At 46.4% G+C, this 144,179-nt stretch overlaps 5 protein-coding genes and 4 pseudogenes across 9 annotated transcripts; 5 read left to right on the top strand and 4 right to left on the bottom strand.

Moving 5' to 3' along the window:
- Positions 1-12,114: 12,114 nt before the first annotated feature.
- Positions 12,115-13,422, bottom strand: LOC136526508 (cell number regulator 13-like). Its single transcript, XM_066519156.1, has 3 exons — positions 12,959-13,422; positions 12,559-12,611; positions 12,115-12,217 (listed from the first exon to the last, which is right to left on the bottom strand). Exons 1-3 carry the CDS (start codon positions 13,379-13,381, stop codon positions 12,115-12,117), a joined length of 579 nt encoding a protein of 192 aa, XP_066375253.1. The 5' UTR covers positions 13,382-13,422.
- Positions 13,423-14,874: 1,452 nt separating this feature from the next.
- On the top strand, positions 14,875-16,619 carry LOC136526507 (uncharacterized; annotated as a pseudogene).
- Positions 16,620-18,454: 1,835 nt separating this feature from the next.
- Positions 18,455-19,734, top strand: LOC136526506 (uncharacterized mitochondrial protein AtMg00810-like). Its single transcript, XM_066519155.1, has 2 exons — positions 18,455-18,872; positions 19,088-19,734. Exons 1-2 carry the CDS (start codon positions 18,455-18,457, stop codon positions 19,732-19,734), a joined length of 1,065 nt encoding a protein of 354 aa, XP_066375252.1.
- Positions 19,735-53,008: 33,274 nt separating this feature from the next.
- Positions 53,009-57,902, bottom strand: LOC136527031 (putative cysteine-rich receptor-like protein kinase 31). 2 transcript variants are annotated; one of them, XM_066519631.1, is made up of 8 exons: positions 57,384-57,902; positions 56,357-56,412; positions 55,766-55,851; positions 55,018-55,199; positions 54,692-54,893; positions 53,941-54,178; positions 53,703-53,856; positions 53,009-53,534 (listed from the first exon to the last, which is right to left on the bottom strand). In XM_066519631.1, exons 1-8 carry the CDS (start codon positions 57,822-57,824, stop codon positions 53,187-53,189), a joined length of 1,707 nt encoding a protein of 568 aa, XP_066375728.1. In that variant the 5' UTR covers positions 57,825-57,902; the 3' UTR covers positions 53,009-53,186. The 2 variants fall into 2 exon arrangements, with proteins under 2 accessions (XP_066375728.1, XP_066375729.1); XM_066519632.1 differs by having other exon boundaries at positions 56,357-56,409.
- A 3,918-nt stretch (positions 57,903-61,820) lies between these two features.
- Positions 61,821-96,569, bottom strand: LOC136529862 (cysteine-rich receptor-like protein kinase 10; annotated as a pseudogene).
- Positions 66,819-75,171, top strand: LOC136528622 (uncharacterized; annotated as a pseudogene).
- Positions 96,570-104,142: 7,573 nt separating the features above from the next.
- On the top strand, positions 104,143-109,892 carry LOC136528126 (uncharacterized). Of its 4 annotated transcripts, none has more exons than XM_066521040.1 (12): positions 104,143-104,530; positions 104,618-104,735; positions 106,630-106,713; positions 107,187-107,303; positions 107,480-107,590; positions 107,760-107,867; positions 107,973-108,457; positions 108,567-108,666; positions 108,806-108,865; positions 108,950-109,042; positions 109,125-109,244; positions 109,379-109,892. In XM_066521040.1, the coding sequence occupies exons 1-12, from the start codon at positions 104,448-104,450 to the stop codon at positions 109,700-109,702; spliced, it is 1,803 nt and encodes a 600-aa protein (XP_066377137.1). In that variant the 5' UTR covers positions 104,143-104,447; the 3' UTR covers positions 109,703-109,892. The 4 variants fall into 4 exon arrangements, with proteins under 4 accessions (XP_066377137.1, XP_066377136.1, XP_066377135.1 ...); XM_066521039.1 differs by having other exon boundaries at positions 107,679-107,867; XM_066521038.1 differs by having other exon boundaries at positions 107,396-107,590.
- A 153-nt stretch (positions 109,893-110,045) lies between these two features.
- On the bottom strand, positions 110,046-119,130 carry LOC136525367 (cytochrome P450 716A1-like; annotated as a pseudogene).
- Positions 119,131-120,454: 1,324 nt separating this feature from the next.
- On the top strand, positions 120,455-122,714 carry LOC136529624 (receptor-like protein 2). The gene has a single exon (XM_066522701.1). It carries the CDS (start codon positions 120,457-120,459, stop codon positions 122,650-122,652), a length of 2,196 nt encoding a protein of 731 aa, XP_066378798.1. The 5' UTR covers positions 120,455-120,456; the 3' UTR covers positions 122,653-122,714.
- Positions 122,715-144,179: the final 21,465 nt, after the last annotated feature.

Raw genomic sequence — 144,179 nt, 5'->3', positions numbered from 1 at the left:
GCGCTCTCTAATTCGGCATTGATTGCCTTGTTATTGAGCATTGCTAGTGAGCTTAGTTGGCTTTGTGCTTTTGCTTACTAGCATGTGTAGGAGCTCCCTTGTAGCTTAAAGTACTAGTGGCATAGGTTTGTGTGACCTTGCTCCTAGAATTGTTTAGGAGAGCTCTAGCTAGCCCGGCACCTTAGTTACATAATTAGTATCTTTGCTAGGTGCTAGTGAACATATATAGAGGGGTGTAGTCTTGGCTAGACCGATTGTTTTAATTCCGCATTTATATCGGTTAGCCGACGCGATTAATTTTAGAAAAGACTATTCACCTCCCCTCTAGTCCGCCATCTCGACCCTTCACGGGCACAGTATAAGGCCCGCCACGGTAAATTCAGCCCAGCTCAGAGCCCAGGTGAAAGCCCATATATGTTTTTCTACCGGGCTAGTATATAAAGCAGACTTAGGTCATCTCCACTCCGACTCCCACTCTGCTCCCTCCACTCACCCACCGCACTCGCCCGACTCCCTTCACTCTCTAGACGGCGGCGCTCCTCTCCCCTCTCCCTCCACTCTCCAGACGACAGCGGGCCTCCACCTCTCCCTCCACCGATGGCGCCTCCCCCGCTCCCCTCCCCTCCCCTCCCTCACGAAGCAGACGGCGGCGCGGCGGCTCTCCCGGCGGCGCCTCCACCAGATCCGGCTCCACCAGAGCGGCGGCGCGGCGGTGGCCATTCCCCATCCTCTGCGTCGCGCCTCCCCCAACTCAGGTAGGTTGCCCTCGCTCCTCATCTTCCTCTGTTCCACTCCCTCACTCTCTCCCCTGTATATGCATGCAGGTCCAGTCCAGGAGCGCCGCCGCCTTCCCTTGGGCCGCCCAGATCCGGTGCAAGGATATCCCGCCCACCACGGCGGCTGGTCCAGGCGGGTCCGCGAGCTCTGGCGGCGCGAGGAGGCGGAGGCCGGCGAGATCCATACGCACGAGGACGACGACCGCGAGCGGGTCTGCGAGCTCCATCGGCACGAGGAGGCGGAGGCCGGCGAGATCCACACACAAGGACGACGACAGCGAGCGCGTCCGCAGCAGATCCGATGCACCTGGCAGCGGGCTCGATTGGGCCTGGCGATGGGCTCAATTGGGCTCGCTAGGGTTTTTTTTGTTTTTTTTCCAAACCATTAACCGCGGCGGGCATCCTAACCTGCCCGCCATGGTTAATCGATTAACCGTGGCGGGCAAGTTGGCCCGCTGCGGTAAAGTCATGATTTCCCGTGGCCTTTGAACCACGGCGGACAGCTTTGCCCGCCGCGGAAAACCGATTTCGCCCGTTGCTTAAAATCATTACAGTAGTAGTGTATGTTGTGGTCTTCTCGTTTTGTTGGTTAGCTTCTTTGCGAGTTGGTGCATGTATTTGTGTCAAATGAGCCTCATCAGAGCCTCCAATGAACCTTACGTAAGAAATGCTTTGGGTTGGGTCTATGCATATAAAGAGGAAACGAGGCCTAGTGGCTCCTCCTTCGTCTGTTACTGCTGCTGCTGTGTCGCTGCTCCCAACCTTGGCTCCTACGTTTGTCCCTCGGAGCTCGGCTAAGAAGACAAGAAGCCCATGGGCCATGGAGCCGCTCGCTCGCGGTCACGGACGACAAACCACCGCGCCTGCTCTAATTTGGTGGTGGTTTGACCGTTTGAGCTTAGCTCGACCTAGCAGCTGGCAGTTGGCTTTGTGCTGCATGCTGCGGGCTTGTTGTCTTGTTGACCTGAGCACACATGCATGTAGAGACGATTGGTTATTCATGTCGATGAAACGAATTGGAAGTGTGGTTGCCGTCCTAGGATCATTCAGTTGCCGGGGACAAGTGTCATGTGTTACTTACGGTGTACATTAGCGGTCCATAAATTATTGGGTCATTTTTGTCCAAGTCCCTAATAAACTATAAAATTGCAATATTTTACTCATTGGTGTAAAGAAAGCCATGTCATAGCAAATTAACTGTGCTCGTAGAACCGACACATTGGTGCCAACACATTGTTTTTTCTCCGATACGCAAAAATTTTACGCATCTTGTATTAAGGTAGAAAAGTTTGATACACACAACGTGCTTCTGGCGAACGCTCTAGGAGGTCTACAAGATTATTACAGCCATGGGCTTGACGAAGCAAATAGGTACATATTTGGATATTACACAAATGGTAGACAACCGGATAAGGGCAATGACACAACCTAGGGAGTGGCTTGCGCTTCTGTTGGTGTCGGCGACTCCTTCCTGCCGCCCTGGAAGAACGCTTCGATGTTGGAAACATTGGGCCCTGCCTTGTAGAGTGCCTCGTAGAGTCGTAGGCTCTCATCGTCGACGCGCTTAGCGTTGCCAGACCCGTGACCAGGGGCGGAGCCAGCCCTGTTCATTGCTGTCAGATGACAGCAATGATTTCCTGAGATTTTCATTGCAAATTGATGTTCATACGTGAACTTAAGCCATGACGTAGTACTTATGACATCAGTGGAATTTTGGCTGGATCCGCTACTGCCCGTGACCAAATCCAATCGCTACATGATTAGGATCTCACCTTGGCGCCAACACACTATGCGGAGGGTTACATTAATATAGTTTACCTCGACCAGTCCACGCAAAATATCGAAGCAGACACCAAGAACAACCGGCATGCATGCGCACCGCCTAGAACGAGAGTTACAGAGAGCTCTCAACTATAGGCAATCTGAGAGAATTGAGACCCTATCCATGCAAGCTGCCCAGAACGAGCCGGTGCTGCTCTGAGTCGGCGTGCAGGTGCTCTTCTACGAGAAGTCGAAAACACACCCATGCATCAAGACAAATAGACAATGCTTGCCAAGACAGAACGACTAAGCACACGTTGACGCATCATAGATGTTTACGTTAGCATCAAACGGTGAAAGATGAGAAGAAGCAAAGACATTGCCTCATTATCGGTCGGGGTTTTTTTTTTTTGAAGATTTTATCGGTCGGGTATTGTCCAAAATCATGAGAAAATTGCTCCAGCTTCACGAGAAAAATCTCACAAAAAATAACATGAATAAAAATGAAAATAAAATAGACACAAAAAAGAAACAAAAGAGTTCCCACGAGATGCAGAAAAATAAAAGGAAATGAAAAATAGCATGTAAATTTTTGTATAATAACTAGAGTGTGAATATACATATGCTAAACAAAAAAAATGTAAGAGCAAAGCTCCTTGTTAAAAATCACTTGGTAAACCAAGGATTATGCCGAAAGAGCAAAATAAATAGGAAGGTCAATCATTGTCTTTCTCCAACAGTTTTTAATAGTTATTGGCCCCGTTCGCTTGGAGGAATTTTGGAGGAATTTGTGAGAGGAAAACACTTTTCCGGATGAAAAAAGAAACGGATCAAGCCGGGTTTAAGGGCATACGAACGGGGCCATTAGCTTTCTAAAACTTGAAAACCAGACCGGAGGAGGGGGGCGTCTGGATGGATAGCAAGTGCGGAGCGAACACATATTTGTGAGTTGATTGGGGGATTGCCGCGTGCTTATTTGTAGGAAATTAAGATACAAATGAAATTGAGTTGATTGGGGGGATTTGCCACGTGCTTATTTGTAGGAAATTGAGATACAAATGAAATTGAGTTGATTGGGGGGATTGCCACGTGCTTATTTGTAGGAAATTAAGATACAAATGAAATTGTTGGAGGCCTATTTTTTCCTTTTTTTTCTAAAAGAATAAATTAAGGTGTTGTTTTAAGGACTTGTTGGAGATCTTCTAATTTAGAACAAAAAAACATTGTTCGTGAAACAATACAACTTCGCATTAGAACAGATTTAAATATACCTTAGAACAAAAAACCTAACATATTATAAAGTTTCAAAAAATCTACTAAAATATCATATGAAGTTTTGAAAACCGTGAGACAATATATAACAAAACTAAATTATGTAACATAGAACAATAAAAAATACTGCTAAGGGTCCATTTGAATCGATCTAATTGTTAGCTGGCTAATGACCAGAACTACAACCTCCGTCCCGAATTATAAGACACTCTAGCTTTCTTGAGAGTCAAAGCATTTCAAGTTTTACCAAATTTATATAAATAAATAATAACATTTATAATACTAAATAAGTATCGTTAGATTCATTATTAATTATATTTTCATAATATACCTATTTAATGTCATAAATCTTTATAATTCTCTCCATACTTTTAGTCAAACTTTAGATGCTTTGACTCTCAAAGAAAATTAAAATGAATTATAATTTGGGACAGGGGAAATAACTATTAGCTGAAAATCCCTCAATCAGTTTAAGCCTAGCTGGGTTGGGCTGAAGACACGACAACCCACGCTAGCAGTTAATCGGTAATTCTTGGACCGGACGCTTGCTTGCTAGGCCTGCGAACCGGCCCAAGCAACCTGCCCGTGGCAAATGTCACACATGGTCCTGTCTCCACCTCACACCGCTCCTCCCTCACAGCCTTGCAGTCACGGGCTCTAGCCTCCAGCGTCTAGACCCATAGTCAAAGGCCTCCAGCACGGTCTCACCTCCGGCAACGATGCCTGCCACCGCACGCCCATGTTCACCCAGCTCCTCCTACCCTTCCCGCTTCCTTCTCCTCCCCGCACCGTGCGCATCCGCCCCGCCGTGGCCGCTCCACCGAGCCGGCGAGCCTCTACGACGGATCCTCTAGCAAGCAAGCGAGGGGGGAGCTTCATGTGACGCCGCCCCGCCAGCAAGTTGCCTGCGCCGCTGTCGCACTGGCGAGCTCCATGCGCCGTAGCCGACCTCCACCCCGGCGTTGAGCTTCGCAACAACGAGCCTCCATTTGTCCAAGCAATAAGGTGATATTGCACTGAAAGCGCATGTTGCAAGTGTATGTTTCAAGTGTTGTAAATGTTTCAGAGGTATGTTGCAAGTGTTTTATATCGATGTTGCAAAAGTAGATCAAGATGTTGCACATGTTGCAATGGCTATACATGTATGTTTCAAATGTATGTTCCAAATATTTCATCTATTTTAGACCTATGTCGCAAGTGGTTCATTTGGATATTACAAAACTAGATCGAGATTTTATATACATATGCAAGTGTTTCAGATGTTTTCATACGTATGGTGCAAGTGTATCATCTTGATGTTTGCATATGTTTGTAATGGCTATACACGTGTGTTCAAGTTTTTTTTGGTGTTTTACGAGTGTTTCAAATGTATGTTACAAATATCTCAGTTGTTTCGGACATATATTGCAAGTATTTTATCTGAATGTTTCAAAAGTAGATCAGGTATTGCACATGTTGCAATGTGCATGGGAAAGCGGAGGAGGTGCGAGCGATCCCCACGCGCGGTCTGACGACGCGGGTGATGCTCGGGCAGCGCGAGCAGAGGCATGCTGGCTCGAGTACGCGCATGGGGAAATGGAGTGTAGCGCAAGCGTTCATCCGAATATCCGGACGCTAGCGCTAGCAGTCCTCAAGGCTAGCTCCTTTTTGGCAGGCCTCTTCGATCGTGTGCAAGCTATTAGCGAAGAAGCCCTTTGGCCTCGGGCTGGTATCGCCGTACTACCCGCGAAAGAATTGGTAGCATACACCGAGTCTGGCTCTCCTATGGGTCCGGTGGAGCTGAGGCTTTTCCGACTTGGGTCTTGCCGGTGGAACTGAGGTCGACCATCTAAAGACAAGAAAGCGTAAAGACTCGACGGCCAGCCAGCGTGGCCACGTCGGCCGTTTTTCGTGGCCGTTCGATCGGCTGCGCGGACGGCCCAGATCGGGCGAGCCGCGGTCTTTTTTCGAAAAAACCCTTCTACTTTTCTGAAATAAACCCGCGCTCCAGAGTCCCTCTCACGATATTTTGTAAAAAACTCCTCAGATTATTTTGAAATTAACCCGCAAGCCAGAACGAATGTCCTCCGGGTTTTTTGCAAAAAAACCCTCACCTTTTTCGAAAATCAACCCGCGCTCCACAAACCCTCTCAACATTTTTTGCGAAAGCCTCCTCGGACTTTTCTCAAATCAACATGCAGGCCAACTTTGATTATATCTTTTTTTCCCTCAAAAAAATACGTGTGGACAGTGGGCCGCGCGCATGGGCGCGCCCGAAAGACTAGTACAGCATGATCTCGGGCGAGGAGTCAGAACGATGAGTCCTATCACTATTTTGTCCTCTCCTCATCTCATCAGGGTCAACCAAACCTAGGGTCTTGGGCCGAGGCAGAGCAAACGAGTAAGGAAAGGACATTAGAGTAATGGGCATGGACCGGCCAAACTGCTGGTAAAAAAGCTAAGGGCTCGGCCCACATTTAAGCCCAGATACGGGTCCTCTAGTGCCAGCCTAAATAACAGTTGTTTTCTTCTTGGGTTGTCTTGTGCGTGATGAGCAGCTGGTACCTGAATTATTGAACAATTGAACCTACAGAAAATTATTGAACAAATGAAACATAAACAACAACAAAATATTGAACAAATTCAGCCTGGGTGTTTTAACCGACGGTTCGGTTCGGTTTTTTCGGTTTTCCAAAATTTCGGTTTTCAGAAAATGACCCCCGATCGGTTTGCTAAAATTCCAAAAACCGACCAATTTCGGTTCGGTTTTTTAGTTCGGTTTTTCGGTTAAAACCGAATAAACCGATGCAAGAAAACATCAGACAGGATTTAGAACTGACAGCACAGCACGGTATTTTATTTGAAGACTCAAGACTGTTACAAACTTAACAATTCAATGCTCAAATCAAATATTATAAATTTGCAGTTCATTCTTGATAATAAACCACAGTACTCCATCAGTTTTGATAAACAACAGGAAAAAAATAGGGTTCGGTTCGGTTTCTCGGTACTTCGGTTCGGTATTGCATAGAAACCGAAACCGAAGCCGAACACCGAACTTCACAGAACTGGAAACCGAAACCGAACCGAAAAACCGAACTACCGACTATTCGGTTCGGTTTCGGTTCGGTGTTCGGTTTTGTGAAAAAGTGCCCAGGCTGAGAACAAATGAACTTGCAGGATATATCTCCGTGGCCAAACCACGGTATAATAGGAGGCGGCTAGGCGCCATGCATGCATACCTAGCCTTGCGCTACTGCACGATAGTTGTACCTCAATCGAGATGCACTACCGGAAACGTCAAATTTGTCGAGTGTTTTTATGTTTGTTGAGTGTATTCTTTCGGGCACTCGGCAAACAAGTTTTTTGCCGAGTGCTGCGCTAAAAATACTCGAAAAAAACACTCGGTAAAGATGGGGTTTACCGAGTGTCAAAAAAAAACAATTGGCAAAAAGGGGATTTGCCGACTGTTTTTTTTTACACTCGGCAAATCAATAAAATCTTTTTTCTGGGAAAGAAGTAGAAGAAAAAAAAATGAAAAAAAAACTTTGCCGAGAGGGCACTCGGCAAAGAAAAAAAATTCTGGGAAAGAAAGAGAAGAAAAAAATGAAAAAAAAACTTTGCCGAGTGCCCAGATCTAGGACACTCGGCAAAGGAAAAAAATCTTTTTTCCGGGAAAGAAGGAGAAGAAAAAAATGAAAAAAACTTTGCCGAGTGCCCAGATCTAGGACACTCGGCAAAGAAAAAAAACACTTTTTTACCCGCCCCAGCGGACGCCCCACCCCCCCTTCTTGATTCCCCCGTAGGCGGCCCGCCCCCTCCCCTTCTTCCCCGTCGTCGGCCCACCCCCTCCCCTCCCTTCTTCCCCCGCCATCCGCCCGCCCCTCCCCCTCTTCTCCCCTCTCTTCCCCGGATCCGGTGCGGCCGCCCCCTCCTCTCCCTCTCTTCCCCGGATCCCGCGCCCCCTCCCCTCCCTCCCTTCCTCCCTCTCCGGCGCTGGCGTTGTCCCGCCCTCCCCTCCTCCCTCTCCGGCGCGCCCCTCCTCCTCTCGGATCCGGCGTGGCCCCGCCCTCCTCCCTCTCCGGCGCACCCCCCTCCTCCTCCCTCTCTCGGATCCGGCGCGCCCCCCTCCTCCTCCCTCTCTCGGATCCGGCGCGGCCCACCCTCCTCCCTCTCCGATGTGCCCCCCTCCTTCTCCCTCTCCCGGATCTGGCGCCCCCCTCCTCCTCTCTCCGACGCGCCCCCCTCCTTCTCCCTCTCCCGGATCTGGCGCGGCCCCGCCCTCCTCCCTCTCCCGGATCCGGTGCGCCCCTCCTCTCCTCCCTCTCCTAGATCCAGCGCCCCCTCCTCCTCCCTCTCCGGCGTGGCCCCGCCCTCCCCTCCTCCCTCTCCCGGATCCGGTGGTGTCGGCCCCCTCCCGGCCCTCTATCTCCAGATCCGGCGGCAACGGGCATGGCTGTTTTGGCGGCCTGGGCATGGTGGCGTGCGCGTGGTGGTGGTGTGGCGTGGTGGTGGTGTGGCGTGGTGGGGCCCTCCCTTCTTCCCTGGCGTGGTGGTGGCGGTGCTGGTGGTGCGGGCGTGGTGTCGGCGTGTCTTTTTTAATTTTTTTTTAAAAAAGTTTGCCGAGTGTTTTTTGGGCACTCGGCAACAACAGAAAACACTAGGCAAACTAGCGTTTGCCGTTAACAAGTTTGTCGAGTGTCGTTTGCCGAGTGCCTTTGCCGAGTGATTTTGAGACTTCGCCGAGTGCCCCTAGCACTCGGCAAATCTCCTGTATCCGGTAGTGATGTGAAAAGGGGAGGTCATTGGGGAATCTGATCGATACGCTGAGAGTCTACGTGCCGTGTTACCCTGAGGAGTTGTTATTAACCTGATCTCATAGCGTACGTGATTTTGCTAATAATATATGTTTTAAAGGTCATTATTACTTCATTAGAGAGCCACCATATACTTTTGCTCGTAGTATTTCGGTGTATGCCCGTGAGGCCAAAGTTGTTAGCCTAACTAGTAAAATTTAATCTAGTATAATATTAGATGTAGAATATAAAGACTGGACTGGACTGAACTCGTATCGGGGTCGAATTCCCTTTTCTGGTCGGCTCATCTACGCATACAGATCGATACATCCCGATCCCAAGTCGGAAAATCCTCAGTTCCACCGCAACCATAGGAGAGCCTCTAATAATAATAAAAAAGAAATACAGTACTAGCAAAAGTATGGTGGCTTTCTAACGAAGTACCCAGTGATTCTTTTAAAAATATATATACATTAGCAAAACCACGTACACTACGAGATCAAGTTAGGAGGACTAATAACAACTTCTCATGGTAACAAAGCAGACACTCAGTGTGTCAGATTGCCCAAATAACCATCCCCACCTGCTCATCACGCACAAGAAACAACGAACGAAGAAGAAAACAACAGCTATTTGGGCTGGCAACTAATATTATACTAGATTAAATTTTACTAGTTAGGCTAACAACTTTGGCCTCACGGGCATACACCAAAATACTTCGAGCAAAAGTATATGGTGGCTCTCTAATGAAGTAATAATGACCTTTAAAAAATATATTATTAGCAAAATCACGTACGCTATGAGATCAGGTTAATAACAACTCCTCAGGGTAACACGGCACGTAGACTCTCAGCGTATCGATCAGATTGCCCAATGACCTCCCCTTTTCACATCTCGATCGAGGTACAACTATCGTGCAGTAGCGCAAGGCTCGGTATGCATGCATGGCGCCTAGCCGCCTCCTATTATACCGTGGTTTGGCCACGGAGATATATCCCTGCAAGTTCATTTGTTCAATATTTTTTGTTGTTTATGTTTCATTTGTTCAATAATTTTCTGTAGGTTCATTTGTTCAATAATTCAGGTACCACCGTAAGAGTAAATATGGATAGGAAATAAATGAGAAGGCAACGGCAAAGTGACAGGTACTTCCTCCGTTCTAAATTATAAGTTGCTAGATACATATTAAAATAGATGAAAAAAAGTCAATGCGACTTATTATTTGAAACGAAGGGGGTATAATATTGCAATTTGCATTTTTTTTACGTGGTATAAGTCTCACACGAATTATTTCTTATTTGTATTCTTAGACGCTTTGATTTGATGAATGGGTAAATTCAGGATTATGATATGTAGATTGAGGCACTTTATCTAGGGTACCGAGTTGGTCGTACCTTAATTTTTTTTTGTCCTCCGCCACTTCTGTGATACTACCTGGTGTTTTCCCTGTTTCAAGCCTGCGCTACGATTGCCGCTAGTGCAAATACTCCCTATCATCCTACAAAGAATGTTACTTGACTACTACAGATCACTATTGAAGTATCATTGCGAACAATGATCATTATCATTTTTTTTTTGAGAAAAACGGGAGGGGGGGTGCTCCCCCTACTGAGCTTTTATTGATTTTTGAAGAACTATTTACAGGTCTTTATAAACTGCCTCAAGAAACAAAGAAAGAAATGAAAAAATGCCTATAATCCATAGTGATAGGTAGGTTTTCACTACCTGTTCATGTCTACAACCGGCTGTGATAGACAGTGACAGTGATATATCACTTATGGTTGTAACCACGAACTGACAGTGATATGTTGGATCGCGCCTTGGGCCAATTTATAGGAAATCATTAAGAGTAATGGAGATATGAGGTATATTTTAGGTCATGCCAGGCGTGTATTTGCCCCTCCGTCCTGTTTACAACGACCTTGCCGAATCTATCAATGGTATTGGAGTTGATGAGAGTAGCAAAGGACATAGCGGTCTTAGAAGATGACGGCAGACGCATAACCATTGCATGTCCTCTTAAGGGGCCGTGGCACAGGTGGAAACACATCGTCATTGCCATGGCACTGACTTCGATCGTGTGTTGGTGATGAAGAGGGCCTCGAAAGAGGCAGCGATGTTCTTAGGGAGGGTTGTGGCCAGGAGATCAAGGTTGGCCTTGTAGCCAATGGCGGAGGGAGAGAAGGGTGCGGGGCGGGAGGGGGGGGGGGGGGGGGGGGGGGGGACCCTAAACTAATGTAATTTCCAATGAAACTCAACCAAATGCCAACATATTAGGTGCTGCAGATGTTGTCAAGGACGTCATGACTGCTAGCAGAGCAATCATCGGTAGAGAGACGAAGAAGCATGAACTTGATAGGTCATGACGACATACTCCCTGAGGTCGACATACTGACTGTGATGGTGCTGCTATTGCGAGAGATGCGAGATCAAACTTTAGAGTTAGTATATGCGAACGATAAGCCGCGTTAGTCCCTTCGATCCACTAGTGAGACAAGACGATATGATGGAGAGGGCCAAGGTCAGATGAGACACCTGATCAAATCTCTTCAGCACAACAACTGACATCAAATTGTTAGCATAAGAGTACTACCAACTAACATCCTAATTCTGAAAGAAGACGTACCAGATAGGTCTACACATCAAGCAAACGCCTTGCAAATTGAACACCAGAAGTAGGTTCAAAAGTGGCAACCACAATTAACGTAGATAAATGATATGAACAAATGAAACTAGAACTTCAGCCAGTAGAGTGACTCAAGATACAAAAAACCACAACAACTGAGCAAGATAGCACTACCTAGGCTCACCCAAATGATAGAAGACAACAAAGAGTACCAAATGTGTCATCCACCTCAACCTGCCAACTTTGCCAAAGAACAATCCTAGAAGTACCCAATAACCTTGCAACAGCAAGCCTCACATATTCCTTGAATAAGAATTTCCAATAGCTTCCACCATTTTCTCCATAAAACTATTACCACCACTATCAATAGTGTTATTCTCTATTGATGTCAAATATGGCCACAACAAGATTATGACACCCACAACAACTCTCTATGCAAATCTTCTGAAGCAACCTCTTTAATAAGAGAACATATAAAGCATCAAACATAGAGACAACATATTGGGTTAAGTCTCAATTCTACCATATTACTAAGACATAGCAATCAAATAATGGCCGGGGATAATTTTCTAAGATGTGCAGATTGATCAAATGCACCATCAAATTGTTGTCTAGATGGTGACATGTTCAACATAAGAGCTTCATGACTTACATCATACGTATGCCGCAAAAATGTCTACCTTGAACCAACATGAACAAAACTTTCAATAGCCAAATGTCAACAAGTGACAACAAACTTGCTTACTTCCAAAATGACATATTCATGCAAATCAACAATCTATCATGTGTCTCCCAAAATGCCATATTTATGCAAATCAACAATCTAATATGTGTCTTTGATAATTAACTGCTCTTGTACCACTTGTGAGTGTAGAGGGGCAACAGAAGCGCTGAAATTAGTAACCTAAGTACTCACAAGAATTTCACTGAACACCTTATGTGCATACAACAAAACAGCCCCATAGTCCCAATTCATCAAACATGGTGTTGGTTCAACCTTCACAATACTGAATGAGCCACAAATGTGCTTAATAAGAAAAAACTGCTCGATTCAACTAAGCGTCGCCGCGGTCATGCTTAAAAACCTTACTGCACTGCCAACCTCATCTAGTGCGGCCGCCTGCTCGCCTGCCAGCTCTTTGTTAAGTGGCCGTTCCTAATAAGGTTATTGCTTTTCAATTTGTCACATTATGTTCCAGCTTTAAAGCTGTTTGACGTTTAGCCCCAAGGGGCCATTGCTAGTTTGCTACAGACTTCGTGCTATCTTGCTTAATGGGTATACTCACTAGATAAAATTTGTGAAACATACAATTATTTTTTTAAGAGACGTATTGAAGAAGTTTTCAACCTTGTATGGAGGTTTGTACAGCTTGCAATCACACTTGGAACATCCTCTGTGGACTGCCAAACAAGGATAAAACGAAACAACAAATATTATTGTTTGATAAACAGGCAGATTTTGACCAGCATACGTCGTAAAGATTTTTTTTACAACGGCCAATGAATTTCAGAAGCATTAAGTCCATACGAAGTTGTCTTAACTGCTAAGCTGCAAATGCTAATAATGGACCTCAATTGAGAAGCAATCATTCAGCATACCACTTGAAAGAATCGGTTCAAAGATATTATGAACGAAACAAAATAACAAGCCGTAATTACAAGCTGAACACAGCTAGAAAACCATGGGATCATCAGAATTTGTAGTGGTGAATTGGTGAATGGTGATCAACAAGCCCAAAGGCGCGTACCTTAGCCCGACGACGACCATGAGTATTCTCAACGACCATAAGGCGGATGAACATATCGATCTCCTTCTCCGCAGCGCGGAGCTCGTCGGCCATCCGAGCGGCGACGAGCAGGCTGCGGAGGTACCCGCAGTCCTGGCACGCCGTGACGAGCGCGTAGCACCGCCGCAGCGCGCCGCTGAGCTGCTTGAGCGGCCGTCGCGTGGCCTCTCGCCGCATCAGGTCGGAGAGCTCCAGCTCACGAAGCAGGCCGCCAACGAGCTCCACATGCTGCGCCAGCCTCCGGCACGCGTCCCGGTGGCGACGCGCCGCCAGCGCGGCCTGCACCACCATGGACACCAGCCCGAGCGCGTCCACGCCGATCAGCTGCGCCACGTTCGAGGCCTCGCCGAGCACGTTCCACAGGCCGCCCGATGAGGTCGCCATCTTGCGTCCTGGACCGCGCCCCGGTCCTCAAGCTGTGGACCTCGTTGCAGCCATTGACGAACGAAATATTTAGGGGTGGCAGACACACAGACGACTTAGGTGAGCGTAGACGACAACTTTGACTGGAGTGGGGTTGCGTGGTTTTACTCTGAAATTTCTGATTATTTTTTGTTGACATAGAATTTATGAGTTTTCTAAGGGCGTTTGGATTCATTTTGGAGTAATTGGAATCTATTTAATGGATTATGCTATTTAGCTTAGAATTGGAATCTACTTAATGGATTATGCTATTTAGCTTAGAATTTGAGAGTCTACGACTTTTCAAAGTTCACATATATGTCTATCTCAAATTCATAAGGTGAGAGATGTAAATTAATTCTATAAATGACAATGCTATATTTGTAATGTTCAACTCGCTTTCCTATAATAGAAATACAGCATATAAATATTTTCTTGCATGGTTAACAATAGTATATAAATATATTCCATAGCTTAATTAATATATGTCTAAATTATAATTTGTTAGAATGAATTCAATTTCAAAAATCAAACACGAGAGAGCTAAAATCTACCTAGGTATCTGTCTCCTCTAGTCCGCCACCTGATTTTTTTTTTCTTTCCCCTTCACGCTTCCTGCGTCTTCTCTGTCTCCAACGACCTTTGCCCCTCTTATTTGTCTCCGTCACTTAATAGAAAGCTCGTCTGGCGAGGCTTTTTTTACATAAAAAAATGGCAAAAGCTTTAAGTTAATTTTCTTAATTTTTATTAGGAGTGTCATCCTAGTTTTTTAATGGAAACCAAGCTAAAAAAACACAACTTTTCAAATAAACAACTCAACACGGCTACTCGTTCAGAAAGCAACCCTGAGCCAACTCAGTCCAAGCATCAAGCCAATTAGTGGGTGTTTGGTTCCAAGGACTAAACTTTAATCCCTGTCACATCGAATGTTTGATACTAATTAGGAGTATTAAATTAGATTAATTATATAACTAATTACATAAGTCATAACTAATTCGCGAGACGAATCTATTAAGACTAATTGGTTCATGATTAGTGAATGTGGTGCTACAGTAAACATATGTTAATCATGGATTAATTAGGTTTAATAAATTTATCTCGCAAATTAGTCACAGTTCATGCAATTAGTTTATAATTGCCTCATATTTAATCATCCAAATTGAAATCCAAATATTTGATGTGCCAGACACTAAACTTTAGTCTCTTGATCCAAATACCCCTTAATTAAACCTACCCGACGGCACAACTAAAACAATTCGCTCTGGAATGCAGCTCGCCGGCTCACCCAACTTGTTGGAGTATGAGAGTATGAGTGTATTAGGCCCATGAGGCCCATGTATGACTAATATACATTGCTACCCTTCTAGGGTTAGCCCAAGCCCAATGTGAATTCCAGCATGGTATCAGACTAGCTTTCCTCCCTCCCCTTCCCCAACCAGCCGCCAGGCGCCGCCGGCCGGCCTCTTGCCGCCGCCATGGCTGGCCGCCCTCCCCCTCCCCCTCCCTCCCCAACCTACTTCCACGTTTTCCCCTCCCTTCCCTACCCGTCGTGGGCCCAGCGCGCGGGCGCCGGCCCCCTTGCCGCGGACGCGGATGGCCCGGCCGCCGCCGCTGTCGCTGCGGGCGTGGGCGCGGGTGCCGGCGCGGGCGCGGGCGCGGGCGCAGGCGGCCCCGCCGCTGCGGGCGCGGGCGCAGGCGGCACCGCCGCCGCGGGCGCGGACACGGGCAGCCTGCCCACTGCCGCCGCCGCCGCTGCTGCAGGGGCGGGCGCAGGCGCAGGCAGCCACGCCGCTGCCGCTGGGGGCGCGGGGGAGACCCTGGAGCCTTTCTTCTTCCCCGCTCCCCCTCCTCTGCCGCCCCCTGCCCCTCTCCAGACGGCAGGGGCCAACTCCGCTCTCGCCGCCGCTCTCGTGGCTGCACAGGCTGCTGCTGCAGACAGCCAGGCCCGGGTGCGGGCGGCCGCCCTCGCTTTGGAGCGCGAGCGCGACGCGGCTGATGCCCTGGCCCGCCAGATCGCTGAGGCGGAGCAGCTCCTCGTCCTCCCTACATCCTACGACACCGCGGCCACCTCCTCAGGCTCGACGGGTCACCGCGCGTCTCGCACCACGGTCATCTGGCACGACCCGGCCGACCCGCACGTGGCTCAGCTCCACTACCAGGCCGGGGGTGTCCAGAACATCCGACTCCTCGTCCCGGTCGTCCTCGAGCCTGAGTCGCCCTCTTACGCTCGCTGGAGGGACCTGGTTCTCCTCACCCTCCGCCGCTACGCCCTCGACGACCACGTCCTAGTCGACGCCTCGGTCGCGGTCCAGACCCCATCGTGGCTGCGCCTTGACAGCGTCGTCCTCTCCTGGATCATCGGGACGATCTCCCTGGACCTCCACGACCTCGTCCGCAACTCTGCTGACGCTCGCCGGGCCTGGCTTGCGCTCGAGGGCCAGTTTCTGGGCAATGCCGAAGCCCGGGCCCTGCGTCTCGATGCGAGCTTCCGCACCTTCGTTCAGGGTGACCTCTCCGTTGGCGATTTCTACCGGCGCATGAAGAGCATGGCGGACTCCCTCGGCGACCTTGGCTGGCCCGTGGAGGACCGCATTCTGGTCCTCAATGTCCTCCGCGGGCTCAGTGACCGCTACGCCCACCTCCGGACGTGGATCACCCGACAGAGGCCCTTTCCCTCCTTCCTGCAGGTCCGTGATGACCTTGTCATGGAGGAGCTCACTCAGGGCGTCCAGCCAGGGTCCACCTCTGCGCCAGGGTCCTCGTCTTCCTCGACTGCCCTGGCCGCTACTCCTCCGGCGCGTTCATTCGCTCCACCGCCGTCGTCGCTTCTTGGTTCTCCTCCCCCCGGGCCGGGCGGGGGTGGGGGGGGGCCGTGGCGGCCGCCGTCGCCGTGGAGGGGGGCGTGGGGGCCACAGGGGCCACCACACACCGGCTCCTCCAGGGAGCCACCAGTCGCCCGCGACTCCACGGGGTGCAGCCTGGCCCTCTTTCCACAACCCGTGGTTGGGGCGCATCTCCATGTGGCCCTTCCCGGCTCCAGGTGGAGAGCCTCGCCCACCAGTGGCCTTGCTCACTGGAGCTCCTCCGGGGTTTTACTCCCCGTCTGCGTGGGCTACACCTCTCGGCGCATCTTCGTGGGTGCCACCTCCCGACACCTTGCCCGGGCCTGTCGGTTGGAACCCGGCGGCCTTGGCCAGATCCTTCAGCACCATGGCCCTGACACCACCTGCCGGTACTGACTGGATTGCCGACTCGGGTGCCACTTACCACACTACTCCAGACCTTGGTATACTCTCCTCTATTCACCCTCCTTCTCCCTCTCATCCTTCGTCCATCATGGTCGCGAATGGTTCGTGTATTCCAGTCACGTCCGTGGGTGCCGCCGGCACTCATGGTTCCTTTCTTCTTCCTGACATTCTTGTTGCACCCTCTATGGTTCACAACCTTCTTTCTATTCGTCGTTTTACAGCTGACAATTCCTGTTCTGTTGAATTTGACTCTTCTGGTCTTACTGTAAAGGATTTGGCTTCTCGGCGTCCTCTTCTCCGATGTGACAGCACGGGACCCCTTTACACCCTTCGGCTTCCGACGTCTGCTTCCTCTTCGTCACCGTCTACTTTGTCAGCTGCCTTCACCGCCACTCCTTCTTCCACCACTTGGCACCGTCGCCTCGGCCATCCTGGACGTGATGCTCTGACACAGCTTAGTCGCAGTTCCGACATTGGTTGTACTCGGGCTCATGATGAGCACTTGTGTCATGCGTGCCAGCTGGGCCGTCATGTTCGTCTCCCTTTTTGTTCTTCTTCTTCACATGCTACGCATGTGTTTGATCTTGTACACTACGACCTATGGACATCTCCTGTCATCAGCATTTCTGGGTATAAATACTATCTTGTGGTGGTTGACGATTTCTCGCATTACTCGTGGACTTTCCCCTTGCGTGCAAAGTCAGATACCTTCACCACTCTTCTCCACTTTTTCGCCTGGGTGTCTACTCAGTTCAGCCTTACCATCAAGGCCGTCCAGTGTGACAATGGCCGTGAGTTCGATAACGGCACCTCCCGTGCCTTCTTCCTCTCTCACGGTGTCCAGTTGCGCATGTCTTGCCCGTATACCTCCTCCCAGAACGGCAAGGCCGAGCGCATGATTCGCACCACGAATGACACCATGCGCACCCTTCTGCTCCAGGTGTCACTTCCTGCTCGCTTCTGGGCCGAGAGTCTGCACACCTCCACCTATCTCCTTAACCGCCTTCCTTCCGCTGCCTGCCCGGCTCCCACACCACACCACGCTCTCTTCGGTACCCCTCCTCGGTATGACCACCTTCGTGTCTTCGGGTGTGCGTGTTACCCTAACACCACTGCCACCGCTCCCCACAAGCTGGCTCCCCGTTCCGCTCTGTGTGTCTTCCTTGGGTACTCCCCGGATCACAAGGGGTACCGGTGCTTTGACCTCACCTCCCGTCGGGTCCTCATCTCTCGCCACGTGGTGTTTGATGAGTCTGTCTTCCCCTTCTCCACCACCACCACACCATCTCCCACCCCCGATCCTGACCCCTTCTCTCTGTTTCCCACTGACACGGTGGTCCAGCCGCTTTTACCGCTGTCTCCTGCAGGTACTGCTTCCCCGTGCCCCTCGCCGGGCCCGTGCCCCCACTCGCCGCCCACCAGTGACGCCCCTGGCCCTGCGCCCTGCCCGGGTCCAAAGGCGTCACCCTCCGGAGCTGCCCCTACCCCTCCGTCCGCAGCGGGTCCGGGGACGCCGCCTGTCGCACCTCCTACGCGTTTCGCCTAGCCGGTGCACGTCTACCAGCGCCGTGTGCCGGCGGCAACGCTGCCTCCGGCACCACCGGGGTCCACCTCTCCACTGGTGACGCCTACACCACCGGTGGCTCCTTCTCCGCCGGCGACCCCTACACCGCCGCCGCCGCCTCAGGCTGCCCGTGTCGCGTCGCCGGTGTACCACCCGCAACTCCTTCACCGACAACCGCGGCATGTTCACCCTATGGTGATGCGTCACGCGGCTGGTACCCTGTGGCCCCGGGCTCTCACAACAATGCCCGACGACCCGCAGATCTCTCCTGTACCCTCTTCCGTTCGCGACGCCTTGTCGGACCCTCATTGGCGCCGCACGATGGAAGAGGAGTACGCGGCTCTCCTCGTCAACCAGACATGGGATCTGGTGCCCCGTCCACCCGGATCCAACGTCGTCACCGGCAAGTGGATCTGGACACACAAGCGGCGGGCTGATGGTACCCTTGAGAGGTACAAGGCTCGCTGGGTTCTTCGGGGTTTCACTCAGCGCCCTGGAGTCGATTATGATGAGACTTTTAGCCCCGTGGTGAAGCCGGCCACCGTACGCACAGTGCTCTCCCTGGCTCTCAGTCGCTCTTGGCCTGTGCATCAGCTGGACGTCAAGAATGCTTTTCTCCACGGGACTCTCACCGAGACAGTCTACTACAGCCAGCCAGCGGGTTTGTTGACTCTTCTCGTCCGGACATGGTCTGCCGGCTCAACAAGTCTCTCTACGGCCTCAAGCAGGCCCCCCGGGCGTGGTACTCTCGGTTTGCTGCTTTCCTGCTGACACTGGGGTTTGTGGAGGCCAAGTCGGATATGTCCCTATTTATCTATCACCATGGAGCTGAGACTGCCTATCTGCTGCTCTACGTTGATGATATTGTCCTCACAGCCTCCAGCCCGTCCTTACTCAGCCGTGTCATCGCCTCTCTTCAGCAGGAGTTTGCTATGAAGGATCTTGGTGTGCTCCACCACTTCCTCGGGGTCACTGTTGAGCCTCGCCCCACCGGCCTTCTCCTTCACCAGCGGCAGTACACTCTTGGTATCCTGGAGCGTGCTGGGATGACTAACTGCAAGCCTTGCTCTACTCCAGTTGACACACAGGGCAAGCTGTCAGAGGCTGTGGGCACCACCGTGGCAGACCCCACTACTTACCAGAGTCTTGCAGGTGCCCTTCAGTACCTCACCTTCACCAGGCCAGACATCACCTATGCAGTGCAGCAGATATGCCTTCACATGCATGATCCCCGAGAGCCTCACCTCACTGCGCTCAAGCGCCTCCTCCGTTACCTCCACGGCACTGTCGACTATGGCTTACTCCTTCAGCGGTCTTCCTCCACCGAGCTCGTCGTCTACACTGACGCCGACTGGGCCGGGTGTCCGGACACTCGGCGCTCTACCTCCGGCTACGCTGTCTTTCTAGGCGGCAACCTGGTGTCCTGGTCGTCCAAGCGCCAGCCGGTGGTCTCCCGATCCAGTGCCGAGGCGGAGTACCGAGCTGTCGCTAACGGCATGGCTGAGGCCTCCTGGCTCCGATAGCTCCTTGCCGAGCTCCACAGCCCTCTCTCCCAGAGCACGCTGGTCTACTGCGACAACGTCAGTGCGGTGTACCTCTCCACCAACCCCGTGCAGCACCAACGGACCAAGCATGTGGAGATCGACCTACACTTTGTCCGTGATCGGGTTGCCATCGGCGATGTTCGGGTCCTACACGTCCCGACCACCTTCCAGTTTGCCGACATCTTCACCAAGGGCCTCCCGTCATCGACCTTCACTGAGTTTCGCTCTAGCCTCAACATCATTGGTGGCTAGTTGCGTCTGTGGGGGGGCTCGTGTGTGTGCTTCTTTTCATGTCCAGTCTGTAACTCCGCTGCGATGGTAGTTCAGACTGCGGGGGGGGGGGGGGTGTTGGAGTATGAGAGTATGAGTGTATTAGGCCCATGAGGCCCATGTATGACTAATATACATTACTACCCTTCTAGGGTTAGCCCAAGCCCAATGTGAATTCCAGCACAACTAGTGAAAATAACTGCATAGTTATTTTAAAGGAGAAACCCACAACTAAAGGTACACCGCAACCGCAACGATGGCGTTGACGTCAATTCGGGTTACACGTTGGTAGGGACTAGATCATCCGAAGCCACACATGGTGTAGATAGGAGGCAGAAGGAGATCCCAATGACGAGGCAAACTAACAGATTGATGAAGCCGATTAGACGCTCGTTCTTTGCCTAAAAAATCCACAAATGCCTCCAGGGAAAACATGCACAGCGGGGTCCCCTAGGGTTGACAAGCCACCTAAAATGCTGACAAATCTGGTCGATAGAAGTGCTTTTTTCACGACCGGGCCATTCACCCATTTTTCATTAAAAGGAAAAAGTTAACAATACATCCGTGCATGGCCACGCAAGCGAGGAACCTTCGTGATACAACGCACACCTTACCACCTAGCTACTAGATTCACTTAGAAAAGATTACATAGGAAAGGTGTTTTGTGACCACATCGGCTAGACAAAAGCGAACGTCTAGGCCCGCTGGTTCCTACCCAGGAAGAGGACCTGCATGGCTTCCCGCATCGACGTTGAAAGGGGGAGGGTGAAGGCGGTCTGGAATTCCTCGAATGAGGCTTCATCAGGTATCTCAGTCTCCACCTCGAGCCCCAGACGTTTCATCATCACCTGCCACGCCTGAGCCTCAGGCTTCTATTTCCTTTGCCTGCACTTGGCGGCAAGCCCAGTGCTCCTCTTGGGGATGAGCTCCGAGTAGTCTAGCTCCCTCGCCCAAGCTCTAGCAGCCCGGGTTAGCCGCAGTCGTGGAGGTGATGACAAGACAGGCATCATGAGCGGCTTCTTGAATGTAGCGATGAAGTCCTCAGTCGACGTTGTGGCCATCACGTTAGGTGCACTACCGTCAGTAGTCGTTGTGGCTAGGCCACCTCCATCTGCACCTTCCTGGTTGACAGGGAAGTCAACCTAGACCGAGGGTGGGGATCCCCTAGCTTGCTCTAGCTCCAAGAGTGAGGGCCTTGCTGAGGTTTGGCCCGAGCTGCACTCGTCTAGGCCTGAAAGGCACAGGTCCACCGCCTGGGCCACCTCTGACATGTCGTGGCTCATGAGACCTGCCTGAGGTGGCCTTTTGGTCAGACATGCCACCACCTCAACCAGCATGGGATCGAAGTCCCAACGTTGAACCTCCAAGCAACGGTCCACTGCGCCCTCAGGCTCAAGGTGCACCGCTTGTATCTGCATTTCGCCTTCCTGCATAATGATGCTAGAGTGGCTGACCTGCTAAGACTCGCATGCAAAGCCCCCCCCGAGCAAAGCACAGACCCCGGCCACGGAACCTCGAGGAAAGGTGTGCCTGGAACTCCTCTGGTGTGATGGCTGGCTGGTCTCCACCAATGAGTGCGACGAGAATAAGGGAGAGGTCCGCTCCAGATGCAGCGAGCTCCACGGTCCTATGGACGACAAAGACCTTGATCTTGGGATGGTTATCAATGTCACCCAGAGGTGGTGGTACCGACAGGATGCTGTTGTGGCGCTACTGCAGTGACAAAGATGGTATGGTCGACCGCTGACCTGGCACGACGTGATAATCCAGCGACAAGCTAGGTCACCTCAGACCAGTTGGGCGATGCTCCTTAAAGGCACTCTGTCTTGGGTGACGCGCCACCAAGGATGAAGGCTTGCATGCCGGTGAAGGGCCTTGCTTGCACGCCGACGAACGACCATGCTTGCACGCCTTGGCCCGATGGCTGGTATCCCAGTAGCAGGATAGGGAGCAACACTAAGCGGCGATGTGATCGTGCATGAGGCAGTTGAAGCATAGACCCACAAGCTCCGACAGGACAGGGCAATGGCGTTTGGGTGCCATACTACCCAGACAGCACCTGCGATGACTACTCTGAACAATCTAGAATCCATCGGCGTCGATGATGGGCCCTCGATGGGGTTGCCGAAACATGTTAGGCACAGGTGCCCTACGCCGTGGGCCGAGTCGCTGGTGCACCAAAACTCTCATCGTTGGCTGTGAACCAAGGCGACGCTGCGTGGCCACATGTGCGACGTTCAACGGCTGAGTCCCACAGCTATTGGGCTCAGCGGTCCTACACCAATGATGCCACTTCCCCCCTACAGGCACCGAACGGGTTTCCTCCACAACGCACTGCACCGTGTCTAGAGCCCTAGCCGGCGGTGGAGGCGTGGCCCAGAGAGCTTTGCGAGCAACGTCCAGGTACAACGAGCACGTGGCAGGAGAAGTGAGTTCGTCGTTAGAACTACCTACACCGGGGTCTTCCTCCCAACGTCAGAACTTACTCCTGCTAGATAACTAACGGGTGGGGAAGAACGGGGGAGCATGCGCGGAGAGGGAGGATGGCGAGGGACTGCCCAAGCAAGCCACATCCTCCTCCTTGTCCTTGTCATCTAGGACATCCTCGACGACAACCAATGTCTCGTCCACCATCCCTCCAACCGTCGATGGTGAGGTGGCTATAGGCGCCTAGAAGGCCACCGATAGGCTGGGGTTGGGGCTAGCGGCACGAACGCTGGCATGGCCACCTGCCCCACGCAAGCTAGGCTCGGGCGGTGGCATGATGGAGGCCTCGATCTCACTAACCCCTGGGTGAGCGCTGGAGGGGCACCCATCAATGGGTAGATCAAGCGACGGTGGGGGTGGATCTGGGTGCTGAAGGGGAGGGGCGGCTGGTGATGGGGCGAATCTAGAAGGGTTGAGCACTGGTGGTTGGAGGATGACGAGGGGGTCGGGGTCAGGATCCAACTCCTTGCCACATGCCTAGGAGACATCACAGGCACCGGCAGTGGCTGAGGCACGCGCTCCCTAGCGTAGGCATCTACACGAGGGTGAGGAGGGTCGAGCGGCAGTGGGGCACCAGCACCAGCCCCCACGGCCACCAACATCAGGTCAGAAGCGCTGCGCGTGCTAGCTTCGATGCCCACAGCGGACGGCGGTGGCGGTGTAGGGTTGAGATGGCGAACTAGAGGGGGTAAATAGTTCTTTCTAAAATTAATCATGTCGGCTAACCGAAACAAATGTGGAATTAAAACTATCGGTCTAGCCAAGACTACACCCCTCTAAGTTCATAAGCACCTTATAAAGATCCTAAAGAGGCAACAAAGGTGCTGGGCTAGCTAGTGCTCACCTATCCAATTCTAGCTTGCAAGGTCACACAAACCTATACAACTAGTACTTTAAGCAAACCAGAGAGCACCTACACAATCTAGTAAGTAAAAGCACAAAGCCACCTAAGCTCACTAGCAATGCTTAATAACAAGGCTACATAAGCCAAATTAGAGAGCATAAATTACTTAGCTACACAAACTAAGCAATATGACTAACAAGGTTACTCAAACCAAATTAGTCACGCAAGGGAACTACTTCTATGCTATACAAGCAAGAAGGTAACTAGCAAGCTACACAAGCTAACTAATTACAAGAGCAACTACACAAGCACAATGTATAAAATGTAAATACAAGCTTGTATTGCGCAGAATACAAACCACCCTAAAGATGATCAAGACAATGTTGACACGGTGATTTTCTCCCAAGGTTCACTTGGTTGATAAAAGCATCTAGGCCCCTAGTTGGGTTTCGGTGATTAATGACAATACGTGATTACTGTGACTAACGTGTATTTTGTAGAGGCAATTAAGTTAGGTCACGGTAATGGAGATCGATTGGGCTATTATGGTGGTCACGCCCCTATGATGGAAATCATTTCAATTTTCAAAGGATGGACGACAAGGTTAAGGATGAACTAGTTCTAAGTGTCGTTTGGTGTTGAAGAGACACTTAGAGTAGTTTATGACTTTGTTTTTCCTTTGGCCATACTATTAAGAGGGGTATGGACGGGTAGCTTGACCTAGGTGAGTCTAGTGGGTTAGGTGTGGTGCACACTTGCTAAAACTAGCGCTAGGTAGCTCCTAAAAAGCCCTTAGATCCATTGGAGCAAACTTCATTCACGTATGATCGAGAGTTGTAAGTGAATGGAGGGTCAAATACTGAACGGACGCTGGTTCCGGTGTGATCGGACGCTGACGCAGAGTCCGGTCAGTTCATTTGATCAAGGTAAAATCATCTGGTACAACCGGACGCTGAGAGACGAAGTGACCGGACGCTGAGAGCCAGTGTCCGATCGATTCCAGTAAGGTTCTAGAGAGGGAAAATCATGACCGAATGCGTCCGGTTACCACATTAACACTGGAGTTCAGGGAGAACTGACCGGAGCGTCCGGTCACCCCGCAGAGGCACATAACGGTTCGTTTTTCAACCAAGGTTATAAATACTTCCTCAATTCATGTGAGGGGGTACTTTTGCTCATTTCAACAGCTGAGAAACACCTTTAAGAGTGCCAAGAAAAGCAAGGTCCTAGTGAGGTGATTGAGATTTGAGAATCCCAAAGAGAGCCCTCATTAGTGAGATCAAGAGTAGCAAAGTGTGCATCCACCCTTCTCATTAGGCTTGTCGTGGTCAAGTGAGAGTTCATGTTTGTTACTCTTGGTGATCACCATCACCTAGATGGCTTGGTGGTGATTGGAACCTTGGTGTTCATCCAGTGAAGCTTGTGGATGACCCAACTCAAGTTGTGAGCGGCTGTGGGTGATTCACCACGATGGAGTGTCGATGAATCAACACGTAGAGAGCACTTGATCCTTGCGTGGATCAAGGGAGAGCTACACCCTTGCGCGGATGCTCCAATGAGGACTAGTGAGGAGTGATGACTCTCTGATACCTCGGCAAAATATTGCTGCGTTCCTCCTTCTCTCTTTACTTTGAGCAATTCAATTCTTGTCATTTACATTCATAGAATTGCCATGCTAGAGTAGGATTGGAACATAGGTTGCTAAACTTTTATGCGGTAGATCAATAGAAACACTTTCTAGCCACAAGGGGTTAATTGGGCTAACCATAGGGTTTAATTATTGTAAAGAAATTTAGAATTAGCCCAATTCACCCTCTCTCTTGGGCATCTTGATCCTTTCAATTGGTATCAGAGCCTCATGCTCATGTTTTTAGGCTTAACCGCCTAGAGAAAGATGTCTCACGGGGATGGTCCTCCTCCTATCTTTGAGGGGATGATTTTCCATATTGAAAAATCCACATGGAGGTGTACCTAGAAGCTCTAGATGTTGGAATTCTTAGAGCCGCCTCATAAGGTTTTTCAAAACCTCAGGATGACGCACACCCACAAGGCGATGAGTTGAATTACGAGAAATGAAATGCAAAGGCTCAAAACACCATTTTTAGAGGCCTTTGCAAAGATGTGTTCAATCGGGTGAGGAACTACAAAGACGCCCATGCACTATGGTCGGATGTTTGTGCGCTCCATGAGGGAACAAAGAGTGTGCGTGAGGAACGCTATCATCTAGTCATGAAAAAGCTAAATTCTTTTGAGATGCTTCCTAAAGAATGTGCTAATGAGATGTACTCCCATTTAAATGTTCTTGTAGAGGAAGTCAATAGGCTTGGACTCACTCAAATGCAACCATCCGATGTTGTAAGAAAAATCTTGAGTGTCCTCCCCACTGACAAATATGGGCATATTGTGACCGTGCTTCATCAAGGTGATCTTTCCACCGCTACACCAACATAAATTTTGGGAAAGATCAATGCTCATGAGATGTAAATGCACATCACACCACAAGATAGCTCATCCTCTACTAAGAAGAAAGAAAAAGACTTAGCATTCAAAGCTAGCCAAGAGAAGGGCAAAGCAAGGCTTGAGTATGAGAGCTTAAGTGATGATGAAATTGATGATGCAAGTCTTGCTCTCATGGTGAGAAGAACCGCCAAGATGTTAAAGAAGCTCAACAAGAGTGGCATCAAGTTTGATGACAAGAAGAAGAAGTTCTTCACTAGCTCTAGAAGGAAGCCAATCTCCGAGATGGATTGCTACAATTATGGAGAACTTGGTCATCTAGCACACCAATGCACCAAGCCCAAGAAAGACAAGTTCAAGAACAAGTACAAGGGCAAGAAAGATGACTCAAGCAATGAAGAAGAAGATGAGAAGAAGAAAAACAAGCCATACAAGAAGAGAGATGGCAAAAAGAAGGACTTCCACAAGAAGAAGAAAAGTGGAAAGGCATACATCGTTGGTGATTGGCTCATAGACATTGATTCATCTAGTGGCTCATCCGATGATGATAGTGACAACGAGAATGTGGCCGCCATTGTTATTGACTCTTCATCATCTTCACCACCACCACCTCCATCATCCTCTACACACCTATGCCTTATGGCCAAGGGTGATCACAAGGTATCAAATGATGATAGTAGTGGTGATGAACATGCTAGCAATGATGATAGTGATAGTGATGATGATGAATATGAATCACCTTCTTATGATGATCTTGTTAAGTTGCTAAATCAATACACTAAGATAATTAGAAATAGTATAGCTAAAAATGAAAAACTAGAAGCTAAGAATGACTCTCTTTTAGCAAAATGTGATATAGCCAAAAAGGCTAGTGTTGAGCTTAGAGAAGCAAATGATGCGATATCATCCAAACTCAAGGAGCTCAAATCTTCTAAGAAGGAGCTTAAAGATAAACATGATAAACTTGAGAGGATACACAATGAGCTCATCACTAGCCACAACATGCTAAAAGATGAATATACTACTCTTAAGATTAATCATGATAATCTTGTCATTGCTTAAGAATATTTATCTAATGAGCCACATGATGCTACTAACAATGTTGTTAAGATTGATATAGCTACATCATGTGATGATTTGATCATTGAGAGCATTGAGCAAAGTTCTAGTAGCAAGGGCAAGCAAGTGGTTGAGGTCGATGATTATGATGAGTTTATCAAGCTCAAGAATGACAATGAAAAGCTCAAGAAAGATCTTGAAGAGATCAAAACCCACAACACTATTGTGCTAGAAACTCTTGATCATGATGGTGATTTGATTCTTGAGAATGAGAAACTAAAAGAAGAAAACAAGAAGCTCAAGGAAGAGAAAAACAATGATGCACTCAAGGAAGAGAACAAGAAGCTCAAGTTGGAGAAAGAGCATCTCAAGATTGGATTGAGCAAGTTCACAAGAGGCAAGTATCTTCAAAGTGAGCTAGTAATAAACATCGTCATGAAGATGGATAGAAGTGGCTTTGGGTACTTGGCAAACCAAGAGAAGAAGGCTCAAGCTCAACAACAACATAAGTCAAAGCCAAAGCCAAAGAGATGTTTTGAGTGTGGGCAAGAAGGCCACTTTGCTCATGAGTGCCAAACTCCACCACCACAACCCTTGCCCAAGCATGCTAGACATTTTGCCTTCAATGCTCGTTACATGCTTAGAAAGGATTCTAGTGGGACGATGAAAGTTATGTTCTTAGGATCTCCCAACAAGAATAGGCCTAAGAAAATTTGGGTAGCAAAGTCACTTGTTGAGAAGGTGAAGGGCCCTCAACAAGTTTGGGTTCCTAAAGCTTGATCTCTTGTGTGTAGGTGAACTATAAGACCGGTGGAAGTCATTGGGTTATTGATAGTGGTTGCACACAACATATGACCGGTGATCCTCATATGTTCACCTCACTAGATGAAGAAGTAGATGGACAACAAAGAATCACTTTTGGGGATAACTCAAAGGGCAAGGTTAAAGGATTGGGCAAAGTGGCAATATCAAATGATCATTCTATCTCAAATGTGCTATATGTTGCTTCATTGAGCTTCAACTTGCTATCCGTTGGACAATTATGTGATCTTGGCTTCCAATGCTTGCTTACCAAGAAGAAAGTTGTTGTATCTAAGAAGGATGATGATCAAGTGATATTCAAGGGTTTTAGATACAACAACCTATATCTAGTGGACTTTACCTTCGAAGATGCTAACTTGAAGACATGCCTATTCACCAAAACAACACTTGGGTGGCTATGGCATAGAAGACTTGCTCATGTTGGGATGAGCTCACTCAAGAAGCTAATGAAGAATGATTTGGTCATAGGGTTGAAGGATGTGAAGTTTGAGAAGGACAAGCTTTGTAGTGCATGTCAAGCCGGCAAGCAAGTTGCAAATATTCATCCAACAAAAGCTTTCATGTCAACCACAAGAGTGCTAGAACTCCTTCACATGGGCTTATTTGGACCAACAACATACAAGAGTTTGAGAGGAAATCTTTATTGTCTTATGATTATTGATGACTATTCAAGATACACATGGGTATTCTTCCTTCATGACAAATCTGAAGTTACATCTTGTTTCAAGAAGTTTGCCAAGAGAGCACAAAATGAGTTTGAAGTGAAGCTCAAGAAGATTAGAAGTGACAACGGCAAAGAATTTGACAACACAAACATAGAAGCCTATTGTGATGAAGTTAGGATCAAGTATGAGGTCTCCGCAACATATACTCCTCAATAAAATGGTGTAGTTGAGAGAAAGAACCAGACATTGATCACTCTTGCAAGAATAATGCTAGATGAGTACAACACCCCTGAAGCTCTATGGGCGGAAGCTATCAACACCACATGCTATGCATCCAATCACCTATTCCTTCAAAAGCTCCTTGGCAAGACACCTTATGAGTTGCTCAGTGAAAAGAAGCTGGATATCTCCTTCTTTAGGGTGTTTGGTTGTAAATGCTACATCTACAAGAAGCGGCAACACCTAGGGAAGTTTCAAAGATATTATGATATTGGTTTTCTTGTTGGTTACTCATCAAAGTCCAAAGCATATAGAGTATTTAATCATGCCACCGGCTTGGTTGAAGAAAAATATGATGTGGAATTTGATGAATCTCATGGCTCCTAAGGAGCACATGAGAATCTTGATGATGTAGGTGATGAACCATTGAGGGAGGCTATGAAGAACATTCTGGTTGGAGACATCAAGCCTTAAGATGATGAAGATGATGTACAAGTGATCAATCCACCTTCTTCATCAAATGTGCCATAAGATTGTGAAAAAGATGGGAGAGTAGAAAATGAAGACACTCATATCTCCCATGATCAAATGGTGGTACAAGCACAAGATGTTGATGCTCCACAACCTCCTCCTCAAGTGGTCAATAGAAGAAACACATCTCTACTACAAGATCATCCACAAGATCTCATCATAGGGAGTCCATCAAAGGGTGTAATGACTCACTCACAAAAACTTGCTTCATTTATTGCATATCACTCTTTTGTCTCTTGCTTTGAGACTACTAAGGTAGAAGAAGCTCTTCAAGATCCAGATTGGATAAATGCTATGCATGAAGAGTTGAACAACTTCACCCGCAATGAAGTTTTGACTCTTGAAGAGTGACCAAAAGGTGCAAGAGTCATTGGAACAAAGTGGGTGTTCCACAACAAGCAAGATGATCAAGGCGTAGTTGTGAGGAACAAGGCAAGACTAGTTACAAAGGGGTTCTCTCAAGTTGAAGGTTTGGATTTTGGAGAGTCCTTTGCACCGGTTGCAAGACTAGAAGCCATCCGTATCATTCTTGCATATGCATCACATCATGAAATGAAATTATATCAAATGGATGTGAAAAGTGCATTTTTAAATGGCTTTATTAATGAACTAGTCTATGTTGATCAACCTCCCATGTTTGAAGACCCTAGATATCCTAATCATGTTTATAGGTTGTCCAAGGCATTATATGGGCTTAAGCAAGCCCCAAGAGCTTGGTATGAGCGCCTTCGGGACTTCCTCATTGAGAAGGGCTTCACCATTGGGAAGGTCGACACCACGCTATTCACCAAGATGCTTGATGGGCATATCTTCATTTGTCAAGTGTATGTTGATAATATCATCTTTGGATCATCAAATTAAGATTCTTGCAAAGAGTTTGGTGAATTGATGTCAAAGAAGTTCGAGATGTCAATGATTGGAGAGCTTACATTCTTTCTTGGTTTTCAAATCAAGCAAATGAGAGAAGGAATTTTCATCTCTCAAGAGAAATATACAAATGATCTTCTCAAGAGATTCAAGATGGATGAATGTAAGCCAATCAAGACACCAATACCAACTAATGGACATCTTGACCTAGATGAGGGAGGTAACACGGTTGATCAAACTCTCGACCGCTCTATGATTGGTAGCTTGTTATATTTAACCGCATCTTGGCCCGACATCATGTTTAGTGTGTGTATGTGTGCTAGATTTCAAGCTAATCCTAAGGAAACTCATTTGATTGCCGTTAAAAGAATCCTTAGGTATCTTAGCACACACCAAGCATTGGCCTTTGGTATCCCAAAGGAGCTAGATTTGAATTAATTGGCTATTCCGATTCGGATTATGCCGGGTGCAAAGTTGATAGAAAAAGCACATCCGGAGGATGCCATTTGCTTGGTAGATCACTTGTGTCTTTGTCCTCCAAGAAACAAAATAGTGTGGCCTTGTCCACCGCCGAAGTGGAATACATTGCCGCGGGTGCTTGTTGTGCACAAATTCTTTATATGAAACAAACTTTGCTAGACTATGGTATAGTTCTAGAAAAAGTAATTGATCCAACCTCAACAGACGGATAAACTTCCTCCGCAACTTGATTAACTACCACGTGTTCACCTTTGTTCACTACACGTAGTAACAATGCCATGCTTAACATGATGCGGAATACAAAACATGATGCTCGATGATAGATGCAAAAATTAACAATTTGAATACAACTTTCCTTCGCGGTACCGTTACAAGTTAACTAACTAAACATTTCTGGAATACTAACACCAATTGCCAAAGATCATTACCAACTAATGACCCAAGGACATCACTCAATCAAAAATTCAAACAAAACCTAAATCACTAAAGGTTACTATTTGCTTTTAAGAATTAATTAATTAATTAAGAATTATGAAATAAATCAACTTGTTCCAATTGACCTCAAAATTTTTGTAAATGTTCATTACATGATAACTAAATGGCAAAACAAATTTCATAATTTTTGGACAATTAAATAAGCCTAGAAAAATCATGGAAATCCATTTATTAATAAATTGAGAAATTTTTATCACATTCAAAAAGTACTGAAAAACAGCATTTCATATTTTTCCTAAATAATATACATCACAGAGAGTTCACACAAAAATTTTCATAATTTTTGGAGCTCTAAATAAATCTACACAAAAATAACAAAAATAGACACTATTCATTCAAATCTAAAAATAGAAAAATCCATTTTGAACGCTGAGTCGCTGACAACCTGACCCCACCCGTCATCTTCTACCTCTGGCTTTGACTACGACGGCGACGGCGCTGACCGATGATTCCTCGCCACTGGTGAGACTAACGGCGAAGGCAACTGCACCAACATACTACCCACGACTAAGCGCACCTACTGACGTCCTTAGTTGCATCGATTGCGGCATGAAATGAGCACGGTACTGACCATGGCGGGCACGGCAGCTCGGCGGCATTATGCTCGTGAAACAAGGCTGGTAGCGACTAAACAAATGGCCCAAAAAGACTCAAGGGCGCACGTCGATCACGCTGGAGTCGATGACCAAGACGGAGGACCAACGGAGAGATGGATCGACGTTCACAGCAACCATGGCGGAGCAAGCCACGACGACGGTGATGTTTCGGCTACTACGGTGGACAAAATGATCAATCAACCAGGCACGAAGCACCACGGCATCACGAAGAAGCTGAAACAAGGCTTCACAAGGTCAGAGGCTCACCGTAGAGCGCTGGCCACGACGGCGCTGCCACGATGGAGATGTTGCCGGCCGTGAGGAAGAAGAGCGTGGTCAGCGAGTTCCTGGCGAAATCAGTCGACCATGGTTGGCTAAGTGGATGCGCAAGAAGGAGACAGAGCTAGAACTGGCTTTAGCTGCGACGGTGGAGCACTACCGCGACGGTGCGAGCTCGCCGGAGATGAGCAAGGCCGACGGGAAAAATAGAGCAAGGGAAAAAGAAGACGGCGACTGCTCCAGAGCTTTATAGGACAGCCAAGGAAGCAAGGAGAAGCCACGATGGAGTCTTTCCCACGCCAGCGCGAAGCCAAGGCCGCCACGCGCGCGCCTGGAACGCCGAAGACGGTCGCCGGCCATGTAGCAAGAGCGGTGAACACTGTTCATCAATATTACAGAATTGCCATCCAGTTTGAAACTCAAATTACTCCCAAATTTTTGTAACAACTAAAAAATATCCAAAAATAAAAGTTGTTCAAAATCAAAAGTTCTACAACTTAACCACCCCCAAATTCGGTCTAGATTTTGAAATGAACTTTTGAATTCGAATAGGGAAAATTTAACGAATTACGCCTTTTTGAATTACTCCAAATTTTTCATAACAACTTTGAAAACTCCAAAAACAAACTTTGTATAACTTGTCAAGCTCTACACTTTTGCTTTTGGGCTCAACCCCAAAATATGCTTAGATTTTGAAATGAGTTTTCAGGGTAGGATTTAAATGCTGAAAATCAGGGTTTTCTCAAAAATTTAAAAATCCAAGCAAACTTTGAACTTGAGTCAAACAATACAATTCAACACATACCGCATAAATATAAACTTGTTTTAGTGTGTGCATCTCAAAGTTTTCACCAAATACCAATTGCTTTGCAATGCATATGATGACATGTCAGGTTTTAGTATTTAAACACCCGGGGTGTTACACCTATTCCTTCAAAAGTTCCTTGGCAAGACACCTTATGAATTGCTCAATGGGAAGAAGCCGGACGTCTCCTTCTTTAGGATGTTTGATTGCAAATGCTACATCTACAAGAAGCAACAACACCTAGGGAAATTTCAAAGACGTTGTGATATTGGTTTTCTTGTTGGTTACTCATCAAAGTCCAAAGTATATAGAGTATTTAATCATGCCACTGGCTTGGTTGGAGAAACATATGATGTGAAATTTGATGAATCTAACGGCTCCCAAGGAGCACATGAGAATCTTGATGATGTAGGTGATGAACCATTGAGGGAGGCCATGAAGAACATTTCAGTTGGAGACATCAAGCCTAAAGATGATGAAGATGATATACAAGTGATTGATCCACCTTCTTCATCAAATGTGTCACAAGATGGTAAAAAAGATAGGAGAGTAGAAAATGAAGACACTCATGTCTCCCATGATCAAATGGTGGTACAAGCACAAGATGTTGATGCTCCACAACCTCCTCCTCTAGTGGTCAATAGAAGAAATACACCTCTACTACAAGATCATCCACAAGAGCTCATCGTAGGGAGTCCATCAAATGGTGTAATGACTCGCTCACAAAAACTTGCTTCATTTATTGTTCATCACTCTTTTGTCTCTTGTTTTGAGCCTACTAAGGTAGAAGAAGCTCTTCAAGATCTGGATTGGATAAATGCTATGCATGAAGAGTTGTACAACTTCACCCGCAATGAAGTTTGGACTCTTGAAGAGCGACTAAAAGGTGCAAGAGTCATTGAAACAAAGTGGGTGTTCCGAAACAAGCAAGATGATCATGGTGTTGTTGTGAGGAACAAGGCAAGACTAGTAGCAAAGGGGTTCTCTCAAGTTGAAGGTTTGAATTTTAGAGAGACCTTTGCACTGGTTGTAAGACTAGAAGCCATTCGTATCCTCCTTGCATATGCATCACATCATGAAATAAAATTATATCAAATGGATGTGAAAAGTGCATTTTAAATGGCTTTATTAATGAACTAGTCTATGTTGATCAACATCCTAGGTTTGAAGACCCTAGATATCCTAATCATGTTTATATGTTATCCAAGGCGTTATATGGGTTTAAGCAAGCCCCAAGAGCTAGGTATGAGCGCCTTTGGGACTTCCTCATTGAGAAGGTCGACACCACACTATTCACCAAGAAGCTTGATAGGCATATCTTCATTTGTCAAGTGTATGTTGATGATATCATCTTTGGATCATCAAATAAAGATTCTTACAAAGAGTTTGGTGAATTGATGTCGAAGGAGTTTGAGATGTCAATGATTGTTGAGCTTACATTCTTTCTTGGTTTTCAAGTCAAGCAAATGAGAGAAGGGATTTTCATCTCTCAAGAGAAATATACAAATGATCTTCTCAAGAGATTCAAGATGGATGAATGTAAGCCAATCAAGACACCAATGCCAACCAATGGACATCTTGGCCTAGATGAGGGAGGTAACACAGTTGATCAAACTCTCTACCGCTCTATGATTGGTAGCTTGGTATATTTAACCGCATTTAGGCCCAACATCATGTTTAGTGTGTGTATGTGTGCTAGATTTCAAGCTAATCCTAAGGAAACTCATTTGATTGCCGTTAAAAGAATCCTTAGGTATCTTAGCACACACCAAGCATTGGCCTTTGGTATCCCAAAGGAGCTAGATTTGAATTAATTGGCTATTCCGATTCGGATTATGCCGGGTGCAAAGTTGATAGAAAAAGCACATCCGGAGGATGCCATTTGCTTGGTAGATCACTTGTGTCTTTGTCCTCCAAGAAACAAAATAGTGTGGCCTTGTCCACCGCCGAAGTGGAATACATTGCCGCGGGTGCTTATTGTGCACAAATTCTTTATATGAAACAAACTTTGCTAGACTATGGTGTAGTTCTAGAAAAAGTACCTCTTTTGTGCGATAATGAAAGTGCGGTAAAACTTACAAATAATCCGGTTCAACACTCTCGCACCAAGCACATAGATATCTGCCATCACTTTCTTAGTGCAAAGAATTATATTTCATTAGAAGGTGTAAGAACCGAGGATCAATTGGCCGATATCTTTACTAAACCGCTAGATGAGGTGACTTTTTGTCGATTGCGGAATGAGCTCAATGTTCTTGATTTTAGCAATTTCACTAAAAATGAGCTTGTGTTGTCCCTTGCATTGCATTATAATATACAACATGTTTATTTCTTGATAATGCATATAGGGCTTGTCTAACATGGTTAAGATAACCACCAGAAAGCGTGTGAAGAAGCTTAACCTTGGATCAAACTTGACAAGCAACTAGATTTACTTTCAAGTATTGCATCACATATGTATGAATGTTGCTTTGTCGTTTATCTTCAATTGCCCTCTTATTGCCTATTTTCTTAAAAAGAATTATAGCCTAAGGCAAAATATTTTGAAACATTTGAGGGTTTGAGAGAGGTCACTCACATCAGTCCCAATTGGTGTTTATTTGGATCTTATTGAAGTTGGGACTTGATTGGGAACATGCAGCACGAAGGACTTTGAAGATTTGCTAGAAAAAGAGTGATCGAACGCTGCACCGGACTCTGATGTCCAGCGTCCGGACAGTTCACAGGAGGTGAACCTACTATGATGGAGTGACCGGACTCTACTATTCAGTGTCCGGTCAGAAGGCGTTCCTGTGTCCGGTCGAATTATGAAGACGTAGATAGGATCGACCAGACACTGGCTCGTCCGGTCAGTTGGGATCGGACGTGTCCGGTCGCGATTCCAGGGGTTTTGGACCTCTCTGGAATCGACCGGACGCTGGGTGGCAGTGTTCGGTCGCTGCCACCGGAGCGTCCGGTCATTAGAAAATGTGTGGGATTCTAACTCTTATCTCATTTTCCTTTTCTGTCACAGTCAAGGGCCACCATATAACCGCCATCGGTTGACCTAAAGCCTTAATCGCCGCTAATCCACCGTCATCACCACAGCCGTGCCCTAGCCGCCGTCATGCGCCCATAGCTCACCATGCCTTCTTGTGCCAGCGACCACCGTGCCATCCACGACTGCGCTGTCCATGCCACGCCCACGCCGTACTACCCCCCGCGCGCCACCCGTAGCTAGCGCCGCTCTGGTCTACTCTAGCGCCATCGTCGTGCCTTCACCAGAGCCACGCCACTACCCTAGCTACACCACCGTGTCCTTCTCTAGTGCCATCGCTGTGACCTAGCGCCCACATTGCATCCTCGCCGGAGACCCCAATCTCCATCTAGTGCCACTGTCTAGCACCTTAGAGCTGCCGCCGTAACCCTAACCTCTATTGCCGACCCGGTTGTTCCCCGATTCGTTTCTCTTCTCGTCGTTTTGCCGGTTCGTCAGGTAGCAAGCCCTCGTTTCCAATTTTGTACCTAATTGCTTGCTTCCTAGGGTTTTGTGTCTCTAGATATATTGTATTTATTTGTATATCCTCTCTATTCTATCATGCAACGAGTCGGTGTCGTTGTGGTCTTATTGGTAGTTGTCAGTCAACTTGGGGCCAAGCTCGCGAGTACGGATCGAGGCCAAGCCTCGGAAGTGACAGTTGGCAGTTGATCTTTGTCAGCGGTAGTTGTTCTTTTTAGCTTCATCAGATAGCTCATGCCAAGAATGTCGAAGGTGGTCCCGGTGATGAGGATCCGAGGCCCCCACCTCGCCAGCCTATAGATCTAAAAGACAAGGCGACGAAGAAGCTAACAATGAAGAAGCGCAAGTACCCTGATGCAGATACAACAAGAGCAGCCGTAGTTGCAGAGGCTGTAGAGCGTGTAGAGAGAGGAGGTGCTAGGAGTGGTGTTGTTATTGTAGATCAGCTTACACCAGCACAGAGGGCAGCCGTCGAGCAGGTTGAGCGTCGTTATGGTAATCCAGCTAGGACAGCCATGGTTGGAGGACAGTGAGTTGTTTTAGAGGAGACTCAGCCTCAGGGAGAGTCACAGCAGGAGCCACAGCCAATAGAGCAAACAGAGCAGGCTCAGGAGGGAGAGCAGGCAGAGGAGATAGAGCAGGCACCTTAGCCACAGTTACGCCACTCTGGTCGTACCCGTGCTCCAGTCACACTGAGGCCAGAGACATAGTGGAGGGGGTCTCGTGCACCTCCTAGACCACAGGGTCCGCCGCCAGTGACTCATCTAGATTTGAGGGCCGCCACGGCCAAGCAGGTGCAGCAGCTTAGATTTGTGGACTTTGATCAGTGGTTTCCGCTGAGGCGGGATGAGCATGCATTAGAGGGCTTCTACACACCACTACAGGAAGACTTTTATAATGCATATCTCAATAGTGGGGCAGTATTCAGGTCACAGAGAGTGTGCAACATTGAGTCCATTATAGCAGCAGCTGGAGAGCATATTCACCCTTACCTAGATTATTTGCTAGGGCTGATAGATCTACTCGGATGGACCAGCCTATATGTTCCATCTTGGGTCCATCAATTCTATGCTACACTATGGATTGATCCACAGCACAAATTCATTCACTTTGCTTTTAGAGGTAGAGATTATAGGCTGATGAGTTCTAGGGTCAGGGAGATACTCAGGCTTCAGGAGCAACCCATCCAGCTACATGAGGTTTGCTATGGACAGACAATGCCTCCCAGATGCCCTCACGGCGGTCTTGAGCCCCCTACAGATCTAGTCTGTCATTGCTTCATAGAGCCTTTTGGCAGGGGGTCGAGCAGGATACCCAATGATCTCACTCCTACAGCTAGAGTGCTGGATGCTATTATGAGGAGGACCCTGCTTCCAAGGATGGGGTATCGCGAGGGCTTAACTCGCATACAGTTATGGCTATTGAACTCTTTGATGCAGCAGGCAGTGTTTGACATTTGAGATCTCCTTCTATCTGAGATGGAGGATACTATTGTAGAGGGGTTCAGGGGTCACAGGAAGCTGCCATATGCTCACTGGATTACTTTCTTGATCCACAGGGCAGTTACTGTGAGGCCACCTGAGATGCTGGCAGAGTACAGTGGTGCTACTATAGAGTTCCCTGCATATAACATGACTCAGATGATCCGACATAGTGCAGCGAGGACACCCAGCCAGCCGCGCCGTCATCCAGAGGTGCCAGAGACTGCTGCCCAGTAGGATGAGACCATCAGGGGCATAGCAGCTACGGAGGAGGAGCAGTTAGATGCTCAGCAGGAGGGGATGGTCGAGAGCAACCCCAGCGACAGCTCAGATGATGACTACCGTGATATCCCTCAGATGCCTCCATGATGACATGACAATGAGGCCAGTAGCTCTAGTTCAGCTCCACCTGCACTGTAGATAGACCCCGCTCTACTTGCTATACTTGAGCGGATGAGGCAGGATCAGGCTCGCCAGGCTCAGGAGACATCTGCCACATTTGCACAGTTTCAGACTCAGTAGGATGAGTTCCAGTGACAGTAGCAGGCGATCTAGCAGCAGTAGTAGGCTATACAACAGCAGCAGTAGGCCATGCATTAGCAGTAGCTTCTCATGCAGCAGCAACTACTTGGGTTTATGTAGCATGTTGTGACAGCTATTGGGACTCCACCGCCATAGCCTTTGCCCCAGCTTGGTCAGTCTGCCACCACTTCTATGACTCCAACCCTCCAGCCCATTGGGCTTCAGAGTCAGGGACCGCCAGTGCCACAGTTTCCTTCACCTACAGAGTAGGTAGCCTAGTGGTCTACTTCACCAGTGCCAGCCCCGCAATTCATTCCTCTTCATACAGGCTTTACTCCACCTCAGAGTTTGTCAGTGCTCACTCTAGTTTTTAGGAGCCTTGGTGCTTCATTCAGTGAGTTGACAGGGTAGCCAACACCGCTAGAGCTACATGTCCCAGGCCCTTCCACAGTGGCACCTATTACTGGGACTACAGAGACGCTCCCTTCGTTAGTGGCATCATCAAAGCAAGCAACGCTAGTTCTAGATCTGACCTAGATCGCTTCAGTATCGCTTTTAGCTACAGAGGGTCATACAGCTCAGAGCTCAGGATCAGATGATGATGGCACACAGTTCCAGCTCGTTCCTCGCACCTCAGTGCCTGACTTGTCCGCTGTAGCCCCGCCGACCAACCCTTAGATTTTGTGTTTGACGCCAAAGGGGGAGAGGGATCAAGTATGTTAGATTTAGGGGGAGCGACTTATATAGGGGGGGTTTTAACTTATCTATTACATTTGGTTTTTATGTGTGATACACTATTATGCATTCATGTGTTTACTTTCATGCATTGAACTATATCTATGTGATAGTGATGTCTATGTGATCATGATATTTGACATGTGTGCTCTCTACTTTGAATTATTTATATGTCATATCACTTGTGTTATGCTCATTTGCTTTGCTTTCGTGTTTTACTCCAATGCAAATGAGCTTTATTACTTGTACTCATGCTTATTTCATATCTTTGGAGTACATTATATTGGCTTGGGTCATATAAGCTTGCCTAACTCTTTTGTTCTTATTGCTAAAAGCTTATATGAACCAAGCATGTTAAAAAACTCATCTCTTTCACATACTCGAGGTGGTATTGTCATCAATCACCAAAAAGGGGGAGATTGAAAGCATCTAGGCCCCTAGTTGGGTTTCGGTGATTAATGACAATATATGATTACTGTGACTAACGTGTGTTTTGTAGAGGCAATTAAGTTAGGTCACGGTAATGGAGATCGATTGGGTTATCATGGTGGTCATGCCCCTACGATGGAAATCATTTTGGTTTTCAAAGGATGGATGACAAGGTTAAGGATGGACTAGTTCTAAGTGTCGTTTGGTGTTGAAGAGACACTTAGAGTAGTTTAGGACTTTGTTTTTCCATTGGCCATACTATTAAGGGGGTATGGATGGGTAGCTTGACCTAGGTGAGTCTAGTGGGTTAGGTGTGGTGCACACTTGCTAAAACTAGCGCTAGGTAGCTCCTAAAAAGCCCTTAGATCCATTGGAGCAAACTTCATTCACGTATGATCGAGAGTTGGAAGTGAATGGAGGGTCAAATACTGACCGAACGCTGGTTTCGGTGTGACTGGACACTGGCGCAGAGTCCGGTCAGTTCATTTGATCAAGGTAAAATCGTCTGGTACGACCAGACGCTAAGAGATGAAGTGACCGGACACTGAGAGCCAGTGTCCGGTCGATTCTAGTAAGGTTCCAGAGAGGGAAAATCACGACCGGACGCGTCCGGTCACCACATTAACACTGGAGTTCGGGGAGAACTGACCGGAGCGTCCGATCACCCCGCAGAGGCACATAACGGTTTGTTTTTCAACCAAGGTTATAAATACTTCCTCCATTCATGTGAGGGGGTACTTTTGCTCATTCCAACAGCTGAGAAACACCTTTGAGAGTGCCAAGAAGAGCAAGGTCCTAGTGAGGTGATTGAGATTTGAGAATCCTAAAGAGAGCCCTCATTAGTGAGATCAAGAGTAGCAAAGTGTGCATCCACCCTTCTCATTAGACTTGTCGTGGTCAAGTAAGAGTTTGTGCTTGTTACTCTTGGTGATCGCCATCACCTAGATGGCTTGGTGGTGATTGGGAGCTTGGTGTTCATCCGACGAAGCTTGTGGATGACCCAACTCAAGTTGTGAGCGGTTGTGGGTGATTCACCGCGACGGAGTGTCCAAGAATCAACCCGTAGAGAGCACTTGATCCTTGCGTAGAATAAGGGGGAGCTACACCCTTGCGCGGGTGCTCCAACGAGGACTAGTGGAGAGTGGCAACTCTCCGATACCTCGGCAAAACATTGCTGCGTTCCTCCTTCTAACTTTACTTTGAGCATTTACTTTGAACAATTCAATTCTTATCATTTACATTCATAGAATTGCCATGCTAGAGTAGGATTGGAACATAGGTTGCTAAATTTTTGTGCGGTAGATCAATAGAAACACTTTCTAGGCACAAGGGGTTAATTAGGCTAACCGTAGGGTTTAATTATTGCAAAGAAATTTAGAATTAGCCTAATTCACCCCCCCTCTTGGGCATCTTGATCCTTTCAGTTGCCACCAAGCTACGTCCCTATTGTGTCGACCGCTCCCTTGGTGGTTCGACGTCTAACTGGCATCACCCGCTAAGCCCGCACATCGGGCACCGCAAGAACCTACCCCAAAAGTGAGGGTAGCTCAATGACACGCTCAATTAGAGTTGCTCTTCGCGATCCCTATGGGGTGAGCACAATCCCTCTCACAAATCCTCCTCTGGAGCATCACACAATCTTCTTGCGTGCTTCAACGGAGCACAAGCCACCAAGCCGTCTAGGAGGTGGCAAACTCCAAGAGTAACAAGCACCACCGGCTTGCAACTCGATCACCTAGTACCACTCGATGCAACCTCACGATGCAACACACTAGAATCACACTCACTCACAATCGAATCGCACTCTTGCAAGCACAAGTGAGTTAGAGGGCATCCAAGCACACCTACACAAGCCACCGAGGCTTAAGGGTGCTCAGCAACAAGCCCAAGGCCGGCCAAGGGGGTATTTATAAGCCCCCACACGAAATAGAGCCATTGCTCTAAAGATTCCCTTCTCTGCGAGGGCACCAGACTGGTTGGTGCCAGGCACCAGACAGGGAGGTGCCCCACTCCAACGGTCACCTCAACGGCTAGTTGGATCAAACCTGGGCACCGAACAGGGTGGCGGTGGCACCACCCTAGGGGTGGCAGTGACCACCAGCCCAGCCCCCGAAACACCCACTCTCTGGAAATTTAGGGCAGTGCACGGCCATCACCATGGCAGTGACCAGCCCTGCTCCCTCGCTCTTGGCTAAAAAGTGGCGGTGCCCATGGTGGTGGCACCGGACAAACTCTAGCGGTGCATCGCCGTGCCAGGGGCGGTGCACACCGCCATTGGCGGCACCCTAGTTCATCTGCGCGCTCTCGACCACTGCCAAACGGTCACCGGACACACGAGGGCAGTGCCACCACCAAGGCAGAGGCGGTGCCACCATGACACCTCCTTCTCGGCCTTGTCCAGCCGGGCACCGTCACTAGGGTGGCGATGCACCGGACAGCTAGGGGTGGCGCCCCTAGGGCAGCAGCCTAAGCTTAGTTTTGTCTCCTCTTCTTCACCAACTTCTTCACCTTTGTAAATGTGCTAACACCAACAAGTGATCACCACCATGTGCACGTGTGTTAGCTTTTCACAAATATTTCCCAAAGAATTAGTCACTCTTTACACCACGCCACTCGATGCTAACACGTATGCAAAGTTAGATCGCTCAAGTGGCACTAGATGACCGATATGCAAACAAGTTTGCCCCTCTTAATAGTACGGCCATCTATCATAAATCCAGTCATGCACTTCTCTACATAACCTTTGATCGGTGAAATGAAATATCCTACAAATATACCTTTGCCTTGCGCATTCTATTCCATCTCCTTCGATGTCGATGCAACACATGCACCAACCAAACACCAAATGATATGATCCACTTCATATCATCATGTGACCGTATTGGTTCATCGATCTTGACTTCACTTGCTCTTCACCGTTGCCTCAGTCCATCGGCACCAAGTCATCACTCAACTTGCCCTTCACTCTTGCAATCGGTCCGTCGAGCCAAATCTTGTCTTGATCTTCTCCACCTTGATCACATGACTCCATTTCATGTCTCATATGCAATGAGTTCCTTCATCACATGTGTGAGCCTTGCAACAAATCCAAGCCATCTTTACCGTCATGGCATGAGTTGCTCACACAAGTACCTGTGGACTAATCACCTATGTATCTCGCTCAAACACATATTAGTCCACCTAAGGTTGTCACTCAATTACCAAAACCAAACAAGAACCTTTCAGGCGGCCTTGCCATGCTGACGCACGCACCCGCGCTCGGGTTTGGAGGAGGGGAGGTGGAAATGGATCCAGGTAGGGGCTGGTGGTGTGGCGGGGTGGCAGAGGGCAGCGGTGTCGGGCCGGCGGCCAGCGGCGGCTGCTACTGTGGGTGGTGAAAAGGCCCTCCTGCTCTAGGAAGGCGCGCTGGTGAGGAGGAGGGCAGGGAGAACGGATCTAGGAAGGGGAAGGGAGGGAGGCGGGGAGGTGGAGGGCGCCGGTGCCGGCGGCGGCGGCAGGGACGCCGCCAGGGGCGCTAGGGTTGGGGTGGGGCTGGGCTCAGTATCGATTAGTCGATAGAAGTGCTGGATAGCAGAGGGTTAAAAAATCTATGGTTTGTGTAAAAAGTAAGGTAGACATGTGTTTTTCATTATTGGATAGATGGATCTCTCAATTGCCCATGATCCTCTCGTATAAATAAAATGGGTGGTCTTATCCTAGTCAAAAACTTATTCCACACATAATTTAAGTTTTCCAATTGAAAATCTTGAGTTGGCTTCGAATCTTTCTACTAGCCATCGTGGCCCTTCTGTCAAAACAGGCATGGGCCGGTTTATGCTGCTGGGTGCCAAATATGCCAAAACTGGCCTAGGAGCAACCTGAGAGACATTGACGATGTCAGCCTTCACGATTGGCCAAGCAACCTGAAAGAATATCCCCGGAAATCCATCCGGCCCTGGGGTGGTCTTGACAATCTGCTCAGTGAATTTCCTGCTCAGTGAATGGTGCGACGAGGCCCTGCAGGTCAAGGCGCTGCAGATCTAGGCGGTGCTGGCGCACGAAGCGCTTGCCAAGCAAGGCGTCGTAGTACTCGGAAACTGCCCCGACTTGGCCTCCTCCGTTGTGAAGGTGCGATCTTGGTGCTCTAAGGTTGGGATATAGCTTTCCCGCTTCCTGTGACAAGCTTGCATTTGGAAGAGTTTGGTGTCCGCGTCCCCCTCGAGGAACCGAATCCTGGAGACCTGACCGCTGCCTAGCTATGGACCTTGCCATGGACGCCAGCCACCATAGCTTGGCAACTCTAGCTGGGCCAACTCTTGCCATGGACCTCAGGTCAGGCCAGCAGATCGCTGAAACAGCGTAAGCCTGGTAAGGCTGGTCTGGAGTGGGTTGAATACAGGCCGGCCCACGCTAAATTTACTACTCAACAGAACTGGAAGTCCACGGCTGTTTAGATGGAAAACGTTCCATAAGTTATAATAATAACTTAGACAGATTCAGGTGTGGTCTAGTGGTAGAGCTGTCCAGTGATACGCTGCCCATCAGGGTTTAAATCATAGTTGTCGCACCATTTTTTTGAGGCGTGTGGTGTGAGTATAGAGTGTGTGGGTTGTGTGCGTCCTAAGTTGTATCCAATCAAAAAAAATCCCTAGAAACATGGGACATTAAAGTTTGGTGCATTATAAAGTACAAAACCTTGGATATTTACTTTTCTTTTTTTTAAAAGGACGGCAAGAGAGGCTTGTGGTGTGAGTATAGAGCGTATGAGTTATATACGTTCAAGTTGTACCCGACCAAAAACAATCCCTAGAAACATGTGACATTAAAGCTTGGTGCATGATCGTCAGCACCTTAAATTAACGCCAAAGGCACCCAAGTTTGGTGCATTATAAAGTACAAAACCTTGGATATTTACTTTTCTTTTTAAAAAAGGACGGCAAGAGTTTTAATTTGTATTGCATGATCGAAAGAGAAAAACAATTATTATAAAACACCACCAGTCGGCGTACTGAGAGAACACATTACTTCCGGACCGACAGGCCGGAAGTGACAGCTAAGAACGTGAAAGAAAACAAAAAAAAGCACAAACTCAAAATAAAACACAAGCTGCGTCTGAGAGATGAGTCTACCTTGGGAAAGGCTTTCACGGTCTGGTGTTGCTTGTCTCGTGGCACATCTGAAAGGAACGCAACCTGAGAGTGTTCCAGGGGTTCTCGAGATCGCCGTCGCCGGCTGAACTAGCACGCGAGCTAAATTGCATTCGTCTCCGCTGTAGTATTTGTGCCGGTTGAACTTTTTAAGTTTAACTATATTTATAGAAAATCATTTGATCTTTAAATAAGTTTTATTATGAAAATAAATTCAATGCATACTAATTATACACTATAAATATTAATGTTTTTGTATATATTTAGTCAAAGTAAAAAAAAATGACTCCTCAGGGATCGAGAATAACACTTATTTTGGACAGAGGGAGTACATTACATAAGTGCATTGTGTTGCATGGCCTAGGCCAAAATGAATGAAGTGGATTAAGGCTCCAAAAAACCACAAAGAAATCCCTAAAATACACGGGCACCTGTACGCGAAGCTAAAGCTTTGCGCTACCCTCACTTGTTAAACCATTATATGAAATGACTAACCATCTTTTACACGAAATAGAAATTCAATGTCTCACTGAGTGTCGAAAAACTTGCTAGCAAGTTGAGTATTTGATGAAGCTACAACGCTTAACCTAAGTCCCTGAAAATGCACCCTCTCAACTTAAGCGCATTTTTACGAGACTTCTCTGCCCTTCGGCAAGGGGAACTTTACTGACATCTTTCGTGTCTACACCAACACCACCTCCACAAAACACTTTTGCAAGAGGGTCTTCACCTACTAGTTTGGCATCTATATCAACATCTGTCTCCTACAATACTTCGGCATGAGGGGCTTCACCATAATCTTCTGTGTCTACCTCAGCACCACCTCCGCCAACACTTTGGCATGAGGGGCTTCGACATCTTCGGCGTCTACACCAATATTGTCTCCGCCAAACACTTAGGCAGGAGGCTCACAATGACTCGATTTTTTTATTTTTTTTTTCTCTTTCTTACTTAAGCTTTTTTCCTATATGTTTAGTATTTATTATTCATGTTTTATTTTTATTTTATTCTTTGTTACTTTATTAAATTTATTAATTTATTTTTTACTTTGTTATTTTCTAAATTTCATGTCATATATGTGATGTTCACGTAGTATACATGTGATGTTTAATATTTTTTGTGATATTCATTTAGTATACATGCGATGTTGTATGATGTATTTTGTGAAGTTCATGTAGTATGCACGTAATGTTTGGATGTTTTTTTTTGCAATGTTGATGTAATATACATATAATGTTTTATGATATATTATGTGATGTTCACGTAGTATGCATGTAATGTTTTATGATATATTTTATGTATTCAATTAGTATTCATGTGATGTTCTTTTATTCTGCTATTATGTGGCCTTTATTTTTATTCTTTTGTTTTCCTTATGCTTTGTTCTACCTTTTATTATTTTTGCTTCTATTTATGTTATGTTATTTATTTATTTATTTATATGTGTATAGTTCTTGTTATTCATTTTTTTATATTGTCATGGATACTATAATATCATTCCCTAGAATATTTTTATTCTCAATATGGTATATTGTTTTTCTGAATTTAGAATATTTGTCTTACGAAGGCGGAACATCTTATCTAAAATCTAGAACATCGTCTCCTCTTAATAAAATAAATATGTTCTATCTTCATAAGATTAATGTTCACTAATAAAATTTTACCTAAATATATTCACGTGAGATCTTCATCGAAAGGACTTACTGTAACAAACACAATGGTGAAATCAAAATTTAATTTCAATTCCTAGGCATCATGCATGCATGCAGAAAGACAGTGGTCAGACGTGATAATTGGGCCCATACACATACGCACGAAAGTGGACCGGCGCAGACAGGATGGTGAAAAACTGGTTGACGCCGTGCTGCCTGCCACCCAGGTCGGTGCATAGCATGACCCAGTGGGAAGGGCACGGTCACCCTCCATAAGTTTTAGTTCGACTATATTTATAGAAAATATTAGTAATATTTTTTAAGTATAAGTTTATTATGACATTCTATTTAGCTATTCATCTACTAATAATAATTATGCACCATAATTATTTAATTTTTTTTATATTTGTTTGGTCAAACTTAAAACTGTTTGACTTAAAAGAATACCGGACGGAGGAAGTACGCTTTAACTATTTGTTTTTTATATTGTTTATTCATGATTATTAGACAATGCAATTTTATTAAAAATCTAACTGAATTAAATTTATATCATTATTAATTAAAGAATTATTAGTCAAATAAATGATCAAAGATTGTAGGATAAGCAACGGTGTTGGCCGAAGCACAGGTGATGATGGGAGGGATTTCAGCAGCATTGACGCTAGGGGGGTTCGATGCACTAAACTAAACTTTAGTCCATGATTTAAATGCCAAATTGAAGGCCTAAACATGAACTAATCATGGATTAGAAAACTAATAGAGGCTAATTGATGAGTAGAACCTATTAAAAAAATAGAAATTTTAAATTAGTCTATGTTTAATTTGTTATCCAACAACGGACTAAACTTTAGTTCGGTGACCCAAGCAGACCCTTATTGAGGTTCTAATAGTTTTTTGTGGCAAAGAAATTGGGGTTAATATCGAGACTGCTAGATTAAAAGGAAATAACTCCATCTCCTTCCACACCACTGTTTTATGGGGATATGTAAAGAGTGGTACTAGGAAATTGTTGGAGATGTATCAAAAGCTTCTTCTTCGTCCATTGTAAATAAAGAAATAAAAAAGAAAGAATCAATTTCAGTGCAAGGGGAACCTTTTGAATTTGACAGGTAGAATGACGTTGTCTGCAATTCCAGTGCACCTATCAATTGTAGTCTGTCTCTTAGCTTGGGCCATAGAGGCAATTGACAAACGTGACAAACGTTGCCTGGCGTTCATCTGGTCTGGTTCCTATTTAGCAAGGGGAACTTCTCCACCCTTCAGCAAGGAGAACTTCACCAACATCTTCGATGTCTACACCAACACCACCTCTGCAAAACACTTTTGCAGGAGGGTCTTCACCGGCTACTTTGGCATCTACATTGGCATCGCCTCCAGCAACACTTCGACATGAGGGGCTTCACCATAATATTTGACGTCTACCTCATCACCGCCTCCACCAACACATTGGCATGAGGGGCATCGAGACATCATATCTTTAGCGTCTACACCAACATTGTCTTCACCAAACACTTCGGTAGGAGGTTTCACCATCATCTTTGGCGAACTACAACGACTCGTTTCCGCTAACACCTTGGTTGGAGGGTCTTCGCTCACTATAACGGTTCAAGAGCCTTCGTAGACACCTTCGACATGAACATCTACAATGACTTGCCTTCATCACTGAGCTCAAGGGGCTCACCGACAACTTTGGCTCAGACATCTACTTCTACTACTACGTATGCCGACTACACCAAGCACGACTAAAGATTCAGTCATGAGAGCACCAGCCAAGAGGGGCTAGGGGAGCTACTGGAGGACTGACCACTCCAGAGGGCAAAACCTAGGGCACATGAGAGAAGATTTGGAGGATTCACAACAACCTTCTGGTACGACTACTTCGACTACATCAACTACAATGACCACATCAGTTCTCGAAAAGAAGATGTGTCTATGGGTGAAGCTCTCGGTGACAAGGTCCCTAGAGAAAGGACACACCATCCACTGAAGCTACTAGCACGAAGGTCCCTAGAGAAAGAACATGTCATCAAGTGAAGCTCCTGGCATGAGGGTCCCTAAAGAAAGAACATGTCATCAAGCGAAGCTTCCAGCGAGAAGGTTTTCGAAGCAAAGATCTATGCGCTGAGCAAAGCCAACAAGCTAAGTCATAGAAGTGGCGCCCAAAGGATTCAAAGCCCGAAGATGAGTATTTCTGGCAAATCATCATCAAGGCACTAAGAGTAGAAGGTTCAGGAATTAGGACATGTATAGACCAATGTCGTGAGCGTGATCTTTTCTCCATGTCCTTTTTTCCCATAGGGTTTTCGGGATATAGTTTTTAGTGAGGCATGCACGTGAAGGTTGCAAAGGGTGATCCTCACGACCAGGGTTCAAGTTGTATTTGTGCCTCTTCTAATATGAGTCTCTACTAGGTCATGTAGTACCAGCCATAACCTAGTAGCTGAGGGGCTACTATTGGGGAACCCATAAGGTATATGGGCCAAGTTTCCCCTAACTAGTGCCTAGAGTAGTGTCATGTAAATAACATTGCCTATATATAGTGCCTAAGGGCATGAGGGCAAAGGGGGCTCTCATTTCCTCTCATTCTCATGTGTGCCAAAGCCTAGCTCTCTCCTCTCCTCTCCACCCTATTTGAAACTGCCAGTTCCAACATAAACTCTCTTTAGAATTTTACTAGGGGATTACTGTATTTCCACAACATGGCGAAAGGACTACTAATGTTGTCAAGTGCCTCTTTCTTATGCCAAAGCCATATACTAGTACACATTTCACTATTTTTTGTTATGTAGGAGTACTAGTTTCTAACAATGCTAACACTTAGAGCACTAGTTGTAGATATGATGTGACACTTCAAGAGAATCTTTTTGTTAGTTAGTCAGAGCCCTTAGTTTAACTCGTTTGTCTGGTTGTTAGTTCACCAGAGCCCTCAGTTTATCTCGTTCGTCTGCTTGTTAGTTCGAATACCTTTGTTATTGAGAAGAATCAGTTTGATAGTTCCTAGTATCTCGTTCGGCTGCTTGTTGGTTCGAATACCATTGTTATTAGGAAGAATCAGTTTGATAGTTCCTAGTATCTTGTTCGTCTGCTTGTTGTTTCGAATTTTAAAAGTTGAAAACATGTTCAACAGTAGTATGAACATGTAGATTACTTAATTATGAACCTAACGCAACTTGAACGGACCAAATCGGAGTTAAAACAAAAAAAGTTGTGGCCTAAACTAATCTAGTGGTAAAACTGTAAATAGCTAAAAACGTATTTTCAATCTAACCGAAACAAAGTACGCTTTCAAAAGAAGAAAACAAAATCGGGAAAAACGCTTTGGACTGCGGGTTAAGACTTAAATACTTATAAGGGCTCTTTTGCAAAATTCCAAGACGAAGGGGTATCCTTCATCCTGGACCGCCGGATTAGATTTGAATGGCTGAGATAGAAACAGAGGGGAGAGAGAGAGGGCCTGACTGGCCGAAACAGGACCGGTGGCGGGTTGACCGCGGTGGCGCCATGGATGGCTCATCGGAGCTCTCGGTTTAGGGCCTACGGTGCTCGGTTCGACGAACGAAAAAGTTCAAGAGAGAGAGAGGAGAGGGTGGGGAACTCACCCGAACCGAAAGAAGCGAGAGGGAAACGATGTAGGCTGCGCGGCGCTCGACGAAACAGCGATGACTTTCCCAAGCTTGTGGCGGTGCTGATGTAGGGCAAGGGCGGCTGCAGTTCCTTCCAAAACGGGACAGGGAGAGCGGCGGGCGCAGCTCCAATATTTAAGAGGCGCGAGATGTCTTGGGAGGCACGGCACAGGGCGTAGCAGAGCTGGACACGGCGGCGTCGGCGTGGTGTCCGAGCCGGCCACGAGTGAGAGGAAGGAGGGGCACCTGACGGCTGGGCCCGGCACGTCAGCGGGACGGAGACGCAGCGCGGTGCGTGGAGCTGGGCCAGCTGCCTAGCTGGGCCGCTGCGGCAAGGGAGGCACGGAGCACGGGAGATGGCCAACCTGGGCTTCGGCCCGAGCGGGAAGGAGAGGGATGGCGCACGGGAGCTAGGTCGGCGCTGGAAGCAGGCCGAAGGGATGAGCCGGCGGAAGAAAACGGGCCACGGGCGCAGAAGCAGGCCAACCAGGCCGAAGGGAAGGGGAGAAAGGGGGATTCGTTTTCTTTTTTTCCAATTTTTCCAAAACAATTTCAAAATCAATTTTAAATGCAAATGCAATTCAACTGGGAATCTGATTTCAAATCAAGCAATACAAAAAATTATGCAGCAGTATGGATGCACACACATGATTGTGAACCTACATTTGATTTTAATAAAATTATTATTTTCCTAAATTCAAATGCCCACAAAAATGCATAATTAATAATTTTCTCCTATTTCAAAGTTATGCAAATTTTAGGGTGTTACAGAATCGGTTCGTAGTCTGATTTGCTTTTGGGTAAAGTTCCTAGTATATTGTTCCTCTGCTTGTTGCTTCGAATATGAAGTTAGCATGAATTGGTTCATAGTCTGGTACTCTAATTTGCGTTATACAGAAATTGACATTTCTTTATGTTAATTGTTTCAAGTTATACAGAAATTCTATGAATTTATGAAATCATGTTCAATTATTGTTATATTATGTGCTACACATTATACAATTAGAACTATACGCACGATATTATGCATCCAAATATTAAACTTTAGGAGCTTATGTTGTTAAAAGAAAATTGACACCCTTTCATACTTTGAATACACAAGGCCAAAATTCTAAACCCCTGATAGGAGGAGGGGTTATTACACGCGTGCACATGAGCTATTGGCACCAATGTCTTTGCATGCCCATAAACCATCATTAAGAACTTTTGATCCCCATATCCCACCACTTTATGCCATCGTGTTTCACATCTCGACATCTCAGCATGTCTTCTTGTCGTAGCCCTAATAATTAAGATCGTCGAGTTGCTCTTTCCTCATGTTCCTGATTAGAACACTACCATTGACGTCGACAAGTTGATTACAATTAATGATTGTGGCGTAAATCTCAGTTTTCATGTCGATGATCTATGTGAGAAACAATTTCCGACGGCCAAGAATATGACATAATCACAAAAACCATAGTATCTTTCAGTATCTTATATGCATAATTGTTCCATTTTCCAATGCGAATACATGAAAAGCTCCCCAACAAGACCAAAATATCATTGATTTTTTTTATTCGTTAAAAGTTAGTCACAAGCAAGAACAAACATGGTCGCAGCTGACCAATAGCAATGCGGTAGAGTGGTATAGATGCAGGCACAAGAGCAGTAACTCAGCATAAAAGATGGTTCCATAGGAATAAGTAAATAAATAGTAATTTGCAAAAGTTATTCTCAACTTTAAAAAACCCCAAATGTTATTAATAAGACTATATCTACTGCACTATTTTCGCAGGCGAGTTATTTGGATTTATGGGTTGGGCTCGTTGAGTCTTTAGAGTTTGTGTCTGGAGGCTAAAGGCAGCTCTCACAAACCTCTAAACAACTCTTAGATTTAGGAGGAACAACGGCCCTATAGTGATGACACGGTTATGGGGAAACCGTGTGGTGGAAGGAGCACTGTCAGTTAGGTGGCGGAGCATGTAGGATGGTCGTTAGGTAGGGATGGGTCAGCCATAGAATGGTCGAAGACAGATTAGCAGCGCAGCTGTGGAGTGTGGGGAGGAGCCATATCGAAGACTGTAGGAGAAAAGTGGCACGACGAGGGTAGGGGTGAGTCAGCCATAGCATGGAGAATGAAAGATGAATTAGCAGTGCAGCAGTGGGCTGTGGCCTAGCTAAGGAGAGCAAGGAGCCATCGAAGATGAGTGAGAGCACGTACGAGGGTCGAGGGGCACAAGGAAATAAAAAAGGCACCAATCATTAATTTCGATAATAAACACTACATGGAGAGCACTCTCCACTGAGTCTTAACTTTCAGCTTTCTAGAAAAAAAAACAATTAGTCCTTGATCTTTTCCAAAAAAAAATTGTCCTTCACCTCTCTAAAATTAGCAATTTCTCTATTCCTATTTCCGTCCAACTTTCCAAAAAAATAGTTGCTGCCAATTTCCAAAAATAGAATTATTTTTAATTCTCAATCTGGTGTAGATTTTTGTCTTATATAGACATACTAAAAATACTTCTTCGAAACATCCAAGTTGCATCATCAAGCATAAGGTACAATCTTGAACAAAAAAGATTCATTTTGAGAACAACAAAGTTACATGTCAAGGCGTAAATTGTATATTCAAAATTAATTATTTTTAGAAAACAACAAAGTTATTTGATCATAATGGAAAAGTTAATTTTTTAAAACAATAAAATTACATCATCAGAGTATAAGTAATAATTTTGAACAACAAAGAAGTTAAATTTACAAAACAGTTAAGTTACTTTTCCATAACATCAAAGTTACATCTTTGAGACAACAAGGTTAATTTTCTATCAGACATAACTTTTTCACTAGTTCTATTCACAGACTATAGACCATAGCTTACAAAATTCCTTTTCCTATTAGATGTAACTTTTCACATGTTACATTTACGGACCATAAAGTTACTTTTGTGGTTACAGGCACAAAGTAAACAAATCATCTTTCTTTTTTTTTCCTGAAAAATGGCGGGATGAAATATTTGTATTCTGAGAAAGTTTGTGGACTCTCCTTTTTTTAGACTAAAATGGAGGACCTGCTCCATTTAGCTTTTGCCTTTTTGTTTCCTGTTGAGCAAGAGTAATTCTGTAATTGCTAACAGGTGGTGATGCATGTGGATATTACTCTTCTACTTGGTTTTATGCTAGTAAAGTTTAGTATCCAGGCTCGTTGGTGAAATCTGCTATGAATTTGATGGCTGAGGCAGTGTTTGTGCGCCAACAAGCTCTAACACATTGACTAAGATATCACCATATCAGCAATGAAGACACAGATACTTTTTTCCTGACAATGTCATGGATAGTTACCGATTAACCATTAGATATTATAGGTAAAATCCAAAAACGGTAAGAGTGATGTAATATACACACACAGACAGTATGCTCCTAATATTTTACATTCTGCATGAAGTGGCCCAAAGCCCATCACATTTCAAGTTCTCCATGTTCTGTTATATATTAATTTGTGTCTACATTTTAGGTCTCTGGGTCTACAATGATGCAGACCCTAGTTGACATAGGTGCTGAACTTGTGATTGTTATGTCTATGGTCCTAGTTGACTGGCTAACATATGTCGATAACTTGTCACCAGTAGCACCTCGCTTGTACAGCTCAGACGGCTGCTTAGGATCTGGTAATAAACTTATGCTTTGAAAGTTCAAGAGTGACACAACATCCGACATGGTGGGACGATCTGCGGGTTCCTCCTGAGCGCAGAGTAGTGCCACTTGAGCATACTGCATTACATCAGCAAGTTCAAATTCATCACTCAATATTGGATCCACAAGCTCATGTAACCTTCCATCATTCCAAAGTTGCCATGCCTGAAATATTTTTCTTCAATTTGTTTAGCACCAGCAATAATATTGTAGTGTAAATACAAATTCATAAATGGTATATAACGTTTTGGAACAAATATGTAGAGGAGAAAGCAACAGCAAATATTCAATATTTTGAAATGGGGGGCATTTTGAAATGCCATGTTTACTCACATCTCGTACAAGGGTGCCAACAGAATCTCCTTGCTTCTCCAGTATGGTATTCTTTCGCCCACTGATGGTCACTAAAACCATCACCCCAAAGCTAAACACATCTGTCTTTAGTGAATATACACCTTGAGACGTGTACTCAGGAGCTTTGTAGCCACTTCATAAACACCAAAAGAGAGACATTAACACATTGGAACACTATTGTTGCACAAGCCTAGAATTGAAATTATGTGTATCTTACCTAGTCCCCACAACCCTGCTTGTACACTCTTCAGCGAAATCTGAACTCAGAGTTCTAGCTGATCCAAAATCAGCAATCTTTGGGTTCATGTCAGGATCTAACAGGATGTTCTTAGGTTTCAAATCCCTATGGACAATCCATAACTTGGACTGTTTGTGAAGGTAAACAAGTCCTTCAGCTAACCCTTTGATTATATTGATTCGCTTAGACCAGTCTAGCAACGACCCCATTCTTTTGTCTGAAAATGTGCAAAAGAACAATTGTGATTCAGTTTAAAATGAAATTACAGTTTACACAACTACAATCAAAATGAGAATAGCTTCAGATCAATTATGATAAAAAACCAAGAATAAAGTGAAACAAGAGTGGAATCTTTGGAAAGAGTGCAATAGGCATATATTTGAAAATAAATTCCAAACAGTGCAGCAAGTGGCATCCAGAGTTTAGGATGACATTGAGTAGCTTAAGAGGGCATTTAATTCATTGCTGTAGACCTCAACCTGTAAATCTTGCTTTGTGTGCAATTTTGTGTTGTGGAAAAATCTTGCCAGGTGAATTATGTAGTGCTCCTGTGGAGTTTCGGGACTGGCCATGCCCATGGGTGTATATAAATTATAAAGATGTTTAAACTTGGTTTCCCTTCTTAATCGAAAGGCAGAGCTCCTACCAGTTATGACTCATGTTAGAAAAAACAAATGGAGGAACTATATCGAAACATACTGTGAAAATAACAGGTCATAGGGATGTGTACCAAAGATGAAATGGTGCAGGCTACCCTTGTGCATGAACTCATACACTAGAATCCTTTCTTTCCCATGGATACACCACCCAAAAAATCTAACTAGATTGGTATGCTGAAGCCTCGCAAGCAGAAATTCACTGCTGAAATCAAACACTGTAGCATTTTCATCCATCCTTTTGATGGCAATCATGGATCCATCAGGCAACTGACCCTGCAATGATTAATTAGATCTACTTTAAACAACCTTTCAAGAATACAAAAATAGCGCCACATTTGAAAGTCAAAGGATATAAGCAATCACTCCATTAGTCATTTCTATTTTGGGTTATAATTACCTTGTAAACTGTAGCAAAACCACCCCACCCGATTTTTCTACTTTCTGAGAAATTGTCTGTAGCATCAATAATCTGGAAGAATTCAAACCTTCTGAATCCTGAGCAACTCTCTTGAGTACGGATGCAAAGCTCCAACAGTTCCTCAATGTCCAGACTTTTCTGTTCTCTTAAGTCCAGTGCTCCTGAATCATGGATAAGCTATCTATGTTAACTGTAGAATCTCAACGCTTGCTGATATGGCTAATCAAAAACAAAAATACCATGAAAATGTTCAAGTTTCTTTGGTAGATCATTGAATCAACACATTGGAAGACTTTTGTAGTGTGGATACCGAAATATCATTTTACTTTGAAAGGAACTATTTAGTGTAGAACTTTATGCAAGAGTGTGTAATTTGCCTCTTACAGATATGTTAGTAACACTAGTAGCTTAATACTCTTCCCATGACTCATGCTAATTTCATTTTTTATATATACAGTATGAAATTCTGTGTGGCATACAAAAGTGGTATAAAAGATATTAAATTATTAGTGACATGTCACCCTTTTTCATTATTCCTGTTGCAGTATGTTCAAAAGCGTTAGTAGTAGAGTATTAAAAATTATGCATGTAATAAAAATTAGTGATTCTTGGAGCAAAAACATTACCATGAGAATTTAGTATTTGAGTTTTGATTTATTTTATTATTATTATTTTGGTTGATTCTACATTCCCGAGAACTAGAAAATTTACAGTGGCGACTGTCTACCTGCTAATGGTTGTTTTGCAACACTGCAAACTTGTGTAGCTCCTTGAATGTGTATTTTGGTGAAGTCCGAAACACTTCTTGGAAACCTAATGGTAGATAAAGATCATTATTATGCCAAAACCATCAATAATATCAATAGTCTGAAAAAGATGAAAAATATGTTCAACAGAAGAATAGGTTGCTTGGTTACATAATTAGAGGTTCACTCGGATTTTTTAAGTAAAAAATACTTGTTGCTCTATGAACAAATATGCTAGAAATTTGTGGAAGCAAAATTCTTTTTAGACAAATTAATTCAGAGTATACAGTAACAGAAATGCTTTTTCAGAACTCTATGTCCAGAAATGTTTTTTTTTTTTTTTTTTTTTTTTGCAGAACGTAAGATCTAAAATCAGTTATTAGTCATTAATTAGCCAAATATGAACGGTAATGTTCTAATTGTTCATCTATTGAATTTCACTTAGGATGCCAATTTCTTAATAAAGAATTGATAATGATATAATTTGGGATTTTGTAGGGCATGATAAAGTTTGCTATTTGACACCTGGCAATCACGTGCTGAGTAATCCACTACATTAAAAGTAATCTAACCTGACATGATGGTTTGAACCATTCGTGATTAGACCTGGTACTCCCTCGGCAGTCTGCTGGACAACGGTAGAAAGAAAACTCAACGAACGGAACAGTCAAAATTTACAAATGCTACAGATGTATATTGAGTGATTGAACAGTAAGCCATATATTTTTAGGATTGTCTTAAAAAAATAATACTAGAAAAAATAAGGGAGATTTGATCAATTGAGAGCTACTCCCTCCATCCATATTTAAGTGTCAATCAAACTTTCTCAAGTTTAACTAGGTGGTGTTTAAATTCATGGGCTAAAATTTAGGGGTGTCACATCGGGTGTCACATGGGGTTATCACATAGAAGTGTTCGGATAGTAATAATAAAACAAATTACACAAGTCCTCAGTAATCCGCGAGACGAATTATTAAGCCTAATTAATCCATCATTAGCACATATTTACTGTAGCAACACATTGTCAAACCATGGACTAATTAGGCTTAAAAAATTCATCTCACAAAGTAGTCGCAATCTGTGTAATTAATTATTTTTAGTCTATATTTAATACTCCATGCATGTGTCTAAACATACGATGTGATAGTGACTAAACTTTAGAGAGAGGAACTAAACAAGATCTAAGTTTGTAGAAAATATTATCAACATTTATATCTCTAAATAAATTTATTATAAAAATAGATTCAACGATCTATCGAACGGTACTAGTTATGTACTATAAATATTAATATTCTATTTTATATATTTAGTCAAAGTTAAGTATGTTCGAGTTATTGGGAAGTGACAACGGTAGATTAAAGGGACAGAGGGAGTTTTTATATTTAATATAAAACTGTTCCATTTGCATAATTCCTACTTCCTGGGGTCAACTGAAAGGAGAATTTGGGATGGTATTACAGACAGGTCAAATTAATCTCCTTCAAATCAGTTCTTCTTGACCTCACACATACAAGATATATGAACTGAAGTACCAAATCAAGAAGCCACCTCATAAGTATTAGTACTTACTAATTAATCAGCAAGGTAAAACACGCATACCTTGGCATGGCGATCATGCGTACTGTCGACGAGGGCGATGAGTGGGACTAAGCGGATGAACATGTCGATCTCCTTCTCCGCAGAGCGGAGCTCGTCAGCCATCCGGGCGCCGAGGAACAGGCTGCGGAGGTACCCGCAGTCCTGGCACGCCGTGACGAGCGCGTAGCACCGCCGCAGTGCGCCCTGGAGCTGCTCGAGCGGCCGCCGCGTGGCCTCCCGCCGCATCAGCTCGGCGAGCTCCAGCTCCTGCAGCAGGCCGCCGACGACCTCCACGTGCTGCGCCAGCCGGCGGCACGCGTCGCGGTGGCGGCGCGCCGCCAACGCGGCCTGCACGACCATGGACACCAGCCCGAGCGCGTCCACGCCGACCAGCTGCGCCACGTTCGAGGCCTGCCCCAGCACGGTCCACGGACCGCTCGAGCTGTCCAAGAGGCCTGCCATGGATGCTTCCTGCCGGCTGCCGTGCACACCACCGCCTCTCCTGCTCCGGACCTGGTCGCCGCCATTGACGAGCCCAATTATATGGGCTAGGTGAGTAGGTTAGTCTGGACATGTACTTTGACTAAGCGTGGAATTTCTCGCTTGTTTTGACGTCAGTTTTTTTTCTCTGTTGACAAGAGGCTAAGCTAATCTTTTCCAAATGGGACCGCCCGGTACGGCACGGCAGTGGCACGACGAGGCACGGCACTATACGCCACGCGGCCCGTCGTGCCATGCCTGTAAGTGCCACCGTGCCTAAGTGGTAGCCCAGGCACGGCACTATGGAGGGAAAACCGTGCCATGCCGTGCCAGCAGGCACGGTGGCACGCCAGTGCCCGTGCCGGCCCAGGCACTAACATATTTTTAACCCAAGTTCATCAGCACAAGTGCACAACTCAACTACTTAGGAAAACACAGCAAACACACAGAGTTAAGAAAATAGGAATATATTTGGAGCATGTGCAATGACTGCCTCATTAAAAACCTGCTAGGTAAAACTCACCCTTGTGAGAAATCCTAGTCAGAAAAAGAGTACAGCCTAGCTTCATTAAAGTTCAATGTTCTTACATCATTGTCCAAGTCCAAGTTCTCATATTACATAGCTAAGTTCAAGCTAAATGTAAAGACTAAACTAATAAAGATATGCTTCAAGCTTCAAGTTCAAGCTCCCAGCTGGCCAGCTACAAAAGAAGAACAAAGTTAGCATTAGGAGCACTGATCAGTTAGCAAAAGAAGAAGAGGAAGTTAGGGTTGTGATTTACCTTGGCGGATGCTAATTACCATAATCACTTTTTCAGCAACACCATAATCACCAAGAACAGGATGCAACTCTATTAGCAATGTTCTGTCCATTATGGGAACAATCAATAAGCACAAGACCAAGCACCCTCTTCTCTAGTTGCCAATCAAGGTTTATGTAATGAGCAACAACACTAAGGTAGTCCTCTTTGGCTTTGCCAGACCATATATCAAAGGTTAGGCACACACAATTAACAGAATCAGAAGCAAGTAGCTCAACAAGCTTAGCCTTTCTATCAGAAAATATTTTGGCTAAGTCTCTAGCGGTGGTTTGTGTAGAGACAGTCTGAAACTTAGGATTATGAGCATTACAGATGTATTCTTCAAATGCAGCAGATTCACCAAAGCTTATAGGAACATCTACCCTAGCAAGCAATTGACAAAGTTCAGTACGAGCACACATAGGACAGTAATCCCAATTACGCATAGAACCATCAGGATTAAAAGAGATCTGAAACTGACTAAAGCCCCTAGTTTTCTCTCGCCTAACAGCACATTTATCCCTGTGACGACGGAGGTGGCCAGTGCCAATTGCAGATCTACCAGAATACTGCTTTTTGCAATGGATGCAGACAGCGCCATACCTGACCTTCTTACCTTTGGGACCCATCTTGAACAGCTTCTTGAAGTCAAGCCACACATTAGAGGTATAGGGACGTGATACCTGGTCATCGGCGTTCTCATCTTGTTCGCTGCCTTGGTCCTATGCTCTATCACCACCTTCAACGTCGATCGGATCATCGGCTCCACCTCCAGATCCATGGCCGAAGAGCTCTTCTACCTCCTTGTCGCCCATGTCGTCGTCTTCGTCTTCTCCAGGGAGCTCGCGCAACCTCTCGGACTCCTCATGGTACTGCAGACAAGGCAGCCTCGACTGTCTCTTCAGAGGGGGGCCAGGGAGGCATCGCCACTGGCCTCAAACGGTTGCACAAGTGCACATGAGCAAGAAGAAGTAGATCATTAGATCAAGATTCAAGAACAAGAAGAAGAAGACGGTCAAGATCAAGAACTAAAGAAAGAACAAGAACGGTTAGGGTTAGGGTTTACTGCAGATTCTTACCTCAACGACGCCGACGACGTAGACGGAGCTCGGAGCAGCTGCGAATCAGCGGATCTGAAGAAAGAAGAAGAAAAAGATCAGGAAGAGAAAGCATCTTCCGTGCCGGAGCTGCCGGAGGGCGAGAAGAAGAAGAAGATGAGTGCTCTTACCTGCATCTTCGGAGCCCCGAAGCTACCGTAGGGCGAGAAGAAGAGGTGGGGACGGCGGACAGGTCGCCAGTCGCCCGTCAGAGTCGTCCCGCGCCGTCGAAATCGGAGAGGAGAGCCAGAGAGAGCGAGAGGAGAGCGCGGCGGGGGAGGGCGAGAATGATTTAGGGTTTAGGGGTGTGAGGGGGAGCCGGCCGACGACGCTGCTTATATACACCCCCACCCCAACGGCGGAATCCAACGGACTAGAATCGCAGGGGTCGGGGGATCCAACGGCCATGATGGCTCGAAGCCGTGCCGATGCCGGGCCAGGCCTTTTTTCGCGTCGTGCCTCGTGCTGGCCCATGGGCCGAATGTGCGGCCCTAGGCACGGGCACGGCTGCGGGCCGTGCCAGGCACGGGCACGATGCCTAGCGGGCCGGGCCGGGCTAGTGTCGTGCTTTTTAGGGCCGTGCCCGTGTCGGCCCATCGGGCCTGGCCCATTTGAAAAACTATAGGCTAAGCTCGTTTTGGAATCTTGTGGTCGTGCTTGCTCTCTTCTTAAATACACCCTCAGGAGCATTCGTGAAAAAGAGTCTCAACTTGCCGATTTTGATCCTTTTAAAAAAGCAAAAAAGACAAGGCAAACACCAAAACGAGCTCTAGTCGAGCCTAGATCGAGGTGAAGTAAAATGTGAAATTTTACGGCGCTCGGAAATAATGGGAGCTCTCCGTTCCGCTAGATCTGATGGTTTAAAAATAAAAGGAACCAGGTGGAAGGAACTTAAGTTGTGGGCTAGAACTAAATAATATGTGGACCCGAAACTGGTTTCCGATTAAATTTGGAGGGTACAATTGACGTCTCAGCAGCGGCTTTTCTGAATCAAAGAAAATGAGCTGCTGCTTCTGCAGCTTCCTTCCTCTCGACGCGTCGGTGGCGTGGCTGCCCCTTGCTTGGACTCCAATGGCCGGGCCTGCAGCTCCCTCCCTCTCCTAGGCGGTGGGCGCAGCGACTCTCCCTCTCGACACGCTGGCTCTCGTTGTCCCGTTTCCTCTCTGCTTATTTCTTATTTCTCCCCAACTCTTGTGCCTGCAAACACACCGATCCCGTTCTACATCAGGGCCGACAACCAGATGCTCTATGTCAAAACCCCAATTCTTGTATCAAGGGTGCATGCTCTTGAGCTCAGTACCTTTGAGTATCTGTGGACTTGTGGTCTGATCTCTAACAAGATATTGCACACCTTGAAGGTGACATGCTTTGTAGATCATGTGCTTCTGTCCTGAAGTTGATATCAATTATTTCTCAATTTAGCATAGCGAGAAGCCTAAACTGTTATAGTTTCCTTCAAAAAAATTTGTGACGTGAGATTCAGAAGAAACAAAAGTATGAAGTTCAGTGAAAGAATTAGATGCAGCCGGCGACGACAAGCCCTTGCAGGCGGCCGGAGGCACTCCTAGGCGACAGTCGATGCACCTCGTGTAGGTGGGCGGTGCCCGTTATCCCTGTACCGGTTGAGTTGCAGGCCCTTGCACGCGAGCGCTGGCAAGCCCTGCAGATGGTCGGCATTGAGCCCTTGCACGTGTCCGGCGGTGAGACCAGGACAGGCAGCCGTCGCCGAGGCGCTGTGTGTATACGGACAATAGTGGCGAGCCCCTATTCTGTCGATCGAGCATCCAGTTCATGTGACAGCATGACGCGAGGAGGAAGATATCAATCAAAATTAGTGTCCATGGTAAAAAGACAAGACTACCCATAATTACACATAATCAATTCTTTTTTAATCACACGGCTGCAAAAAATATCTTAAGAACCGGTGGTTCCTCCAAGCACTGTAACAAACCTCAAACAAAATACTGTAATATTCTCAAAGTAATAAATAACATTATTTACACAAAGATTTCGTTCAAAACAAAACATTTACACAAAAAGAAACATTATGGATTCTCTGTTTTTACATCATTTTGAACATTTCAAGTCTCTGTCTCCACAATGATGCAGACCCTAGTTGATACTGGAGCTGAGCTTGTGATGGTTATGTTTATGGTTCTACTTGACTGATTAACATACGTCGATAATTTGTCGCCAGTAGCACCACCATTAATCAGCTCAGGCGGCTGCTTAGGATCGGGCAATAGGCTTATGCTTTCAAAGTTTAGGAGTGCAGTAACGTCTGACATAGTGGGGCGATCTGCTGGATCTTCCTGAGTGCAGAGTAGTGCCACCTGAGCGTACTGCGTTACCTCAGCAAGTTCAAATCCATCACTTTAATATTGGATCTACAAGCTCATGTAGCCTTCCATCATGCCACAACTGCCATGCCTGAAATATATGTTTAGCTGTCAGCAAAGATTTTAGTAGTGTAAATCCAAGTTCACATATGTATGTCAAAGTGTTGACATAAATACATAGAAGGACGAAACTAAGCAAATATTCAACATTTTCAAAAGTCTAATCACTCACATCTCTTACGAGGTTACCAACAGTGTCTCCTTGATGCTCCAGTATGATATTTCGCCCACTGATGACCGCTAAAGCCAACACCCCGAAGCTAAAAACATCAGTCTTGACTGAATAAATGCCTCGAGATGCATACTCTGGAGCTTTGTAACCACTGAATAAACAATCAGGAGAGTGGCATCAGTGCACAAGAACACAATTGTTTTGCGCATAGTCCTGTTACAATCGATGTTGTGAATTGCTTACCAAGTTCCCACAACCCTACTTGTATGCCCTTCTGATGCATCTGAATTCAGAGTTACAGCTGATCCAAAATCCGAAATCTTTGGGTTCATGTCATGATCCAAGAGCACATTTTCTGGTTTCAGGTCCCTATGGACAATGCAAAACATGGAGTGCTTGTGCAAGTAAACAAGTCCCTCTGCTAACCCTTTAATTATATTAAGTCGCTTAGACCAGTCTAGCAATGGCCCCTTTGCTTTGTCTGCAAAATGTTAAGGCAACAAGCATATTTAGAATCCTTTTGTTTACAATTTTAAGCTATTCTGAATCATATGACAATAAATTCAGATCAGCTTGAGACAAGAAGGAATGAACTAAAATTGGAGTTGTTCAAGTCTTTCATTTGATCAGAATGGTTTTATAGACAAGGAAAGGAATCAAGTGAAGTATGTTTTGAAGAACAACTATGGTTATAGGAAAACGTACCAAAGACTGAATTGGTGCAGGCCACCTTTGTGCAAGAGCTCATACACCAGAATTCTTTCTTTCCCATGGATGCACCACGCCAACAGCCTAACTAGATTGATATGCTCAAGCCTCGCGACTAGAAATTCATTGCTGAAATCATATACTGCTGCATGTTCATTCAACCTTTTGACGGCAATCATGAGTCCATCAGGCAACTCACCCTGCAGTGTTTACTAATAAATAATGTAACACCCTAAAATTTGCATCATTTCAAAATAGGTCAAATTGATTTATTTATGCATTTTGTGAGCATTCAAACTTAGGGAAATAATAATTTTTATGAAATTAAAATCAAATATAAGGCTAGATAGACGTTGATGCATTCATGCTGCCGCATATTTATTTTTGTGATGATTGGTCAGATTCTTTTGAAAATGGATTTGGAAAATCATTTCTGAAAATAAAATGGCAAAGGAATTCATCTTTCCCTCCCTTCTTCATTTCGGCCTGGTGGCCCATCCATCCGGCGTCGGACCGTTCTGACCGCTCTTTGGCGCTGCGCGCACCCACGGCCCATCTCTCCCACTCTTCCTCCCTCTGTCTCGCTGACGCGCGGGGTCCACCTGTCGGCGGTTCCTTCTACCTCACGCCGTCCCCAACCTCCCGCTGAAGACGGGAGGATTTCTCCCTTATCCAAACGTCGCCGTAGCTTATCATGCCGCCCCATGCCCGAGCTTCTCAGTGTCGTTGGCCTCCCGCACGTGCGCCTGGGCGCTCTACTTAAGCCCCCCCCCTGCACTCTCTTTTCCCATCCAACGAGCACGCAGCGCCGCCTATAACCCTAGCTCGCAACCACTGACGTCCGCGCCCGTCATTGGGAGCCCCTGCGCCATCTCCGATCCCTTGCCGCTCATCGTTACAAGGTGAAGGATCTGTCTAGCCCCTACCCTTTGATCTCTACCGAGCTCTGGACCCCGTTAACCCTCGCTGAACTTCGCAGGGAGGCTCCGTCCGCCATTTCAAGCCGTTCGCCATCTTCGACTCGTCTTTGCCTTCGTTTTTTGCGTGGTGAGATCCCTATTTCCTCCTCTTGCTTCCCGTGCATTTCGCGGGTCGAATCGTGGCCACTACAGCCGGTCTCAGCGCGCGCCAACTGAGCTTTGCTCCGACCACGTTAAACACTGGGGTGAGGTCGCCTTCATCACCGCTATCTCCCAGTGCTCTCGGTTCGTCAAATCGTGGCCCGTAGGGACCTATTTCGTGCGCGCCGGCAAAGTCTCACCGCCGGCCATGGTTGTGCCGCCGCCGAGCCCTGTTTCGGCCGGTGCTCATCTCTCTCTCTCTCCGTTCTAATCTGGTCCGTCCAGATCGGATCCAATGGATCATATTCATCCATTACCCTTCGCGTGGCGAAATTGATAAAGAGACCCTCAGTTTCTTTGTAATTGCCACCGTAGTCCTCAGCCGGATTAAAAAACCAAATTTTGATTTATTTTATTACAAAATAGTTCGCGTTATTTACGGTTTTGCCATCCAGAGCCATTTTCACCATATTTCACCCGTTTTAGATCCGATTTGATCTGTTCAAGTTGCGTTAGGTTCGTAGTTACGTAATCTACATGTTTATGGTACTTTTAATCATGTTTTCCACTTTTAAAATTCGTGGTTAGAATTAATCTATTAAACTACTATAGGAAATCTTGTTTAACTCATAACTTTCACGTTTTAGCTTCGATTTTCGTCATCTTCGTGTCTGTGTGTTCTTAGCGAGATGTATATTTGTTTTATAAACCTTTTATCTTGTTTTATCTCTGTTGGGGTACTATTCTAATCTATAGTCTTTGTATGCTATGCATGATTGCTCGTGGATGCTTGTATGTTGATGTGATGGTCGAGTATACGCCCTGTTCAGTTGCTCATATAAGTCGGCTTATCAGCCATGGTACAATATTTTTCTCTCCCAACAAATCAGCCGTACAAATCAGCACAAGCGGCTTATAGACCAGCCGAACAAGGCCATAGACTGGTGAGCAATTCGCGGGTGATCAAGAGTACTACTTTGACGACCAGGACCAGCAGGGAAACTTTGAGCAAGGCAAGTATAACATGGGATCTCCTTGTACAATTCACCATTTAATTATTTTGTCATGTGCATGTGTCTAATTTGATACACATAAGGATCTCCTAGTTATTGTTACCTTGTACCTTGATTACCGATGGGTTATACCTGCATATGGGTAGCTGCTAGCGCTCAAATTAACTATACATGATCTGAACTGATGATTAATGGTTCTATGGAACAAATGGTAAAACTTGCTCTTAGCAACTGAACGATTATTGGCGGTCTCTATCGATCAAATCCGATCGCCAAATAAGTCACAAAAAGAGGAGAAATTAGTAATCTTAATCACATATGCATTTACTATTAACCAAGTTCCACATGTATTTGGAGAACATTATTTTGCAGGTCACAAACATAAATACATGGAATAAAGCACAAAAAGGAGCTTTCCGACGCTGATTTGCGGAAAGGAACAAGGGAGATGCCCATCGACTCAATTCAAATTGGGAAAAAAACCACGGAGCAGTGATCTACGACCAGCCCATGGCCTACCACACAAAGGTGGTGGCGAGGCAGCGCGATCAAGGGGCGGCCGATCCTAGAGGGCGACCGCCCCACTGCTGGCGCGCACTTAACTTTATGCTTAAACAATCATATAACTTATATAATCGAAATTAGAGCTAAGTTGAGGTGGCGGTTCATCGTGCCGTCAGGTGTGCCCAACTTCTTTACCTATCGATCCGTAGGGTCGGGGACTCGAGGGGATTTGGGTAGTTTTTGTATACGCAAGTCTAGTGCTTGGGTATAGAGAGACGGGTGAATGCATTTCCTTCTCTCCGGTTGAGGGGTAGGTGGCAGGTGGTGACAGCCCTGTCCATCCATCGTAATCCCCCACGTTCGTTTAGGGTGTAGGAGTCTAAATTGTCATATGAGGTTGCTGGCAGACCAGTACTCGGTGGCTTCCCGACCTGCTTCACACTTAGCCGTAAAACTAATTATGTAATTTGTATGATTATCAACTAATCTTTGTATGACTATACTAGACCAATGCTTGCTCGACTTAGGATTATTCTTTTATCATTTCTTTTCTATTTATCCTTTGAGGAATGCCAAGTGTATGTCCACTATCTTGAAATTATCATTCTTACCCCTGTTATAAGCATTGGTGTACTTGCAAGCATTATTATTCAAGTTCATATCCATACTAGCCTCTTAATCAAATGCCTTCCTTTGGGAAAATATAAATAACGATACCATGAATACTTCTGGGTGAATTGCTACAATGATAGCTCTGTGCGCTTGCGGATAAATATCTAAAATTGTTAAGGAACTATCAAGGCTATTTCTTAGTAGCATGACTACACATTAGTTATGTTGCTAAGAAGTACCAACAAGGTATTTCTGGCGCCATTGCTGAGGATGGATTCAAACACCGTACTTAGTAGTGACGTTAAGAAATACCAACAAGCATTTCTAGCGCCGTTGCCGGGGAAGGCATATTGATTAAAGAATCTAGTAGGACATGTTCATGATAATATGCATGTAAGGTAGCCATTGTTTATGCAGGATAACTTTGCTTGTTTTCTCCTGTTATGGGTGAAAACAAGGATAGTGTAAGACCGGTTATGACATGTCGAACAACTACATTGAAAATCTAGAGGCACTCCTAAGGAAGAAACGACGGTCTCATGTCGCTTCTTCTTCTGTAACTCCTCCGACAGACGAGCCAGTCAACTCCGCACCATCCACTGCTCCAATCATGGCCAAGACCCTCCACGACTACTACACCCCCAGTGTTGCCAACGTGCCCATTGGGCCCGCTGTTAACATTGGGGATGGGAACTTCGAGCTCCGTACCGGCCTCATCACGATGGTGCAGGTGAACCAATTCCATGGTTTGCCAAGCGAGGATGCGAACACGCATCTCCAACACTTCCTCGAGTTGTGCGACACGATCGTCATCAAGGACGTCCCACCAAAGAGCGTAAGGCTCTGCTTGTTTCCCTTTTTCCTTTTAGGAAAGGCAAAGCAGTGGTTCTATAAGGAAAAGGAAGCTGTCAAGACATGGGACAAATATTCCGTGATGTTCCTCACCAAGTTCTTCCCCATGGGCAAAACCAATGCCCTGAGGGGACGAATTTTGAACTTCCAATAGATCACCACAGAATCCATTCCCGAGGCATGGGAAAGGCTGCAGGACTACATTCAAGCATGCCCGCACCACGGGATTGAAAATTGTTTAGTGCTTCAATATTTTTATGATGGATTAACAATCATGTCTAGGGGCCACATCGACGTAGTTGCTGGAGGTGCTTTCCTTTCCCTCACCATTGGTGGAGTTACGGCTCTCATCAATAAAATGGTGGCAAATCAAAGCTAGGGGGAGGAAAGGAAAATACAAAAAGGAATGCATACCATGAAGGAGACGGACATACTTTCCACAAAAATAGATTTATTAATGAAAAGACTGGAGGAACGGGCCCAAAAAAAAGACACCATAGTGGGCACCGTCTAGGCCATGGACTCACACATGACGTGTGAAGTTTGTGGGAATGTTGGCCATTCAGGGAACAATTGCCCCAAAACCCGCAAAAAAGCTGCTTTCATCAACAACAGGTTTCGCCAACCAGGTAATAACGGGTGGAACAACCAATTCCGCCCGCAAGGTAATTCAAACTATAATTCCAATTACAATTTGAATCAACCTTCTTTCAAAGGCTTGGTATTAAGCCAAGCTAAAATTAATAAAAATATCAATAAAAAGTTAATGTATAATAACAAAATGCTTGAAAACATAAATACTAAAATTAAAGGTTTGACTTCTTCTATGAATAACCAAATGAGCTCTAATAAAATGATTGAAACTCAAATAGCTCAACTTGCTGCCACTATACCTGTTTCTGATTCAAGAAAGATTCCGGGACAACCTGAAACTTCTCTTGAATCTGTTAAAATGGTCTCAACAAGGTTCAATAAGCATCTATGTCGGGAAAACCACATTTATTTTGTAGATCCACCATTCATTGCCAAGAAAGAAGGTCCTGGCCACCCGACAATTACATGCTCAATTGGCCTGCATGTCTTCCACAACGCCTTCTACGACCTTGGCGCAAGCATCAACATCATGTCCAAGGTAACATATGATAAAACACTAGGTGGACCTTTGTCCACTGCACATTTTTTACTATAGATGGCAGATCAAACTTTACGAAATCCAAACAGATTAGCCATGGACATCTTGGTGAAAATTCGAGACACGTACATCCCCACGGACTTCGTCATTCTAGACATGGGCCGCAATGAGGAAGTACCCCTCCTCTTAGGGAGACCATTTCTTAACACTACAAATGCAGTCTTACACATGGGATCAGGGCATGTTAGCTTTCATATTCAAGTGCAAACAATGAGATGCCCATTCAATGGGTTTAAAATGCATAAACATGTTAAAACAAACTGGCCCAAGAAATAACCACATAAAGGGATCAAACAGGTATGGCAGGTACAAGCATCAACATCCGCATCTACTTCTCTAAACACGGATGTACCTCCATTAAGCAAAAAATTAAAGGAGAAGAGTCCTGCTCATTGGACTTTAAATTGGTGAGTCCTTGCCAGAGGTAAATCGGTAGTTATCCTTCGTATTTATGATAATAAAACTATAATGATAATTAAAAAATATTCTTTGGTTCTCTTATTCACCATTCAATGTCTTCGCCTCCATTGGATGAATCTTGTTTATCTTGTTATGCTTCCTTTCTCTACACTGGTATGTTTCGGTTTGGGGGTTGGTCATACATCTTTTAAATTAAGCATGGTGCTTAGGTTAATAAGCCTGCCTTAATCACATTAGACATGGCGTCTAGTTTGATCATTGAACCAAAATTGCTAGTGTAGAGTTTGGTTGATCATATGGACTGACCCTTGTAGGAATTTATCAACTTCATGAGGGTAAGTCTTTGAGATAATAACTGAGATGAAAACTTGTTTGGTAAACCTTGATTAAAATAATAATAATAATAAATATAATGATGATGATAATAATAAAAACTTTCAACCCCAAGTATGGTTGTCTTGTTATCTTGATTGCACCATAAGACAAGCTTGGGGGTCCTCCTAGCACGCTCAAAAGGAGGCCATGAATCACAAATCAGGCCACAGCGTCCACTGGCTAGCAGCGTTCCTTGCTGAACCACGGATCATAAGTCAGGAGCTAGCTTGAGAGAGGACTCCCACAGAGGTAACTTGTATCTTATATTTCTTTTAGTTATTTTATTATCTTAAAAATGATGAGATATGACTAAAAATGATAATTTCCACTCTCATATGTGACTTAAGAATGTTTAGTTTTTCCTTTGTTGAAATAATGAATAGTTGATCTATCTATAATTCATCTGTGCCTAGGCTGTAACTTAGTATTCTCCAAGATTTAAGTTTGTTGGCTAAAAATGTCTCATCCTAAAACTTGAAACTTATGGGTTGCAAAAGCATGATCCTTTTCTAAGTTGTTACAAGTTATGATATGGTAAATAGGATATGCTATGACTTTGTTCTAAGAGAAACTTGACATCCGGAGTTTTCTTTTAAAAATGCTAAAATCAAAAGTTCCTCAATGATTATGAATTCCTACCATGGCCATATGACATGATTCAAATTTAAAACCTTAGTCATGTGCTACTTATATTTACATTGAGTTTTGTCAAATTGTTTTGACCCTTGTAGAGATTCTAGTCATGCACCCATGATTAAGATTCACGTACACCCATAAATAAATGCTGACTCTTACACTGAGAGTTACGCAAAAACATGTTTTTTGTCCACCTAAAATAAAAACTCCATTCATGAGTCCTTCTCTCCAAAGTTTTCATGTGCCAAAAAGAGTATGGGACTATACTAAAAAAAGAGAGAGACATGTGAAACTCTCAAAATAGCAAAAGAACAGAAGAAAAAAAGAATGAAATACAAGAAGGTTCTAAAGTATTGAAAAAAGAGAGATAGCCCATACTTCTAAGGCAATTATTCAAAAGAGAGAAAGTCATGATCAAAAAAGTATAAAAAATACTAGGGTTACAAAATATTCCACACACTCACACTTTTTGATCAAAGTGTATGACTTGCATCTCCTTGGATCCAGTTTTTGACTTAGCAATATATGTGATGTAAGTATGCCTCTCATTCATACCTACCTAAAACTCCACTCAAAGTTTTTTAGAGATAGGATGAAAAGAAGGCAAAACAATCAAATGCCTCGGGTGAGGATCATACACATTGAGCGATCAAGTGAATCATTTGAGGAACTTACATTTTATTTTGCAAAATTCATAAAACCTCCGGATAGAAGGTTGATCAAAGAATGAATGACTGGTAATTTTGTTAAATCCGCTCTATCTTGTAACCGCCTAAGACTTGGAAAAACAATAAGCCCCATAGGGATTAAGTTAAAAGGGTGGATAGAATGCCAAACTTATCTAAATTGAGGAAGAATACTTTGTTATAGGCATAGCACTTGTGAATTATATTCGTTATTGTAGCAGCTACTGATCAACAACCAATAACTTAGCTATTTGCTCGGGATAAACAAAGGTTAAGCTTGGGGGAGCTTGTTGGCGGTCTCTATCGATCAAATTCGACCGCCAAATAAGTCACAAAAAGAGGAGAAATTAGTAATCTTAATCACATATGCATTTACTATTAACCAAGTTCCACATGTATTTGGAGAACATTATTTTGCAGGTCACAAACACAAATACATGGAATAAATCACCAAAAGGCGCTTTCCGACGCTGATTTGCGCAAAGGAACAAGGGAGACGATCATCAACTTAATTCAAATTGGGCAAAAACCCATGGAGCAGTGATCCATGACCAGCCCATGGCCTGCCACGCAAAGATGGTGGCGAGGCAGCATAGTCAAGGGGCGGTCAGTCCTAGGGGGCAGCCGCCCCCCTACTAGCATGCCTTAGTCTCTCCTTCGATAGGTGGTGGCATGACTCCATGCCAAGGCGGTGCAGCCCGGGGCTTCGCGCCAAGAATAGCTAGAGCAACGCCTTAGAGCCATGTATGGAGGGGCAACCCCCCCCTCTCAACACACACCACATTGAGCAACACCTCACTCTCTAGTCTCTTTAGTTTTACCTTTTAGTTGTATTAGAGCAAGGCCAAGCCACCTTGGAAGAAGAGATTCTTGGTATGAATATCAATATGGGTTCTTCCAAAGTCATGTCTTCACTTTATTATTATAGTCATACTTATGAACTAGAGTATAGTTATTGTGGTATAATCTTGAATATGAACTAGTGCAGAGTTTATGTGTCATGAGAATAGCACACTTAACTTTATGCTTAAACAAACAAATAACTTATATAATCGGAATTAGAGCTAAGTTGAGGTGGCGGTTCATCATGTCGTTAGGTGTGCCCAAGTTCTTTACCTGTCGATCCGTAGGGTCGGGGACTCGAGGGGATTTGGGTAGTTTCTGTATACGCAAGCGTGGTGCTTGGGTATGGAGAGATAGGTGAATGCATTTCCTTCTCTTCGGTTGAGGGGTAGGTGGCAGGTGGTGACAGCCCTGTCCATCCTTCATAATCCCCCTCGTTCGTTTCGGGTGTAGGAGTCTAAATTGTCATATGAGGTTGCTGGCAGACCAGTACTTCCTGGCCTCCCAACCTGCTTCACATTTAGCCATAAAACTAATTATGTAATTTGTATGATTATCAACTAATCTTTGTATGACTATACTAGACCAATGCCTACTCGACTTAGGATTATTCTTTTATCCTTTCTTTTCTATTTTATCCTTTGAGGAATGCCAAGTGTGTGTCCACTATCTTGAAATTATCATTCTTACCCCTGTTTAGGGATGAAAACGGTAAGGAACGGTCGGGAAAATGTCTTAACCATTTTTGCTCCTGTATTTTTTGGTCGGGAACGGGAACAGGAAGGTCGGATGGGAAAACGAATCCGATATTACGAGATATCGGGAACGGAATATTTCAAATAGGAACGTGTCGATTACGATCGGAAAGCGGTAACACAAGACGAGAACATCGATATATGTAACCACTTAAAACAGTGAGCTCGATGCAACAATAGCAACCATGTATAATCCATATGCAAACAATAGCTAACAGTGCGCGTCTCCATGTCATAGAAATAAAATTTGCATGGATGACAGATGATCATTGCAAATTAGGCAATTAGCAATTAAAAAAATTAGAAATCGTATCATATAGTTTATACTTACTTTGCGGCTACTTGCACCTTGCACAGTTGTGCTTGCACCTGCAGATTTGCTTGCTCATAGAGTCACAACGAATCAGTGGTCGCTCGGGCTCGGCTGCTTGGTGCTCGCTATTGGCGGCCGCCGGCCGGACGTGGACCCGATGGCGCAACATAGACTGTAGCTCTGCCTTTGATGTCCGCCTATCCACAGTCCGCTCCGCTTTTGAATGACTGAATCACTGATCAGGATCGCTCACGGGGAACTGGAAGTGATGCCGACACGAGTAGCGAGGCGTGAGGCGCTGCCGCCAATGTTAATTTCCTCATTGCGACTCCTGTGAGTCGTCTGCCGCCTTAAAAATGGGAATTTCCCACGGGAGTTTTCCGGACCAAATACAGGATCCGCTAATTTGGTCGGGAAATCACTCTAACCGATTTCGATCCCAGATTCGCCGAATTTTCTCGGATTTCTTCCCGAATCCGTTTTTTTCCTGAGAAAATGATATTCGGTCGGGAATTCTGGTGTTCGGTGTCGGTCGGTACAGGAATTTCCTGTTCCCGCTTTCATACCTACCCCTGTTATAAGCATTGGTGTACTTGCAAGCATTATTATTCAAGTTCATATCCATACTAGACTCTTAATCAAATGCCTTCCTTTAGGAAAATGTAAATAACGATACCCTGAATACTTTCAGGTGAAATGCTATAGTGATAGCTCCGTGCGCTTGGGGATAAATATCTAAAATTATTAAGGAACTATCAAGGCTATTTCTTAGTAGCATGGCTACACATTAGTTATGTTGATAAGAAGTATCAATAAGGTATTTCTGGTGCCATTGCTGAGGATGAATTCAAACCCCGTACTTAGTAGTGACGTTAAGAAATACCAACAGCGATAGGTCGAGAAAGCAATTGGCTTTTGTACAAGTTGCTCTTGGCCCTCCCTAAGGACTTATCTGTTGGCAAAAGCTGGGACATACAGTACAACCAGGGGTGCCACATGGCTTTGGCTTTAGCTTAGTAGCAGGACCTTTTCTAGCTTGTTAGTAGTTACCTAAAAGGTTGCAAACGGGGCCTACCGAGCTAAGTATAGTGCTGCCTTTGTCCCTATGTGCATAGCCTGCGTGAAATGTGCCATTCGGAAGGGGGGCTCTATATCCCTTGCTAGGGAAACATAGTGGGTACTAATTTGTTAGGGAAACCTTTGAAAGGCTTCATAGTGAACACTGCCGACCTCCCTAGGAAGGGGGTTAAGAGACTAGCTACCTTGGGCGAAAGGGTAAATCATGGGTCATGGTGAAAGTGTACAAACTCTGTAGAGTATTAAAACTAGTACATCGGCCATGCTCACGGACACGAGCAACCTAGAAAACTGATGGAATAGTTGCTCACTTGATGATGATGTTATTAATGATGATAATTCTAATGATGACTATTACTCATGTTTATGATCATGTGGTTTAATTAGGGCTTGGGCATATCTAAATGCTAATATAGTGCTAAAACTTTGACTTATTAAAATGCTAACCGCAGTAAACTAGTGTTAGCCTCCTGAGCTTCATAAACCCATGTTATTCTTATTGAGTACGAGATGTACTTACGTTTGTTTATTTTCATTATTAAGATAAAAATCCCGGATGGGTAACAGATGACAATGGTCTAGACTTGTACTTCACCAGTTGACGTCCCTGTGGAGATTGAGGCTCTCGTGGAGAGTAGTTATCTAGTTATTCCACTTTCATGATAGACTTGATATTATTGTAATGAATTATTGTTCGCGTCGTAATAAACACTGTGATGATACTTTGTAATTTGTCAACTTATGTGTGCGACTGATATCTAGGCGCACATAAGAGTTATGCATCCTATTTTATCCTTAAAATGGGTGTGACAAATTAGTATCAAAGCCATGTTGACTATAGGACGCAAGCCTAGTTAGAGATGGTCGTTTTAGCAAATAATCTTTTGCTTCACTTATTCATGCTTTCTACCTTAGTCTTGTTATTTGCTAAAATTATTATGTTTCTTTTAGTTTATTCCATTATTAAAATTTATTGCTTCTAATTCATCTCAATCTAAATCTATAGATGCCTCGTGCTAAGAAGACCGCTTGCATCAGCACTAGAGGCTACTACCTAGCGCGTGCTCTGTTTGCACCGTAGGCGCCATAGGAGGAGGTCGTGGTCATCTCAGATGACGAGGAGGTCCCCGTGCTTGAGGAGGACCCTATGCTCGTGGAGGACATCACTGAAGAAGATGAAGAGGAGTGGGTTGCCTCACTAGCTCCTGCACCAGCGCCTGAGCCACTTCCAGAGGAAGCGGTAAGGTGCCAGCACCAGCGGCTCCAGAGGTGGAGGATGAGTCGGGTTGGACCAGCACGTGCCACTTCAAGTATACTCTAGACACGGCCTACTACCATTCGATGCTCCTCAACATGCTAGAAGACTACTACCTAGACCTCAATGCCACCATCAAGTATTACTGTGCCAAGCATACACACCCCTTGGAGGCCACTTATTGGAAGATAGATCTATCCATCACAGTTTAGAATGAAGCTGGTGATAGTCAGAAGGTGGAGGCTATCCATTCCCACATAGCAAGATGGGCTACAACGATGGATAGTATGGAGGATGTAGCTCAGGAGGCCTACATCCACTATCATGGTCGACGCTATGAGGCCATGAAGGAGGATCTCTTCAGGTTCCTTCCTCGCTATGATCCGAATGATGGGACTTGGTGATTCAAAATCCCCAAAACTGTGACCCAACTTTGGATGCAACAGTCAGGCATGTTCATGTGATGCAAATGGAGAATGAAGACCTCATAGAAGAGCTACATGAGGTGCAGAGGTCCATGAAGCACTTCCAAAAGGAGATTGATGCCCTGAGAGCTTAGCTCGGAATGCCTCTGCTCTATGAGAAGAAGCCTCTAGAGTTTACCATCATCGACACCTCCCCTTAGAGTTATGATGCCATTTTGTAATAAAAATCATGTTAGTTGTGAGTTGAGTCAAGTCATTGTGTGTCCGGTGAGACTTTATTTGCTTAGTGGCTTGTGCTTGTGAAATTGGTTGATTTGGAGTTTTCATGATTGTTGGGAGATTGTGGGCATGTCCACAAATCCCATGGTTAAGAACTATAAGTTTGAGTTGATGAATAATTTAGTTGAGGTTGCTTTATTTTGTCTCTGCTGTTTCCGATTTCTAGAGCAGTCTGTGTTCTTTATCATATAACTCATTATCCGTATGTCCAAAAAATTGTGAAAAATTTATGGAGATAACTAGACTTATGTATCTTTCAAATGCCTCTAGAATCACATTTTTGTTAGTTCTAGTTTGGGAGATCTAACTCTCACAAGCTGAGGTTGCTGCGTTGTCTGGAGTCCAGAACAGATTGGGTTGCACTCTATTTTTTTATTAACTTAATGACAGAATCTGAAAAGTGTTCTATAAGAAAGTTGTAGATAATTTCTTAAGCTTTTCAACCATGTAAAGAATGTCTTAAAATGATGTCTAGAACTCGAGATATGCCTGTTTTACCGGTCTAGTGTCGTTGGAACTCGCCCAGAACTATGCAATTTTTACTTTTTCTCCTATACAAGCGATCTTTATTTGGGAAATTTCTAAATTTCACTTATGTACCTTGGAAAACAGATGGCCGCCAGAGGAGGTAGAGGTAGAGGCAGGTGTCGTGGCAGAGGTGGCCCCATGGATCCACCACCACCATAGGTGACCATGGAGCAACTGATGGGAATGCAAGCACAATTGATGCAAGCAATGATGCAACACATGGATAACCATGCCAGTAGGAAGACCACTGCCTGTGTAAGTTAGGGACAAGCGCGAGGAGTTTATGAAGGGACATCGTCTGGTGTTCACTCACACTACTGATCCTTTGGATGCAGTCGACTGGCTACGTGTTGTGGAGAAACAACTAAACATAGCACAGTGCCATGATGTGGAAAAGGTGCTCTATGCTTTTGGCTAGCTTCAGGGTGCAGCCCAAGATTGGTGGGAGTCATACTAGTATAGACGTCCCAACAATGCTTCTGCTATCACCTGGCAGAAATTTAGGGAGGAGTTTAGGGCATATCACATCCTAGAAGGAGTGGTGGAGTTGAAACAGGAGGAGTTGAGGGCCCTGAAACAAGGGTCAATGTCTGTGGCGGAGTAACATGATAAGTTTGCCCAACTGTCATGCTACGCCCCTAATGAAGTAGCTGAGGACCACTAGAAGTTGCGTCTCTTTCTCAAGGGGTTGTATGATGGTCTCTAGCTCCAGCTCATGTCTAACACCTACCCTAATTTCCAAGCCTTAGTGAATCACGCTATTATGATTGATAATAAGAGTAAGGAGATAGACACCAAGAAAAGGAGACTTCAGGGACAGGCTTATGAAAGCAACACTCATCGGCATGCCAACCCATAGCAAGGCTTTCAGCAGAGGTACCAGGGTCCATCTAATCAGTGGAACCGTGCTCCATACCCGCAGTGCAACTAGTTTCAACATCAGCGGCAGCAAAACCAGTAGCAAGGTGGTCAGCAGACACCACATCAAGGGAACCCCAATAGTACCCCCATGAAGACTAGTGCCCCGAACACCCCCAATAAGTGTTTCCATTGTGGCAAAGAGGTCCACATGTCTTATAACTATCCTAAGAAGCAGAATCAGCAGGTACCCCAGGGTTAGAACAGTAATCAGAAAGGGAGATATCAGCTACCACCAAATACTAGAAAGGTGAACCATGTGTCTGTTGATACTGCACAAGAGGCGCCTGAGGTCATGCTAGGTATGTTCAGTGTCAACTCTATCTCAGCTACCTTTCTTTTTGATTTAGGTGCTTCACATTCTTTCATTTCACAAGCTTTTGTTAGAATGCATAACATACCTTTATGTGCCATGAAAGATCCCATACTAGTAAATTCACTGGGCGGTAGCATGCCAGCTTCTTATTGCTGTCCCTCAGCTAGTATTTCTCTAAGGGGGTAGACTTTAACGCGAGCCTTATTGTGTTGAGAACTACAGGTATCGATGTTATTATGGGTATGGACTGGATGAAGCAACACCGAGCAGTGATCCAGTGTCAGGAGAAGGTAGTAGTTCTGACAACATCAAAGGGAGATAGAATCAGTGTCGATGTTGTAGTGCAAGAGCAATAGACAGCTATAGTGAACCAGCTAAATGATAATGTCAACCAACAGGACCATGTTGTGGACGAGTTTCTAGATGTTTTCCCTAATGACTTGCTAGGTAGCCACCTAACTGCGACATTGAGTTTATTATTGAATTATTACCTAGAACTGCACCCATAGCTAAGCATCCATATAGAATAGGGGTTAATGAATTTGAGGAACTTAAGAAACAATTGAAGGAGTTGTAGGAGAAGGGTTTTATCCATCCTAGTTCTTCACCTTAGGGAGCACCGGTTATCTTTGTTGACAAGAAGGATGGTATTCAAAGAATGTGTGTTGATTATCGGTCACTTAATGAAGTTACTGTCAAGAACAAGTACCCATTGCCAAGGATTGATGACTTGTTTGACCAGTTGATAGGTGCTTGTGTGTTCTTGAAGATTAATCTTCGCTCTAGTTATCATCAATTGAAGATTCGACGCTCTGACATATCCAAGACAACATTTACTATGAGGTATGGGTTGTATGAGTACATAGTTGTCATTTGGTTTGACCAATGCACCTGCATACTTCATGTACTTAATGAATAAGGTGTTCATGGAATTTCTTGATAAGTTTGTGGTGGTATTCATTGATGATATATTGGTATTCTCCAAGACTAAAGGGGAACATGCTGAACATCTAAGATTGGTCTTGCAGAAGCTTCGAGAGCACAAGTTATATGCTAAGCGGAGCAAGTGTGAGTTTTGGTTGAAGAAAGTCTCTTTCCTGGGTCATGTTGTCTTTAATGGTGGAATAGTAGTGGATCCAAGCAAGGTAGAAGACATGTTGAATTGGAAACCACTAAGCAATGTGAGTGAGATTCATAGCTTCTTGGGATTGGTTGGGTACTATAGAAGGTTCATCGAAGGGTTTTCTAAACTTGCCAAGCCTATGACAGCCCTGTTAGAGAAGAATGCTAAGTTTATATGGTCTGATAAGTGCCTAGTTAACTTTGAGGAGTTGAAGAAGAGATTGACTGTAGCTTCAATGTTGGTTTTGCCAGACTTGAGTAAGAAATTCTCTATCTATTGTGATGCATCTTGCTAGGGCCTCGGATGTGTTCTTATGTGAGAAGAAAGAGTTGTGGCGTATGCATCTAGGCAGTTGAGGAAGCATGAGCTGAACTATCCCACTCATGACTTGGAGTTAGCAGCAGTGGTTCATGCTTTGAAGATCTAGAGACACTATTTGATCAGACATAAGAGTGACATCTATATTGATCACAAGAGCTTAAAGCACATCTTTACCCAGTCAGATCTGAATTTGAGGCATCATCGTTGGTTGGAATTGATTAAGGATTATGAATTGGAGGTGCACTATCATCCTAGGAAAGCAAATGTTGTAACTGATGCTCTTAGTAGAAAAAGTTATGTTAATGAGGTTCAGGTGACACCAATGACTGAGGAGTTATGTGCAGAGTTTGAGCAACTGAACCTAAGCATTGTCATTAATGCTATGGAGCTAGAAGTGACGCCTACCTTGGAGCAAGAGATTCGCAAGGGTCAATTGAGGATATGAAACTCAAGGAGATAGCAGAGAATATAGTGATTGTAAAGGCACCAGGTTTCATGATAGATGAGAATGTCACTCTATGGTTTGGGAAAAGGATATATGTACCTGAAGTGAAGACCATCCATGATGCAATTCTATGAGAAGCCCATGAGTCAGCTTATTCCATACACCATGGAAGTACCAAGATGTACTTGGATCTTAAAGAGAAGTATTGGTGGTATGGATTAAAGAGAGATGTGGCAGAGTATGTGGCCTTGTCTGACACTTCTCAAAGGGTGAAAGCTGAGCACCAAAGATCTATAGGATTGTTACAATCGATGATGATACCTACGTGGAAGTAGGAAGAAGTTGGAATGGATTTTATTATTAGATTACCTCGCACGCAGAGATGTTATGATTCTATATGGGTAATAGTGGATCTTCTTACTAAAGTTGCCCAATTTCTACCAGTCAAGACTACCTATTTAGGAGCAAGACTAGTAGAGCTATATATAGAAAGGATAGTGTACCTGCATGGAATCCTGAAGAAGATCGTGTCTGATAGGGGTACTCAGTTTACATCGCAATTCTGGCAGAAGGTACAGAGCTCTTTGGGAACCAAGTTGAATTTTAGTTCTGCTTATCACCCCCAAACTGATGGGCAAATTGAAAGGATCAACCAGACTTTGGAAGACATGTTGAGAGCTTATGCATTGCAATATGATACTAGTTGGGCTAAGAGTTTGCCATATGCTGAGTTCTCATACAACAACAGTCACCAGAAGAGTCTCAAGATGACACCTTTCAAGACTTTATATGGACGTAAGTGTAGTACCCTACTGCTTTGGAATCAAACAGGAGAGACTCAAGTGTTTGGACCGGATGTTCTTAGAAATGCCGAGGAACAAGTGAGGATGATTAGAGACAACTTGAGAGTGGCACGGTCTCGACAGAAGAGCTATGCTGACACTCGTAGAAGAGATTTGACTTTCGAAGTAGGGGATTATGTGTACTTGAAGGTGTCTCCAATGAGAAGTGTGAAGAGGTTCAATATGAAGGGAAAGTTAGCACCAAGGTAGATTGGTCCCTTCAAAATTCTAGAGAGACGTGGAGAAGTGGCCTACCAACTAGAATTGTCTAAGAGTCTGTTAGGTGTGCATGATATGTTTCATGTGTCTCAATTAAAGAAGTGTCTACGAGTACCAGAAGAGCAAATCCCCTTAGAAGAACTTGTTGTTAAGGAAGATCTAACATATGAGGAGTACCCGGTAAAAATCTTAGAGACAATAGAAAGAGTTACAAGGAGTCGAGTTATAAAGATGTGTAAAGTATAGTAGAATCGATACACTTGAGGATGAGGCTACTTGGGAAAGTAAAGAGGATCTGAGGAAAGCATATCTATAGTTGTTTGAGTAAGCACCATCCAATCTCAAGGATGAGATTCTTTTAAGGGGGGTAGAATTGTAACACCCTAAAATTTACATCATTTCAAAATAGATGAAATTGATTTATTTATGCATTTTGTGAGCATTTAAACCTAGGGAAATAATATTTTTTATGAAATTAAAATCAAATATAAGGCTAGATACATGTAGATGCATTCATGCTGCTGCATATTCATTTTTGTGATGATTGGTTTTGACCAAAACTGAAAAGGAATTCAGATTCTTTTGAAAATGGATTTGGAAAATCATTTATGAAAATAAAATGGCAAAGGAATCCATCTCTCTCCCTTCTTCATTTTGGCCTGGTGGCCCATCCATCCAATGCTGGCCCGCTCTACCGCTCTTCGGCACTATGTGCACCCAGTGGCCCACATCGGCCTGCTGGCCCTAGCCCAACCTAGGTGTGCCCCTAGCTCTATCCCTCTCTTCCCCCTCTGTCTCACTGACTGCGCGGGGTCCACCTATCAGCGCTTCCTTTTACCTCATGCCATCCCTAACATCCCGCTGAAGATGGGAGGATTTCTCCCTTATCTAGACGCCACCATAGCTTATCGTGCCACCACACGCCCAAGCTTTTTCGGTGTCATTGGCCTCCTGCACGTGCGCCTAGGCACTCTACTTAAGCCACCGCCTCGCCCCCCTCGGACTCTCTTTTCCCATCCACCGAGCTCACAGTGCCGTCTACAACCCTAGCTCGCAACCGCTGATGCCGCACCCATCATTGGGAGCCCTTGTGTCGTCTCCGATCCCTTGCCGCTCATCGTTATGAGGTGAAGGATGTGTCTAGCCCCTCCCTTTGATCTCTACCATGCTCTGGACCCCGTTAACCCTCGCCGTCGTAGGGAGGCTCCGTTCGCCATTTCGAGCTGTTCACCATCTTCGACTCGTCTTCACCTTCATTTTTCATGTGGTCAGATCCCTATTTCCTCCTCTTGCTTCTCGTGCATTTCTCGGGTCAAATCAGTGGCTTCTAGGGCCAGTCTCACGCGCGCTGGCGACCTTTTCTCTCCACCGGCCATGTCCGTCACCTCGCTGGCTTCTTTCCTTGGCCACGTTATACACCAGGGTGAGGTTGCCTTCATCCCTGCTATCTCCCAGTGCTCTTGGTTCGTCAAATCGTGGCCCGTAGGGCCCTATTTCGTGCGTGTCGGCGAAGTCTCACCGCTGGCCATGGTTGTGCCGCCGCTGGAGGCCTGTTCCGGCCATTGCTCATCTCTCTCCGTTCTAATCTAGTCCATCTAGATCAGATCCAATGGATCAGATTCATCCATACCCCTTAGCATGGCAAAACCCCGAATTTTGATTTATTTTATTACAAAAATAGATCGCATTATTTATGGTTTTGCCATTCGGAGCCATTTTCACCATATCTCACCCGTTTTAGATCCGATTTGATCCGTTCAAGTTGTGTTAGGTTCGTAGTTATGTAATCTACATGTTTATGGTACTTTTAATCATGTTTTCCACTATTTAAAATTTATGGTTAGAATTAATCTATTAAACTACTATAGGAAATCTTGTTTAACTCGTAACTTTCATGTTTTAGCTCTGATTTTTGTGATCTTCGTGTCTGTGTGTTTTTAGCGAGACGTAGATTCATTTTATAAACCTTTATCTTGTTTTATCTCTATTGGTGTACTGTTCAAATCTATAGTCTTTGTTTGCTATGCATGATTGCCTGTGGATGCTTGTATGTTGATGTGGTGATCAAGTATAAACGGTGAGCAATTCATGCGTGAACAAGAGTGCTACTTTGACGACCAGAACCAGCAGGGAAACTTTGAGCAAGGTAAGTATAGCATGTGATCTCCTTTGTGGTAGAACCGCCCGAAATAACATGCTTTTAGAAGACGCTTGTCTTCCACTAGACACTAAGCACCCTGAAAGTTAGCTACACCGGATAGTTCCGTCGACCATACCCCATGGGAGAACTCAAATAAATCCCCATTTTACCCCCAAAATCTGATAATGAGTACGAGCTTACAATACTTAGTCCATTTCATACAACAAGAGTTCTTGGAAATTATTTATTACAATACCAGAGTTCAGAGTGCGATAATTAAACAACGAAATGAAAATAAACATCTAGCAGAAATGATACAAGGATCCATCTATGCCCACTAGAAGAATCCTCCACACAAGAGCTACTCCTCAAGCTGCACCTGCAATAGGGGTAAAATAAACCCTGAGTACACAATGTACTCACAAGACTTACCCGACTAGTGGGAATAGTTTTCCCGACTCTCAAAGATATGATACGCAATATGGGATTGCTATTTTCTTTTTGTTTGCAAAAAGCATTACTAGAAGTATGTCCTTAAGATCAAGTTTAATTAGTAGTCATGATTACTTCATTAGCTAACCATTCTAGGTAAGCACATGTTCTACTTTCAAGCAAGGGTTAAGCAATCAGAACCATTTCACCATCTTCCATCTTCCAGTTCTTACTACAGGTGCTAGACCATATCCAAGTCGTATCGTCTTATAGAAATAGCGATTTGCGAACCAATGTATCCTAGCTAGGTACTCCGAAACACACGCCCCTATTTATACCCTAGGTACAAACAAGACCAACCCATTCCACTCCTGTCACGGGATCTAGGTCCCTGTCCAAATTTGAACTCTAAGCCCCCACACTTGAGCCCCGGTCTCAGTATGGTGCTTAGACCTCCACCATTCCCCGTCTCCAATCAGTCGGTCCAGGAAAGAGCCAGAACCCATGATAAGAGCGTAACAAGTCCTTCCCGCTCCCATAAGCAAGTATGTGCTCAGGATAATAATTCTATGATCTGACTACCATCCACAGCAATGGACGGTCCTTAATTCGACACGAACAAGGAAAACAGTGTAACCAAGCTAAGCCCCTGTTGGCCATGGGACACAACCTGATACACTCACCAATACCCATACCATATCCCTACAATGTCTTCATTTTTTCTTTCATCATTTTATTATGAGAGTAATAATAATCACCTATTATGAGTAACAACATGTTACTCACGCTATCGAAAACCTAAGCATAGCAGCTACTTAAACATATACTAGTAAGATTCATAGGATAGATATATCTATGCATGTGGTTTTCATAAAATTTCTGTTATGTAAATGCACATCACATATATATATTCAGTGATTATCAAAAATAAAGGTTATGCACCGGGGCTTGCCTTGGGACAGGCGCAGAGCGAAGTCAATCAGTGGTGGCTTCGGGACCTCCTCCTGTACGAGAATCTCCTCCTCGTACTCCTCGATGATCTCCTCGAACTTGTGATCAGCCGATGATCACTATCTCCGCCAACTCATTCTCTACATGCATGCAATGATGATGCAACACTTAGCATTTAGACAACGACAACTCTTAGACTAAAATATGCATACTAAGCTACTAAGCTAGCTCTAATGACTAAGGTACTCAACTAACTATCATATTTATCGAGCAAAGTATTGGGTTCAACTAACAAACACCTAGCTTTACAAATGAATGATATATCTTTATTTCTACTAATGATTTAATGTATATTTGAAACAAAGAGCATTTAACTACCCTAATGCTTAGTCTATTCTAAAGCTACAAAAATTATAGTGAGTACATAATAATACAATGAAGCTACTATAAAAATTTCAGGATAAAGCTATCACCAAATTTTACCACAAAAATTCCAACAATAATTCTCCTAACAATATTAAAATTTTCAAATGATTTAATAGCTCCTGGTATCAACATGTACATATATGAACTAAATACACTAACAGCTAGAGCACAATTTTAAAAACCTAACAAAATTTGTTTCGCAATTTTTGGACACCTACATGATTTACCAAAGATTAGCTCTAAAATTAAATTAGAAAACTATTTCTAATTCCTTATGAAAAAGAAAAATGAATTAACCCGCGTGGCCCACACGTGCGGCCCACGCGACGCAGCGAGCGTGCGGTGTGGCCCACGTGAGGCCGGCCCATAGCGTCAGACAGCCTACGGCGGGGGAATCCCACTGCGCGCTGGCGATTTTGCAAAAGAGATCTCGAACTTCTCCCGAATTATAACTAAGTACTAACACTATTTTCCCCTCTCTCAAACATTTTCACTTAACCCCTTGGACTTTCCCTAATTCACTCGCGCGCACCACCCCCGGCGGCGGGCGATGACACGGCACGACCGTGCCGGCCACCAGAGGCTCATGCTGGCCAGTCGGTCGGGCTGACCTTCAACTACGGTCCAACTGCCTACACCAAGCAGCAACACGAGGCGACGAGAAGCGCTGAAGCGAGCTGTAGCGACGTGTGGCCATCCGCGATGGCAGCGCAACTGCCCCGATGATCTAGAGCACCTAAGAACCTAACTAGCTAGCAAGGGAGCATCAGTAGACTACCGTGGACCTAGCCGAGGTGACGGTTGGGGTGGAGGATGGTGGAGGTGTGGCCACGTGCGGCCAAGTCGTGCGGCGGTGCACAACGATGGCACAGTCATGTCAGTGGCGATAGGGAGGCAGGTAGCGGTTCCACTGGCGTGCACAAGGTGGAGAGGGGGGCAAGGTGAAGCTAGTGGTGCAGGTGAATTGGCTCGGAAGAGACAGTAGGAGGGCTGCCCACATCCACGACCGGACGCGGCCTTATCGACACGGCGCCGGGGAAACTCCAAAATTAGAGCTTGGCAGTGCCTTCTTCATGGCTGCGTGGCGTCGGGCAGCGAGAGTGCGTGATGGTGAAGCCGTGGATGCGATGAATTGAATAGAGGTGATGGCTCGCTAGGTAATTTGATGGCGCGGCTCGACGGTGGCAATAGAGGAAGAAAGAAAAAAGAGAGAGAGACAGGGCACGGTAGGTGGGCTCGGCTCGGCCTCACCTAGGCGGGATGCGGTTGGCGTGATCGTGGAGGCCCACGCAAAGGCGCTAGCAGACAGGCGCGTGCGTTTGCGATCGGGAGCCAGCGGCGGCTAGACCATAGATAGGCCAGACCAGCCGTGGCCGGCCACTGAGCGGCAGCATGCGTGCGCGCGAGACAGTCAGCGTGGCGACACCGAGCGCCTGAGCGTGGTGACCGCACCCACGTGGCAAACCAGTCCCGAGACCATGTAGTGCATGAATTTTAAAACACCTATAAAACTAAACAGCTTGCTTCTGAACCTAAACCATCTTCACTATGCTCAAGATGGCATATGAGACTATCAAATCGAGATATAACACTACACCACCCCTTAATCCAATCTCTCAAAATAATTTACTAAACATAGCAATGTCTAGCTGTTGACAAACTTGAAAATTTTTCTAAGTTTTTGAGCTGAACTTGATTTCAATTTGCAATTTATAGGCCAGTAGAAATAGTAGTTAGTAATATCATTTTTTAACAGCAAGTATTTCACTGTCATCTTACAAAGTTCAAATTCCAAACTTTATTTAAGCGCCACATATATGTTCTATAGCATTTTTGTTCAATAAAAATTAGTTTTAAACCCTACTTGATATACATGAGGTATTGAATCAACTTTCGTTTAACATTTTTATTAGTCATTTTAGGTTACAAGATATTAATGTACACACTTTATCACATGTACTAACATATAAACATGATGCTCATGACATGTTTTAGTTAATAATTTAGGGTGTAACACTTACATCCTTGTCCTATTCACCATTTAATTATTTAGTCATGTGCATGTGTCTAATTTGATATCCGTAAGGATCTTCTAGTTATTGTTACCTTGTACCTTGATTACCGATAGGTTATACCTGCATATGGGTAGCTGCTAGCGCTTAAATTAACTATACATGATCTGAATGATGATTAATGGTTCTATGGAACGAATGGTAAAACTTGCTCTTAGCATCTGGATGATAGAACGAGAGAGCAATTGGCTTTTGTACAAGATGCTCTTGGTCCTCCCTAAGGACTTATTTGTTGGTAAAAGTTGGGACATACAGTCCAACCGGGGGTGCTATAAGTAGTAGGGACCTTTTCTAGCTTGTTAGTAGTTACCCTGAAAGGGCGCAAATGGGGCCTGCCGAGCTGAGTATAGTGCGGCCTCTGTCCTCTATGTATATAGCACACGCGAAATGTGCCTCAGAAGGGGGCTCTATATTCCCTTGCCAGGAAAACCTAGTGGTTACTAATTTATTAGGAAAACCTTTGAAAGGCTTCATAGTAAACCCTACCGACCTCCCTAGGAAGGGGGTTAAGAGACTAACTACCTCGGGCGAAAGGGTAAATCACGGCTCGTGGTGAAAGTGTACAAACTCTGCAGAGTATTAAAACTGGTATCACGGACACGAGCGGCCCAAAAAACTGACAGAATAGTTGCTCACTTGATGATGATGTTATTAATGATGATAATTCTAATGATGACTATTACTGATGTTTATGATCATGTGGTTTAATTGAGGCTTGGCCGCATCTAAATGCTAATATAGTGCTAAAACTTTGTCTTAATAAAATGCTAACCGCAGTAAACCAGTGTCAGCCTCTTGAGCTTCATAAACCCATATTATTCTTGTTGAGTATGAGATGTACTTACACTTGTTTATTTTTATTATTTGATAAAAATCCCAAATAGGTAACAATGGCAATGATTATGAGGACTATCCTGAGGATTACTAGACTTGTGCTTCACCAGTCGATGTTGATATTTAGTTCTTCTGCTTTCATGATAGACTTGATATTATTGTAATGAATTATTGTTCGCGTTGTAATAAACACTATGATGATACTTTATAATTTGTCAGCTTATGTGTGCGACTGATCTCTGGACGCACATAAAATTTATGCATTCCTATTTTATTCTTAAAATCGGGTGTGACAAATAAAGCTTGAACTATACTATGTCAAAATAGACTACTAGAGCATTACTTATTTGGAAGATAATGCGTACAAGCATTCATTTTGTTAGTTCATTCTATTTGGGGTTATAATTACCTTGTAAACTTTAGCAAAACCACCCCACCCAACGTTTCTATCCTCTGAGAATGTGTCGGTAGCATCGACAATCTGAGAGAATTCAAACTTTCTGAATCCTGAGCAACTCTCTTCAGTACGGGTACAGAGCTCCAACAGTTCTTCAGTGTCCAGAATCTTCTGTCCTTGCAAATCAATTGCTCCTGAAATTATGGTATATCCTTGTCACCGGTGGAACTGCAGGACTCATCTGGCTAAGCTAATAAAGAAGTACAGTGAGAACAATCAAGCTTCTTTGATAGACCATCATATTCGAAGACAAGTGTAGGACTTCAGGTTAGAGTTCGCATATGTATCTTAAATATATGTTAGTACTACTAGCTAGCTTAGTGCTCTTCCATGACTCATGCTTGCCTGTTCGCTGGTTGATTTCTGTGCTGGTTTAGACTGGCTGGTGCTGGTTTGTTGTGAGAGGAAAACACTGTTGGCTGACTGGTTTGGGCTAGCTGAAACCAACAAGCGAACATGTTTATTAAACCAACAGGTTTATTAAAACTAGTGTTTCTTTCTATATGATGCATGAGATTCTGTGTGGTACAGGAAAGTGGTACAAGTTTATTAAAACTAGTCACACGAGCACTTTTATTCTCTCCGTTGCAGTATGTTCAAAAACATGGAGTATCAACAACAGTTAAAGCATTAGAGATTCTTGAAGCGATAACATTGAAATGAAAATTTCAGTCTCTTGATATGTTTTTAGTCCACGACTAAGAGCATAAGGAAATCATACTATCAGAGGTAACTACCTACCTGCAAACGGTTGTTTTGCAACATTACAAATTTTAGGAGCTCCTTGAACTTGTATTCTGGTGAAGTCCTCAACACTTCTTGGAAATCTGATCATTATGCCAAAACCATCAATGGTTTGAACATTATTTTTAAACAATGCAAACTTGAAAACATATAATTATAAAAAACAAAAAATAATGGTGTGTAAAACAGAAAAAAACTGATGGCATGATTACATATGACTAGAGATTGACACCAATTGACAGGGGGAGTAGGTGGCCATATGGACAAGGCATTAGTTTTATTTTTGAAACAAGAAAAAACTAAAGTCAAACAAAGTCACAGTTAAACTCATATAGAAAATTCATAGTTGGGTCCATCTAAAAAGTAGTTGATTCAAGTTGACTGACCTACTACATAAGCCCCAAAACAGAACTTTTGCACGAACTCTGTGATCTCGACCAACTATGATCGATGATTATCTATTCTTTCCATCCACATGGTTTCATTTTCATGTTGCCAATTTCTTCAAAGGCATGACATAGATTTGAATTATGCGAGGAATCAATTTGTTGACTTTTAATCAACTACATTTAATAAACAAAATAAAACCTGATGTGATGATGGCTTGACCCATTCATGATTACAACTGGCACTCCTTCAGCAGCCTGCTGGTGGACAAAGACTTTAAACTCAAGAAGTATTGTTGTAAAAAAAAAAAGAAGTCAAGAAGTATTACTGATGTCATCTATCTATAGGTCTAACCTGTTTATTTTTTTAAAAATTAATTATACACACATATAAAAGAACATTTGATGAATTCAGTGGTACTAACTTCTACAGAATTAGTTTGTCGATGCTACTTCAATCGGATTATAGACAAAATGAATGGCCCTATAATAAGCTGTTCTTAATAGCCATACATATCACATGTTCACACATGTTTCATGAACTGCCAAAACTAATCAACAAGCTAAAACAGGACCTACCGTGACCCGGCGTTCATGTGTAGTGTCGACAAGCGCCATAAGCGGGACGAGGCGGATGAACATGTCGATCTCCTGCTCCACGGCGCGGAGCTCTTCGGCCATCCGGGCGCCGACGAACAGGCTGCGGAGGTACCCGTGTTAGATTTCTTAGGACTCAATCGAGTCAAGTTCACCAGATCGGGTATACAGAATAGAAATACATGTTCAAGATTTACAGTATATACACAAAACCTAATGCATGAACTACAGAGATATAAAAGGAAGAAAAGGGGTAGGTGGAGTAGGAAGTCGCAGACCATCGAAGGCCGTAGTGGTCGAAGCAGTCGGAGTGGTGGAAGCGCCGGCCGCGGCCTCATTCGCGGATGCCATCTGCGCGCCGGCAGCGACGTTCGGTGGAGAGAGGAGTCGGTGCAGTGGCGTCCTTGGCGGCGGCGAGTGCGTCGGGGTGGCGTTACCGACGTCGGTGGTGCTTCCCGTCTCTGGCAGCGCCCTTTCTCAAGACCGGGTTAGGATTAGGATGTCGGTGAGGTGTCTGGCGGCGCGGTGAACCTCGTCCTGCGAGCCCCGGCCCCCACCTTTCCTTTATAGCGCTGTGCGACGGGGGCCCACCAATCATGTAGGGTTGGGCGCCCCCGATTAGGGCGTGAGAACAAGGCCCAAAGGCCGTTGGGCCTAATGGCGTGGGAGATCAATCCAACATTCTCCTCCTTGATCTCTCATCACTTTCTTCGTTCTTAATTCTTACTCAAAACTTTCGATTCATATTTTTCTTGCTTCCATCCTATTTTATCACAGATTAGTGCATAGAACTGTCCCATCGTCACAGCAATTAGTGCCGTTAGACTAACAGCCACAATACACTTCTCCGTTTTGAAATGTAAACTTTCTTTGGGCCCTTCGTATATTCGGGAATCATAGGCTTTCCCTTAAACCCATGCCGGCTACGTGTTCTCTGAATACGTTGGGTGGTAAGCCTTTTGTGAGCGGATCCGCGAGCATTTTCTCTGTACTTATATGCTCAAGATTTATTATATGATCCTGAACTTTATCTTTCACAACATAGTACTTTATGTCAATGTGTTTGGCAGCACCACTTGACCTATTGTTGTGAGCGTACTGTACCGCTGGATTGTTATCACAATACAATCTCAGTGGTTCATTTATATTATCAATCACTTTCAATCCAGGTATGAATTTCTTCAGCCAATTCACCTGCCCCGTTGCCTCATAGCATGCTACAAACTCGGCATACATTGTCGAGGATGTAGTTACGGTTTGTTTGGAGCTTTTCCACGATATAGCCCCTCATGCGAGAGTAAATACATATCCTGACATAGATTTTCTTTCATCTCCCGCATAATCAGAATCTGAATACCCCTCTATCTGCAGGGAATCAGATCTTCTATACGTAAGCATGAGGCCTTTCGTACCCTGCAAATAACGCAAAACTTTCTTCACTAATTTCCAATGTTCAATTCCTGGATTCTTTTGATATCTGCCAAGTAACCCGGTAACAAAAGCTAAGTCCGGGCGTGTACACACTTGAGCATATTGTAAACTTCCAACAGCTGAAGCATACGGTACCGCTTTCATTCGGTCAATTTCATATTGGTTCTTGGGACACTGATGTTCCCCAAATCTATCGCCCTTGACTATAGGAGCAGGTGAAGGACTGCACGCATGCATACTAAATTTCTTCAGGATCTTTTCTATATATGCCTTTTGCGATAATCCTAGAACCTCTTTTCTCCTGTCTCGGTGAATCTCTACTCCCAAAACGAATGAGGCCTCACCGAGATCTTTCATATCAAAGTTTGAGGACAAGAATTTCTTCGTTTCCATTAGTAGATTGATATCACTACTAGAAAGTAAGATATCATCCACATACAAAATTAGGAATATGTACTTTCCATTCTTGAACTTTGCATAAATGCAATTGTCCTCAACATTTTCTTTAAATCCAAAACCTTTTATCGTTCTATCAAACTTCAAATACCACTGTCTTGAAGCTTGCTTCAATCCGTAGATTGATTTCTTCAGGTGGCATCCCATATTTTCCTTTTCTTTTATGACAAAACCTTTCGGTTGTGCCATATAAATATTTTCTTCCAAATCCCCGTTTAGGAAAGCCGTCTTTACATCCATTTGATGTAACTCCAAATCATTGTGGGCTACATGTGCCATTATAATTCTGAAGGAATCTTTACATGAGACTAGAGAAAACGTCTCATTGTAATCAATCCCTTCTCTTTGCGTGAAGCCTTTCGTCACAAGTCGCGCTTTAAATCTTTCTATATTCCCTTTGGAGTCATATTTCGTTTTGTAGACCTATTTACAGCCTACTGTTTTGGCTCCTTTAGGAATATTTTCTAAGTCCCAAACTTTATTAGTACTCATTGATTTCAATTCATCTTCCATGGCCTTAAGCCACTTTGATGAGTGGTCGCTTCTCATGGCTTCTTCAAATGAGGTGGGATCATCCCCCATCTGACATTCTTCTGTTTCATAAACTTTATAGTCATCAGTAATAGCTGATCTTCTTATTCTTTGAGACCTTCTAGGTGCCTCCGGCACTTGTTCCACATTGGAATGTTGTTGTTCTTCCTCATGTGCAACATTTGGTTCTATAGGTTCCTCAAGGATAGGTTCCTCAAGGACAGGTTCCTCATGTTTATTCATTGTCGCCATGGGAGAACTTGCAATAGGTGTTGGCACTACAGTGTCCTGCACTGTCGGTGCAACAGCAGCAGGTAGCGTGAAGAATGGTTCTTCAACCATCGGAGTGGGTACATGTACCCGCTTCTCCTGTAGGCTGATTTCTCATGCTACCATGCTCCCCCTGATCATGTTATCCTCTAAGAACACAACGTGTCTTGTTTCTACAATCTTCGTATGTCTGTCAAGACAATAGAAGCGATATCCTTTCGATCTTTCTGGATATCCAATAAAATGGCAGCTGACTGTCTTGGAGTCTAACTTTTCTATGTTTGGGTTAAACACTTTTGCCTCAGCCGGATAGCCCCACACACGCAAATGGTTAAGTGAGGGTCCCCTTCCTGTCCATAATTCATACGGTGTTTTAGGCACCGATTTACTTGGTACTCGATTAAGTATGTGAATGGCGGTTTTCAGTGCCTCCATCCATAAACTAATCGGTAATGTGGAGTAACTCATCATGCTTCTTACCATATCCATTAAGGTACGGTTACGTCTTTCAGCCACTACATTCTGCTGAGGCTCCCCCGGTGTGGAGTACTGAGCAACTATGCCATTTTCCTATAGGAACCTTGCAAATGGTCCAGGAATTTAGCCATATGGGGTATGTCGCTCATAGTACTCTCCACCTCGGTCTGATCGTACTATCTTGATTTTCTTATTGTGTTGATTTTCAACTTCAGCTTTAAATATTTTGAATTTATCCAATGTTTCCGATCTTTCTATAATTGGATAAATATTGTCATAACGAGAGTAGTCGTATGTGAATGTTATAAACGAGTATAACCATCCACACTTTTCACAGGAAAAGGACCACATATGTCTGTGTGGATTATTTCTAAAATTCATGTGCTTCGTTTGGCATCTTTCTTAATTTTCTTGACATACTTTCCTTTGATGCAATCAATACATTGTTCTAAATCTGAAAATTCTAAGTGCGGGAGAATTGATTCCTTAACCAATTGTTCTATTCTCCCCCTCGAAATATGGCCCAAGCGACAATGCCATAATTTCGAAGAGACATTATCAATTCTCTTCCGCTTCTTAGTTACATTCGCAGATGGGGAATCATTCACATTCTCATCGCATACATTGTTCGCATTCTCAGCAAGAGATAATAAATAAAGCTTGTCTTGTCGGAAGGCAAGACCAACACATTTATTATCAACCAGTATCTTACACTTGCCATCACCAAAATGGCAATCAATTCCATCATCATCAAGTTTCGAAACGCTTATCAAATTTCTACGCAAAGAGGAAACATAAAGTACTTCTTTAAGTCTAAGTACAAAACCATTATTCAATTCTAAAGAAAAAACTCTAATGGCTTCAACATTGGCTTGCACTCCATTTGCAACTTTAATCGTTCTTTCTCCTCTTTGCAAAGTTCTCGTCCCACTTAACCCCTGTAAGGAATTTGCAACATGAGTAGTTGCACCTGAATCAACCCACCAAGTGGATTTATCATAACATAAATACAGGAATTCATCTACAAATGTAATAAATTCATCACATTTTTTTAGCAGAGATTTCAGGAAGTCTGGACAATCCCTCTTGTAGTGTCCCTTCTTGAAGCAGTGCTTGCACTGATCTTTTTCAGCTCCACCATACTGCTGATTCTCAGAATCCTGGGGTTTCTTTCCCTACGAATTGGAGGAAGAGGCCTTATCCCACTTAGGTTTCCCTTGTGGTTTAGAGTTCTTGCCATTAAAGTTCTTTCTTTTGTTATCCTTCACAAAATGAGCGGATTCACCTTGTAAGGACTTTATCCTCTTCTCTTCTTGAGCACACATTGAGATGAGTCTTTCTATGCCCCATCTTTCAGGCTGCATATTATAATTCACAATGAAGGTGTCATATTCTTTTGGCAAATAAGCAAAAATCAAATGAATCAGGAAATCCTCCTCCTTCAAATTCATTTCCTTTAGCTTAGATGTCGTAGTGTTCATCTTCAAAATGTGCTCTCTTATGCTACCACCAGTGAATTTCTCATTCACAAGCTTCTTAATCAGTGAACTTGCTATGGCCTTGGTAGACCCAGTAAACTGACTCTTGATTTTCTCAAGATATTCTTTGGCAGTAGCACATTCAGGGATTGAGTCCATTATCTGTTCTTCTATGGTGGCCTTGGCCACCAACAGGCACTTGCGGTTGGAGAGAGTCCATTGCCTATGTTTAAGGTCATATTTTATTCTTATTTCAGCATGATCACGCTTTCGAGCAGTGAAATCAGCATCAGATTCATTTTCACCTCTCACTAGGTCCTCTGGCTCAGTAGGACATGGTGAGGTGATGGCAAAATCGACCTCTCCCAATGCAAGTTCCAATTCATACTTATCCCGCCACACACGGTGATTGGTCCCATTGAGTGTCGGGATGTTGGCAATGTTCACAATGCATTTGCCTCCTGAAACCACACCAGAATAAGTAAGAAACATTTATATATAAAATTTCATGCTTTAACTCAACATTGATCAAATTAAAACTTATGATTCATCCATGCAAACATTTACATCACCGTTGGGCAAAAGTAAAATTAATGCATAATTTCTCATGGATCAAAATTATAATATTGTTATTAACAACGTTGGTCAGAAAATAACAACATCATAATCTCATCAAAATTATCAGAAATTCATCACTTCTCTTAAGATTAAATTATCCCGTTGGTTCAAATTTAATCAAAGAGAACAATAATTATCATGCACAGCGGAAACATTAATAATCTTTTCATATTATTATTTTTCCAGAAGCACTAAGTACTTTACTGTTTTCTGGCAAAATATCGTTGGATAAAATTTGCACAGAAAAAATTGCATCAAAATCATTCAAATTCATCAAAAAATATGCATTAAAATTGCTCCTAGAAAATAATAACAAAATTTTTTCTTTTCATTTCAGCCCAGCGCGGTCCAGCTCGCCCATACGCGCGGCCCAGCCAGCAGTGCGCGCTGCAGTGGCCCATCTGTCCGCGCCCGCACAGGCCACACCCAGGCCGCAACCTGGGCCTAGGCCGACAAAGTGCCGCGCGTGCTCACGCCCGCCTGGGCCGGCAACGGCCCGAGCATCCATGGCCGTTGGATTCATCGGACGGCTACGCGCCGTCTTCAGGCGAACAAAAACGCTCCTGGCCGCGTCCTCCCAAACCCTAACCTCATTCGACTGTTTCCTTTCTCTCTCTTCTTCGCAGCTCTCTCTCTTCTCTCCTCAGCCGCAGCAGCGAGGCGAGCGCAACCGAGAGCGACTCAAAGGCGGTGGAGCGGGCGATCCATGGCGCCGTCGCCGGCCCCCTCGCCGGCGCACGTGCTCCCCAACGGGTGAGCACGCCGCCGTCGAGCGGCCTGGCCGCGGCGCCCCCTTGGCCGAGCCCGGCGAGCGGCTGCCCCCCGGCTCGGCCCTTCTTCTCCCGCGCCGGCGAAGGGACATCCGACGCGCGGCGAGGTAGACTTTCTTCTCCCTTTGGATTCGATTTCTATCTTCTTTCTTTTCTTTTCACTCGTTCACCCGAAAAGAGGATACCTGATTCGTTTTTTTGTTTGATTCGAGTTCTCCAAGATTATCCCCCTTTCCCCTCTTCGGATTTGCGGTTTGATTTTCTCTTATCCGAAAGGATTTAGATCTAGGGTTCGGGTTCCAGTCCGGCACGTCGGCGAGGGCCGACGGCTCGGTCTTTGTCCCGCGCGGTGGGGATGCCGTCGGCGGGATGAGGACCCAGGTAGGACCCCATTCATCCATTCATGTTAGGGTTAGGGTTACTTTGACCGATTTGAAATCGGTTCGATTTGATTTCTTTCTTTCGCCCGATTCGAAATCGAATGTCTCTGTTCTTCTTTCTATTTTCTTTTTCTCGATCCGGTTTCTTCTCTAATCTAGCTCTGGTACCATTGTTAGATTTCTTAGGACTCAATCGAGTCAAGTTCACCAGATCGGGTACACAGAATAGGAATACATGTTCAAGATTTACAGTATATACACAAAACCTAATGCATGAACTACAGAGATATAAAAGGAAGAAAAGGGGTAGGTGGAGTAGGAAGTCGCAGACCATCGAATGTCGTAGTGGTCGAAGCAGTCGGAGTGGTGGAAGCGCCGGCCGCGGCCTCGTTCACGGATGCCATCTGCGCGCCGGCAGCGACGTTCGGTGGAGAGAGGAGTCGGTGCAGTTGCGTCCTTGACGGCGGCGTGTGCGTCGGGGTGGCGTTGCTGGCGTCGGTGGTGCTTCCCGTCGCTGGCAGCGCCCCTTCTCAAGATCGGGTTAGGATTAGGATGTCGGTGGGATGTCTAGCGGCGCGGTGAACCTCGCATTGCGAGCCCCGGCCCTCACCTTTCCTTTATAGCGCTGTGCGACGGGAATCCACCAACCATATAGGATTGGACGTCCTCGATTAGGATGCGAGAACAAAGACCCAAAAACCGTTGGGCCTAATGGCATGAGAGATCAATCCAACAACCTGCAGTCCTGACAGGCCGTAACGAGGGCGTAGCACCGCCGCAGGGCGTCCTGGAGCTGCTGGAGGGGACGCCGCGTGGCCTCCCGCCGCATCAGCTCGGCGAGCACCAGCTCCCGCAGCAGGCCGCCGACGATATCCACGTGCTGCGCCAGGCGCCGGCACGCGTCGCGGTGGCGGCGCGCGGCCAGCGCGGCCTGCACGACCATGGACACCAGCCCGAGGGCGTTCACGCCGACCAGCTGCGCCACGTTTGAGGCCTGCCCGAGCACGGTCCACAGCCCGCTCGAGCTGACCAACGGGCTCGCCATGGCCGCTTCCTGAGCCTCTCCTGCTCTGAACCTCGTCACCGTCGCTGCGTGCATCATTATACGCGTCAACCGGTCAGGTCAGGTGACTGGTGAGTACTGCTGCTGAACAGTGACTTTGACTAAGCGTAGCACTTGTGGAACTTTTGGAGCAAGAAAATCTGTCACATGGGACGTTCAAATGCTAACTAAGATGATTAAATATGAATTAATTATAAATCTAATTGCACATGAGTAGATTAATTAGCGAGATGAATCTATTAAACCTAATTAATCCATAATTAGTACATATTTTCTGTAGCACCACATTGTCAAATCATGAACTAATTAGGCTTAATAGATTTGTCTCGTAAATTAGCCTCCATCTGTGTAATTTGTTTTTAATTAGTAAATATTCAATACTCCTAATTAGCATCTAAACATCTGATGTGACAAGGACTAAAGTTTAGTCCCCCTAGTGTCCAAACACCCCAGTCGCAGGCATGTTCGGTTCGTCGACAAACAGAGTCACGTCAATATACCACTAGTTTTTAAGCAACTATTTGATTTACTATTGAAACTATGAGGTGATATACTTTCTTAGCACCCTATTTTATACCTCATAGACTTATTTTTCTGTTAAACTTCGCCGCCAGTGTGTCTTCAAATTTACTTGCCATTTTCTGTGATAGACAATGTAACTAAGGTTAGGTGCGGTAATATTTGAATGAACTAAGCTGGCCTTTTAACTTAATTATTATGTCTATCATATTTTTTAGATTTATTTTAAAAATAACTTTATTTATTTAATAATTAGTGCAATCCTAACAATTGCTAGTTTAATCTCTCAATAAAACACTTTCCCAAGTTAGTAAGAAAGCTGGTGATTCTTATTTTTGATGGGCTTAATGGCAATGAAAGATCAATTTTTGAATTTGGTGAGGTTCAACTTAAGGGATGGTTCCCAAATTAGGTTTTGGGAAGATACCTGATTAGGGAACCAACCTTACAGTTACATATTTCCAAACTTGTACAACATAGTTTGCAAAAAACATGCAACAGTAGTCAAAGTATTCAGCACTACTCCCCTTAATATCTCTTTTAGAAGGACACTAATTGGAAATAAATTGCTGGAATGGAATAATTTGATTGCAACTATTGCGAATGTAAACCTACAAGAAGGGAAGGATATTATCACATGGACCTTAAGTAAAAGTGGTAGTTTTACGGTTAGGTCGATGTATAGATACCTCATCACTAACGACATCAAAGTAACACAAGAAATTTGGCGTGTCAAACTGCCACTTAAAATCAAGATTTTTCTTTGGTTCCTCAAAAAGGGTGTAATACTAACTAAAGGCAACCTAGCTAAAAGAAATTGGCAAGGGAAGCAAATATTGTTGCTTCTGCAGTAATTTTGAGACTATTCAACATACTCCCTCCATATCGTAATTAGAAGTCGTTTATGACATGAGTGTGATTACCAAGGAGTCATTAATTAGAGGGTATTTTTTTCTGTTTGCCCCTATTAAATACGCTTGCGGGTGCTTTGTATACGAGAACGAATCAGAGTTGGAGTGGCTAGCGCAGTGCTGTTAGTGCCCCCAAGGTCCCAGGTTCTTCGCTATTTTGCATGGCGATTTTGCATGCTACTGTGCGAACGAGTCCGTCCGTGCGCGCTCACGCCTGGGCGCGCGTTTGCTTCTAGTTTTGGCATGGTACCATCGAGTTTGGGCGCTCGTGCCATTCAATTTTTCATTTTTTTCGGCCTGGCGCTCGTGCATGCGACGTTTGGGATACCTGCAGACAGCTTAATAAAGCGCCACAGTCCTTCAGTTCATCACGCCTCATCTATTCTTCATGCCACTTCGTTTGAGTAGTACTGAGCAATATCTTTAGCTTAGCATGGCTGATTTGTGGACTGGGTTCGATCTGAACGAGCTCGGCGCTGAAGATGACGACGACGACGCTGCGTTCGCCTTCGACGAGCACGAAGATGGTGACGCCACCGATGCGTTTCATCTCGACGAGCCTCAAGATGACGACGATGCCGCTGCGTTCGACCTCGACGAGCACGACGCCGCTGCGTTCGATCTCAACATGCCTCCGATGGAGGATCAGAACAACATGCCTCCACAGCGACCGCATACAAACGCCCCCGACGGCAAGGAATCCGGCACCACCTCCATGGAGTCCAGCAACTCCGGCGTGATGGAGTCCGGCGGCATCTGCGACTCCGGCACCACCTCGTCCGGCTTCTGCGAGTCCAGCGCCACGCGCGTCCGCGGGGACCAGCATGTTGCCCTCATCCGGCTCCTGCGAGTCCAGCGTCACGCCGTCTGCGGCGACCTGCTGCGAATCTGGCACGATTCCATCCGCGGCGAGTAGCACAATGACCTCATCCGGCTCCTGTGAATCCAGCGCGACGGACAACAGCGGGTCGGAGTCCACGGACAGCAGCGGGTCGACGACGTCCTCCGCGGCGACCTCCTCTGACTCCGGCTCGATGTCCTCCATGGCGAGCACCTCCGACTCCGGCCCGACGCCGTCCGCGGCGACCAGCACCCGCGCGCCGTCGGTCTCCATAGCGACGAAACGAACCAAACAGTACTAAACCCTAGCCGCCGGAATCCACAGGCGAGAGTGAGGGAGATGAAGTAGGCGTGCTGTGGGCGGTCTGCGTGCTGAGGCGATCTCTTCAATCGAGGAGCTCGCGATTAATAACGAGGAGACCATGCGAATGGGCGGCGCGCGTGCCTAGCCAGGGGTAATCGCGTCCAAAATCGCCCTCGTTATCGTGAACGACTTCTTTTGCCGCAACTGGCCAGAACGACACCTAAATACGATATGGAGGGAGTATGTTTTTTAGTGTAATTATGCTAAATTTCTTTGGCGTGCGTTGCATATGGTGTTTGGCATTACCCCACCCGTACTGTAGAAAACATTTTTGGGAATTGATATAAACAGTGTGGGAAAGATTTAAGCTTGTTATTACTAGCAGGGGCGGCTGTGTTCTGTTGGTCCTTATGGCTCACTAGAAATGATAGTGTTTTTGATAAGTGCAGTCCTAGAATATATTTGCAGGTCTTATTCAGGGGAACATATTGGTTCCGTTTTTGGGGTCAGTTGTAGCGAAGTGAAGAAAAGAAAGAATATATCTACAAAGCTTGTCAGACCCTAGAGACATCGGCTTTGACATTTTTTTCCTCTTATGGATGGCCTAGTATGTCTAGGATTGCGAATTGATTTTCTGTCTTTTTTTGTGAGTCTGCTTTAAACGTAAGTGTGAGAACCTTTTGTAATAATTTGGTCTGATTCATCACCTTTGAGTGAGGATGAAGCCGGATGTTTATTCCATTATCTAAAAAAATCTCTCAAAAATACGCCTAAAGATATGTTGAGATGCCAATATAGGTGCCGAGACCCATGAAAACAGTCTTCATGCCATCCCTAACGTGAACCGGTGCTTCGTCAAAACTCATGGAGCACCAAGAGCAAGGTCCCTATACTCTCTCTAGTTTCTTTTTTTTTATGTTGTTGTTTAGGGACAAGTCTCCAAAACTTAGTTTTCACTATAATTTATGTTGCAATTAGTCCACCAACCCACATTGACACATTATTTAGAATCACATTAGACATAAGCATCAGATGTTATTGTTTAGTACTAAGACTAATAAAATTTACTTATATTGCTCACTTTTTAACATAATTGGCATAATAGATATTTCCTCTTTCCCTGAATAAATCAATTTATAGAGTTGTAAGTCACACATTTTTTAAATATCAACGTAGTGGGGAAAGAGCATTTTGACGCGAATCAAGCCATGGATCAGATGGTTTTTAAATCTAGTGTTAAGGAACTTAAGGACACTGTAGTGTTCTTTTTCTCTTGAGAGTTGAGAGGAGATGAGCTTTCTGTTTCCGGTTATGTTTTCCCTGTCGACTGATGGTCAAAATAGGGCTCGGCTCCTCAGCCATGGCCCATGTCTGTCTTAAATTGTTGGCTTTCTAGGTTTTCTCTGTGAATTGTAGTGGAGTGGATGCAGCTCCAATCAAACATGAGCTCATTAGGCCTGACAAGAGTTTGCTACAATCGGAACATATCTCCAGTATATGTCTCAACGCGTCGTTCGGCTGGTTGAAACTTGGCTAAAACTGAGTGAAAAATACTGTTCTGGCTAAATTATTGTGAAAGAGAAAACACTACTTCAGACTGAAAAAATAAGCCGAACAAGTCGGTTTCTGGGTAAGTCGAACAGGTCTCGGTGATTCCTCTCTAAAAAAGGAAATGGTGATAGACATGTGGATTACAGATTTTTCTTGTTTCATGGTATATCTGTATCCTAAAAAAAAACTCGGTTCTACTCCATCCTTCTACTACTACGACGACTTGTTCAAATTAGCCCCAGTTTTTCTGCCAACGTTTTGGCAAACACTGGACGATGGATTTGACGCCATGTCTGCTTGTCTCTGCTAAAATCCAAACATCCTTTCCTGCAGCGCGTGGTTCATATCAAACGAGTGACCAGTGACTAAAGCTTTGAACATTAAAGGTGCAACACTGGAACTAAAGTTTCATCGGAAAAAAAAGAATGGTATTGTCGAAGGGCATGTCCCTTAGTTTTATAATCCGTATTTTTCAGCTTATTTTTTTAGCTGGAATCATGTTTTTCTTTCACAACAAATCAGCCAGGAACTGTGTTTTGGTTTGTTTTTTCAGCTGAAGTGAATGGGACCAAACGCTGTAAACGGTCGTGAGCTGTCGGTTAACTATAGACCACAATCAAGACTAGGTTAAGAGAGCCTGACTCCCAGCCCTATCCGTATAATAATTAGCTATTCGGTATTAATATATGGTTCACTTATCTCTCTCATGTAGTTTCTTAATTTTTTTTTTTGTCTAAGCCGACTATAACTTATAGCCTTTTCTCTCTTCCTCTTCTCTCCTCCAATTATAGCCTGTGATGGGAGGTAAATAGTAGCACTGTAGCAAGTGTAATGACATGACCAAGACAAAACACTGTCACTCGTTCACTCAGTCACTCACTGTCACAGAGCACAAACACCCTGGCATTGACCTCCTAGTCAGTGGGGATGGCCGCCGGATGGATATGGCAAAATATAAGGCCCCGTTTAGATCCAAAAAATTTTGGATTTTAGCCCACTGTAGCATTCGTTGTATTTAGTAATTAGTGTCTAATTATGGACTAATTAGGTTAAAAGTTTTGTCTCGTAATTTCTCGACTTAACTGTGTAATTAATTTTTTTTTTCGTCTACATTTAGTCACTCCATGTATGTGCGCAAAATCGATGTGACGAATACTGCGCAAAATTTTTTGAATCTTTTAAAACAGGCCTCACTCATCTTTTGATGCGGAAGACCAACGGGAAGACGCAGGCGAAAGCGCGTGCGGTCCCCGCCGGCCGCGGGCGCGAGCGCAAGGCTGCAGCTGCGCTCCGCTCCACTCTTGGCGGAGATCCCGATCCTGCTGGAGCTGGGCTGCTGGAGTGAGGAGCCACCCCCACCCTACCCGGATGGCGTGGCGTGGTACGGACGTCACTTACCTCGGAAGTTTCATGTGCAAGACACGAGATCCGAACCAAAGCCATAGGGCGTCCCCAACGATAGCTAGGAAGGCTAGCTATTCTCTGACGTGGATGAGAGAGGAATCATAATAAAAACCTCGTCCGCGGTGACATGCTCGTCAGCTAGGTCGACACACTTCCCCAAGAATCGCTGTCTCTGCTCGTTTTACCGAAAAAATTTCAAACTGATGAATAGTATCACTTTCGTCTTATTTGACAATATTGTCCAATCGTGGATCAACTAGGCTCAAAAGATTCATCTCGTGATTTCCAACTAAACTGTGTAATTAGTTATTTTTTTTACCTACATTTAATACTCCATGCAAGTGGCTAAAAATTGATGTGATGGAGAGAGTGAAAAAATTTGGAATTTTGGTGGCATCTAAACAAGGGCTAGCTTAAAAAAATATTATTCTAGTTAAATTATTTTAAGAGAAAAATATTACTCTAATTAAAAAAAAAGTGAAACAAATGGTAAGCCGAACAGCAGGCCCGTGCTCTCGTCCTGACCTGAGTCCTCACGGCTTCCCGGGAGGCCCACCCACTTGAAGCGCAAGCAAGCAGAAGCAAGCTGCCGAAGCATCCGGGCCTCTGCTCCCCTGGCACACCAACTCCGCCCTCGCCCACTTCACTCCCCTTCTCCCCCACTGCGCCGCGCCCGGGGGACCCGGCGGCCACGCGCGAGCAAGTAGGAGAGAGAACCGACCAGCCTGAGAGAACTAGGGTCTCCTAAATCCAGAACCAAAAGTTTGGATGTCTCGTAGCGGATATCACACCATTGTTCGAATACTAGTAAAAAAAATAAATTATAAAATCCGTTAGAAATTTATTAAACTTAATTATTATGTTATTAGCACATGTGTTACTATAGTATTAGGTTTACAAGATTCGTCTCGTAAATTAGTCGTAAACTATATAATTAGTTATTTTTAGTCTATATTTAATATTTTATGCATGTATTAAATATTTGATGACATAGAAAGTAAGTTTCTGTTTGGTTTCTGCAGTGTCTCCTAAAATTTATGTCACATCGAATGTTTGGACACATGCATGGAGTATTAAATATAGACTAATTATGAAACTAATTACATAACTTACGACTAATTTATGAAACAAATCTTTTAAGCCTAATTAGGTTATGATTTGACAACGTGGTGCTACAGTAAATATTTGCTAATGATAGATTAATTAGGCTTAAAAAATTATCTCGTAAATTAACCTCCATTTATGTAATTGGTTTTACCATTAATCTATATTTAATATTTTTTATTAGTATCTAAATATTCTATAGGATGTGAATTTTAAGAGCGACTATAAAACCAAACACCCCTCCGCTTTAGGAAGAGAAAGTAAGCTTTAGGAAGAGAAAGTAAACGAGGCCCTATCTACCACCACTCCGCTGCGCTTTGACGCCCGCCCGACCAGCTACCACCCCCTGCCCCGCACGCCGTCCTCTGCGTCGCCAGGTCTCTCGTCAAGGCAATTATTACTGTAGCGAAGCGACAGGTGTGGCGCCAATGGCGTGGGTCTGACCCTGACCCTCACTGGCCCATCCATCCGTCGCCTACTCCTACTCGTCCTGCTGGTCTGGATTTTTAGGTGGTGTTGGGATCCCTTAGTCGTTTCTAAAATTCATGTCACTATTGAATATCATATACTAATAAAGAGTATTAAATATAGATTAATTAAAAACCAATTATATAGATATTAGCTAATTTGCGAGATGATTTTTTAAACCTAATTAATCTGTCATTAGTATATGTTTACTGTAGCATCACGTTGTCAAATCATGGACTAATTAGGCTTAAAAGATCCATCTTGTAAATTAGTCACAAGTTGTGTAATTAGTTTCGTAATTAGTCTATATTTAATACTCCATACATATGTCTAAATATTTGATGTGACAGGAATTTTAAGGAGAACAATTAGAAACCAAATACCTAACTAAAAATACTGTTTACTGATTTAATATAAGAAAAAATATTACTCGTTGACCGATAAACAGTGGCTTATAAGTCGGACCCAGCGATACCTAGCTCCGGGTGGAGTGGAGCTAGTCATGGCAGCCATCATCATCATAATAGCCACACTTCTCGTTTGTCATCACGAGCTGCCGAGATAGTTGCGGCAGCCGGCAGCACAGTGTGCAGCGTAGCTGAGGCTCCGTGTCCGTCTGTGCACTCGCGGCGCAGTGGCTGCCCTGCCTGCCCACGGGCTGTGCCTGCGGCTGTGTCGTGCGTGCGTGCACACATATGCGCCGCGGCTGCGGCGGCGGTCGCCTTGTCATTTGCTCTGTCCCGGCTCTGCTCAGCTAGGGGATCGGAGGAGGGGGAGTAAAGAATTGGAGGCGGGCGCGGATTGGATGCTGTGCGTGCGCGCGGAGGACGCGCTGGCCGCCGCTGCAGCCGCGGCCGCGGCGTCCGACAAGATGCGCTCCGTGACCCTGTCAGTCCCTCTCTCAAACTTGCAAGTGTGCTTCGTCGGGTCTTGGAGTGTGCTCAAAGTTGGCTCCTTTCGTCTGCGTGTGTGCAGGGGCGGGACGATCCAGAGGGCGGTGCGGAGGATGGCCGGCGGCCGGAGGATACCCGGCGCCTCGGCGGACCCGGGGACCGGCGACGCGTCCTTGTCGCCATCGGCTAGCTGCTCCGGGGTTAGTTTTCGTTTCCCATTATGATCAAAGCCTTCCCTCTTTTAGTTTTGAGTAAAGTACGCTGCCGGTCCTCAAATTTGCGATACTGTGTCGTTCCGGTCCCGAACTCTTAAAAGGATTGTTGAGGTCCCTAAACTCTGTTCGGTGTCAAAATAGTCCAAACGGGTCTACACTGTCACTAACGGGGTCGCTGATAGGTGGGACCCACATGTCATCTCTATCTTCCACCTCTCTCTCCTCTCCATCTCAGGGCACGGCCGGGGGCAGGGGCACCACGCGTAGCCGCGCGGCGCGCGCGGCGGCGGCAGCATGCGACACGGAGGCCACGCGCACGCATGGACGTGTACAGCACCAAGGGTGTGGAGCCCGCCGTTGAGGCGCTTGAGCATGGCGATGGCGAGCTCGCGAAAAGCGGCTATGGCTACGGATGAAGGGCTCGCGGTTGCGCATGTGGCAGGAAGCTTACGACCGACGGCCCCGCGCGGCGCCAAGCCCCTCGCGTCCTCCATGCCTGCAGCAGGCGGCCAGCGACCCCGCGCGGCACCGAGCCCACGCACCGCGGTGGCCTCCTGCGACGCGGCTCGCGCAGCCTCCACGCATGCGGTTGGGCCTCCGCGACCAGCGCCTCGCACTGGTGGACGGCGGCCCCCCGCGGCACCGAGCCCCTGGCCGCGCCGCGCGCCCCTCATCCGCGCCGGCCCCGCGCGGCTCCCTCTGCAAGCCGCGGCCCCCTTTCTCGCCAACCTCGCGAGCTTCCGTCGTGCGTGCGCACCCGATTCGCGCCGCCAGAGCCGGCCGTCTGCGCGGCCCAGCGCCGGTCGCCACCGCACGGCACTGCGCATCGCCCGTGCCTCCCCAGGCCCGTGGCCTCGCGCGCCTCCCCACGCCTGCGCCTCGCGCGGCCGTCCGCGTAGCCCGCCCGCGCCCCTAGCCCTGCCGTCCCCGCCCCTGGGCGCGTCGCCCCGTGAGCTCGGGAGAGAGGTTTGAGGAAGCTCAGGGGAGAGAGGAGGAAGATGAAACTGACAGGTGGCCCCCCACATATGGGTATGGGTTAGACCTGTTTGGACCACCATGACATCCGAACAAAGTTTAGGGACGACCGTTTTAAGAATTTGGGGACCGGAACGACCCAACACCACATGTTTAAGGACCGACAGTGTACTTGACTCTTTAGTTTTTCTTCCGCCTTCGCATGCGCTCGTGCTTCTGCCATCTTTCAGTGTGCAACTTGGGTTCATCGTTCGAGGATTGTTTTTTGTTGCGCTCAAAAACATGGGCAAGAATCTGCGGTGTTGTCTTGTGCATCGGTAGGTAGTGAGGTAGCACATCAGCTCCAGACGACTGTCTGATTGCTTCGCGTTCGTGTTCGAAGGTGGGCCAGACAAGATTTATCTCGCTTTCCCTTGGTGCTAGTTCTTCCACCGTGGTGGGCTGTTTTGGGTAGGGCTCTGACTCTTTTAAAAATGGTTCTAGCTCTGGCTCTGGCTTCTGTGAGGAGCTGTTTTTTCTAAAGTACTGATAGCTGTTCTGAAAAACTTTGGCAAAACGGCTCATTCTCCGCACTAGGGCACGGTAACCCACAGCAAGAAGCCGCGCGAAACCTCGTTTTTATTAAGCTTTCTTTGCGCAGTGCAAAAAATTGGCTCCGCTCTTGACCTCCTTCCCCTGCAGAGCCCTTTTCAAAACAGGCGTGTTGGCACAAGCTCCTGCAGGAGCCGGACCTGAAGCCCCTGCGGAGCGAGGCTCTGTTTGTACTTGTGGAGTTGTCACTTTCCTGCCTCGGATGTATCGCCGGATGGAATGCCTCGTTTCTTGCATTGGTTCCCAAACTGTTTCAGGTGATCTGTGGAATCTGATGGCAGTACTGGTCTGGTGTTTGTGTTTTTCTTTGTAGGATGATACCAGCATTGCTACTGCCAAGAGGGAAGGGGCGCGAAGGTGCATCCTGCAGCGGTACAGATCGCAGCTCGAGCAGGAAGTGAGTGTGTTTTCCTTGGTTTATGAACTCTACAATTTTGAATTTTGCAGCATGATGTTTTCAGTTGAAAGAATTCAGCTTTGTTTGGAGTCGTGATGGGCTCTGTTCCTTTCAAATGGAAGCTGGCTGATATTGGCCGTGGGCATATCCAGTGGCCAGTGCGTCATTGAAAATTGCTGATGAGAGTGGCCCTCTGATGAAATCCATTCTCTAAATTTTGTTATCTGAATATACAAAGTTCGTTAAAAGAATGTGCATTTTTTTATTCATGCCTTCCCATGCACCTTTAACTTCATCAGTAATAGCATCATTGTGGTTCAAGCAGTTTTCCATGGACACCTTTGATAAGGAAAGCTTGAACAGCTTCTATGACAAGAGAATATTTTTTGCAAGTTCAAAAGAATAAAAGGCAGATATTCCCAGATGTGATTGTGTACTAAGTGTAATACTCTAATCTTGACATACCTGTACAGGTTAAGAAATTGCAAAGTCAACTTCAAGAAGAGATTGATTTGCATCTGGCGTTGGCAGATGCCATTACATATAATGCGGCGCTGATACTTAAGTCGTCTATAAAGCTTCCAGACAAGGTGCACACTTTTTATTAGATATTAATGTATTCATTTGTTTGTGACACTCGTCATGGACCCAGCAATCTTATGATATCCTATCTGTTTTAAAGGCTCACGAGTTATTAATTAGCATATCCTCTTTGGAAATCGCTATCACAAAGCTTGAGGAGGATCTAAATCACCTGCATTATCAGTTATGTCATGCAAGGAATGAAAGGCTACTTGCAGAAAATAAGCCAGGATGCTTGCCACCTACAGCGTCAGATTGCCAAGCCTCCACAATTTGCGATTCTACAGGGGAAGAAGTAAGTTATCTTCAAAGTTTAAATCTCTTTTTAGAATTACATCTTTTTACTGTGAAATTAGTGACTGTTTCTTTGTCAATTTTCTAAGCCCGAACAAATGTTAAGAGAATTGAGATTCAAAGATTATCAATGCAAAGAAGATTTTTCAACTGAACCTGAAGATCAACAGGATGATGAAAAAGACGCTGAAGATGGAGAACGGGTATCTCTAAACATGCTGCTAGAAAAGCACCAAGATGTTTCTTTAACTGGACTGTTGGAACACCAAGATGAAGAGGTCCTACTCTCCACTGCATTCATATTTCTCAGTTTTACATACACATCTTGGGACCTATGAATTATTAAGTTTTCAGTTAAGAAAAATATAATTGTATCCCTGCAGATGCAAGAGGCATGCTCTACCGAAAAAGAAGGCAAAGAAGATCAGAAGATAGATGTGTTACCATTTAGACAGCCAAATTTGAAGAAAAGCAACATGAGTGGAAATTTGTGGAATAATCCAAATCAGCTCTCTGAAGAGATGGTGCGCTCCATGAAAGATATATTCCTTCATTTATCTACATCTTCCAAGATATCACCAGAGGAGCCTTTTGCTAATTCATCTTCATCAGCAGAACGTTTGTCTGGTTCAACATTGACTACTTTGTCAGATTCATCTGTAATAGCCTCAGTGCTGCGCAGTCCTTCAATTGACTTGAACCATGATGATGGTATTATTGATGATGTTAGAAACTTTGACCCATACAATGTTAATGGGAAGGAAGCACGGAGAGACATTGGAAGCTATTGTTCAGTAGCTGAAGTGTCTTGGATGTATATTGGCAATGAACAACTTGAATATGCATCTGGAGCTCTGAAAAAGTTCAGGTTTCCAGTTAAACAGTTGCCTTCAGTTATTGATTATAATTAACACATTGAATGCTGAAAATTTTACAACTAAGAGGTAGTAACTATTCCTCCCTTTCTCCTTTTGCAGATTTCTTGTGGAGCACCTATCAAAGGTTGACCCTTCTTGTATGAACTGTGATGAACGGTTAGCATTTTGGATTAACCTGTACAATGCATTAATAATGCATGTAAGTATGATCTATCACCTTTTTTAAGAATGTCACTAAGTTACATGTTTAGAGATAGAAGTTGATGTTTTCTTTCATTCATTATTGTCAAAATAGTACGCACCCTGAACACCGTGCATGTTTACTTGAACTTTACTAGGCTTATTTGGCATACGGTGTCCCTGAAAATGACATTAAGCTTTTCGCACTAATGCAAAAGGTTTGATTAAATGTCTCTTTGGTTTATAACTTTCTCTGAATTTCCAATATATAGTAATTTGACAAGCTAGAGATAATATCGCAGGCCTGTTACACGATCGGCGGGCAGCCTGTCAGTGCAGCTGAAATAGAGTTTTTGATTCTGAAGATGAAGACTCCAGTGCACCGGCCACAACTCGTAGAACTCTGTTCCTCAGTTTCAGGTTCCTTTATTCATCATACAAGTTAAAAATGCATCTTACTATTTTCCTCCTTTACAGTCCTTGATGCTGGCCCTTCACAAATTCAAAACATCAGAGAATCTCAAGAAATATTCAATCGATGATACTGAGCCCCGTGTGCTCTTTGCACTCTGTTGTGGGATGTTCTCTTCTCCTGCGGTAAGTGAATGAGTAACAATGGAACTCTGTTAACAAGAAATTCTGTTTCCAGTGTGCACAGTAAAGGTGCCAGAATACTTCAACCGAGTTCTTCCCTATTCATGTTTTGGGAATGGTAATTTCCTATCACCCAGGCAAGGATTTTCTCTGCTGAAAATGTTCGAGCCAAGCTTCAAGAATCAATGAGAGACTACATCCGAGCATCAGTTGGTATCAATGACAAGGGAGAGCTTATAGTCCCCAAGCTACTGCAGAGCTATGCCAAGGGCATTGTGGAGGACTCTCTGCTCGCCGACTGGATCTGCCGTCATCTAACGATAGATCAAGTCGCTGCAATCCAAGATATGTCATCGTTGCATAAGCAGCGCCTTCCTGGAGTGTGCAGTTTCAGCGTCATCCCATTCGATTCAAGATTCCGGTACCTATTCTTGTCCGACAACAGTAGGTGCCAGAACTGAAACAAACTGCATTGCTCTATGTACAGAGCCACAAGAGTGAACGTTTGACATAGTAAAAAATGGAAAACAAAAAAAGTTATCTGTGCTGTACATTTTGTAAATTTTGAGGGTAACTAGGATTCTTCTCTGTATGTAAAATTCAGTTAACTTTGTACATCGAGCAAACTCAAAATATAACTGTAGATTCGCAGATGGTTCAGTTTCAGGTTAGTGGCTTAATTACTGCCAAGTAACCCAAAATTATCCTGCAAATTCACAGCCAGTAAACCTGCATGTACATCCAGCAAAGTGAACTATGGCTGCGACTGAACTTTACAAGGCGATTGCTCAACCGAGCGAGCATTCATTTCTGAATAGGTTCGATGTCAATGAGGAGGCCCTCAAACGGGTACGGCAGCGGGAACCTGGAGAAGCTGCAGTCGCAGCCGGCGGCGAGCTTCCACCTGAATCGCGTCACGATGTAGTGCACGGCCACTAGCGTCTCGACCCTGGCGAACTCGTTCCCGGGGCAGACGCGTGCGCCGCCGCCGAACGGCACGAAGGCGAAGGGCGGCACCGCCGACGGGTTCTCAAACCGAGCCGGGTCGAACCTGCCGGGCTCCGGAAAGATGGCCGGGTCCCAATGCGTCATGTTGGCCGCGTGGATCACCTGCCAGCCCTTGGGTATTAGGTAGCCGCCGTACTCGACGTCGTCCACCGTTTTCCTCATCATGGTGAACACCGGAGGCACCATCCGCAGCGTCTCCAGCGCCGCCGCCCAGGTGTACCGCATCCTGTCAGCACCCCCTGGCAAATCGCCGCCGGGATGCCGAGCTCGAGAACGGACAACAATGGTATGAGTGCCCGGACCGACGAGGGCCGGTCGAGTAGCGATAGAATAACAGAAATTGGTTTGATGTTTACAAGCTTATCTCTCCTTCTCGCCTTAGCGCTACTTATCCCTTGCTGGCTCGCAGGCACAGCTGATGCTTGCCCATTGTGGGCTGAATACTCGAGAGCTCCTGGGCCGGCGTCGCATACTTCTTCGAAGCCCATTGTCTTGAGACGCCTCAGGAGGAAGGGTGCTAACACCCCCCTCCCCTTGGGAACCAGCATGCCCCCATGCTGGCGCAAGAGGGAACTTCTGATGCAATGCTTCAGCATCTTCCCCAGGTGGCAAGGTCCACATCCATGTTAGACCACTTCACCAGAACTTGAGCCACAGCACCATTTTGGCGAGGATGAAGGCGCCTTTTGAGGATGAGCTCAGGAACCTGAAGACCAAAATCACTCTCTGGAATGTCAGCTGATACCTGTGACTTGTGTGGTGGCGCTGGTTTAAGCAGGGACACATGGAATACAGGGTGGATGGATGAGCCCGGAGGAAGTTCCAGTTTATAAGCCACTGTACCAATTGCTTCGAGGATCTTGTAGGGGCCAAAGTAGCGGAAACTGAGTTTCTGGTGTGCCCTCGGAGCCAAAGAACTCTGCACATACGGCTGTAATTTCAAGTACACCATGTCCCCAACAGAAAAGGATCGCTCAGATCGCTTTTTGTCCGCCTGAAGTTTCATACGCTGTTGAGCACGAAGCAAGTGCTGGCGAACAGCAGCAATCATGACCTGTCTTTCAGACATGAAGGTCTCCACATCAGAGTTCTCTATGGCTGAATCAGGGGATATGCCAAAATGACATGGGGGGTGCCCATAAAGGACCTCAAAAGGAGAGTGGCCCAGAGCAGAATGAGGTGAAGCATTGTACCAAAATTCGGCAAGGGAAATCCAGCGGATCCACTGCTTGGGACAAGAGTGGAAGAAACAACGAAGAAAAGTTTCAAGGCATTGATTGACTCGTTCGGTTTGCCCATCGGATCGTGGGTGGTAAGCAGAGCTCATGCATAGAGAAGTTTGTGCCAGGCGAAAAAGTTCACGCCAAAAATTGCTTGTGAATATACGGTCCCTATCAGAAATGATGTGTGTGGGCAGACCATGCAAGCGGTAGATGTGATCAAGAAAGAGTTTAGCAACTTGCTGTGCTGTAAAAGGGTGTTGTAGTGGAATAAAATGGGCAAACTTGCTAAATTTATCGACAACTACCAACAAGCAGTTAGCAGAACCCGACTGGGGAAGACCTTCAATGAAATCAAGAGATATGACCTGCCAGGATTCAGTCGACACAGGAAGGGGAGAAAGGAGTCCAGGGTACCTGCAGCGATCTGGTTTAGCCTGAATACAGGTGGTGCAAACCCTGACAAACTCCCTGACATCGGACTTGAGACCCTTCCAAGCGAACAGCTTGCGGATTCTGGCATAGGTGACCGGAAAGACGGAATGTCCACCCAAGGGGGAATCATGGAAGGCCTGAATGATCTGTTGCTGCAGCTTGTGGTTAGAGCCAATCCAGACGCGGCCCTGGTAACGGAGAACTCCACTGACCAACGTGAAGGGCGGGTGCGAAGAAGGAGCAACTGCTAGCTACTGCAACAACTTAGAAGAAGCAGGATCACTGTCGTACCCAGCAACGACTTCAGATAGCCATTCTGGTGTGGAATAGGAAATTGCATTGAGTTGCGCAGGAGGAGCCGGATGGCGGGACAAGGCGTCAGCAGCCATGTTGGAGGTGCCCGGCTTGTAAACCACCGTGTACTGAAGCCCAACCAACTTGGTGTACATCTTCAACTGCCATGGTGTGTGCAGTCGCTGATCAGCAATATGGGACAGACTGCGGTGGTCCGAGAAGATCACAAACTTTACGTGCTGAAGGTACGAGCGCCACTGGTGAACAGCCACCATGATAGCCAAATACTCCTTTTCGTAAGTAGACAAACTTCTCGTTCTGGGGCCTAGAGCTTTGCTTATAAAAGCAAGAGGATGTCCATCTTGGAGCAAAACTGCACCCACTCCCATGTCACTAGCATTGGTCTGAATTTGAAATGGACGAGAGAAGTCGGGAAGAGCAAGAACCGGAGCAATGACCAATGCATTCTTGAGAGAAGTAAACGCCCCATCATGTACTGATGTCCACAGGAACATAGTACCTTTCTTGAGCAGATCAGTAAGAGGCTTGGCCAGGATGGCGAAATGCCGCACAAACTTCTTGTAATATCCGGCTAACCCCAAGAAACTACGTAACTGTTTGGCATCAGTAGGACTTGGCCATGAATGAATAGACTGTATCTTTGATGGATCCGTGGCCACCCCCTCTGCGCTGATCACATGCCCCAAATAAGCGATACTTTGCCGTGCGAACTGGCACTTAGAGCGCTTCAATAGCCAATTGTCTTTTGCCAGCAGATGAAACACTTGCCTGATATGCTCCACATGCTCCTTGAGGGTCTTGCTATAAATAAGTATGCCATCGAAGAAAATGAGCACACATATGCGGAGGAGAGGTTTCAGAGTCACATTCATTGCACCCTGGAATGTGTTCGGAGCCCCTGTCAGACCAAAGGCCATTACAGTCCATACAAAGTGTCCCCAATGAGTTTGGAATGCCATTTTATGTTCCTCTCCGGGAGCTAACTGAATCTGATTGAAGCCAGCACGTAAGTCCAAACTAGTGAACCAGCAGGCCGAAGAAAGCTCATCCAATAGCTCATCGATGACCGGGATTGGAAACTTGGATTTCACAATCAAGGAGTTAAGGAGCCGGTAATCGACGCAAAACCTCCAAGACTTATCCTTCTTTCGGACTAGCAACACCGGTGAGGAAAATGCACTGGTACTAGGCTGGATCATGCCTGATTGAAGCATCTCAGTCACTTGGGACTCTATTTCTGATTTAAGTGCCGGAGAATACCGATAAGAACGAACTGCCACTGGTTGAGCACCCGCAACAAGAGGAATGCGGTGGTCGCATGCACGTCGTGGGGGCAGCTCAGATGGTGCTGCAAAGAGGGCCTGAAATTCATCCAGTACACTCTGCACTTCTGGAAGCACATCCGAAACTTGGTGAGAACTTGCTTCATCATAAATCTGGAATAGTTGTACAAATGCACAGCGGGGGTACTCATCAGTGATTCCCTGTAGGGTGACATGTGACTGCTCAGTGGCGGGCCCAATGGGTAGTCCAGGTAGGCCCAGGACTACCCTGGAATTTGGTCCAAAAATTTTTTAGTACTTCACGCAGCCCATGAAAATTTGGCCCATTGCTCCTCTTTCTCCCGGTCAAGACCGGCGAGCGGCCGAGCGAAGCCGTCTCCGTGACTCCACTCCCTTCCCTCCTGACGCTCGCGAAGTCGCGAGTCAGGCGTGCCGCGTGCGCGACCGCAGAGCCAGCCGCGGAGCCGCCCCCACCCCGCCGGCCCGCCCTGCCAGCGCCCAGCGGCCGTCCAGGCGTCCAGCGCGGCAGCGCCAGCTACTCCGCTCCGCCTCTCCGCCAGTCCGGCAGTGGTGCGCCAACGCCGGCCAGCACAGTCTGTGTCTGTCTGTCCTGGACGCACTGCCTGGTGAGTTGCCGTCCTGGAGATCTCTCTTCCTCCTCAATTTGTTCACTTGGAGGCTCGCTGGGTGTCCGTGGTCCGAGATCCGTCTGGATTTTAGGGGTTTAGATCCGTCCTGGCCGCTGCATTGACCGCCGCCGGTAACAGTAGCCTTTCCGGTGGCTGCTTGGCACGAGATTCTAGGTACATTTAGACCTAGTAGACGGTGAAGTTATCTCTCACACTAAAATCGTATGGACAATGCTGGTTCTTGCAACCCAAGCTCTTTAATCTTGGAGCTGGCCCGTCGTCAACTTTGGTTCAGTATGCTTCGTCCTTCGAGGAACAAATCTGGGCTGTGCTTGTGCTGTTAATCTGTTATTAGGTCTGATGTTCTTCAACTAAATGCTTGAGTAATGTTAGTTTAGGTTTACAGTCGTAGATTGGAAATTGGACTGTAAAGGTTTCGACTGTGAGCACTGGAATGTAAATTTGGTTAGGGATTTGCTCTCTAACAAGCTTGTTGACACTAAGAAACATGAATTTTATGGTTTGGTGTACTTAGCCCTTAAATTGGCATTGATCTTACTAGTGGCGACAGCATGTGTTGAAAGAGTATTCTCTGCATTGTGTTTAGCGAAGAATAAGGTGAGAAATAGTATGAGTGATAGGTTATTGAATGATTGTTTGATTACCTTTATTGAGCGTGATATATTCTCCAATGTAAGCGAGGATGGCATAGTTCATGCTTTCATGGCAATGAGAAAGCGCAAAGCAAAAGCCTTGAACTAGAACTTGTATTGTAATCTCTTATTTATGTAAGACCTTATCTTATGTATAATCTATTTGTGCAAGTTTCGGATCTATTTATATAAGTTTTGAACCTTTCAATTGTATTATCTCAATTTGGTTAATTTATAGCCATTTTACCCAACTTTTTCTTTGAATTTTGTCGTGTTGCACAAGAATTTTTTTTACTAGGACTACCCTGGTTTTAAATCCTGGGTCCGCCACTGTGACTGCTGATAGGGTATTGTCATCCACTTGTTACCCCAATGCACCTTCATAGGAGAGAACCGTTCCAACCAGTCCATGCCGATTATGATGTCAAAATGTCCCAACGGCAGGATTTTCAGAGTGGAGGTAAACACATACCCTTGTACTAACCATTCAACTGAGGATAACTCATAACTACAGATGATAGTACTACCATCAGCAACCTTAACAGAAACTGGCTTCGACAACAAAGAACAACCAACCAGATCCTGGGCAAAAGAGGTACTGAGAAATGAATGGCTGCTCCCCGAATCCACAAGTACTAATACCTCACGACCAGCCAAGCTTCCCATGAACTGCATAGTGCGAGGGGCTGCTGCTCCAGAGACAGCTGCTGCCGACAAAAGCATGCAAACTTGAACATCTTGTTCATCAACGGCCGGCTCTAGGACTGGTTCCTCCTCTATGTCAGAGAACTCATCTTGACACAGGTTCCACACTGCCTGAAGCGCGTGGAGTTGGACAACAGGGGCACACCGGTGGCCAGGTGCCCACTTCTCGGCGCAGCGAATACAGAGACCTTGAGCTTTACGGAAGGAACGCAGGGCAGCCAGCTTTGCATCAATGGTCACGCCACGGGTAGCCTGCTTCTTGTCATCAGCAGCCGGTGCGTTCGCCTGGGGACGCTGAAGCGGTGCCTAATAAGGCAATGCGCCCCTGACGAACTTGGCAGCGACTGCACCTTCTGGCTTCTTGAAATCCCGTCGTTTCCCTTGATCGCCCGCCTCTTCCTGCAGCAACGCAAGAGTGCAAGCAGCATCGAGAGTAGGAGGGCGCTGCACAAGTATGACAGAATGGATGTCGTCGCGCAGGCCATCGACAAATCGAGTAACAAGGTAGAACTTATCGGGGTTGGGATTATATGCTTTGAGTTGGTCGACCACCTCGGTGAACCGATCCACATATTCAACAACAGTGGAGGTTTGGCGGATGTTATAGAGTTGGCGGAGAATAAGTTCATGCTGGTCACGGCTGAAACATTCATGAATCAAGGCACAGAAGCCGGACCAGCTGAGATCCTTGAGAAGATGATCGACGGACTGGAGCCAACGGCTCGCAGCCCCCTTGAATTGCATAGTAGAACAGCGAACCCACACGCTAGGATCAACGAAATACATTTCAAAGTAAGTCTGGGCTTGCGTAATCCAAAGCTGGGCATCATCACCATAGAAGGGTGGGAAGTCAAATTTTGGAAGCTTGCTAGGGACATGATGAGGTGACGATGGAGATGGGAAGGTGGATTGGAAGGTGGAAGGCTCTTTAGCCAAAGAGGAATAGTAGGGCTGAATTTGGTAGTGAGGTGGAGGGTAGTAGTAATTGAACTGAGGATCAGAATGAGGAAGAGATTGACTCTGGTGCTGTAGTGGCGGACTATGGTGGGGAATGGGTGGTGGTGGATGGTGGATTGGTAGATTGGAACGGAGATTGGGTGGATTGGGATGATGATTTGGCGGAAGAGGATGAGGGATTGGCGGATTGGGTTGATGAATTGGTGGATTGGGTTGGTGAATTGGCGGATTGGACTGTTGAAGTGGAGGATTATGGTGGGAGAACGGATGATGATGAATGTTCTGCGGTTGTGGGCGAGTATGAGGATGAACTGGGAAGTGAGCAACAGGCTGCGTATCATGACCCTTTGAATGTGAAAATGAATTGAACTGGGTCGGATGAACTTCGAACTTACCATTGTTCGGGGTCGGAACCAGGGTCGTGACTGACCCGTAGCCCCGCTCCCGAGCCACTGGTGTAGAGCCGTGCCCACTGGGCCAAACGTGATTCTCGTCGGCTGCCGACGAGTTGCCGACAGCCAGCCCACCGGGTTGGGAGTACCCCGCTCCTGGTTGCGCCGTAGCGGTTCCCAGGGGAGTTTGATCCCAAGCTTGGTGATCTGGTGCGTGCTCTGGGGAGATCTCCACTCCTGGTGGCGCCGTAGCGATTCCTAGGGGAGTTCGATCCCCACCCCGCTTGAGGCGCCTGACCTCCAGCTGCATGTCGTCGAGGGTACCTTCGAAGTAGGGGCGCCACTCCTCAATCGCGGCCACAGCCACCTCCAGCGTGGCCAGCCTATCGCCGCCGTCGCCGTGCAGCTCCTGCAGCCGGATCAGCTCGAGGTCGCCCACGCGGTACTCCACATCCTCGATCCGCTGCTTGATCTCGCGGCCCCAATTGTCGGCGACGATGGCGGTGTGGGACTGTTCGCCGCAGAAGCGCTCCAGCATGCCGACGCGGTCGCCGATGGTCAACCCGAGCTCCTCCAGCCCCCGGATCTGGTCCGCGGAGTTCTTCGCCTGGGCGGACATCGCCTCCTCCAGGTGTGCGACGCGGTGCTCCATGGCGGCACCCTGCTCCTTGCGCTCCTGCTCGCTGTCGGCGGCCGTCTTCTCCCATCGCCCGCAGCGCTCATCGATTGAATCGAGCCGCTTCAGGATCTCCTCAAACGCCGTCTTCACGTTGGGCTCCATCACACCGTGAGCTCGCTAGAGGCGCGTGTAGTGTGGGTGCGCCGACTCCAGAGCTCCGCCGAGGAACGGTAGCTCTGATACTAGTTGTCAGCACCCCTGGCAAATCGCCGCCGAGATGCCGAGCTCGAGAACGGACAACAATGGTACGAGTGCCCGGACCGACGAGGGCCGGTCGAGTAGCGATAGAATAACAGAAATTGGTTTGATGTTTACAAGCTTATCTCTCCTTCTCGCCTTAGCGCTACTTATCCCTTGCTGGCTCGCAGGCACAGCTGATGCTTGCCCATTGTGGGCCGAATACTCGAGAGCTCCTGGGCCGGCGTCGCATACTCCTTCGAAGCCCATTGTCTTGAGACGCCTCAGGAGGAAGGGTGCTGACACATCCTGCCGAGGCCCTCCCACGACAGAGCCTCCCCAGCCGCCTTGCTCCGCGCGATCTCTTCTTGCTCTAATCGAATTCATTCCAGCGTCCATGGATTAGAACAACCATCAGCGTCAGCGTGTATGCTAGAGCTAGCTATGATGAAGGTAATTACCTTGGACAACTTTGTCGTAGGCGTCCTTGTCGGCATCGAGCTGCCGGATGAGGAAGGTGAGGAGGGCGGCGGTGGTGTCGTGCGCGGCGACCATGAGAAACATGACGTTGTCGATGATCTCCTCGTCGGGCAGGCCCTCCGCGAGCATGAGGCTGACAACGTCGCTGGCCGGCGAGCTCTCCCTGCGCTCCAGCTTGGACCTCCTCTCCTGGATGACCCCGGTGACGGCACGCCGCCCACGCTGGCTCGCAGCGAGGCACCGGCTGTATGTGGATTGTGGAGAAGGGCAGGTTCACCGGGACCGCCCAGATGCCCCTCACCAGCTCCTGGAACTCCGTCCAGAGCTCCCGGCGGACGGTGCCCGTCCCGAGGCCGAAGATGGCCGTGCACATGACGTCGAAGGTGAGCGACTTCATAGACGGCATCACGGCCACGGTGCCCCGGCCGCGCCACTCGGCGTCGAGGTGGCGCCGGACCTCGCCGTCCATGCTGGCGACGTGCCTCTTGACGGCGTCCACCCTGAGGAACTGCACCATCATGGCCCTGACGCGGCGGTGCTCGTCGCCGACCACGTCCCTGATCGTCCGGCGGCCCACCATCCGGGCGAAGGACTCGGGGGTCTTGGCGGTCACCCCGGCGCTGGTGAAGATGAACTTGTTGGCGGAGGTGCCGACAAGGAAGGCCGTCGGACAGCCAAAGAGGCGCAGCCGCGACACGGGCCCGTACGTGGCCACACACCGCCGGAGCCAGTCGTCGGCGGTGTTGGCCCGGAGGGCGCGGACCAGGCTCAGCGTCTGCCCGATGAAAGGCAGACCGAATGAGCCCGGAGACAGGGGTGCTTTCGGATTCGTCTTCTTGCCGCCGGCGCTGGCAGAGAGGAGACGGAGCAGTACAGGGACCGATGCTACAACCGCAAGGACGACGGCAACTGCAGCCGCCAATGTCGCCGGAGCAGCATCCATTGCTTCCGATCAAGAGCTTGCACTTTGCAGTAGTGCTTCCTTGTTAGGTTCCTACTCCACATTTCTTTCGAGGTGACGCCTTGTGGTTGGAAGGTGGATGCCATTGGAGTAGGGACAAGATGATTAGTCATTAGTCAGCATATGATGACAACATAATGATAAACAAGAAAACAAGACGATGAAAAAGACAGATAGGATAGGGAATGGTATATTGGTAATCTCTATATAGGCATAGCCCGCTAGAAAAACAACTTAATGCTCCTTTTCACTAGGGTGTTGCCTGTTGGGACTTGAACACTAAGATAAATATTTCTCAGTATTATACATTGGTGCCAATTTTAAAAAAGAAGAAGAAGTGAAGTTTTCAACGGAACAAATTTTTATCTGTATTCCTGCATTTGCAAGAGGCTCCAGAAGAATAGACAGACTAACAGGGGGTTGGGGGAAACTGCCCACATGACTTTGAATTTCACAAACAACTTTGTGAGATGGTGTGTCCCTGTCTATGTTATGATGAGTAATTGATAAGATGGTATGAGCCTTTTGGTTGTGTTCAATTGAGATTGACTATGGTGGACTAATCAGAGATGTTGAGTTGATGAGTGTGTTGTGTGGAGGAAATGTATCTCTTGGTTTGTGATGTGTAGGTATTGGATGCGATATGGTGGCTAACGCTGAGTGATTAAGGTCAACCAAGTTTTCGCGTCGATGATCCAAAGGCAGTGAAGAACGAACAAGGAGGTTTAGGACAGATCAACCAAGGAGTTAGTGCGTAGGCCATAGGCGATCCGCATCATCCTCAACTTAATTTATGTAGACAACATCGACTAAGTCAAGGTGGGCATCAAGGTCCACGAAAACATTTAGAGTAGTCATCCTCAACTACTACATGAGTACATGACACTCCTGACATACGTACCCCGTTATGGCCTCATCACTGCAAGAACTCGCTACTGAACTTCCGCCCCAAGTTTGTGTGGGACTCACTTTCTTGTGTTTCCAAAAATATAAGAAAATGCATCTCTTTGCCATTAAGAAGACTTGGACTGGACACCGAAGGTGTAATCTCCAATAGATAACAGGATTGGAAATGTTAGTGGCTCTGAGCTCTGACCGTACTTACCCATCGACTTTTTTAGTGCTCTAATATTCTACTGTAACTTTGTGTGGTTGGCTTTCCTGATTTTTTTTATTTGCAGCGTTATGTAACTTGCGTCATCAACTAGCACAAGTTTTCTTCTTCTCCTTTCCATTGAGATCTTTAGATATATACAACAATCGAACTGCTCCAGTTTCATCAACAAGCATCTCTGCAGCAGGTGAGTTTCATGAGAGAATCATGCAGTCACTAAATTTGCCAAGAAGCAACAGTAGCACCTCCAAATTACATATACCTTTCTTTGGTCTTTCCTTTGTCCTCCTCTCTTGTGCGTCCCTCGCCAGCTCCTGTACAGAGCAAGAGAAGAGCTCCCTCATCGACTTCCGAGATGGTCTCTCCCAGGAGGGCAATGGCGGCCTCAACATGTCGTGGGCCAACAGCACAGACTGCTGCCAATGGGAAGGAGTAAACTGCGGCAACGGTGGCGTGGTCACAGAAGTCTTGTTGCCTTCTAAAGGCCTCAAAGGGAGGATCCCACCATCTCTCAGCAATCTTACAGGGCTGCTGCACCTCAACCTGTCATGCAATTCACTCTACGGCAGTCTGCCAGCAGAATTGGTGTTCTCCAGCAGCATCATCATCTTGGATGTCAGCTTCAACAGCCTATCTGGTCCTCTGCAAGAGCGTCAGTCCCCAATTTCTGGCCTTCCTCTCAAGGTACTGAATATCTCAAGTAACTTCTTTACAGGACAGTTACCATCCACAACACTGCAAGTGATGAACAATCTTGTCGCTCTTAATGCAAGCAACAACAGCTTTACAGGACCATTGCCATCCTCTATTTGCAGCAACGCCCCATCACTTGCCATGCTTGATCTTTTCTTAAATGACTTCAGTGGCACTGTTTCCCCAGAGTTTGGCAATTGCTCCAAGTTGACAGTACTCAAGGCTGGCCGCAACAACCTTACCGGAGGTCTACCCCATGAAATGTTCAATGCTACCTCATTGGAGCGCCTCTCTTTTCCAAACAATAATTTGCAAGGGGCACTTGATGGTTCCAGCGTAGTCAAACTCAGTAATCTGATATTCCTTGACCTTGGATCAAATGGGCTCGAAGGAGAGATGCCAGATTCTATTGGGCAGCTGGGAAGATTGGAGGAGCTCCACTTGGACAACAACCTGATGATCGGAGAGCTGCCATCGGCCCTAAGTAACTGCAGAAGTCTCAAGTATATCACCCTCAGAAACAATAGTTTTGTGGGAGATCTTAGCAGAGTTAACTTCACCCAGATGGATCTGAGGACTGCAGATTTTTCACTGAACAAATTCAGTGGAACAATTCCTGAAAGCATATATGCATGCAGCAATCTAATTGCACTGCGGTTGGCATACAACAATTTTCAAGGCCAGCTCTCACCAAGAATAGGAAATCTTAAGTCCCTGTCCTTCCTTTCGCTGACAAATAACAGTTTGACAGATATCGCAGATGTGATACGGAGTCTCAAGTGGTGCAAGAACCTCACCACCCTAGCCATGGGAACCAACTTCAAAGGTGAAACCATACCGCAGAATGAAGCAATTGAAGGTTTTGAGAATCTTCGGATCCTAACCATAGACGCATGCCCATTGGTTGGGGAAATTCCTCTTTGGTTATCAAAACTCACAAAATTGGAGATATTAGATCTATCATGCAATCACCTTACTGGAACAATACCATCCTGGATTAACAGGCTCCCACTCCTCTTCTTTCTGGACATATCAAGCAACAGGCTTACAGGGAATATCCCAACTGAATTGATGGGGATGCGAATGCTACAATCTGAGAAGAATGCTGCCAAGTTGGACAAGTTCCTTGAGTTACCTGTATTTTGGACACAATCACGTCAATACCGTTGGCTCAATGCTTTCCCCAATGTATTGAATCTATGCAACAATAGCTTGACAGGCATAATTCCCCAAGGGATTGGTCAGTTGAAAGTGCTCAATGTCCTCAACTTTAGCACCAACAGCTTATCTGGAGAAATACCACAACAAATTTGCAACCTCACCAACCTGCAAACTCTAGACTTGTCAAATAACCAGCTCACAGGTGAACTCCCATCCGCATTGCGTAATCTTCACTTCCTTTCTTGGTTCAATGTGTCTAACAACGACCTAGAAGGGCCAGTTCCAAGTGGAGGACAGTTTAATACCTTTACAAATTCTAGCTACATTGGAAATTCCAAGCTATGTGGTCCTATGCTCAGCGTCCATTGTGGCTCATTAGAAGCACCTTCAGCCTCAATGAAAAGGAGGCACAAGAAGACCCTCTTGGCAGTTGTTTTCGGTGTCATTTTTGGTGGACTTGCTGCTCTTTCATTGCTTGCATGCTTCCTCATAGCACGGTTGGTATATGATGACCACACCGAAAACCTTGTTCCCCTACACAGGCGGTAGCAGTAGTGACTATGTGATGATTTAGACTTCTTTACTTTATTACATCTTGTACTGTTATTCACTTGAACCTTATACTGCCATGTACAAATTATTGAACCCTTTCTAGAGCTTTTCTGAAATGGTTGGCAGGAGATCTCCCGAACTTTTTAGAACCCTTTTTAGAACTAGCGCTGTTTAAACATTGTAGTGACATTGTGCACCATTGTCACCAGATTGGATATGTTTCTTTAAAGGAGATTAACTCTGCTTTTAAGAAAGCTAGTAACGCCTTAACGGGGTTTACACGCTGGGGTTACCAGCTACAAATGCAGCTACTGACAACAAGGATAACAAAAGATGTCCCACTACATATGAGAAGCCTACACCTCTACGATGTCCGAAATCAGCTTGCCTTGCCGTTCCTTTCTTGTGCATCCACGAGATTGGATATAATCATCAGAATTAGCATGTATTAAACGTATAATGCAAAAAATGAGGTTATCATACCATCTCTGTGTGCAGTCAGGTGTGCATTTGGGCTGACCTAACACAATTTTCCGCACTGCTAGATGCTGCACTGCTACTGCTGTAAAGCTAGTACCACAGGGGCGGATTTGCAGCCCAGGCCCTAGTCGTCGGCCCACTAATACTACATACCCCATGTATTTTTTTCAGCCCAATATCGAAGGCCCAAGAGCAAAGCTAGGGCACTCAGACTCAGGCGTCAGGCCTCACCTCTCCTGGACCGTGGTCCGTCTCCCTCCGAGCGCGCAGGAGGCACGGCCGCACGGGAGGAGCCGTAGGAGGCGAGGTCGCGACTCGGAGCAGGGGCGGACGGCGGACCGAGGAGGCGAGGAGCTAGGTGCCGGCAGGGGCGCCACCCAGCCGGCCGCCCGCAGGCAGCACTGCAGGTCCGCAGTAACAGCAGGGCACCGCGCCAGCCGCCCCTGCCCTCGAGCTCCAGGTCACTGGCCAGTGGCCACTGCCGGACGTCGGCCCCTGCCCTCCAGGCTCCAGCAGTCCAGCTCCAGGCGGCCAGCGGCCAGCGGCCCCATCGACCGGCGGTCCGTCTGTCTGCCCTGCCCCTGCCCGGCCGCCCCCTGGTAGGCCTGATTAGAGGTATTGGAGAATATTGCCGAGGATGGCATTGGAGATAAGATAAAAAACAGCTTCAGATTTGTTAAAACAAATCGAGAATTTTGAGTTTGTGCTTATATTGCATCTCATGATCAGATTATTGGGCACAACTAATGATTTATCATAATGCTTACAAAGAAAGGATCGGATCATTGTTCGGGCTGTAAGGGTGTGTTTAGTTGGGTAGGTGAAAATTTTTTGGTGTCACATCGGATGTGTCGGAATGATGTCGGGAGGAGTTTTGGATACTAATAAAAAACAAATTATAGAACCCATCAGGAAACTGCGAGACGAATGTAATGATACTAATTAATCGGTCATTAGCACATGTGGGTTACTGTAGCACTTAAGGCTTTTCATGGACTAATTAGGCTTAAAAGATTCGTCTCGCGATTTTGCCGAGAACTGTGCAATTAGTTTTTTTCGTCTACATTTAGTACTCCATGCATGTGTTCAAACATGCTCTTTTACTATAGGAGGCAAAAAATTTTGGAAACTAAACAGGGCCTAAGTTTGATTGGGATCACAATCCATTAGTTTATCGTCTTATTGAGTTGGCCTTGATTTTACCGGTTGCAACTGCCACGGTGGAAAGGGCATTCTCAGCTATGAAAATTATTAAGACGGACTTGTCAAATAAAATGAGTGATGAATTGTTGAATCATCGGATGGTTTGTTATATTGAGCGACATGCATTTGCAAGCATACCAGATGACGATATCTTGCAACATTTTCAAGAATTGAAGTCTCGTTTGAACAAGTTACCTAGTACAACTCGTTATAATGGTATGCTACATTAAGAGCATAAATGTATGTTCAACAATTAATCTTTTTTTTATAACCTTTTCATTTATATTTTGATCTTATTTATATGCAGAGCTTGACGAGGCGATGGAAGATGTGAATGCACCACCGGTAGGTATTTTTTTTCATTTTATCATGTGTACCGTATAATATCCGTCTCAAATTATAAGATATTTGACTTTTTTGACACCAAGTTTGACCACTCGTCTTATTCAAAAATTTGTGCAAAATATCACTTCTTTTGTCATGGCTTGCTTTATTAATAAAAGTTCTTCAAGAATAACTTAAATTCGACTATATTTGCATAATTTTTTTGAATAAAACGAATGGTTAAACCTAAGGTAAAAAAAAAGTCACGTCGAGGGAATACTTAGCTTCTTGGAGGACCTAGTCTTGAGTAAAAGTTGGCTCCGCCACTCAGTACCACATAACCTAGTTAGCAATGTACAGAACTACATCTACCTATACAGATTTGGACTATTAAGGAGCTAAATGCCAAGGGTAGTCTTCCTACAGTTGAATCCGCCATAGATTTCCCCCAAAAAATCACGCAATAACAGGGGATTCAAAAGGCACAGTAGGATTTTGGAAAAAAAAATAAAACTCCAAATTTTACCACGCAGACTTCCCTTATTTAGTTCGCGAAATTTGGAAATTGGGCTACCGTAGCACTTTCGTTTTTATTTGGCAATTAGTGTTCAATCATGGACTAATTAGGCTCAAAACGTTCGTCTCGTAATTTCCAACTAAACTGTGCAATTAGTTTTTTTCGTCTACATTTAATGCTCCATACACGTATCGCAAGATTCGATGTAATGAGTACTGTAGCACTTTTTTAGAAAAGTTTTCGCGAACTAAACAAGGGCTTCGACATCGAACGGTGTGGCCCGCTTGGTCAGAGATTCAGAGTACAGCAGCCCCTTCTTCGAAATTCAGAATTTTGAGTTCATAGGATATGATGTATAAAGTCTAAAAATGTGTATCTAATCTCAAGTAGTAATAACAGATTTTTCAAGTAAGTATCTTTAGAGTGTGTTCGACAGAGAGGCGGTATCTGGCAGAAACGTTTCTAGAGTGAAAATAACTTTGGTTTCTGATGGAACCAGGAAAAAGTTTAATCTTCTGTTTGAATTTTATATAAAAAAATGGCAGGGTTCTCGCGTTTCAAAAAATAATGATGAGCTTAAAAAATCTCTCCGTGCATTTAAAAGTTTGAAGTTGGCCTTAAAATCGGGTCCAAAGTAGCAATATAGTGATACTTCAACCAAAAACATAATAGAAAAAATTTCAAGACTTGATATAGGAAAAAATCAATAATAGAGGTTCATAATGAAACCTTGAAAAAAGGTCAAAGGAGATAAACTAGATCCAACACAGTGATTGATATATTCAAATCGTTGAGAAGAGAAACATCCACTTAATAAAAAAACAAACAATATAAATTATCCTATTTCTCCCAACAACGGCTAACAGTATATTAATTTGAGTGGTTGACGCTGCTTCCCACTTTACAACAGTAGATGGGCTAGGGATTTTTAGGGTCGGATAAGGCCATGCCTAACGCTACAGCGTGGCTTGCAGCCTCAGATTCCACGTGTACACCATGATCCAAATAAGCACTACCAGTAGCCTCGCAGGGTGTCAGATTACCCTAAGGAGGCATCAAGAGCCTCGTGTGACAGAAACGCCGAGGCGCTCACTCAAGCACACGATGTACTCCATTGGACCGAGTGCCAAACCTGCAAAGCTGCTTTTCAGCATAGCAGTAGGAGTGGGGGGACCATGGCCCTGTTCGCTTGTCTTATGAGCCGTACTATTTCAGCGAACGAACAGTGTTTTTCTCTCACAATAAATTAGCGAACAATACTTTCAGCTATGGCTTTTCAGCAAAGCGAATAGAGCCCATGTCCTTAAGATTCTGCATTCCTCTGCGTTGCAAGCTTGGTAGTCTTGAATCTCTTGTTCTTTCGTGTAGCACAACTTTTGATTGAGGCTAACAAGTTTATTAGCCTACATGGGGGGTGCTCTTAGAGGATGTTCATGCTAAGAATGTTACAAAAGCATGGTAGTGTTAAAGTGGGAGGTAAGTTCATATTACATGCTCAATGGCAGATGGGAGAGACGAGTGCAACTAAAAACTATAGACCCAATAACCCTTATTATGAACACCGAAATCATGGGATTATGATTGTTGCATCAAAAACATAGCTCCATAGCTTCAACCAAGCAATAGAGCAAGATGCAATATGCAAAATTTATGGTGAAACTGCAATCTTTTGACAACGACAAGGAATGCGAAAAAATCCCTTATTTGTGTAGGATGAGGACACATGAATGTACGAAATGGTACAGTAAAATCAGTACACTAAGCTTAAACATGTAGCTCGAGGTCATAGCGGCCATGAAATGTAGGTGCAAGTGCAAATGTTGATATTATTATAACACCATTCTAGCAACAAAGAAAACTAATAGAATCATTATAGTTCAAGAGCTAAACATGAAGTAAAATAAGTTAGAATGGTACTAACTATAGTTAAACCACATGCTGCAAACTCTTAAAAAAAACATGCTAAATGCATGACCACCACACAAGTTAGAACTTCATATCTGCGTCTTTCTTTCCAAATTATAAGTCATTTTGTTTTTTTAGATATATAGTGTTTACTATGTACCTTGACATATCGTATATCTAGACGTATAACCGGGACGGAGCCAGCCCTGTTCACACTATTGTCATCTGATAGCAATGAGTTTGTGTGATTTCTATTATAAATTGATGCTCATATGTAAAATTAAGCCGGTGTAGTAGAGTTGACATCAATGACCTTTTGGGCTGGATCCGCCCCTGTGTATAGCAACAAGTTTTGTAGTAGTTAAAAAAGTTAAAACGACTTATAATTTAGAACAGATAGAGTAACAAATTCCTTGCCAAATGGAATGAAAATGCATACTATCTATTCCTTATAAACTCAGAAGTCATAATGTAATACTCCGTTATTAAAATAAAAATTTGAAATCATGACACAGAAATATCAAATACGTCAGGCTTGCACCTTCCAGCATTTTCATTCGCCATGGACCTGGACGGCAACAGAAAAGAACAATATCCCTAGAAAAACCATCCTGCAGTTGCCATTACACCACGTAAGGCTAGTGCGACATCGATGAAGTCAAAGCACCACTAATCTACTACTCGTACACGCACTTGATCCTAATATTCTCCCTCGTCAACTAGCCATAACTTACCACTTATCAGTTGTACATAATTGCAACTTGGTCCTTAATTACTAATTAGAGGCTTAAACTGCCCTTCACACGCGGCCACACCCCCTCTCACAGCTAGTTCAGCCACAATAATGCTACTAACCAGATGTCCGACCCGTCGGACGCAACTCCTCCACTCATTCCTTCACTATTAAAAAAAATCCTACACTACGCTTATCCTCCACCCATCCACTGGCTCGCTCACCTCTTGCTCCCTATATCGCATGCGCCGCCCGCTTCCTCCAAGGCCGGCAGCGGTGCCCTCACCCACCTCAGCGCACGCCCTCCCTGTCGGGGACCAATGCTAGGGTACCCGAAGAGGATGAGCTAATGGTCATCAACATTAATTCATCTGAGCAGTCAAGAGCGCGACTATAGCTCCAACCGACCTCCAGGTGCGCGGGCTCCGCCTCGCCCGATCTCGAGGCCGCGATCTCCGTCTCGCCCGACCTCTGGGGGGCGGGCTCCGCCTCGCCCGACCCCAAGGCCGCGGGCTCCACCTCGCCCGACCCCTTGGGTTCGTGCTCCGTCTCGCCCGATGGGGATCCATACCGCCGCCAACGACTCCAGGTCCAAGCATATGGGCCTAGGTCAAAACTCTGACACCAGGGAAGAGACTAGCACGCCTCGATGTAACCGTGGCCATGACGGGCCATACCTGAGGGTTCACATCAAGAATAGCGTCGGGCGTGCCGGTGCTGTTCTGCCTAACCCTCGTACGAGCAATGACAGGCGCGTCAGTTCACCACAACGTCCACGGGGACGGGATGGAACACCATGACCGGCAGACGACGCATGCGCATGGCACCAGTAACGGACAGGGTCGCGACGTGGAGCTGTCCATGTTGACATCTACAGACCGTAGCCGTCGGGGCGTGGGTTTCCCACGGTCCTACCAGTTATACTCAGGAATTGTTCCCGAAGTCCTAGCTCTTAGAACTTACCGTGAGAAAAGAGGGAAAGCACAGAGAATGTTTGTAAGATAAATGTACTCGTAATAGCCCCCGAATAAGGTCCGACCCCTCGCACTTGCAGGGATTGGATGTCACAAAAGATTGGGGATTTTGATGACAAAACTGATAAGAGAAAGTATACGTTTATTTAGGGGTAAAAACGATGTAGCTGCTCGATGTTCCAGGCATTGGTGAATACCTTGCCGTCGATGGTTTTCAGCTTGTAGGCACCTGGACGGAGTACTTCTGCGATGACGTATGGCCCCTCCCAGGGCGGGGAGAGCTTGTGGCGGTCCTTGTTGCTTTGGACGAGACGAAGAACCAAGTCCCCGATGTTGAAGGCTTGGTCCTACACCTGTCGGCTGTGGTACCATTGTAGCACCTATTGGTACTTGGCCGAGCGGAGGAGGGTGACATCGCGAGCTTCATCCAGCTAGTCCATGTCGTCCTCGTGGGAAGCCTCGTCTCCCTGTTCGTTGTATGCCCTAATCCTTGGCTCTCCATAGTCGAGGTCGGTTGAGAGGACGACCTTGGAACCGTAGACCATGAAGAAAGGCGTGTAGCTGGTGGCTTGGCTAGGAGTTGTTCTCAAGCTCCAGAGTACTGAAGGAAGCTCGGTGACCCAGCGTGCGCCAAATTTGTTCAACTAGTTGAAGATCCTAGGCTTGAGGCCCTATAGGAGCATGCCATTTGCGCCCTCGACCTGCCCGTTTGTTCGGAGGTGCGTGATGGTGGCCCAATCGACCCGGATGTGGTTTTCATCGCAGAATCGAAGGAACTTCTTGCTGGTGAACTGCGTGCCGTTGTCTGTGATGATGGAGTTCGGTACTCCAAAGCGATGGATGATGTCGAGGAAGAACATCATGGCTTGCTCAGACTTGATCGTGGAGATCGGCCGAGCCTCTATCCACTTTGTGAACTTGTCTATGGTGACAAGCAAGTGGGTGTATCCTCCGGGCACCTTTTGAGAGGTCCCACCAGATCGAGCCCCTAGACCACAAAGGGCCATGTGATGGGGATCATCTAGAGTGCCTAGGCCAGGAGGTGAGTTTGCCGAGCGTAGTACTGGCACCCTTCGTAGGTGCACACGATCTGCTCAGCGTCAGCTACTGCAGTGGGCCAGTAGAAGCCCTATCGGAATGCGTTTACAACCAAGGTTCTAGGCGTGGCATGGTGACCGTAGACCCCACCATGGATATCGCTCAGCAAGTGTTTTCCCTGCTCAATGGGGATGCCGCGTTGTAGGATCCTAGTGCGGCTTCATTTGTAGAGTTCGCCCTCCACAAGAACGAAGGACTTGGCGCGGCGTGCGAGCCGTCGAGCCTCCGCTTTGTTCGTCGGCAGTGTGTCATGGAGTAGGTAGTTGAGGTAGAGCGTTCTCCAGTCGACCAGAGGGTCGGGCTCTATTTCTGGATCTTGTTCAAGCTCCATAACCTCAGGGCCGGACGGAGTCATCGGATGGTTAGCCCCCGAGGCTGGATCGGGCGGACCGTCGTTGGCCTATTCCGACCCTTCATAGCGCACCGAGGGCTTATGTTGGTCACTGGCGAAGACACCTGTTGGCATTGGCTCTCGGCTGGATGCTACCTTCGCAAGCGCGTCAGCCGCCTCGTTGAGGCGCCTTGGGCTATGATTGAGTTCGAGGCCATCAAATTTGTCCTCCAGCCATTGGACTTCTTGACAGTATGTGGCCATCTTGGTGTCGTGATAGCTTGACTCCTTCATGACTTGGTTGACGACAAGCTGGGAGTCGCCCCGGATGTCGAGGCATCGGATGCCCAACTCGATGGCAATGCGTAGGCCGTTGATGAGTGCTTCATACTCAGCCACATTATTGGATGAGGGGAAATGGAAACGAACCATGTACCTCATGCGTACCCCGAGGGGCGATATGAAGACCAGCCCCATGCCGATGCCTTTCTTCATCAGCGACCCATCAAAATACATGGTCCAGTATTCTTGATCGATGACCGCCGGCGGCATTTGGACCTCGGTCCATTCCGCGATGAATTCGGCCAACAACTAGGACTTGATCGCTATTCGGGAGGCATACGTAATGCCCTGATCCATCAACTCGAGTGCCCATTTTGTGGTTCTTCTCATGGCATCCTGGCTTTGGACGACCTCGTCGAGGGGGAACGATGTCACGACCATCATCGGGTGTGACTCAAAGTAGTGGCGTAGCTTCCTCTTGGTGATGAGGACGGCGCACAGGAGCTTCTGGATTTGGGAGTAGTAGGTCTTAGAGTTGGATAGTACCTCACTGATGAAGTACACAGGGTGCTGCACCTTGAGGGCATGCCCCTCTTCTTCCTGCTCCACTACCAGGGCGGCGCTGACCACTTGCGTGGTGCCCGCTATGTATAGCAGAAGGGATTCTCCATCAGTTGGATGAACCAAGATCGGGGCCTTTGTCAGAAGCACTTTGACCATGTCAAGTGCCTCCTGGGCCTCAGATGTCCATTCGAAGTGGTCAGCTTTCTTCAAGAGTCGATAAAGGGGGAGACCTCATTCACCGAGGCGCGAGATGAATCGGCTGAGTGCGGTGAGGCACCCTATGACTTGTTGAACCCCCTTTGTGTTCTGAATCAGGCCCATCATTGTGATGGCTGAGATTTTCTCTGGGTTGGCTTCGATGCCACGCTCGGAGACGATGAAGCTGAGCAGCATGCCCCTCGGGACCCCAAAAACACACTTTTTGGGATTGAGTTTGATGCCATTCGCTCGGAGTTTTGTAAAGGTCTGCTCAAGATCGACAACAAGGTGGTCAGCCCATTTAGACTTAACCACGATGTCATCAACATAGGCCTCAACGGTCCGCCCGATGAGGTCCTCGAAGCATTTGAGCATACAGCGCTGGTATGTAGCCTCAGCGTTCTTCAGACCGAACAGCATTGAGACGTAGCAGAATGATCCGAAGGGGGTGATGAAAGATGTCGCGAGCTAATCGGACTCTTTCATCGTGATTTGATGGTAACCGGAGTACACATCAAGGAAGTAGAGGGTTTCGCACCCTGAGGTAGAGTCAACTATTTGGTCTATGCGTGGCAAAGGAAATGGATCCTTTGGGCATGCTTTGTTGAGACCCATATAGTCGACACACATCCTCCATTTCCCACTCTTCTTTCGTACAAGAACGGGATTGGCTAACCACTCTGGGTGGTATACTTCCTTGATGAATCCAGCTACCGAAAGTTTTGCTATCTCTTCGCCGATGGCCCTGTGTTTCTCCTCATCGAAGCAATGTAGGCATTGCTTCACCAGCTTGGAGCCTGGGTGGATCTTCAAGGTGTGCTCGGAGACTTCCCTCGAAATGCCTGGCATGTCCGAGGGTTTCCACGCGAAGATGTCTCTATTAGCGAGGAGGAAGCCGATGAGAGCGCCTTCCTATTTAGAGGAAAGCATGGTACCAATGCGCACCATTTTGCCCTCGGTGCTATCAGGATCTATGAGGACCTCTTTGGAGCCCTCTGCAGGCTCGAACAACCCGGTCGACTTCTTGGTGTCGGACACTTCTTCGGTGACCTCCTCCTTAAGGGCGGCGAGCTCCCCAGAGGCGACGATTGCTGTGGCGTGACCGCAGCACTCGACCTCGCACTCATAGGTGCACTGGAAGGAGGTGCCGACGGTGATGACCCCATGGGGGCCCGGTATTTTTAGCTTGAGGTATGTATAGTTGGGGACGGCCATGAACTTCACATAGCATGGACGTCCTAGGATGGCGTGGAAGGTTCCGGGGAACCCAACCACCTTGAAAGTGAGGGTTTCCGTCCTATAATTGAACTGATCCCCAAAGGTAACGGGCAGATCGATCTACCCAAGTGGCATGGCCTACTTTCTGGGCATGATGTCATGGAAAGCTGCTCGGGTTGGGCGGACGCGTGTCTGGTCGATGCCCATCTCATCGAGCGTCTTGGCATACATGATGTTGAGGCCGCTGCCTCCATCCATCAGTACTTTGGTGAGCCGCTTCGGGCCGACGATCGGGTCGGCCATGAGCGGATATCTCCCCGGATGTGGGACGCTCTCTGGATGGTCAGTCCGATCGAAGGTAATGGCGGACTTTGACCACCAGAGGAAGGGAGGTGTGGCTGGTTCAGCCGTATAGACCTCGCGTCACATGACCTTCTGACGATGTTTGGAGTCATAGGCCGATGATCCTCCGAAGATCATAAGGCAGCCGTCCAGCGTCAGAAAGTCATCGTCCTTCTCCTCGACGTTGTCCATGGTGGGGGTAGGGTCCTTTTCGTGCTCCCCTTTATTGGAGCCTCCGGATAAGAACCACTGCATGAGGCTGCAGTCCTTGAACATATGCTTAACCGGGAAGGCATGGTTCAGGCATGGCCTCTCGAGTAATTTTTCAAAGTGGTTCAGAGTACCCTCCATGGGCTTTTGACCACCCTTGCGGTCAGCAGCGGCCATGAGCGAGTCCTCGTGCCATTGCTTCTTGTTCTTCCTTTTGGCAGAACAATTGGAGGTGCCTTCATCGGCGCCCTTGTCCTGCCTTGCCTTGCCCTTAAGACGATCGAAGATCGCTCCGACCGCCTCTTCTCCTAAGGCGTGGCTAGTGGTGATATCCAAGAGTTCCTTGGTGGTCCACGGGCCCTTGCATCCCAGCTTATGAACCAAAGACTCGCAGGTAGTCTTGGATAGGAAGGCTCCTATAATGTCGGTGTCAGCGACGTTAGAGAGTTCGTTGCACTGCAGGGAGAAGCACCAGATGTACCCTCGGAGGGTCTCACCGGTCTTCTATCGGTAGTTCTTGAGGTCCCATAGGTTCCTAGGGCGCTTGTATGTGCCCTAGAAGTTTCCCACAAAGATCTCCTTTAGGTCCGCCCAACTCTGGATTGCGTTGGACGGCAGGTGTTCCAACCACGCTCGTGCCGAATTGGCTAAGAATAGTGGAAGGTTGCGGATAATGAAGTTGTCATTATCTGCACCACCAGCTTAGCAGGCAAGCCAATAGTCTTCGAGCCATAATCCAGGGTTTGTCTCCCCAGAGTACTTTGGGATATTGGTCGGTGGCCGGTACCATGGTAGGAAAGCAGCGTTGAGGATGTGACGGCCGAAGGCCTGAGGGCCCGGTAGGCCAGGGCTCGAGCTTCGGTCCTTGCCACTGTCATAGCATCTATCGCGATGAGGATGATAGCCGTGGCAGGCTCCTTCTCTCAGGTCGCCGTAGTTACGTCTGCGGGTGTCAAGAGTGATGTGTGCGTCGTGGTTACGGCCGAGACACTGATGCATCGGGATAGCGGCGCGCTGCCTGCCGCCCTATGGTGTCTAGTGGACCGACGCGTCCCTGTCAAGATGCTCGGAGGGCGTGCGCTGGCTATCATTGAGCTCACATCGCCAAGACAATGAGTCTCTGCCTGTTGCGCCGCTGCACACTCGAGCAGTGTGTGAATTTCACGGTGGGCCTGATGATCCTCGGGCGTCGTGCTTCTGGAAGGCCATGGAGCAAGGCCGTCATGGCAGCGATGTTCTAGCTCACCCAGGTGAAGCTAGGAAGGGCTTCATCGTCAGTGATGATCCTTCGGTTTACATCATGGGCCATGGCGCGTGCGTGCCCACAGTCTCCGCGGCGCTCGATCTCTCGATCGAGCTCCGCGCATTCCTACACAAGCTGGAGTCGTGCTTCCTTGGTCTCCCATTATCGGGGTTTTAGCTGCTCCACCCCCATGCGAGGTGGGGCCACTGTCTCCCCTTCGGTTTCGTCGCCTAGGTTGCCCGCCGGGTAGCCTCCTCCGTAGGGACACTTTCGACATGTCCCTCGGGGGTACCCATCGTGAAGCATTCCCAGGAGGGGTGATGGCTCCCCCTGCTAGAGTCAGAGCCAGAGGACGTCCCTAGCTCCTCTGTGAGGAGGTTGTGGAGAGATTCCATGACGTGTTCGATCACCCCCATGAACTCATTGTTCGCGGGCAGCAGGATCATGCGTCGAGCCACAAGGTGGCTAATGGTCGCCGCAGCGTTGTGGAGACCGAACAGAAGCGCTGTCGAGACGCTCCGTATGTGGTGTTCCGAAGAGAGCGATCCTCCTCTGACAAACCGTGCCATGTCATTGGTGTCAGAAATGGTGAGGCGGCGCTGGTCCTCCCTGGACTGTGGGGTCCAAGGGAGACACGGAGCTAGCGCTCAAGCCTCTTGTAGTTGAGGCTGATGGAGGGAAGAGATTGGATGGCGACGTGAGCCAATGCCAACTCTCCTCCCACTGTGAGAATGAAGTCTAGGTTCCTAAAGCACATGTGTGCACCCGAGACCCAGCTGATTCCGTGGCTAGCCATCCATGGCCTAATTTTTAATGTCAGAACGCGCAAAGGTCCCCTACCTGGCGCGCCAACTATCGGTGTTTCGAGTAAACACCAACTAGTAAATTTGTATTTATTGCACGTTAGGCCCGGATGGTGTGCTAAAGGACACAAGGTTTATTCTGGTTCGGGCAGAATGTCCCTACGTCCAGTTTGCTGCTACTGCTTGTGTTATTAGCACTGAAAAGGTTCGTAGTAGGGGTACAAATGGTTGAGAGATGGACATGTCCCAAGTCTCAGATGGAAAGGTCGAAAGGACGCTAAGAGCTCGGTTGCTGCTCAGCTGTATGTTATGTGGTGCGTGATGTGTTGAATCAATATGTCCCTTTAGTGGGGTACCCCGCCCTCCCTTTTATAGATCAACGGGGAGTAGGGATTATAGATGGAAGAAAGAGGAAAACCTAGAGGTAGAGAAGGTCCTTTGAAGGTGCCAGGTCTTCCTTTTCCTTTGAGCCTGTCCCGCTGACACGGTAGATGGTGCCAGGGATTGCACGTTCGCTGATCCTGATAGGGCTGTACTCTGGCTTCGTTTAGCAAGTGGTCACGTCCCATCCCGCCCTAGTGGGCGGCGCGTCGCACCAGGGTGCCGAGCCGTGACCCTATGGGGAGCAGATGGCATAGAGGCCCCACATTCATTACTATAGACGACATGAGTTTCCTTTTTGGACCGTAGTGGTTGTCGTATGTTTCTATCAGGATTCGTGTCCAAGGGCCAATGCCGACGCCCATAACACTATAGGATAAATGTCGGCGCCCGTAACACTGTTTGGGCTCTGACATGCCTAGAAGGGCTTAAAGCGCCTATCTGGTCATATCCTGATGGTACTTCCCTACATGCGTGCAGGGTATGGTCCTCGATATTGAGGTTGACTTGAGTGTCCTGTCTTACCCTGTGCTCATCATCATGAAGGAGCAGGGTGTAGACGTTGGGCGAGGCGGATCCAGCCCTCAGACATCAGGCAAGGCGGAGCCTACCCTCGAACGTCGGGTGAGGTGGAGCCTACCCCTAGACTTTGGGCGAGGCGGAGCCTGCCCTCGGACGTCGGGTGAAGTGGATCCTACCCTAGGATGTCGGGCGAGGCGAAGCCAGCCCTCGGATGTCGGACGTGGTGGAGGCTCCCCCCAGACATCGGGCATGGCAGAGCCTACCCTCCCACGGAGTCCAACCCTCAGGAGTCGGGCGAGGCAGAGCTAGTCCTCGGTCGTCGGGTGAGGCAGAGCCAGTCCCCGGGCGTCGGGCGAGGTGAAGCCAGTCCCCGGTCATCGGGCGAGGCGGAGTCAGTCCTCGGTCGTTGGGCGAGGTAGAGCTAGCCTTCAGCCATCGAGCGAGGCGAAGTCTGCCCCCAGACGCTGGGCAAGGCAGAGTCTAGCCCTCGGGGGTCGGGCGAGGTGGATCCAACCCTTCGGTCATATGGGCAAGAAGTTTAGTTGTGTTCTTGTCTGTTCGGAAGCATCAATATTTGATGGTTATTAGCTCCACATTTTTTAGTACCCTAGTATCCGGTCCTCAACAAGCGTCGACGCCGGATCCTGTGGATCCACCCACTAGAGCAGGGGCTCGCCTCATGCGAGCGGGCCGCTGCCCACTGACGTCAGGGATAGGGATGACTCCCTACCAGCCCCAAGCACCGCCGACCTCTCTCACCATGATGTCCCCACTGGGACGCACCCTCCGGCGATGGAAGGGGTCAGCAGTGCCGATGCGAACCTCTCTCCCAGCACCACAACTCTCAGGGACCCCTCGCTCGCATCCCCCTCCATCCGGCCCGTGCCAGGCGTCGTCGCTTGGGCCACCGATGGCACAGGTCACGCCAATGCCTCAGGTGATGTGGCGGTTGCGCCCGGCTGTGACCCATCTATCACGGCCACCACCACCTCCACCTGCGTCGACGGGGTCATGACCGGCTACATCGTGCCCACCACGGTCAGCGCCACAAGCGCAATCGGTGGCCCCGTCAGCCCCACCGTCGGCAGCGGTATCGCATCCGTTACTGACTGCTCCACAACCTCCAAAGGCACCCCTTGAACTCCCACATCCACCCATCCCACTGAGGGTATGGATGCCACCATGGGAGGCACCTGACCAGCCAGCAACGCAGTCACACTATTGCCACTCCTGCCTGAAACGGGCGCGACACCAGCCAACGGTCACCGCCCTGATTGGAGGGCGATGCTCTTCTTCGGTGCCAGTGCCAAAGGATTCCGATGCCTGCCAATGCTGCAAGGGATAAGAAACATAAGTCATGATGAAATATGACTAAAATAGGAAAAAATAGTGGAATTGATAACTCACCTCAGCGTCGTTGGGTGGTAGATGCGTTCAGAGGATGAACCCCCTGACCCTTGCTTTGCCTTGTCGGAACGAGGCCGTTTCAAGCCCACCCCCTACTCCTAGGCAGAGGGGCTTGCCCCTGGTAGCTCCTGGGGCACATTGGCAGAACACTCCACTCCCCTTGGTTCTTAGGGCACGACGGCAGAGCCGCCCGCCTCCGCTAGCACCTCGGGCATGATGGCAGAGCCGCCTGCCTCTGTTAGCTCCTAGGGTAGGCCGACGGTACGTCCTACCTTCGTTGGTTCCTGGGGGGCATCGTCAGAATGGCCCACCGCCACTAGCTCCCCAGACGTGCCCTCCCCTCCATGGAACGGGAAGGGTCCCAACGCCTACAAGGATGAATCGACGCCTGTCAGTGCATCCTCGTTCTCTAGGTTGTCCCACTCGATATTGTCGGGTACCATCTCTTCTTCCCCCATCACCTCATCATCGTTACTATCATCATCGTCATCATTGTCATCAGTGTCCTCCCCTCAGTCCCACGCCACAGCTTCCGCTGCTTCTTCCTCTTCTTGTTCTCCTTTGCCCTCCTCAGCCGCTCGCCCTCGGTGCGATTCACCACCCTCACGGCCGAATCCCTTAGTAGCAGCATTGGGTGATCTGTGAGGATGAGGTCCCTCTGCTAGTTCCACCCCTCTCAAAGTTAGTATCACGGGGTTGGGAAATCAATTGAAGAGAAGGCAAGAGAAAGGGAAAGTTACGAAGACAACGTAGCCTAACTCTAGCCGCATCAGAGGATGCCCCGGCACCGGGTAGATGAAGTCGAGGGTCGCACCCATATCGTCCTACAAAGGCCCCATCGCCTCCTTGATGCATTGCGCAATCTCAGAGTTGGGGAGCGTTCCCTTGGCGAGCATTGTTCCATCTAATGATGCCTCAGGCACCATCGCGTATAGCGGGAGCACGCGCATCATCAATGGTGCCACCCTCCTCGCATGATAAGCCCCAATGATGCGCGACCCTTTCAGTCCATTTCCCTTCAGGATGTGGATGGCGGTGATGTGGTCTTGGATCTTCTTCTTGTCTTTCTCTAGAACGCCCCACTTCCTCCACTGCTCCGAGGCCTCTTCGATCAGGCATCCGGTGAACTCCGGCAGAGGGGCGGCGGCGGCGTTCTTGAGGTAGAACCACTGCAAGAGCCACCCCTTGTTGGACGTCGAGAGCCACATGGACGGGTGCTCGCCGACCTAGTTGTTCCGAAGGTGGATGCCGGTACACCCCATTGGCATGTGCAGCTCCTGCCTGCCTCCCTTCTCCCTCTTCTTCTAGAGGTTGACGGCGAAGAAATACTTCCACAAGTTGAAGTGGGCTGATCCCCAGGAATCCTTCGCACAACACGACGAACGCCGCCATGTGTTGGATCCCATTGGGATTGAGATGTTGTAGCTCAATCTTGTAGAAGTATAGTAGCTTCGAAGTAACTTGTGGGGGGTCACGAGCCCACGCTTGTGGAAGTGGGCGAACGACACCATGTTGCCGTTGGGCGACGACGGAAAATCCTCGTCGCCTAGCAGCAGCCACTCCTCGATCGAGGTCTGTGTGCGGAGAAGACCATGATGGATGAGGCCCACCATGCGCTGGAAGGTGATGTTGGAATGACTCCACAGATCCATTGGGGGTGGGGGTGGATGGATGCGAGCTCAATGGCAGCGAAGATGCGGAGGCAGGAAACCTAAGCGCTGGTGGCGGTGGCGTGGCTGTGGAGGTAAGGATGCAGGCATGCGTATGAAACACAGAGGGCTAACCCTTTGGTTTTATAGGGGCGACGGGTGCGAGGAAACACACTGCCCGCCTAGATTTCCACGCCTGCCACGACCGGTCACCATGCCTCATCGTGGGGTGTGCGCACGCAACCTATGGCCGTCTCCTTAGAAAACGCGCCGGACGTTTTGCCTCCCCAAATAGGCCATGACCCATCATAGGTAAGAGGGATACAGAGCTGAAAATGCTCCTATGACCCGTCTAGGCCCAGGAGTTCGAAGGTTGGCCCACCGACAGGTTCGACAACCACTCTAGGCACCTTTAGAGTGAGGGGTGGAAAGGGATGGGCCTGCTAGCAGCCAGTACCCAGGCGCACATGCGCCATGGGCATCTTGGCCCACATTCGAGTCTCGACCGAATACGATCCATGGTTTTTTCTAGAAGAAAGGCAGAGAGCCCTTGGGACTGGTCGAATGGACCCGAGAACTATACGGATTGACCGCTGAGAATCTAGAGTCGGTCACCAGCTGACCCAAGCTGGACCCTGGTGAATGGGATGTCGGGGCCCCACTCAGACTAGCCTGTTAACAGCTCACTAAGTGCCATGATTCATCCGTAGAGGAAAATCGTGGCATGACTCAGCCCCACTATTTTTATAGGAAAAAACACTTGAGGGAAGACGATCACAAAGATGAGCCATCCCTCGACCGGACCCCTATTATGGGTGGAGACTCGAGGAAAGTTGAACTCGCAAGGAGACCAAACGCGCGGTCGTGGAACGATAGACCCCCGAAGGGGTCGGAATCATGAAAGACCTTTTCTGACCCACCAAACCTCACAGCTATACCCCCCAGCGGTTCGATCACGACGAAAGGGAATCACCATCCCTAGGTCATGCCATGGGCGACAAAAGAAGGCCATGGCCCTCAGAGTCCTCCCATTTGGAAAAGCCTCCGAAGGAGTATTCTACTCCTCCGCAGGCTCGGGGGCTATTATCGGGGACCAATGGTAGGGTACTCAAAGAGGAGGAGCTAATGGTCATCAACATTGATTCATCCGAGTAGTCAAGAGTGCGACTACAGCTCCAACCGACCCCCAGGTGTGTGATCTCCATCTCGCCCGACCTCTAGGGGCGGGCTCCGCATCGCTTGACCCTGAGGCCACAGGCTCTGCCTCGCCCGACCTCTAGGGGCAGGCTTTGCCTCGCCCGACCCCAAGGCCACCGACAACGCCTCGCCCAACCCCTTAGGTTCATGCTCTGTCTCGCTCGACGGGGACCCATACCACCGCCAATGACTCTAGGTCCAAGCGTATGGGCCTGGGTCAAAACTCTAACACCAGGGAAGAGACCGGCACACCTCGATGTAACCCATGGCCATGATGGGCCATACCTGAGGGTTCACATCAGGAACAACATCGAGCGTGCTGGTGCTGTTCTGCCTAACCCTCATACGAGCAATGATAGGCGCGCCAGTTCACCACAACGTCTGCTAGGACGAGATGGAACGCCATGACCGGTAGACGATGCTTGTTCATGGTGCTAGTAATGGATAGGGTCGCGACATGGAGTTGTCCCTATTGACATTTATAGGATCAGCGAGACCCACATGAAGGAGAAGGACCCGGCGATCCTGAAGGCCTTTTTCTCTCTCTCTCGTTCTTCTTTTTTCCTCCACTATAACCCGCGCTTTCCCTTGGCCTATAAAAGGGAAAGCAAGGCATCCCATGAAAGGGATCCGATTCAGGACCGATCGACTCATCGAAATCCGATCTAGATCGACACAAAAGCACAACACAAGCACATGACTGAGCAGCGACCGAGCTCTTGGCACCCGTTCACTCCTTCCATCGGAGACTTGGGATCATTTTCCTCTCTCGCCCGTTTATAACCCCTACTACAAACTTTCAGTGCTAGTAACATGAGCAGCAGTGATGAACTGGACGTAGAGACTTTTTGCCCGAACCAGTATAAACCTCGTGTCCTCTAAGCACACCATCTGAGCTAGACGCGCAAATACTAGAAATTTACTCGTCGATGGTAACTCGAAACACTAACACTCCCCTACCTCGATGCGTGGCCATGGCTGCCTCCCAAGCCTGCGGCAGCGCCCTCACCCACTCCGGCAACTCCTCCCCCACCCCGACATCCTCCCCCATTGGGAGCCCCCTATAAGGAAAATGGATCCTAGGCCCATTTACTTTGGATTTTGGTGTTTGATGACTAACACAACAAAATTGGACTAATGAATTTGCAAGTGTTTTGTTTTGTAGTTTAATAGGGTGCAAGACGTGACTTGGACGAAGGCGACATGATGATTCGATGATCAACACCTCAAGGAAGACAAGTGAAGATGCATAGAAGACATACAAGGTCAAGCAAAGTCCAAGCACGAAGATTGGAACCAAGCTGGACGTAAGATCGCGAAGAAACGAGCCCGGCAGAGGTGACCGGACATGGCCCTATGAGTGACCGGACGCACCGGTGCTAGGCAACACCAGGCATCGGAAGCTATGACCGAACGCTGAGCGAAGCAGTGACCGGACGCACCAGTGATAGTGTTCATCATCACAGCAGTGTTTTTAGCGTGAGGTTTTTATGCGCTTGCTCTAGGTTTAGGCCTAGTGTTTAGTGAGGTTTGCATACCTCTTACCACTCGATGCTTGCACACACCATTGTTGTACATCGAAGGGGCTTATAGTCTTGCGAGATCACACCAACTGCGTTTGTGGTGTGGCCGCCACTGTGTACCGAAGGGAAGAAGGCCCGCGGTGGTTCGGCCGGAAGCTTGATAGTGAAGACGGCGGGGAGCTATCCAGGAGAGGCTTGCCAGAAGGCACACCAGAGACCCACTTGCGCGTGGGGAAGGCCTAGGGCTATCCACAGAGTTACCCGACCAGGAGCTTGGCCCTTGCGAGGGATTCCTTGCGAGGGGCTCCAACGAGGACTAGGGGAAGCTTGCGCGCTTCTCGATACCTTGGTAAAAATACCAGAGTCGTCGATGGGAGTTTGCATATCTCTACCTTACTCTTTAGCTTCTGCATTTACATTGTTTGCATAACTCCATTTACATTGTTTGCATAACTCCATTTGCGGTAGAGATAGCAACACACTAGCAAACCCGTAGTTGCACATGAAGATAGTTTATCTTTTGCCTAGGTTTTGCTATGGTTAGAAAAAGAGGCCATAGTTTAGAGTTAGAGTTTTAAGTTGCCTAATTCACCCCCCTCTTAGGTGTCACAGTCCCCCTTCAATTGGTATCAGAGCTAGTTGGCTCAATTTGGACCTTTGGCTTTATCGTCGTTGAGCCGACGCTATTTAGAGTGGTTGGATTGGATACCTCTAGGCCTCCACACTTTAATGGCACTAACTTCCCTTACTATAAAGCTAAATGGCTTGTTACCTTGAGGCGGTAGATTTGGGTGTTTGGAGAGTCACTCGTGACGGGATGAAACCCATTAAGAATCCCGATAAACCCACAAAGAGTGAAGAAAAAGAAATTTATTTCAATGCTAGAGCTAAAAATTGCTTGTTTGAATCTTTTAGCATGGATGTGTTTAACCAAGTGTTCACTTTAAATACGGCACATGAAATTTGGTTGAAACTCCAAGAGCTCCATGATGGCACAACTAATGTCCGTGAGCAAAAACATTGTCTAGCTAAACAAAATTATGATTCTTTTGAAATGAATGATGATGAACTTGTTCGTGATATGTATTTATGTTTGAATCTAATTATCAATGAGCTCCATTCAATAGGATTAATGAAGCTAGATGATGCGGACATTGTGAGGAAGATTATCTTCGTGCTACCACAAAAGAAATATGCAAGCATCATCACCATCCTTCACAATATGGAGGACTTGAGCACCATGACTCCGGCCATAGTCATTGGCAAGATAGTGGCATTTAAAATATCATGCAAGATGGGTCAAGAAGAAGCATCTTCATCAAGAAAAGGCAAAGCTCTCGCATGTAGTGAGAAAAAGAAGATGAAGGGCAAGCAAGTTGAGACAAGCTCAAGCTCAAGCTCCTCAAGTGAAGATGAAGAAGAAGAAGATGAGGATGATGATGATGATGACGATGAAGATTCAAGTGATGATGATCAATCTTCCTCCTCCACCTCCGACCTTGATGAAGAATCAATCAAACTTATCAACAAGGTGGAGAAGATGATCCAAAGGTTCAATGTTAAGGGTGTGCCCATCTAAATTCAAGATTTCATCTTCACAAATCAAAGAAATGAGCAAAGAAAGAAATGATACTATGGATGCGGCAAGTTAGGGCACTTTATGAAAGTTTGTCCAAACAAGCCCACACCCAAGTCAAAGAAGAAGGCGTGCAAGGACAAAGCCCTCACATCAATAAGGTCATGGGATGATTCTTCAAGTGAAGAAGAAGACCATCACAAGAGGCGAGGGCACAAGCACTCATCATCAAGCACCTCACGTGTGTGCCTTATGGCATGAGGTAACAAAAAGTCTATCCCTAGTGATAGTGACAATAATAGTGATAGTGATGATGAGCTACCTTCTTATGCTGAAATTGTGCAAGAAAATCTTAACTTTGCTAAAGTTTGCACTAGTCAACAAAAGAAGCTTGAAAAATTAAAAGAAAAACTAGATAGCTCACAACAAGCTTATGCTACTTTGCTTGAACAATATGAAACTTTTGCCAATCTTAATATGGAGCTATCTACTAAAATTGAGCAACTTGAGACTAGTGCAAACACTAATAATTGCACAATCAATGATGAGCAACTTGTAAAGAAAAATGAAAAATTAAAGAAAAAGTTAGCTAACTCACAAGGTGCTTATAAAAGTTTGCTTGCTAAAATGGAAACTATGTGTAAACATTGTGATGAGCTAACTAATAAAGTTGCTAATCTTGAAGCCGTCAGTTCTACCCCCACGGAGGCACCTAAAAAGAAAAGTTCAATTTTTGACATGCCTAAAAAGGATGCTTCTACTTCTTGCAATGATTTATGTTTAGACTCACCCTTGTGCAACCAAGTTTGTGTTGAGAAAGTTGTTGTAGATACATTCACACAAG

The sequence above is a fragment of the Miscanthus floridulus genome, chromosome 19 (assembly GCF_019320115.1).
Source record: "Miscanthus floridulus cultivar M001 chromosome 19, ASM1932011v1, whole genome shotgun sequence".
Taxonomy (NCBI): Eukaryota; Viridiplantae; Streptophyta; class Magnoliopsida; order Poales; family Poaceae; genus Miscanthus; species Miscanthus floridulus.
The sequence above is the reverse complement of the archived record's forward strand: the minus strand, read 5'-3'. Positions and strand labels throughout refer to the sequence as shown.

Bases quoted from the DNA above. Each gene is read 5' to 3' on its own strand.
- LOC136527031 (XM_066519631.1), bottom strand. From the start codon at position 57,824: ATGGCAGGCCTCTTGGACAGCTCGAGCGGTCCGTGGACCGTGCTGGGG. The intron at 54,179-54,691 runs GTACACATCCCT...GCACATTTTCAG, and splicing joins CCTGCACCATTTCATCTTTG to ACAAAAGAATGGGGTCGTTG. The intron at 53,535-53,702 runs GTGAGTAAACAT...AAAATATTTCAG, and splicing joins TTGGCACCCTTGTACGAGAT to GCATGGCAACTTTGGAATGA.
- LOC136526508 (XM_066519156.1), bottom strand. From the start codon at position 13,381: ATGGCGACCTCATCGGGCGGCCTGTGGAACGTGCTCGGCGAGGCCTCG. The intron at 12,612-12,958 runs GTACGCGCCTTT...CTTGTTTGGCAG, and splicing joins ATGGTCGTCGTCGGGCTAAG to TCCACAGAGGATGTTCCAAG. The intron at 12,218-12,558 runs GTTGAAAACTTC...TGGCTCATTCAG, and splicing joins TGTACAAACCTCCATACAAG to TATTGTGAAGGTTGAACCAA.
- LOC136529624 (XM_066522701.1), top strand. From the start codon at position 120,457: ATGCAGTCACTAAATTTGCCAAGAAGCAACAGTAGCACCTCCAAATTA.
- LOC136528126 (XM_066521037.1), top strand. From the start codon at position 104,448: ATGCTGTGCGTGCGCGCGGAGGACGCGCTGGCCGCCGCTGCAGCCGCG. The intron at 104,736-106,629 runs GTTAGTTTTCGT...TTTTCTTTGTAG, and splicing joins CATCGGCTAGCTGCTCCGGG to GATGATACCAGCATTGCTAC. The intron at 107,868-107,972 runs GTCCTACTCTCC...GTATCCCTGCAG, and splicing joins TGGAACACCAAGATGAAGAG to ATGCAAGAGGCATGCTCTAC.
- LOC136526506 (XM_066519155.1), top strand. From the start codon at position 18,455: ATGCCCGACGACCCGCAGATCTCTCCTGTACCCTCTTCCGTTCGCGAC. The intron at 18,873-19,087 runs GTTTGTTGACTC...TTGTCCTCACAG, and splicing joins CTACTACAGCCAGCCAGCGG to CCTCCAGCCCGTCCTTACTC.